The 114,745-nt window shown below is 44.2% G+C and overlaps 2 protein-coding genes across 2 annotated transcripts; one reads left to right on the top strand and one right to left on the bottom strand.

Annotated features, from left to right (window-relative positions):
- Nucleotides 1-3,090: 3,090 nt before the first annotated feature.
- On the top strand, nucleotides 3,091-16,080 carry VIM (vimentin). Its single transcript, XM_075271643.1, has 9 exons — nucleotides 3,091-3,746; nucleotides 4,492-4,552; nucleotides 9,119-9,214; nucleotides 9,951-10,112; nucleotides 10,256-10,381; nucleotides 10,658-10,878; nucleotides 11,070-11,113; nucleotides 15,064-15,149; nucleotides 15,611-16,080. Exons 1-9 carry the CDS (start codon nucleotides 3,184-3,186, stop codon nucleotides 15,653-15,655), a joined length of 1,404 nt encoding a protein of 467 aa, XP_075127744.1. The 5' UTR covers nucleotides 3,091-3,183; the 3' UTR covers nucleotides 15,656-16,080.
- Nucleotides 16,081-42,538: 26,458 nt separating this feature from the next.
- ST8SIA6 (ST8 alpha-N-acetyl-neuraminide alpha-2,8-sialyltransferase 6) lies at nucleotides 42,539-114,278 on the bottom strand. Its single transcript, XM_075271746.1, has 8 exons — nucleotides 114,172-114,278; nucleotides 71,178-71,231; nucleotides 69,274-69,357; nucleotides 63,137-63,223; nucleotides 61,270-61,414; nucleotides 55,252-55,364; nucleotides 44,540-44,632; nucleotides 42,539-43,174 (listed from the first exon to the last, which is right to left on the bottom strand). The coding sequence occupies exons 1-8, from the start codon at nucleotides 114,276-114,278 to the stop codon at nucleotides 42,706-42,708; spliced, it is 1,152 nt and encodes a 383-aa protein (XP_075127847.1). The 3' UTR covers nucleotides 42,539-42,705.
- Nucleotides 114,279-114,745: the final 467 nt, after the last annotated feature.

The raw sequence follows: 114,745 nt of genomic DNA, 5'->3' as shown, positions 1-114,745 counted from the left end.
GAGGTAACAGTTGCTACTGGGCCCTGGAATTTGAGGGGGCCCCAAATGTCCCTCTACCATATAAAATATGCACTATTCTAAATGGCACGGGGTATTTAGGAGCTCCATTACAGATTTTGGTTTGGGGTCCAGGAGCATCAAGTTCCATCTTTAGCTGATCACAAGCATGGGGGTGTAGCGTTTGGCTGCATGCACCCTGCACACATTCATAATCTATGGGATTGTCAAAGATAACGCATTGAGATTGAATGGCGCAGCAACGCATATGCAGGGGGACACGGGATCCCTGTTCTTGTGACTACAGTCCTATGAAAAAGTTTGGGCACCCCTATTAATCTTAATCATTTTTAGTTCTAAATATTTTGGTGTTTATAACAGCCATTTCAGTTTGATATATCTAATAACTGATGGACACAGTAATATTTCAGGATTGAAATGAGGTTTATTGTACTAACAGAAAATGTGCAATATGCATTAAACCAAAATTTGACCAGTGCAAAAGTATGGGCACCTCAACAGAAAAGTGACATTAATATTTAGTACATCCTCCTTTTGCAAAGATAACAGCCTCTAGTCGCTTCCTGTAGCTTTTAATCAGTTCCTGGATCCTGGATAAAGGTATTTTGGACAAACAATTCAAGTTCAGTTAAGTTAGATGGTCGCCGAGCATGGACAGCCCGCTTCAAATCATCCCACAGATGTTCAATGATATTCAGGTCTGGGGACTGGGATGGCCATTCCAGAACATTGTAATTGTTCCTCTGCATGAATGCCTGAGGATTTGGAGCGGTGTTTTGGATCATTGTCTTGCTGAAATATCCATCCCCGGCGTAACTTCAACTTCGTCACTGATTCTTGAACATTATTCTCAAGAATCTGCTGATACTGAGTGGAATCCATGCGACTCTCAACTTTAACAAGATTCCCGATGCCGGCATTGGCCACACAGCCCCAAAGCATGATGGAACCTCCACCAAATTTTACAGTGGGTAGCAAGTGTTTTTCTTGGAATGCTGTTTCTTTTTGGACGCCATGCATAACGCCTTTTTTTATAACCAAACAACTCAATTTTTGTTTCCAAAATGAAGCTGCCTTGTCCAAATGTGCTTTTTCATACCTCAGGCAACTCTATTTGTGGCGTACGTGCAGAAACGGCTTCTTTCTCATCACTCTCCCATACAGCTTCTATTTGTGCAAAGTGCGCTGTATAGTTGACCGATGCACAGTGACACCATCTGCAGCAAGATGATGCTGCAGCTCTTTGGAGGTGTCTGTGGATTGTCCTTGACTGTTCTCACCATTCTTCTTATCTGCCTTTCTGATATTTTTCTTGGCCTGCCACTTCTGGGCTTAACAAGAACTGTCCCTGTGGTCTTCCATTTCCTTACTATGTTCCTCACAGTGGAAACTGACAGGTTAAATCTCTGAGACAACGTTTTGTATCCTTCCCCTGAACAACTATGTTGAACAATCTTTGTTTTCAGATCATTTGAGAGTTGTTTTGAGTAGCCCATGATGCCACTCTTCAGAGGAGATTCAAATAGGAGATCAACTTGCAATTGGCCACCTTAAATACCTTTTCTTATGATTGGATACATCTGGCTATGAAGTTCAAAGCTCACTGAGGTTACAAAACCAATTTTGTGCTTCAGTAAGTCAGTAAAAAGTAGTTAGGGGAATTCAAATCAATAAAATGATAAGGGTGCCCATACTTTTGCACCGGTCAAATTTTGGTTTAATGCATATTGCACATTTTCTGTTAGTACAATAAACCTCATTTCAATCCTGAAATATTACTGTGTCCATCAGTTATTAGAGATATCAAACTGAAATGGCTGTTGCAAACACCAAAATATTTAGAACAAAAAATGATTAAGATTAATAGGGGTGCCCAAACTTTTTCATAGGACTGTAAATGCATTGCATATCCAGTGTACTTTACATTATTTGGTGATAGGTTTTAGGTTAGGTCAGGGGACCCCTCCTTGACTTGATTTAATAATGTGTCTATGTATTGGACGGGTATAAAAGTTGCAGTCCCCAAGGAGTTAAATAACATATTGAGCTCTGCTACATCTGGATGTGGCTAATGAAATTCTCATGTGTAAGGGAGGATGGGAGCGCAGACAGGGGCTGGACTCAGCTGCTACATTCCCCCCCCCCCCCCCCCCCCCCCCCGACTCCCACCTCCCCACACTTGGCCAGGGCTCTCCCTGGGATCCTTTGTCTGCAAAGCTGCCTAGGCGGAGATTACTTATATTCCTAAATTTCATATACAGAATGCAATGCAGATATACTGACATATAACCTGCATCTTGGGGTGACTGATACCCCCCACTTATAAGCCTAGGGGCCCGGTGCGATACGTTCATCTCAAGGAGGAAACTTTTTGTCATGCTACTCTAGGCTGCCATGGTGATGAATACATTTGGGGGACTGGATATGACTTCACCACCTCACAATGGGGTGAGGCAAGCTTAGCCAAATAGCCTGCCAGCTGTTGTGGAACTACAAAGGCCAGCATGCCAAACAAGTTGCAATATAGTGGTGGAACTACAAATACCAGAATGTCACCTATAGTACTGGCATGGTGGAACGATTAGTTCTACCCCAGCATAAAACATAGGGATTGCATGTATTAGTGCAGGAACACGTTGCTGTAGGACTACTGATCCCAGCATGCACATTAGTACTGGCAGAACTGCAGCTGCTTGCAAAATTTTGGCATAGTGGATCTATTAGTATGAGGAACAAGATGGTGTGGCACTACTGATCCCAGCCAAATCCTGATCCGTATTCTTTGTGCCCCCCCCCCCCCCCCCCCCCCAGCCTTGGGAGGTTTCTGCAGCTGCCTGTAGGAGTTGGGAGTAATGACATCAAAACTTTTAGAAACGAAAAAAGTTTCGCAGAAGTAAAGAAGAAACTTCCCTGCAGGAGTCAGATGACTGATGCTGCAGCCCTGAGGCCCTCCCAGTCTGCAACCATTGGCTGTGCATTAGACAAGGTCCTCAGCAGGCAGAGCACATTGGTGGCCCGGGGCGTCACTCCTCACCCCTGTACCGCTATCTGCAGTATATATACCAGGCTAGATGCCAGTCTGCCTCCTGCTGAAGCACTGACTGGTCTGCACAGGGGACCCTCAGCCTTCCATTGCCTACTCATACCAAGGAATACCAGCGCACCATGAGTACCAAGTCTTCATACAAGAGGCTCTTTGGGGGCAACCCCAGATCTAGCTCTTCTGGAAGCCGCTATGTCACCTCCAGCAACAGGTACACCCTGGGCAGCGCCTACCGCCCTGGATATAGCAGTGGCGGTGGCATCACCAGCAGAACAGTCTACACAACTTCTTCCTCCCCCGCTTCCTACACCAAGTCTTCTGCTGTCAGGCTGAGGAGCAGTCTGCCAGCCGCCAGGGTGGGAGCAGATAGTGTAGACTTCTCCTTGGCAGATGCCATCAACTTGGAGTTCAAAGCCAACAGGACCAATGAGAAGGCCGAGATGCAAGAGCTCAACGACAGGTTTGCCAACTTCATCGACAAAGTCAGGTTCCTGGAGCAGCAGAACAAGATCCTTCTGGCTGAACTGGATCAGCTGAAAGGAAAGGGGACCTCCAGGGTGGGGGACCTGTATGAAGAAGAGCTGAGGGATCTCAGGAGACAAGTGGACCTCCTCACCAACGAAAAATCCAGGGTGGAGGTGGAGAGAGACAACCTGTCCGACGACCTGCAAAGACTCAGAGAGAAGTAAGTTCTTGCCCTTGGCTGATACAACGTTGCACATATCCTGTGGCGTAAATGTTGTCACCTTCAGATACAAAGTTTCATCTAAATGCTTAACCTTCATATTGCATCATAAACTGTGGCCAAAAAAGGGGGAGATGTTGTTGAGGTATCTGGGTCAGGCATGGGGTTAATGTTTTTGGCTTGTAACAAGGGTGAGTTTATCCAGCACGGGGTTAAATTGCTGCTCCAGCAAAAAAAAAAGATGAAAACCTCCAGCCATGCAGGATAATATCAGGGCTGGGTGGTCAGGAGGGGTCTTGGCTACAATGCTGTCTGGTTTGTGCGGGTCCCATGTCTGGATGGGTGTGGCAGCTCATTCAAACTGAATTGGGCATGGAGCCCGCAATGATGGTGGGACGGAAACAGTCAACAGGCATGCATCGCTCAGTTCTCTTCTATTGTGATCATATTAGTTGATTATCCTGCAAAACACTCAGTAACTCCCCCTGGTATTGCCATGAATGGTGCAAAATGACAAACTCGGCTCGCCTGCGTTGACTGCTCTGCTGCATTCATTGATTGTGATGTTAACCCTATGTTATGCCCATATTGTGCTGCTGTTAGGACTAAGGGAAATGTAGTTTCTATAATATTTGGAATCGACTTTTTACCCTCATTCTTATATCACACCCCGGGATGGAGTCCCTTCATTCATTCCTATGGTAGACATGACATGATATTCATATTTTCCGTATTTTGATCCTAGGCTGCAAGATGAGATTATTCAGAAGGAAGAAGCGGAGAGCAATCTGCAGTCATTCCGACAGGTTTGTGGCCGTGCAGATGTGATACTCAGTAACACCCTCAGGAAATGCTGCCTGACACCCATTCTTTCCTGTCTATGTGTTCTGTGGGCTCTTTAGGGCCCCCTACTGGTCAGCAGTATAAGTTAACTTTTTAAAGGAGCCCTAAACTTATTTGTCATAAGTTCAACATAAGTCTTGATCAGTTCTGATAATGGAGAACAATAGCTTACCCTTCAGTATATACTTGAGACTTCATGCCCTTTAAGAAGGTTTGTCTAGTAATATAATACATCTACATAGAGGGTGTCATACGTGACCGTATACTATGTAACATAAGGTCACGTTGCATCTTTTGTTGCATTATAAAATTGCAACATTGTCTCAGTATAAGGGTATGTGGTTTTGCCACTGTCCCATCCATGTGAATGGGACCCATGTGCTTATCCCCGAATCCACCCCATTGCCATAAAGGGAATAGATTTTGTATTGTAGTTTTTTGCTACAAATCTGCCGTCTGAATAGACCCTTAGATGAGTCAGACATGAGATCTTGATGCCACACCCATGAAATGATGGCTGCCGAGGTGGCCTAAACTCATGAAAAGGAGTAGCCCTTACTAAGTTGTGGTGACGTCATTGGTCCTGCCCAGTGACCACATTCAGTATTGGGGAGGGGGTCTCCGTAGCCCACTCCCATCCCTGTTTATATGTGAAATACACTGTATAGAGAGACTTGGATACAATATGATCCCTTTAAGCCCGCATCCTCCACCTTCATCGTTCCTATTATATATCGGATATATGATAGACTTTGATAGTTTGTGTTTTTAAAGGGATGTTCTGGGGAAACTTTTTACTTTCTGGTTAGTTTAATTGCTGATGGGGCGGTGCATGATGAGATATTATATATGTATGTATACATATATACAACCAAGAGGCTGCTGGATGACTTTACAAGTTATGGGAACTCAAATTTTTGGGATAGACTGTTGATCCTGGATTTAGACTAGATGCCGTAGTTGGCGTTGGGACAACACAATGGGACAATTGGCGTCTGTCTCGTGGGGTTTTTGCCTTCCTCTGGATCAACAGGGTAGAGTTATAGGTTGTAGGGTTGAGCCGATCTTGAGATTTCAGGATCGATTTTAAAATCTGATTTCCGATCATTTTTCAGCCGATCCTGATCGTGAAATTTGCTTGATCGATGATCGGGATCCGATCTTTCCAGATCCCGATCGCTCAACCCTGGTCAGTGCTTCACTATGGGAAAAGTCACTTTTAGGGGTTGAGCCGATCTTGAGATTTCAAAATCCGATTTCCGATCTTTTTCCAGCCGATCGTGATTGTGAAATTTGCTCAATCAAGATCCGATCTTTTCCGAAACCGATTGCTCAACCCTAATAGGTTGGATTTGATGGAATTGTGTCCACTATGATCCCTTATATACTGTAGGCATAGTGCAGGCTGCGAGGGTAGGCATGCCCTTGGTGAAGCCCCCTTAACTATGCCCCTGTTAAAGGGGTTGTCCATCATAGACAATTCCATTCAGAATGTGGCCCTGGATGATAAGCTGGTTCCGCTCCTGACAACCACAGAAAAAGTCTGCAAAAAGACCAACAAGGCACTCCCCCTACAGTGGCCTCTACAGGGCAAATGTAGTATTGCACAATGGCCATTCACATGAATTGTTGTCCATGTGATACACGGTCAGTTTGGGTCGTCCAGAATGGCAAAGTCTCTCTGTTCTAGATCTTTAAAGGGGAGTCCAAGCCTATTTCTTAAATGATGAGACAACCCCTTTAATAATTCATAGCGTCCACTGATGAGTTGTCTTTAATCTTTTTATGGTCTCAAATTTCGGATCTAAAACAAGTAGCAAAAAAAGTGCCCCCTTTATTTTGCTGCAAAAGTATCTGACCCCTAAGCACTATCCAGACAATAGCAACCACTTGTGTGATCCTTAAAGTCTTCTCAAGCTCGTTCTTTGCTCCCACTGCCCATTCCTTCACACAAAGAAGTGTCCCCATCATCCAGCCCGGGACAGAGCGGCGGCCATAGAGCCAAAGGCCCATCTGTTTCCTTTCCTGACAAGCGTTGCTGCTTTCTCACACCTTCATTGTGGAATGCAGAGCCGGGAACTATACCAATAGTCTGGAATAATAGCTGGCTTTGTGGGCTTATTGTAGTGAGTTGTTGCTCGCAGCACTTTATTATGTGCGGGGTGCCCAGGAAATTAAAATTTTTTTTGATCAGACGACAGTGAATTTAGATTGGATTCCCTTGTGTCTGGTGCAGGCGGTAGACCATAATGTGTATTACATAAGACTCCTCCTGAGGAGCTAACGGATCATGGGGATAAAAAAAATATTAAGTTGTGCAATCTGGAGATAGCTGATGTGGCAGCGGGTCCCACCCATAGCGAGGCTTAACCCTTGTGGACACAGCTTAGGCTTATGCTCATTCATTTTACTGCCTATTTATTCACCATAGTGCTTCGAGCTATAAAGGGGATCTCTCATGCCCAATATTCCTCCATCTGATACCACTGTAGTGCCTACTATTCTAGATATAGGAAGGTAAGACTAGTGGGGCCCAGTGGGGAACAAGGGGATCCTCTGGTGGGCACTGATATGACAAAGTAGACTCTTCTAGCACATCAGCTGGAGATGTCATAGAAGTCATGACAGTAGTGGTCTGTCAGATGGGACGACTATATAGATTGTGATGGAGGAGAGGGCTCGATAATACAGATAATAGGGTCACTGTCAGCCGAAATGAATGGGAGTTACAGAAATCTCCATCGGCTGATCCGTTTGGATTTTTGATAGGTCTGGTTTTTGGTCAACTTCTTAGATACTGTGTTGAAATTACTTTATCTCTTCTATCTATCTATCTATCTATCTATCTATCCCCTATCTATCTATCTATCTATCTATCTATCTATCTATCTATCTATTTTACAGTAACTATCTGATCTCTGTCATGTCTATTTCTGCCTATTTGTCTCTCTTATCTTTCCCACTTTGCCTATTTGTCATTATCTGTTCTATCTATCTATATATCTTCTATCTATCTATCTATCTATCTATCTATCTATCTATCTATCTATCTATCTCCTATCTATCTATCTATCTATCTATCTATCTATCTAATATTCTATCTATCTATCTCCTATATATCTATCTCATATCTCTGTCTATTCAGTGATAATATCTCCATCTATAACACAGGGCTCCATTATTCGAGGGCTAGCCAGTAAGACAATGGCAGATTAGTCGCTGACACTTTGGGTACCCATGGCCGTTCCCCTCACACAGGGGTCTCTTTGAGCTCTGGCCTTTCATATGTAAAAGCCTACAGACATGAGTAAAGTGAATGCCTTGGATTGGGGGTGGGGGTCTCCTGAAATCCTTCATTGTGGAGACAAATGCCTGCGCTCTCTAGTTATGTGGAGAAGTGAATGGCTGGAATAAGGGCGACGAAAGCGTAATGGAGTCATTCTCCGTCTTAAGAAAATGAGTTTGCTATACGTTTATACACCTGGTCACACTTGTAGAATAATTGTATAGAAACCTCCACCAAGTAACGGGGTAAATTATTGAACAGCCTGATGAGAGATATTGTTGCCCAAAGCAACCAATCACAGCGCAGCTTTCACTTTTGATTAGCAGAATTCACAATGTAAGCTGTGCTGTGATTGGTCAGTATGGGTAACAGACATCTAATAGTCAGGAGTGAGTGTCTTCTGTAAAACCTGCTATATCTTGAGCTAGCCATAGACTATTAGATTATTTTTGTGGTAAATGTTATTAAAATAAAGGATTTCCTATGATTTTTTATAGCGATATTCTCCCATTCACAAACAGAGATTAAAAAAGTTTAAAATTCTTATTAAAATTCTTTATGTCCTCTGTTATTCCTCCTGGAAATACATTAATAACATCACAACTTTCGCCTTTGACAATGGGACGAGCCTGTATATAGTGACAATGTCCAGTCGGCGCTAACAGGGTAATGGTAATGCCTACTTACCAAGTTATGCATGCATTGCCAGGAGGAATTATAGAGGAACAACACATTGTAAGATAAGATGCTCAGAATTGTTATTTAATCAAAAATACTATTCTTTCCTAATACAGATGTGTCCAGTGGGGTCACATGGACTCTTAAAGGGAACTGGTGACCTAGCCTTAGGACACCCAGGCCCCCGGCCAATCAGCTGTTTAAGGAAGTGCTCTAACCAAGTAAACATACTAACCAAGCACAGTGCCATACACTTATACAACATCTCTGCTTGGTATCACAGCTCAGCCCATTAACTTGAATGGGACTGAGCTGCAAAACAGGCCACATGACTGATGAACGTAACATCACAGGGCCTGTGAAACAGATAAGGGTCTCTACTTCTACTTCAAACAGCTGATCTGCAGGGGCCACGGATCGTCAACTGATGACCTCACACACTTAGTGGTTACCAAAAATGGAGTCTTCCCCCAAGAGTTGTATCTTCATGACGTACCAGACCTAAATCAAAGCTCCAAAGATATAATATACAATATTTAATGAGAACGTTTTGTTTTCCCCTTAGGATGTGGACAATGCCTCTCTGGCCCGTATCGACCTGGAACGCAAACTGGAATCTCTCCAGGAAGAAATTATTTTCCTGAAGAAGATACACGATGAGGTAAGCCCAAGAAATCCAAGATAAACAGAAGGATTTTTGGTTATTCTATGAATTAGGAATATCCAGACTACTGATAGTAACTTGTGCTAGGCCAGGGGTAGGCAACCTTCGGCACTCCAGCTGTTGTAAGACTACAACTCCCAGCATGCATACTTGCTCTGCTGTTCTTGGAACCCCCATTAAAGTGAATGGAGCATGATGGGAGTTGTAGTTTCACAGCAGCTTAAGGTTGCCGACCCCTGTGCTCGGGTCTGGTCACATCTGTGTTGGAGATTCCATCACAAATCTGGTGACATTTGTCAAAAAAAATTATTTGCTACTGCAAACACCATGATGGAACCTGACAGAATTCTCTAAGCCAGTGGGGATCCCCTTAAAGTGATCAACTTATAATGGAAGTCATGGTCCTGGATCCAAGCAGTCATTAATGGAACCTTATTGGGGCCAATTGTATCCAGTATAAAAATGACCAGATATCGGATCTATACGTCCGGAGCTTTTCCTGGCATATACATCAAATGGAATAAGGCCTAAATCTGATTTCGAGCTTAAATGATGTCATCACCGATATGATGACATCACTAATCTGGTCTCCTATTTCATCCTATAACTTGTAGACCACTTCCCCCGCCCTTGATGTTCACATTTTCCGTGATGACGTGTTGATATGATGTTTTTTATGAAGATTTGATATCTTTTTACCTGAATTTATATTGTTTTGTATTATTTTCTTTAGGAAATTCGTGAACTTCAAGCACAACTCCAGGAACAACATGTCCAGATCGATATGGATGTCGCCAAACCCGATCTGACAGCCGCTCTGCGCGATGTCCGCCAGCAGTACGAGAACGTTGCTGCCAAGAATCTGCAGGATGCCGAAGAATGGTACAAGTCCAAGGTAAGAGGCAAAAGACACCTATACGAGATTGTCTATGTAATAGGACAATAGACCTAGAGGGGGTTTCTGAGCATGAGACCACCTTCTATGGTACCAAGGATGGTATCACATGTGATGACGTCATCTTATTTCTGTCTCTGCAGTTTGCTGACCTGTCCGAAGCTGCTAACCGCAACAATGATGCCTTGCGTCAAGCTAAGCAGGAGACCAATGAATACCGCAGACAGATCCAGGCACTTACCTGTGAAGTTGATGCAATGAAAGGCTCTGTAAGTAAAATGATATCAAGGGTTAATTTTGGATACACATTACAGAATTTATTAGAGGTTGTGTCCAGCTTTACAGTCAAATTTCAGAAATCCGTTTCAGACAAAAAGACGGAACTTTGCAAAGAGTCTTGATACAAAATTTCATATTGTGTCTCCATGGTAAGAGACTACAACCGACCCTACGTAGTCAGATCTTACTATCATATAGCTGTGTATAGCCTCTGTACAACGTATACTACCATCAGAATCACTCAAGGCGTTATTGTTGTCTCCCAGAATGAATCCTATGACCGCCAAATGCGTGAAATGGAGGAGAACTTTGCCCTTGAAGCTGCTAACTACCAGGACACTATAAACCGCCTTCAAGACGAGATTCAGAACATGAAGGAGGAGATGGCTCGCCACCTGCGCGAGTACCAGGATCTGCTGAATGTGAAAATGGCCCTAGATATTGAAATTGCAACCTACAGAAAACTGCTGGAAGGAGAGGAGAGCAGGTGAGGGCGGCGCTAGAGGATATACGGTGTATATATAGTATAGGTCAGGTGAGGGTAGCGCTAGAGGATATACAGTATATATAGTATAGGTCAGGTGAGGGTAGCGCTAGAGGATATACGGTATATATAGTATAGGTCAGGTGCTTGATACATTTCAGGTATTTATTCCATACATTTTTTTCTTTTTGCAGGATTACCATTCCAGTTCACTCTTTCTCTAACATGAGCTTGAGAGGTAAGATAATCGTATTGTTAGTCTCAAGGCCTCAGCACACAGTAGATGTCGGGGTATCTTTAAGAATGTTTGTGCGTTTCTCTCAAGGGATAGGATAAGCTATGGTATATTTTTTGGCAGATCCCTTATTGAATCCTGGAGATGAGCAATGCTGGAGGTGTCTGGCAACAGCTCAGTCTCGCTCTGTCCAAAAAATAACTGGCGTGTTCAGCACATGGAGGAGCCATGACTACAATACTGATCAGGGAATTTAGCATTGTTACAAGAGATACAGTAAGGCTAGAAAACTGTCCCGTACCTCCCCTCACCTACGCTCCATACCTTCACACAGCTCTGTATCATATCTTCTCACTGACCCATACCGCCCCAGCGTACTCTACAAGAGCTCCTCAAAGTCATGTACTGTAACTCCCCAATGCTACTTCCCATAAGTCCTATGGCATAGCTTTCCACAGTCTCCTACCATGCCTCCCCATCACAGTCCTCTACCATGCCTCTCTTTACAGTCTTCTACCTGCCCCCCCCAGTTCTCTACAGTTCCTCCCATCACAGTCCTCTACCAGGCCTCCCAATCACAGTCACCTACCATGCCCCCCCACAGTAGTCTACCATGCCTCCCCCCCACACCTCTACCATACCTCCCCTTACAGTCCTCTACCATGCCTCTCCCCCCACAGTTTTCTACCATGCCTCCCCCCTACTCCTCTACCATACCTTCTCTTACAGTAATTTACCATACCCCCCCCCCACAGTCCTCTGCCAGGCCTCTCCCCCACAGTCCTCTACCATGTCTCTCCCCCCACAGTTTTCTAACATGCCTCCCCCCTACTCCTCTACCATACCTCCCCTTACAATCACTTACCATACCTCTCCTTACAGTCCTCTACCATGCCTGCCCATCACAGTCCTCTACCAGGCCTCTCCCCCACAGTCCTCTACCATGTCTCTCCCCCCACAGTTTTCTAACATGCCTCCCCCCTACTCCTCTACCAGGCCTCTCCCCCACAGTCCTCTACCATGCCTCCCCCTACAGTCCTCTACCATGCCTGCCAATCACAGTCCTCTACCAGGCCTCTCCCCCACAGTCCTCTACCATGCCTCCCCCTACAGTCCTCTACCATGCCTCCCCCTACAGTCCTCTACCATGCCTCCCCCTACAGTCCTCTACCATGCCTCTCCACTCCTCTACCAGGCCTCTCCCCTACAGTCCTCTACCATGCCCACCACAGTCTCAACCAGGCCTCTCCCCCACAGTCCTCTACCATGCCCCCCACAGTCCTCTACCATGCCTCCCCCACTCCTCTACCAGGCTTCCCCTTACAGCCCTCTACCATGCCCCCTCCACAGTCCTATGCTATACCTCTCCACTGTCCTTTATCATACTTCCCCACTGTCTCCTATTGTACCACCCCACAGCCATGTATCACCGCTCCCCAAAGTTCCCTACAATATCAAAGCCCCGTACCATGCCTCCCCAAACTCCTGTGCTGTACCTCTCAAAAGCCCTGTACCATACATCCCCAGGTCCTATAGACATAGATTAGCAGTAATATAATCTGTTACCCTAGTCTTACTATTGCCCCTTACTATTGCCCCTTACTACTCTCTAGACGGGTCGCCTTCACATAGATACTTATTCCCAGCATAAAATCCTGTAGCTAGTTAATATATTATTTATTTTACCTTTACATAATCCAAAGCTGCATTCACAATGCTGCAGAGCTGAAATCTTCCAGCTTTCCTTGCTGGCTGTGGGGAATTTTCAAAAAATATTTGCATTTTGTAAAATATTGTCACACCGGACACTATAAAGGTATCTAATCCTATTAATATTATAAATGTGAAAGTTTGTGAGTTTGTGGGTTTGTGTGTTTGGATGTTTGCATGTTCAGATGTTTGTTCCTCAATCACGCAAAAAACCGCTCCACCGATTTGGCTGAAATTTTCCACAAACATAGTTCATACACCCGATTAAATAATAGGCTACTTTTTGTCACAATAGCGCACATACGTTTTTCCCAGGACCCCCACAAAACCCAAACTCACACCACTATCTCTGCAATCTCACACACTTTGGACCCCGATTTGGCTGAAATTTTCCACAAACATAGTCTCTACACTCGATTGCGCAATAGGCTACTTTTCGTCACAATAGCTCACATACGTTTTTCCCAGGACCCTTTGGATGTTCGGATGTTTGGCGGTCAATCACGCAAAAACCGCTCCACCGATTTGGCTGAAATTTTCCACAAACATAGTCCCTACACTCGATTGCGCAATAGGCTACTTTTCGTCACAATAGCGCACATACGTTTTTCCCAGGACCCTTTGGATGTTCGGATGTTTGGCGGTCAATCACGCAAAAAACGCTCCACCAATTTGGCTGAAATTTTCCACAAACATAGTTAATACACTCGATTAAACAATAGGCTACTTTTCGTCACAATAGCGCACATATGTTTGTGCCAGGACCCCCACAAAACCCAAACTCACACCACCATCTCTGCAATCTCACACACTTTGGACCATAGCAAGCCACAAAATTCATATTGCCCTCTGCAGCCTCGCCCCTAACCCCACACAATCACATATGCATAGACTTTACCACTTTGCCCCTCACCTTAACGATTCTCTAGGAGGCGCTCTTTAACGCTCCGGAGCAGCCATGTTTGCCCCCACCACTCTGACAATCCGCGAAACCACCCACCCATGTCAATACCCCTAGGCGGTCTAATAAATGCAAAAAAAAAAGTTTTAAAAAAGTAAAAAAAAAAAAATACAAAAAATAAATAAAAAGGATTCAAAATTCAAATCACCCCCCCTTTCCCTAGAACACATAAAAGTAGTTAAAAACTGTGAAATACATACATGTTAGGTATCCGCGCGTCCTAAATCACCCGCTCTATAAAGCTATACAAATATTTTTCCTGTTCGGTAAATGCCGTAGCGGGAAAAATGGTCAAAAGTGCCAAACTGCCATTTTTTCACTGTTTTGATTCTGCTAAAAATTTGAATAAAAAGTGATCAAAGCAATAACATTTCCCAAAACTGGTAGAACTACAAAGTACACCCGTTCCCGCAAAAAAAGACGCCCTATACATCCCCGTACACGCAAGTATAAAAAAGTTACGGCTGTCGGAATATGGCGCGTTTTCAAAAAATAATTTTTTAACACAGTTTTGGATTTTTTTTAAGGGGTCAAAATGTAAATAAAACCATATCATTTGGTATCCCCGGAATTGTAACGAAACACAGAATACAGGGGACATGTCATTTTGGTTGCACAGTGAACGCCGTAAAACCAAAGCCCGTAAGAAAGTCGCAGAAATGCATTTTTTCTTCAAATCCACCCCATTCTGAATTTTTTCCCTGCTTCCCAGTACATTATATAGAATAAATAATGGTGGCATCAGGAAGAAAAATTTGTCCCAGGAAAAATTAATTAATTAACCTCATATAACTCTGGGAGCGGAGAAATAAAAAAGTTATGGGGTTTAGAAGGAGGGGAGTCAAAAACGAAAATCAAAAAATGCCATCGGCGGGAAAGGGTTAACTTCAAATACTTCTGTCCCAAAGTCACTATGTAAAGTTTCTCACAACACCGTATATATAGCAGCTCAAATACAAAGTAACTTCAACACAAAAGTCTCACGTATTCTCTGAATTATAGCAAAAACAAGATACAAACTTACATTTCATATCCCATCCCTTATACACAGTACGAAAACCTTACCCCCGCCTGTATATACCCACTTCTACAATCACCGCAGACGAAGTCGCGGGTACCAGCTAGTATAGAATAAACTAACTGTCCGGTGTATCCCAGGAGTTGTACTACGAGGGGCGCGTCTGTCAACAAACCTGTCATCTGTTCATAATACCAGGAATTTTTTTGTTTTTGTATTTTGTATTTTTTTTTTCCTAACATCTAACTAAAATTTGCTTTGCAGAAACCAACCTGGACTCCCACCCGATGTCAGAATCCCACTCTAAAAGAACACTTCTGATCAAGACTGTGGAGACCAGGGATGGTCAGGTAGGTGTGGCTATGCATACATTATACAGAAGGCGTGTACTATTATAGTCCTGGTTATCCAACAGGGAGGGGCAAAGCTCTAACATAATGAGGATGATGGTAAAGGTAACATCAATGGGGTTCTGTGTGGGATTACAGTCATTCCTTCCAGTAAGCAAGTATACATGGAAACAGTCAGCATTCATGTATTTATAAGGACCTGTTCAAATCAGGTTATGGTCCTGCACTCTCTATATAACCCATGTTATAGCCCAGAGCTGCGCTCACGATTCTGCAGATCGCCATGATATGATCTATTTCCTATTGAAGAGTGCGCTCCCAGAATCGTCTTATCTGCTAGGCCCAAGGAGCCTCACTTTGACGCTGGTTAGGGGTGTGTCTGTCGACAAGCTTGTTGACGGTTTCCAATAGTGAATTATCATACACGTATTATCTTTAACCCTATAATCCTCTTTTCACAGGTGATCAATGAAAGTTCCCAGCAACACGACGACTACCAGGACTGAAACCTCAACGTGTTCCTAAGACATCCTTGACCAGCGACGTAATATTGTCCCCTGTGTTTAAACTTTGAAGAAAACCAGCTTTCAAGTGCCTTTTGCTGTTACTTCAAGAGCGGGAGGATAGACTTTCTACGGAAGCGCTGATGGGCAACCTGCAGCTCTCCAGCCCTGGGTGGCATGCTGGGACTTCTAGTTCTACCAGAGCTGAAGAGCCGCAGGTTGCCTAAAGCTGCTGTAGGGGGCGGTTAGTCAATGGGGTTTTGCAGAGTGAAGTCTTACTTTGGGATGACAGTGGTTTTACTTCAGTCTAGTTTACAAGAAACTTAATAGCAATATCTTGTGCTGCAATACTGTTTTTAAAAAATTCCTAAGAAAAGCTTTTTACTTCCAGACAACCTGTCAGTGCTTTAAATAAATCTTTAGAAATATCTTCTGTTTTATGTGTCGCTTCTTCACCCTGTATCGTCTCAGAGCCTTGTATGGATTGAGCCGTGACCCCTTACCAAAGCCCCCTGCTGGATTCACATAATGGTACTGCCCCATCCTTCTAACCTTTCCTGCACATATAATGACAATGACACTGTATGGGAGACATGGTCGGACGTACCATCCGTGCAGCTGGAGGGGGGGGGGGGGCATCTTGAACACAACAGGTCTATAGATAAGGTGGTGACGGGAGGTTAATAACCTTTATTGATATGGTGCCCACATAGTCCGCATCGCTGAACAATTCATAAGGTCCATGTTAAGATAAATCAGTAAACAATTGAGGGCCCTGGTCACAAGATCTTATAATCTATGGGGAAATGGGGGTGACACAGAAGGTAAAAAGGGCTTAAGGCTAAAGCCCCATATAGCAAACCGCTACGGAAAAACGCTGCGGAAGGGACCGCAATGGGAACGCTCAGACCCCCATTCAAGAGATGCATTCAATTATAATACATAAAAGCCTTATGTGTGAAAGATGTGCGTCAAAAATAATGTAATGTGTATGGGTCCAGCGAGTCAATTAATATACATTATACAGTGCAAAAGTTTTAGGCAGGCATGGAACATAAAAATCAGACCTTGAAGGGTTAATAGTTTATTTTTGTCAGTTAACCAAATGAAGTGAACAAAGAAAAGAGAAATGTAAACCCCATCAATATTTGGTGTGACCTTTGGCCCTTTGGAGGAGGAGTCCTGGAAGTGATGATATGGCCCCCATAGATATAGCCCTGATCTCATCATCATCCAGTCTGTCTGGGATGACATGAAGAGACAGACGGATTGGAGCAAACCGACATCCATAGAAGATCTGTGCTTAGTCCTCCAAGATGGCAGCGGGAACAACCTCCCAGCCGAGTTCTGCCAAAATAGAATGCAAGTACCGAGAAGAACTGATGGAAGGCAAAGGTCACATTGAATATTGATGGGATTTACATTTCTCTGTTATTTGACAAAAATTAGCTATTAACCCTTTTATTTCTGAAAGCGTTCTTACTGTGCAGCATTTTTTTTTACACATCTGCCTAAAACCTTTGCACATTACTGTATGTTACTCCAATCCTATAGGTACTGTACATAGCACTGCTGCCAGTGGCAATGGCTAGGATAGGAGATAACGCGCTGTCACAGTTAACAGCGACCATAGAGTCTAAGTTGTCTGATAAAGTGAAGCGACTCCCTCTGTCACCCCCTTTGTACCCCTGCAGGGCGATTGTGGAGCGCTAATGGCAGCTGAGGACCTAAAAGAGCAAGGCCTGATGGATCGCCTGCAAAAAAGGGTGACCTAATGGCGTCTCATAATAGGGGCAAATCTCCCAGAACGCTCCTCCATCTGCCAGGCTCTGGGTCTCATTCTGTGGGGTATTTCATGTGCCAATCACGTCACAAAAAGTGGCCTTACAGACAACAAAAAGGAGCGTACCAAATCCCAAAAAAGGGGGACACTTCGATGAAAGGGGCTGTGTTCTTCTAAAAAAATATCACTGGGGCTCCAAAAGTTATCCAGTAGGATTATTCATGCAATTGCAGATTAACCCTTTCCCGATGGAGGAATTTTTCGATTTTCGTTTTCCGTTTTTGACTCCCCGCCTTCCAAACCCCATTATTTTTTATTTTTCCACTCTCAGTGCCATGTGAGGTCTTAATGTTTCCAGGAGAAATTTTTCTTCATGATGCCGCCATTAATTTTTCTGTACAATGTATTGGGAAGATGGAAAGAAATTCAGAATGGGGTGGAAATTGAGAAAAACTGCATTTGTGTCACTTGAGCTTCCTATGAGCGCCGCCTCTATCTTCTTCAGAAACCGGCCTCTATGCGTCGTCTTCCGGCCTGGCTTTCAATCTTCTACGCATGCGCAACTGGCTCTGCTAGCGGGCAGAGCCGATTGCACCTGAATTCGGCCATTTTTTTGTGGGCTCTTACACGAGCTCTTGTAGTAAGTGGCCACAAAAAAAAATGGCCGCGCGCAGGTGCAGTCAACTCTGCCCGAGGCCCACTGGCAGAGCCGATTGCGCATGCGTGGAAAATTGAAAGCCAGACAGGAAGACGACACATAGAGGCCATTCCTGAAGAAGATGGAGGCGGAGCTGGAGAGTTCTCTCGCAGCCCCCAGTGCTGTTTGAACGTTTGGGCCCCACCCCTAGTGCTGCGACAGAACTCATTTGCATAAAAACGGAAAATGGAATATCTACCAAACGGCGGCGCAAAGAAGACATCAAAAGTTAGGAGAATAGCCTTTCTTAAGGCTATTCCCATGTGTTAGTTAGAAAAAAAGGGATTCTAATGATAGGATCCCTTTAAGTACTTTTATATGTGTTCTAGGGAAAGGGGGGGGGGGTGATTTGAACTTTAAAAATTTTTTTTAACTTTTTTGGATTTATTAGATTCCTTAGGGGTCTCGAACCCCAGGGGGTCTAATCACTCATGCAATGCACTTCTATTGCAGGATACATAGAGCGGAAACTAATAAGACAGGCCTGGGAACCTTCACAAAGCCCCCGGCTTTCATAGTAATAGGAGACAAATAATTTTGACCAGGGCATCGGAGAGGTTAATGCCGGTGACCAGTGCGGGCACTGATCGTGGGCATAAGCACCAGGTGTCTACTGTATAATACAGCAGAAACCTGGCGGCTATGGCGGACGTTCAGTTCCCGAGCCGCCACCATATTTAAATACCTGACACCCACCATACTATTACGGCAGATGTCAGGAAGTTAAAGGGGTTATCCAGTTTTTTAAAACTATGGTCCAAATAACAGGAGGCGTCAAAAAAACCAAACACTTCCTAATGTATATCACAAGGGAACAGTGAGGTTTTCCATGGCTGTGGATGTTTTGGGCTTGTTACCATTGAATGACACACAAATGAGATTTATCCATTTCCAGCGGAATATTCCGTAATGGACAGAATTTAGCTTAAACATTTTGTAAACTTTCCATGATTTCTATACATTTCCCTAACCAAAACAATCTGCACATATGGCCGGGTGGAAATATGTGTCTGGGTAATGGCTTCCAGTTGTGTGTACGCTGTCAGTCAGCTGTGTATTAACAGATGTCATGTAATAACGTAACATACATAGTGCGGTATAATACAAGGATCTCCAATCTGTGTCTCTCCAGCTGGGGCTAACAGTCTACAGTTGCGCGGCGCAACTTGCACCCCATCTGGAGAGTCACAGGTTGTGCATCCCTGGCATATACTGTGTAGTTGGATCCTGTCCAGGAAACCATGATGTCCCATTACGTTAACCAGCACCCCTTCCCCTATCACAATGGGAGATTGTCCTTTCAATGGGCTTCCCATATCATGTTGTGTTATTTTAGTGATGTAACCGCACATAGGTCACCGCACTTGGGAAAAATTTCTGGACCGGTATCCTATGACTTTATAGTTATGGCTTATGTCAGTGATGTCACTTCTGTGGTCAGATATTACACACAATCTTCTTTATGTTCATGGTATATGTTGCTGCAAGCGAAGGAGGAAATAAGATCTTAAAGATCTGAAGAGGCCACAAGATGATACCACGAGGGGACCATTTAGGATTTTCCCATAAGAACTTATGTTTGCACCCACTAATATGCTATATAGGGTATTCATTCTGAGAAATAGATGGGTGCCATATTTTCCTCCCAAACATATGTACTTGCCCTTGTGTGTGTTTTATCAGTTTATTGCACTACGGTATTATATTACGTCTAGTCTTATTATAATCCTATTACCAGTCTACGTATGTGAAGTGTTATTGATCGGGGGCCTTGCTGTATTGATCACTAAGGTTCATTAGTGACATATTCTGGGTCCACGCTGTTATAGGTCATGGTAGAGTCAATTATAAATGGGTTATATAGTCAATTTGCATTGGACTTTATTATATCACGTATATACGGTAAATGATATGGACATTCTTGGCGGTGATACATAGCCAGTCTGGAATACAAAGGAGATATGTTATATGTACAGCCCATAGGGATACATTGAAGCTTTTAGTGGTCCCTGAGCAAGAAAAAAAGAAAAAGTTCAGTCGAGCCCTTGTGCTTTTAATACTGCCATATAGTGCACAAATCAGTTCCTACTAAATACTTACCCAAGAAAGTGAGTGCAGTCTTCAAGAAGCCAGAATATGTGAATGCATATGCAGTAACTGTACAATAATAAAAGCCCATAGTGCCATATTAAACAGCCCACTGCCCTAGTATATCACTTATTCCTACTCGAGTTCCTATTCCGCTCACTACACGGACTGCCAGGAAGTCACAGACAATTAGTCAGTCGTCGGCGGATCAGATGTGACTTCCTATTCTTCATAAGAGACCTACACAGGAAGAATAATCGGTGTGTCAGGAGTAGTCGGCGACTTGTGCCAGACAGCTGGATGTTGGCACCGACCTGAGCAGCACCATTGGGATGTGTGCCTCTTGTTTTCTCCTAGTTTTGTCTCTTAAAGTGACAGTTCCATCTTACCGTTTTTCACCAGAGATCTGCATTTTGGCACATTCTACGTTTCCCCACTTTCTTCTATGAAATTGTTCTCTGCTACATTGATGCAGCCACTTCTTCCCCCTCCTCCGACCACTCCAGGCTGAAATTATAGTCTCCTCAATCATAGTGGCACGGGCCACCAGAGTACCAGAGAACCCTCCAGGGGGCCTTGGTTCTATAGGCCCTAAATGCCCACCAGAAGACAATTCAATGTGGTTGCTAGAGGGTTCTATATCGTAGGGGTTCATGGAGAGTGGGCCCTCAGAATAATTTTATCTGGTGGGCCCAACACTATCCTCCCTAAATGGACAATGGTCCCTGGCAGGGACATGGGGAGCAGTTGCTCTAGAAGTCCCATTGTCACACAAAATATACCATTAAACATGGCATTGGGGTCCAGGTACTTCAAGTTACACCAAGGATGGATGCACCAAGGCACTGGTCACAGGACCAAAAGCTCTATAAGACACCCGCTTAGAATTACTTCCTTCTTTGCTATGCTCTGTGCCAAAAATTCTCTTTGCCGTCTGTTACAGGGTGATAAAAACTGGTGCGAGTCCAGAATCTTACACCACAGCTGCTTATCGCTGTAGTTAGGTTTTTAAGCTCAAGGGTTAAATCCACCCGCCGGATCCTTTCCCAGCCAGCAGTCAGGCCGATATGCATGGTATAGATATGTAAGAACAATATGGATGACACCTAAAGCTAAAATGAAATAAGGCCCCGTGTTGCAAAAACGCTGTGTTTTTGTTGCAGATTTTGCTTCTGTCAGGAATCCCTGGAAAAGGAATGGGACATACAAAGGAAGTTCTTAGACATTTCCCTTGTGTTAAATCCAATCCTGTCTTACAAAATTGCTGCAAAATCTGCTCCAAAAAATGCTGCGTTTTCGCAACACGGGGCCTCGGCCTAAAGAGTCTTATTTAAAGAGGACCTTTCATGTCTTCTGATATTGGTGGTATTATATTCCTCACAGCCCAGTGATGATGCTGAATTGTAAGCCCCGCCCTTCTGACAGTGAAGAGATATTGGTTCCAAAACTAATTGCACCAATATTTCTGGCACTGGGGCTGATTCCGGCAACGCTGACAGTGTACAAAATTCAGCACATTGTCAGCTTTCTAGCGGTATATAATACCGCCAATGTTAGACGTCAAAGATCCTCTTTAAAGGGATCCTATCATTTTTTTCTCCCTACCATGTAGGAATAGCCTTAAGAAAGTCTATTCTTCTCCTACCTTTCGTTGTCTTCTCCACGCCACCGTTCACTTGAAATCCCAGTTTTTGTCGGTATGCAAATGAGTTCTCTCGTAGCACTGGGGGCAGGCCCCAGCGCTCAAACAGCACTGCGGGCGTCCACAATGCTGCAAAAGAACTCTCCAGCGCCACCTCCATCTTCATCAGCAACGACCTCTTCTCGTGTCTTCTTCCGGCGCAGGCACTTACTGTGTAAGCGGCCATTTTTCTTATGGCTGTGGGCATGCGCAGTCGGCTCTGCCCGAGGCGTACAAGTTTCACCACCTGCGCCGGAAGAAGACGCGTGAAGAGGACGTTCCTGAAGAAGATGAAGGCGGCGCTGGAGAGTTCTCTCGCAGCATTGGGAACGCCCCCAGTGCTGTTTGAGTGCTGAAGACCTCCCCCAATGCTGCGAGAGAACTCATTTGCATACCGACAAAAACCGGGATTCCTACGGAACGGCGACGCGGAGAAGACATCTAAAGGTAGGAGAAGAATAGGCTTTCTTAAGGCTATTCCGACGTGTTAGGGACCAAAAATTCGATCTGAATGATAGGATCCCCTTAAGGCTATTCCGACGTATTAGGGACAAAAAAAAGAGTTTGAATGATAGGATCCCTTTAAAGACCTCCTATCGTTTTGTTCCTGCAGCTTCTGTGCAGACCTATGTGTTTCCATGGGGAACAGACAACAAACCTACCCTGTGTAGTCTGATCCTTACTATTCATCCCTGACTATTTCCTAATCTATTAAATTGTGAATAAGAAGTAGGGGACAGACGGAAAGGAGGACGACTGAAGACTCAGGACACACAGGGCTTCCTATAGGACGTTACTGTGGAAACACATAGGTCTGTATAGGAGCTGCACACACGAAACCTCAGGATTTCTTCAATTAATACTATTTCTATGAAGAAACGGAGCGACTCATCAATGACAACTTCGGATTCCAGGGCAATGTCTGATATTTGTTGAGGAAACACATTCACGGCTTATAATAGAAGTGGAAAAGGACAATAAAATGAAACTGTTGGATTACTAAGGAGAAAACATGCGCGGGCACAAAAGAAATCTTCATGTGGGCGGACGGAGCGTGAGATTAGAGAAGTCGCCAGGCGCCATTTTTGTTTGGGTCACCCTGACAATTACTGCACATAATGGGATTATTTACATCTACAGAAGACGAAGGAGGAAAACACGGACTGCTCCGACATATCAGAGACGGATGAGAGCAGGACAAGGAATATACAGCTGCAGTGCAGGTATATACACGGCATGGACACTTTATTAGAGACATTGAGCTTGAAAAAGTGCTAAAACAGCACGAAACGGCTGTCGCTCCCTCTTCTCAGGCGTGCCTCCTCCCGTGTATACTTTTAATGGATTTTTGAAAATAAAGTTGTAAGATTTTACCGTATCCTCTTGATGGTGAGTGCCCAGTTTTTTTCTTCTTCTTTATATTCAATATGGACTATGTTTTTTTACTGAGAGCACCACCATAGGATTACTCAATAGTATATTTCCCCTATCCTATTTTGCTACTTCAAATCTGCATTAAGTAGTGCCACCTCACTCTTTTTGTAGACTTTATTAGAGACGCCTGCTCTTATATGACTGGTACCTTCCTGTATGGACATAGACATGTGACCCGCCATGACACTTTCCATGGCTCTGTTTCAGTGTCAATCCACATTAGTTGGTAAAATCCAGTGATCTGAGTGACCTGGAAAGAGGCCTGGCCAACAGTGCTAGACTAGAGACCAGCGGGGACCAGGATTTAGAACAAATTGCTGGGCAACCTCTTGCCCACAGTGGCCCCTGCACACAGTATTATGAACCATAGTGGCCCCTGCACACAGTATAATGTCACATAGTGGCCCTTGCACACAGTATTATGAACCATAGTGGCCCCTGCACACAGTATTATGAACCATAGTGGCCCCTGCACACAGTATTATACCCCATAGTGGCCCCTGCACACAGTATAATGTCACATAGTGGCCCCTGCACACAGTATTATCCCCCATAGTGGCCCCTGCACACAGCATTATCCCCCATAGTGGCCCCTGCACACAGTATTATGCCCCATAGTGGCCCTTGTACACAGTATTATGCCCCATAGTGGCCCCTGCACACAGTATTATGCCCCATAGTGGCCCCTGCACACAGTATTATGCCCCATAGTGGCCCCTGCACACAGTATTATCCCCCATAGTGGCCCCTGCACGCAGTATTATGTCCCATAGTGGTCCCTGCACACAGTATTATCCCCCATAGTGGCCCCTGTACACAGTATTATCCCCCATAGTGGTCCCTGCACACAGTATTATCTCCCATAGTGACCCCTGCACACAGTATTATGCCCCATAGTGGCCCCTGCACACAGTATTATCCCCCATAGTGGCCCCTACACGCAGTATTATGTCCCATAGTGGTCCCTGCACACAGTATTATGCCCCATAGTGGCCCCTGCACACAGTATTATGCCCCATAGTGGCCCCTGCACACAGTATTATGCCCCATAGTGGCCCCTGCACACAGTATTATCCCCCATAGTGGCCCCTACACGCAGTATTATGTCCCATAGTGGTCCCTGCACACAGTATTATCCCCCATAGTGGCCCCTGTACACAGTATTATCCCCCATAGTGGTCCCTGCACACAGTATTATGCCCCATAGTGGCCCCTGCACACAGTATTATGTCCCATAGTGGTCCCTGCACACAGTATTATCCCCCATAGTGGCCCCTGTACACAGTATTATCCCCCATAGTGGCCCCTGCACGCAGTATTATGTCCCATAGTGGCCCCTGCACACAGTATTATGCCCCATAGTGGCCCCTGCACACAGTATTATCCCCCATAGTGGCCCCTGCACGCAGTATTATGTCCCATAGTGGTCCCTGCACACAGTATTATCCCCCATAGTGGCCCCTGTACACAGTATTATACCCCATAGTGGCCCCTGCACACAGTATTATGCCCCATAGTGGCCCCTGCACACAGTATTATGCCCCATAGAGGCCCCTGCACACAGTATTATCTCCCATAGTGGTCCCTGCACACAGTATTATGCCCCATAGTGGCCCCTGCACACAGTATTATACCCCATAGAGGCCCCTGTACACAGTATTATCCCCCATAGAGGCCCCTGCACACAGTATTATCCCCCATAGTGGCCCCTGTACACAGTATTATCCCCCATAGTGGCCCCTGCACACAGTATTATGCCCCATAGAGGCCCCTGTACACAGTATTATCCCCCATAGTGGTCCCTGCACACCGTATTATCCCCCATAGTGGCCCCTGCACACAGTATTATGCCCATAGTGGCCCCTGCACACAGTATTATGCCCCATAGTGGCCCCTGTACACAGTATTATGCCCCATAGTGGCCCCTGCACACAGTATTATCCCCCCTAGTGGCCCCTATACACAGTATTATGCCACATAGTGGCCCCTGCACACAGTATTATGCCACATAGTGGCCCCTACACACAGTATTATCCCCCATAGTGGCCCCTGCACACAGTATTATGTCCCATAGTGGCCCCTGCACACAGTATTATGCACCATAGTAGCCCCTGCACACAGTATTATCCCCCATAGTGTCCCCTGCACACAGTATTATGCCCCATAGTGGCCCCTGCACACAGTATTATCCCCCATAGTGGCCCCTGTACACAGTATTATGCCCCATAGTGGTCCCTGCACACAGTATTATTCCACATAGTGGCCCCTGCAGACAGTATTACACCCCATAGTGGCCCCTGCACACGTTATTATGCACCATAGTAGCCCCTGCACACAGTATTATGCACCATAGTAGCCCCTGCACACAGTATTATGCCTCATAGTGGCCCCTGCACACAGTATTATGCACCATAGTAGCCCCTGCACACAGTATTATGCCCCATAGTGACCCCTGCACACAGTATTATCCCCCATAGTGTCCCCTGCACACAGTATTATCCCCCATAGTGGCCCCTGCACACAGTATTATTCCCCTTAGTGGCCCCTGCACACAGTATTATGTCCCATAGTGGCCCCTGCACACAGTATTATCCACCATAGTGGCCCCTGCACACATTATTATGTCCCATAGTGGCCCCTGCACACAGTATTATACCCCATAGTAGCCCCTGCACACAGTATTATGCCCCATAGTGGCCCCTGCACACAGTATTATACCCCATAGTGGCCCCTGCACACATTATTATGTCCCATAGTGGCCCCTGCACACAGTATTATGTCCCATAGTGGCCCCTGCACACAGTATTATGCCCCATAGTGGCCCTGCACACAGTATTATGTCCCATAGTGGCTCCTGCACACAGTATTATACCCCATAGTGGCCCCTGCACACAGTATTATACCCCATAGTGGCCCCTGCACACAGTATTATACCCCATAGTGGCCCCTGCACACAGTATTATGCCCCATAGTGGCCCCTACACTCAGTATTATACCCCATAGTGGCCCCTGCACAGTATAATGTCATATAGTGGCCCCTGCACACACTATAATGTCCCATAGTGGCCCCCCTATGAATTTTCCAAAAATTTCAGGTTTGAAAGAATCCAAAATTTTGGAGGTTCACCACCCAGGAACCATTATTCAGACCCCAGAGTATAATGATTCGGTGTGTAGCCCAAATAACTCAAAATAATAAGTAAACCCCAGCATACAGCGACCAAATATCAGCTCCATACAGCCTAATATGAGAGCTATATAAGAGAAGGAGATCCTTTATGTTAATGGGGCTCAGATACAGGGGCGGATCCAGGGCCGGGCGAGCCGGGCAACCGCCCGGGGCCCCGCGCTTAGCGGGGCCCCGCGGCGCGGCCGGGACCTAACAAAATGGTCCCGGTCGGCATGTCCCGACTCCAAATGAGCTCAGCGTTAAAGCAGGAGCTGACAGCTCCTGCTTTAAACGCCTATGTATTTCAGCTCATCGGCGGTAGGACGCCGATGAGCTGAATGCATAGGCGTTTAAAGCCGGAGCTGTCACAGCTCAGCTCCTGCTTTAACGCTGAGCTCCGGCCTCCGGCATTTGTAGCCGCGATGTGATGACGTCATCACATCGCGGCTACAATATGTGTATGAGGGAGAGAGCTGCGAGGGAACGAGGAATGGTGAGTGTGTGTGTGAGTGAGAACGGCATGACACTGGGGCAGATGGAGGAGGGAGAACGGCATGGCACTGGGGCAGATGGAGGGGGAGAACGGCATGACACTGGGGCAGATGAAGGGGGAGAACAGCATGACACTGGGGCAGATGAAGGGGGGGAGAACGGCATGACACTGGGGCAGATGAAGAGGGGGAGAATGGCATGACACTAGGGCAGATGGAGGGGGGAGAATGGCATGACACTGGGGCAGATAGAGGGGGAGAGAACAGCATGACACTGGGGCAGATGGAGGGGGGAGAACGGCATGACACTGGGGCAGATGAAGGGGGGGAGAACAGCATGACACTGGGGCAGATGGAGGGGGAGAATGGCATGACACTGGGGCAGATGGAGGGGAGAGAATGGCATGGCACTGGGGCAGATGAAGGGGGAAGAACAGCATGACACTGGGGCAGATGGAGGGGGGAGAATGGAATGACACTGGGGCAGATGGAGGGGGGGGGAGAACGGCATGACACTGGGGCAGATGAAGGGGAGAGAATGGCATGGCACTGGGGCAGATGAAGGGGGAAGAACAGCATGACACTGGGGCAGATGGAGGGGGAGAATGGCATGACACTGGGGCAGATGGAGGGGGGAGAATGGCATGACACTGGGGCAGATGGAGGGGGGAGAATGGCATGACACTGGGGCAGATGGAGGGGGGAGAATGGCATGACACTGGGGCAGATAGAGGGGGAGAGAACAGCATGACACTGGGGCAGATGGAGGGGGGAGAACGGCATGACACTGGGGCAGATGGAGGGGGGAGAACTGCATGACACTGGGGCAGATGGAGGGGGGGAGAACTGCATGACACTGGGGCAGATGGAGGGGGGGAGAACAGCATGACACTGGGGCAGATGGAGGGGGGAGAACTGCATGACACTGGGGCAGATGGAGGGGGGGAGAACAGCATGACACTGGGGCAGATGGAGGGGGGAGAACTGCATGACACTTGGGCAGATGGAGGGGGGAGAACGGCATGACACTGGGGCAGATGAAGGGGGGGGGGAATGGCATGACATTGGGGCAGATGAAGAGGGGAGAACGGCATGACACTGGGGCAGAGACGGGGGGAAATGAAACTGTGGGCAGATAAAGGGGGAGAATGGCATGAAACTGGGGACAGAGATAGAGGGGGGACAGAGATAGAGGGGGGACATGAAACTAGGGGTAGATGAAGGGTGTATATGAAAATGGGGGGGAGATATAATTTACGGGTGACTGTAGGAGGATTATACTGTGTGGAATCACATAAAAATTGAATGAGAATGGGTGGAGTCAACATAAAAGTGGGCGGGGCCTAATTTGCTGCTGCGCGCTGCGCACGCCGAACGCTTTATTCCCTCTTTCTAGTCTTCAACAGTTGGGAAGCACAGGTTAGAAGTGCGAGACCCCCAGTAAGTAGGGCCCCGCCAAAGTCAATTGCCCAGGGCCCCACAAACCCTGGATCCGCCACTGCTCAGATACTACTCCTGGCAGCCCCTACCACTATACTGCTGAGAGCTAATGATGGACAAGCCATGTGTGTGCTGAAAGAGGTAAGTGAAGTGCTGCTGCCATCCTATGGTAGATGGGTGGTACTGCAAATATCTGTAATTCACTCAAAACAGTAATTAATGCATTATTTTTTACAAGAGTTCTTTTTGTGCTGCATTTTTATTGTGTGGTTTTAGGGCTTATTTTCGTATAGAGAAAGCTGTACTCAAGTGGAAAAAAGCGCTGCCAAAAAGCCGTGCAAACAACACTATATTTTTGAAAAAAGACTGGTGTGTATGTGTGGCAAGTCTTCAAGACCGGTGTACAGTACGTGTTGATGTCCCCTGCGCTTCTTGCCCTACCACTTCCAACTTGTAACCCGCAGGTCACATTAGATCTCTGTCCTACAAGCAGCTAATATAATAATAATATAATAATAAATGTTATTTATATAGCACCAACATATTCCGCAGCGCTGTACAATTTGTAGGGTTCAAATATAGACAGAAAGATACATTACAAAGAAAGTCATTTCACACAATGGGACTGAGGGCCCTGCTCACAAGAGCTTACAATCTATGAGGTAGAGGGGGTGACACAAGAGGTAGCAGGGGCGATATTGCTTATACAGAGGTCAGACAATTCTGTAATAGAGGTGACTGTCATTACACAAACATAAAACTGTATGAGCCGTCCCTAGTCGTGTCCTTTAACATGTGGATGGAGCTTGGACATAGAAAATTATCCTGAAATGGCCTCATATCATGTGGGGAAATGTGGGAGCGGGGACAGAAGAGGGATCATTTTGGGGATTCTAGTTACGGTACGGAAGGGTTTACATTAGGAATTGTGATAGGCCTGTCTGATAAGATGTGTCTTTAGTTTCAGCTTGAAACTGTAGAAATTGGGAGTTAATCTGATTGTCCGGGGTAGAGCATTCCAGAGAAGTGGTGCAGCTCGGGAGAAGTCTTGTATACGAGCGGGGGAGGTTCTGATAATAGAGGATGTAAGTGTTAGGTCATTGAGTGAGCGGAGAGCACGGGTTGGGCGGTAGACAGAGATGAGGGAGGAAATGTATGGAGGTGCGGCATTATGGTGAGCCTTGTGGATGAGGGGGATAACTTTATATTTTATTCTATAATGAATAGGCAGCCAATGTAGTGACTGGCACAGACCAGAGGCATCGCTGTAGCGTCTAGCCTGATAGATGAGCCTGGCCGCTGCATTCAGAATAGATTGTAGAGGAGAGAGTTTAGTGAGGGGAAGAGCGATTAGTAAGGAGTTACAGTAGTCAAGGCGAGAATGAATCAGAGAGACAATAAGTGTCTTTAATAGGATAGGCCATCCATAATACATCTGTAGCCAGGACCCCTGCAGATCAGCTGTTCTGGCATGCCATGGCATCCTCTAAAGTTAACATGCTATGAGGCAAGGTACACGTTCACCATACGGTGTGTAGTGGTGGGTTTACACATCATACACCACATACAGAGGGCTACAGCTGATCTGCGGGGGTACCTATCGATATAATATTTAGTAAATGGGGGCATAATTTATATTAAGGGGACAGAGAACCCTCTGGGTGATAGAACGCGCTATGGAGTCTCCTAAAAGGGTGCCGTTTTGTTAAAGGGGGCATAGTCTGGAAAATTTTTAAGGTGTGGTCCTCTACTCTTTCTAAACTTTTGTGGAGTGCAGAGCATGCTCCCCTGCCACCCCCAAAAATTTGCTCTGCATGCAGCACATTCCAGAGCTAGGACACCCAGGACACGTGTTCCTCTTACCTCATTCCAGCCTTCAGGAGACCAAAAGAGGGATAATAAAATGTACATATCGTACGCAACACCTCTAACCCTGACCATGCCCACTCTGAACCCATGCAGTCCCTTTGGGCCTCCAAAAGTGTAATGCCCTTTTAATGGCACTGACGTGGTAAAATGCCCCCATAGAGCCCCCATGCAGTATAATTCCCCCTTTGTCCCCCATACAAAATTGGAAAGTTCTGCTACAAATCCACTTGGTGTGAATTCACCCTATCAGTTACACTGACATTGTAAAAAAAAAAAAATACAACGATACAAGGATAAGATCTAGAAACTAATAGTAATGAGACGAGTCTAATATCATGTCGCCAAATCTGACCCCCTGCAAAGTGGAGACTGAATAGCGGATCAGTGGTGAATCGAGAGGAACAGACATATCTTGTGTAATCTTATTTGTGTCCTCCAGGTGGCAGTACAATTATTACATTTGCAATATTTTGGAATCCTGTGTCCCTGGCCATGTTGTATGTGAGATAACACAGCAGTACACATTCATTTTGCAACGTGCTCGCTCACAAGACCCTTCCCAGGCTCCGTTCAGATCTCCGCACCGTTTGTTGAACATTCTACAATTTTGGATCATGGTCGTGTTCTTCATACGTTCCTGAAGACAAGCTTGCTTTGTATGGACCAGCTGTCCACAGATGGGGAATCTGGTTTCCCTGTCGTCCGTACCAGCGGCACAAGGCTTTCCCACATTGTGCCGCTGTTAGGACTAAGGGAAACAAGATTATCTTCATACTCCTTTGTTCTCTAGTCATGTCTCAAAATTTCTGGGATAGGCATTGACTTACCAGGTAGCTGCCTATAGGTGGCAGTAGGGAGACAGCTCTCTTCCCTTTAGAGGAGAGCTAATTTGCATACCGTTCCCAGGGAGCATTGCAAGTCCCTACACCAGCTGGATCTCCTTAAGGAAAAACACTATCTCCTATGAGTTGGTAGTAGATAAAAGGGTTAACAACTCTAGATTTAACCCATAGTGGTGATCACCAGCTCAAGACAGTCGCCTTCCTTCAAGGTGGTATTTTAGAAACTGGTCAAATTTCCAGAGTGTTTCCATGGTAACAGACTACAAACTTGATCCTATAGCCATATATGTCTCCAGCGCCGCACCTCAGGCGGCGCTATGCCGGGGCTCCGGGGGAGGGGGGGCATTTTTGCTGTCCTAAGCCAGTCCAGGACAGCTTGTCCAGAGCGGTGGATTGGGGCAGCCCTGTGGACGCAGCGCTGCTCCAGCGGCCGCCCCTCACGCTTAGCAGAGAGCAGGTCCTCTCCCTGCCTGCTCTCTAGCTGCTAACGCCACTCGCTCCACCCACTCCGCTCCGCTCTGCCCCCTCCATTCCGCTTTCTGACATCCGCCTCAGGCGGTACAAAGACCAGGTTCACCCCTGTATGTCTCCCCCTATATACAGTAGAAGAGACAATATTTGGAAGGGGGGCCTTGCCTGTAGGAGTCTCTATGACAGCTGGAGGCCTTAAAGTAGAGACAGAACCTTCTAAGATCCTGGATATTGGACCAAAGCTTTGTCTGGATGGAGTCAACTTTTTCCAGAGTTGAGCCATAGTGGTGACACCCCGAGGCCATCATCCGAATTTGCTCATTCAGATGGTCCCCAACATACTGGGGGTATTTTAAAAAAATTGGTTAACATTCCAGACTGTTTCCATGGAGTCAGACTACCATCCTGTAGTCAGGTATTGCCCCTCCCTCTGTGTTCTAACTTATATCAAGTAATAGAGAGAGGTGGGGCTGAAGCGGCGTCAGAAAGCCGCCCCCACCCCCCGGAGGAGGGGCGGAGCTGAGGGGGTGGGGCAGAGCGGAAGGGGGCGGGGTCGAGCGGAAAGGGGGCTGGCCGAGCGGAGCGAGCGGCGTTCGCAGGCAGAGAGCAGGCAGGGAGAATACCTGCTCTCTGCCTGAGTGTGAGGGGCGGCCGCTGGAGCAGCGCTGCGTCCAGCAGGGCCGCCCCAATACACCGCTCGCTTCCCGTGTCGGGCTGCAGACATGGTGACGCTAAGCCAGCCCAGGACAGCTTGTCCTGGACTGGCTTAGGTCAGCAAAAATGCCGCCCTCCCGAGGCCCTGGCATAGCACCGCCTGAAGCGCTCGCTTCAGGTCGCCCCATGGGAGGTGCGGCGCTGGGTGGGGGGTAACAGATGGCCGCAGGGTCGGACTACACATAAGATTAGTTTGCTGTCTGTGAACCTAGAGACAAATAGCTGTTGGAGCTGTATACACAAAACGGAAGGATCGCGTCAATCCAAAACCTTTTTCGGATGAATTGGGGAACCATAGGCATGATCTCACTTTTGTGTTAAAATGAGCCCCCTTGGATTTCTGGGCCCTATAGCAGCGGCTACGCATGGTAACCTGGAAGTTAGGCCTCGGCGATATATAGGACACCCAATGGAGACATGGCGGTTCAATATGGAGACCATAGGCATAGCTTGAAGCTCTTGGGCCCCAGTGGAAAGCCTATAACAAGACCCCCAACTCTTATACGTAATTTATAGCACTGGTCTCAAAGGCCCATGTGTATGTCCTACCTACAATCCAACTACGATTCCAGCTCCGGTGGCTTCGTATCGCTGAATGCTGAGCTTGTCTCCTTCCTGCTCCACAAATAAGAGGTTTGCCTGGAAAAATAACCTTGTTAGTGTTTACCCAGAAAGTGCCCATACCCCCGTACCAACACCGCATTCCCATGATAGACCAGACAACCACCCAGCGCCAACATGAGAGGCTGCAACATGAAAAACCTAAAGTTATTTATACGACCCATCTAGAATTTCACCCGCGGGGCTCTTATTTGCCCCCAGTACCGCCAGTATATAGGGCTGAGTCAACAATGATGTCACCTTGTGTGCTTGTCCTGGCCGGGCTCCAGGGACCACTGATTGACTTGTAAAGGACCGCGCGTGTATTCCCAAGGAGATCAAACTCTACACTATGTAAACACTGCAAATAACTTCTGGAGGCTTTTTTGGATGTATCTAGGCTGGAATTAAATAATTTAGAGTCTGCCACTTTCCTAGAGAAGACCTGAGGGAATATGTTTACTTAAGTGCGAAATTGGCACAGCGTTGCGAGGAGGGCGCGGAGCAGGACAAGATTTCTATGACATTTTTGCTAGTAAACCTGCACTAGAAATGACAAAAAAATTGCGGCTGAAGTTAGAGATAAAAATATTACTGTGGCGGTAATGGATATGTATTATGGACATGTATCTTTGTGTATGTTTCTATATGTTTGTGTATAGCGATGTGTTTGAATGAGTCACTAATATGTGTATGTGAGCAAGGATTCCCCTGGGGCAAGCAAAGTGCTATCAAATGTAGCCCTGTATCTTAATACACCTGGCCAAGGTGATTGGTTGCAACCTCCCCCCACAGAATTGTATGGACAGCATGGTGGCTCAGCATTGTTGCTTTCCCAGGTTCAAATCCAGCCCAGGACAACATTTGCATGTTCACCCCATGTTTTTGTGATACTCAGGTTGGTTTCCTCCCTCACTCCAAAGACCTACTGATAAAGAATTTAGAGTGTGAGTCCTATTGGGGCTTATTGTGACCTTCATCAGTTTAATCTGTCTCTATAATGCATCTTGTGAAAGTTGCTTGGTCTATCTTGAGTATAATGGATTTGTCAGTAACCAGGCTTTGTGTGCCTTTATTCAATTCACAAAGCACTATGAAACCCACACCTCCAATCCCATCTCGTTCATTGAAGCACATTGAGTTATCTTATAGATTCATTGAAGCACATATTGAGTTATCTTATGGACTTGTCAGTAACCAGGCTTTGTGTGCCTTTATTCACTGAACAGAACACTATGAAACCCACGCTTCCAATCACATCTCGTTTATTGAAGCGTATTTTGCAAATTAGCTTTTAGAGAAGTCTTTATTAATTACTTTTATGAATCAGGGCGTATGTTTTTAAATGTCTATGTGTGTTTTTTTTTTAATGTGTGTGTATGAGTCCTTGCAAGGCTTCACTTGGGGCAAGAATTGAGTTATCTGCTGAAGCCCTGTATCTTAATACACTGGTTAAGACAAAGTGGCTAGTTGGCAAAAATCCCGCACAGAATTACATCAATTGGTTATTAATAAAACTTGGCATTTACCAGCTTGATATATCTTCTGAAGTCTTCTGAAAGTTGCTAGCCTCATGGCATGGTTGATACTTGATATGAAGATCAGATTTGTCAATAACCATGTTTTGTGTGCCTTTATTTAATGAACAAAACACCTATGAAGGTCACATTTCTTATCGCTGTTACTGAAATACATTGTACCAATTAGCTCTTGGACAAGTCAACCTGGGAACACTGTGAGAATAATGTTCTTTGATTTCTCCAGTGCTTTCAACACCATTCAGCCAGAGCTACTGAGGGAGAAGCTGAACCTTGGTGGTGTGGACCATCACCTGTCCAACTGGATCCTAGACTACCTGACAAACCGCCCTCAGTATGTGGAGCCCGGGGCTGCGTGTCTGACACTGTGATCTGTAGTACGGGGGCACCACAAGGTACAGTTCTTGCCCCATTTCTCTTCACACTGTACACTGCTGACTTTAAGCACAACTCATCCAGCTGTTACTTACAGAAGTACTCCGATGACTCTGCTATAGTCGGCCTGATCACTGATGGCGACGATAGGGAATACAGAGACTTAAACCGGGATTTTGTTGAATGGTGCCAGCAGAACCAGCTCAGGATTAATGCTGGGAAGACCAAGGAGATGGTGGTGGACTTTAGTAAACGGAGAGGTGCTCCGACCCCGGTGGAGATCCAAGGAACATGTATTGAGATAGTCAGGACCTATAAGTACCTGGGCGTGCTCCTCAACAATAAACTAGACTGGGCTGATCACCTGGAGGTGCTGCACAGAAAGGGCCACAGCAGACTCTACCTGCTCAGGAGGCTGAGGGCCTTCGGAGTCCGGGGGACACTTCTTAGGGCCTTCTTCAACTCTGTGGTTGCCTCAGCCATCCTTTTTTTGGTGTGGCCTGCTGGGGAAGCAGTATATCAACCAGGGACAGAAATAGACTTGACAGGCTGATCAGGAGGGCCAGCTCTGTCCTGGGGAGCCCCTTGGACCCAGTACAGGTGGTGGGTGACAGAAGGATACTGTCTGTGGTGACCTCCATGCGGGAGAACAAATCCCACCCCATGTATGGGACCCTGATGGGACTTGGCAGCACTGTAAGTGACCGTCTGCTTCACCCCAAGTGTGAGAAGGAGCTATCGCAAGTCCTTCCTTCCAACCGCGACCAGGCTGTATAATCTACATCAGACCAAACGAAGATCACTCCGCACAGAGAACTAATGATTATGAGGATGACCATGAGGTCTTCCTCTTTCTCTTCTGTTTTTCCTTATCTGCCATGGACTCCTAGTATATCTTCTCTTCTCAGCTTATCTGTGTCTACGTCTGTAATATATTACTCTGTATTATCCTGTATCTGTATTACTATGCTGCTGTAACACGCTGAAATTTCCCCAATGTGGGACTATTAAAGGATTATCTTATCTTATCTCTTATCTTATCTTATTGTCGGACAGGTTCACTTACTTTTTCTGCTGGTAGGCATGAGGAGATGTTGAGCAAGTCTTTAGGTATGTCCCTAACTGTTAATGTATCTATGAGTATTTTCATATCTAGGTGTACTTGGGGTTACACAGTTAGTGTCCCAACACTTGGGGCCCAGGGGTAGCTCACTGGGAGCCACAGGCAAGCAATGGTTTCCTAGAGCGACTGAGTTAGTTTTACCAAAAGGGATTGGATACACCTACCGTTTTGTGACATGGGCCAACAATATGGTACCCATGCCTCTTTTTTTGTCACCCATGTCACCTGGATTCTGGAGCATTACGTTAGGTCTGGGATTCTTGGCCATTTTTGGAGTCTTCACACGGAGTAACGTACCGCGTGACCTGGCACATATACGCCGTGTGAGATTTTGAGCTACGTTACTCCTTGTGAATGCACCCTTATGGATGTTTTTGGAGAGTTGACCAATATGGTTTAAAGGGGTACCTGGGTGCCCTAAACCAGCACCATGTCCGAGCTTCTTATCAGGTGAGATTTCCAGGTTTGGAGCTTTAAACTTGATAATAAAAAAATACAACAAACGTGTAATTCCAAATCAAATAACTTTATTTATAAGCGTTCACTTCAGTGTACCCAATGAGACTAAACTCCATTACACCAGATTTTTTACTTTTTCACAACATTTTACGCTTCTTTATATCGCCCAGGTTGCGATCTCTTTCTACATATTTTCCATCCTATACAGTCATAGCCAAATCATAGGCTGGAAATGTACAAAATAAGGTCAGGTCCAGGCATGACTAAAGATATGCTACGTGGTGGCCACCAACCAGTGACTCTCCGGCCACTGCAAAACTGTAACTCCAGGGCAAGGCTTGTTGGGGGCCGTAGATCTGCAATGGCTGGAAAACTCCAGGTCGGAGACCAAACTTCTCGATGTCTGACTCGATAACTGTATGTTAATATAACACACAACATAAATGTAATTTTCTTTGGTGCACTGTAAATATAAAACAGATTTATAGTAATTTATCTAATAAACATGGAACTACCCTCCGAGCGTATTCGCTGACAGCATTCCATCTGTCTGTAGAGTTGGCACTGAAGTACAACCAGCTGGCACAGGATGGGTACACAATGGCTTCTCATTGGTTGCTCTTGTTCTTGGCATGATTTGCTCCATATTTTTTATATAACGTGTCCCTTTCTACTTATTAGATATGTAATTATGAGGCACAATGAAGTCGTTCCCCCCTCCCCCAGGCTCGTATTTGGTTGGAAATCAGGCTCATCCAAGTCAACATCTGAGGAACAGGGCGCTATCTCGCCACAGTCAACTCTCCTCAACCCAAGGCCCAAACCAGGAACCCAACCCAAATCTAACACCTCATTGCACTTTTTCTTACCCCACTTCTTTTCAAGCCTGGTCCCTTTGGCGTATACGTAAATATCCAAATACCACCACTGTATACGCATTGCTATTAGGGTTGAGCCGATCTTGACTTTTCAGGATCGATTTTAAAATCCGATTTCCGATCATTTTTCATTCGAACCCGATCTCGATCCCAATTCCGATCCCAATGCAAGTCAATGTGATTTTTTTATTAATCGGAGATCGGATTTTAAAAGCAATCCTACCCCCTGGTGTCCACTTACCTCCAGAGATGGCTGGTCCTGTGCCCCGTGCCTTCATTCTTCGCCTCACTGCCGCTCCACGCTGCTCTTCTCTCTTCGCTGCCCCCTCCCTGCCAGGTTAGGAGAGTGAGGGCGGGTTAGGAGAGTGTGGGCGGGTACTGGGAGGGGAGACGTCACGTCTCTCCGCCCTGTACCCGCCCACACTCTAAGCCACAAGCCCCGCCTACCTAGCGCTTCAAACACTAACCTGGGAGGCGGGGCAGCGAGGCAAGAAGAAGGAGGGCACTGGAGCAGCCATCTCTAGAGGTAAGTCGCTGCTAGAGATTTAGTTTAGCCTTCCATTCGAATGAATGGAGGCAGCCGGCGCGCAGGGGGTTAAGGCTGTGTGTCGGCTGCTTCCATTCATTCCTATGGAACTGCAGCGGAGCCTTCACACTGAATATACAGCGTATACTCAGTGTGAAGGCTAAGCAATGCATTGTGGGAAAAAAATCACCGATCTCGATCCCACACAAAAAGATCGTGTTCGGAATTCTGATGGCGATCGTGAAATTTTCTCAATCGCCGATCGGAATCCGATCTTTTCCAAACACGATCGCTCAACCCTACTTGCTATGTAAAGTATTAGTGGTCACTGGGGTTGAGCCGATCTTGAGATTTCAGGATCATTTTTAAAATCTGATTTTCAATCATTTTCCAGCCGATCCCGATTGAGAAATTTACTCGATCACCGATCGGGATCCGATCTTTCCCGATCGCTCAACCAAACCAATGGCCAGTAGCCAAGCATTGTGGGAACTAACGTGAGACCTCGATCCTACCAAAAAAGACTGGGATCGAAATTCCGATGAAATTTACTTCATTGCCAATCGGAATCTGATCTTTTCCGATCTCGATCGCTCAACCCTGGTGGTCACCGAAAGGGGAAGTCTACAGGTTGCTATGCAATGTGAAAAGAAAAAATTCCAATAATACTGTATACGATATGTAAGCGTCTACGACTGTATTTGCTTTCAACCGACACGACACTTACGGAACTTCTTAGTACATTGGCCATTTTGAATAGAGGAATATTAATAAAACAATTCTATATACAACACAGCTATAAGGCGTTTACCGTATATAAAAGACCAAGTCCTTGTCGTCCCATATCAGTCCATCGCAAATTTGGATTTCTGATTTTTTTTTTTTTTCAATTTACATGTCCATTCGCTAACAAAAATACAGTTCACGTCTCTTTAAAAGCATAAAAAATGTAAACAATTTCAGTCGTGAATTTCATCATTCGAGTTCCTGAGCTTGTTTGGCACCTCAATAAATAAATATATCTATTCGTATAGTCATAAAATGATAAGCCATGTAAAAAGCAGAAGGTGATTCCAACAATCACAAGGATCCAATATCCTTAAAGGGGCGGTCTGGCTGATTATTTTTTTATAACAGGCTCATATTTATTTAAAAAAGACATAAAAAGTTATACTCATCTCAATAAACCTGCTTTCCAGATCCCCTCCTGATCTTTCTGCTTCCTGTTCCCTCTTCACACACAGGAAATGACCCGTCACCCAATCACTTGTAACAGTGAAGCTCCGCCTCAGCCAGTGATTGGCTGAGAGGTCACTTCCTGTGTGTCAAGTGGGAACAGGAAGCAGAGATCAGCGGGGGGATCTGGGAAGCACGGGAACGGATGCAACTAGGGGTCAGTGACTATTGTTTTTTTGGTAATATATTGCTCGGATGAACCCTTTAAGGACCACTTAAATTTATCCCAAATTTTCTTCAATTATTTTAAGAAAGAAATTATATTGAAATCAACATCTTATGGTATTTTTTGCAGGCGAAATAATCTATATTGTACATTAAAAACAGAAAAACAACACAAGGTAATGTAGGCCTATGTTCTGGGGGCACCGGGTGACAACAAATAGGGACACCATTACAGCTTTTTGGGGTCACGCAGCTTTCTTAGCATCCAAAATTCCAAATCTTCTTAAAGGGGATACCAAGGACTAGAAAACATGGCAGACATCACATCATGGCAATGCTACAGCTCAGTCCCATCCAGATGAATGGGACTGAGCTGCGGTATGGTCATGTGAACAATGGACATGATGTCACGTCATGTTTTCTAATCCTGGACAGCCCCTTTTATTACGGTATGTACCGTCTGATCTATGTAATGGTGGCCGTATACGTTATAGGCCGGTTTTCGAGAACAGACCTGCCATGTAAAATCTCGTACCCTTGAGTTATACTGAAAAAAAATCTTGAAAAATGAAAATATATGATACTAAGAATAAAAAAAACATAAAATTGAGCAGCAATAAAGACTGTATCGCATGTGTCAGGGGTGAAGTGAGAGTCAGCTGGATTTAGCGGCGTTCATTTTTTTCACTTCCATGGTTGTTGAATTGGGTCTGCGAAAACGGTCCTGATAGGCCGAACCGTGAAAAAACAGAACATATGCTACAACTATGTGTATGAGGGAGAGAGTGAAGAGAGCGGCGGGGGAGCGATGGAAGGTGAGTGTAAGTGGTTTTTTTGTGTTAAACATTAAGGTGGAACATAATGTAGGGGGCCCATGAAACTGGGGCAGATGAAGGGGGGAGAACGGCATGACACTGGGGCAGATGAAGGGGGGAGAATGGCATGAAACTGGGGACAGAGATGGAGAGGGGGACATGAAACTAGGGGCAGATGAAGGGTGTATATGAAACTGGGGGAGAGATGGAGGGGGGACATATAATTTACGGGTGACTGTAGGAGGATTATACTGTGTGGGAGCACATGAAAAATGAATGGGAATGGGCGGAGTCAACATAAAAGTGGGTGGAGCCAAACTTGCAGCAGCGGGCTGCATATTTTATTCCTTCTTTCTAGTCTTCAAAAGTAGGGAGGTACAGGTTAGAAGCACGAGAGCCCCCAGTAACAAGGGCCCCGTCATAGTCAAATGCCCAGGGCCCCGCAAACCCTGGATCCGCCACTGCCAATGGGTGTTGGCCAATTAAAAAAAAAGACTGTTTTTGACATCTGTGTGAATAGAACCCAATATGCTTTAAAGGCCTATACTGAGAATACCCCGCTCATAACTAAGATGTACAACTATTTACCCCGTATATAGAAAAAAACTTGCATAATGCCCATTGTTAGGCCGCGTGCACACGACCGTGTATTGTCACAGCTAACACACTGACCCATTCATTTCTATGGCTCCATACAAACATGGGCCCTTGAGCAATACTCAGGATAGGGCCTATTCCTTAACCAAAAAATATTGAGACAAACAAAAATACTAAAAAAATAGAAAAATATTTTAATTATCGGCAAAATAAAAAACATACAAATGACATGGGGAGACAACAAAAGACGGTCTACCACATAGTGGCAAACTAATACCAAATACCCCCTGGTGATACCAAACATATGTATAGAGGGAATGTTACCGTATATACTCGAGTATAAGCCGACCCGAATATAAGCCGAGGCCCCTAATTTTACCACAAAAATCACATATAAATGAATAAACAACACATACCCAAAGTGACGTTGAAATAGGACGCCTCTTGATGAAGCCATCCAGGCGAAACGCGCGTCAGGCGTACTAATCTTGGTCTCACTGTAAATGCGCAGCGGTTCTTCCCCCCCTGATTGGTGACCATTTATATTTCAACATGACTTTGGGTATGTGTTGTTTATTCATTTATATGTGATTTTTCTTGACTTCTATATTTGGATATACCCGTATATACTGGAGTATAAGCCTAATTTTTCAGCACAGTTTTTGTGCTGAAAAAGCCCCCTCGGCTTATACTCGAATCAAGCAAAAAAAAAAAAAAAAAAGAATTTTTTTTTTTTTTTTGGGATGGGGGGGGGGGGGTCTATGACTAGCCACAATATCAATGTATAGAATCTCCCATAAAATAGTGAAAAAAAAAAAAGCTTTAAAAAAATATAATAAAAGAATAAAGTAAATAAAAGTTGTAAATCCCTCCTTTCCCTAGAATACATATAAAAGTAGAGAATGACTGTGAGACACATACACATTAGGTCTCCCTGTGTCTGACAGTGCCCGGTCTACTGAATATAGGATGTCTGCAGTGCTCCTGTTCCGTCGGGAAGGGGTTAATAGGAGCACTGCAGATCCCCTATAGTCAGCCGGGCTGAATTCCAAGTGCAGCAACTACTGCACCCAAAAACTCCAACCATTTTAATTTTTGAAATTTCCAGTAGCTGCTGCATTTCCCCCCCTCGGCTTATACTCGAGTCAATAAGTTTTCCCAGTTTTTTATGGTAAAATTAAGGGCCTCTGCTTATATTCGGATCGGCTTATACTCGAGTATATACGGTAGTTTCCCACTATGTGGTAGACCGTCTTTTGTTGTCTCCCCGTGTCATTTGTATGTTTGTTTGTTTCTTGCTGATAATTCATAAAATATTTTTCAATTTTTTTTAGTATTTTTGTTTGTCTCAATATTTTTTGGTTTTTATTTAGTTTGAGACTTCCTATGTTAGATGATTTGAGGTATTTTGTATTGGTTGTATAGGTCCTATTCCTGTCCGTTTTGTGGCCTGGGTTCACTGGGGACAGTGAATGGGCCCGTGGAGGTGCGGGTGGCCACGAATATCATCCACGTGCCGTCAATCACAGCCGGCTATTAGAGATGAGCGAACACTGTTTGGATCAGCTGATTCGAACAGCACGCACCCATAGAAATGAATGGAAGCGCTTGTGACACTGACTTTGCCGGCGGCCGGCGTCACAGGTGCTTCCATTCATTTCTATGGGTGCGTGCTGTTCGAATCAGCTGATCCAAACAGTGTTCGCTCATCTCTACCGGCTATCCATAATCTGACAAGTGCCTGTAATCCGGCAAACCAACGCTTCCAACCCCTGACACATTCATTGAAAAACAGCAAAAAAAATAAATAATTGTACATACAAAATACAGTGATTTCAATCAAACTTTTAGTTTTTTGCCTCCGTCAGTTCTTCCTTGCATGCGGTTAAAAAAAAAAGTTGCCACTTCCGTAACATGACGCTGAGCCCGCGCCGCTCCGTGCGGGCAACCTTATGTGACCTCATTAAAGCATCTCCTTTTATTCCCAGTGGGGCGCGTCATGTGAAATCCGCATTTCAGTATTTTAATGGCGTATCCAGGCAGCGTGATACGTGAGCATTGTTCACCTCTTCTGGCACGCTCCTATCTGTAGTTTGAGTACCCCTTTGTAATGGAGTTGCAGGACTTGATAAAATTCTTTGGGCATTGCATGAAAGCCGGGCTTTGGCAGCTGGTTGTCATAGTAGTGATGGCTAATTGGTTTCCCGTTCAGGTTCTTGGAGAAAGGCCAGAATCCGTAGAGTTTGACGTCCTCGCAGAGTTCTATGGCGGCGCTGGTTATCATGAATCCAGTGGAGAGCCGGTAGGCCCTCACCCCCCTCCCCCTCCAAAACTGAGCCAGGCTTTTAAGATAATTGGGATGGAAAAAAATAGCTCTCTGCTTCGCCTGGTATTTCTTCAGCAAATGATGAACCTCAAAAGAGATGGCCGTGTTACTGCTGTAGGAGAAGGCAGGTAATAAGAGGAACGAGTAGCCGTAGCTTGTCAGGTTCCTCAGAAAGGCGGTTTTCATTTCGTTAAGTTTTCCGTATCTGAAAGAACAAAAGCAGAGGTTGTTTAGGGTAACGTGAAGATATTTACCCAAAAATGAAACTTGATAATGAAGAAATTCGGAGATTTTTTCAAGATTGCTGGAGAATCTGGGCACGGCGGGCTAATAATGGGTCATCACATATGGAGCGTTTACGTCCCACCCCGAACCTCCCTTGGGGCTGGCCCCAATCCAGTCTGGGACCACCAACTTTTGCCACCGTTGGGTAAGGCTAGGCCCACACCTAAACACGGCTCTCCATTCGGGGGACCCAAAGGACGGAGAGCCGGACTGCTAAGACATCCACAGACACTTGAGGATCTCATAGACTATAAAGAGGTACGTCGGGTGTCTGCCATTTTTGTACTGACACTGGTGGAGAGATAAGTCCTCCATGCAGAACTTTTCTCTCCGTTGATGTTTGGTGGTGGAGTCTCAAATGGAGACTAGGGCGCAGATGTGAACTGAGACTAAGACAGGGGTGAACCATGGCTTTCTGCCGCCTGAGGCGGGGTCGCGTGGAGGGGGCGGGGTCGCGTGGAGGGGGCGGGGCCGAGCGGAGGGGGCGGGGCTGAGTGGAGCGAGCGTCTTTAGCAGGCAGAGAGCAGGCACGGAGAGGACCTGCTCTCTGCCTGAGCGTGAGGGGCGTGAGCGCTGCTCCAGCAGCCTCCCCAATCCACCGCTCAGTGACGGTGACCCTAAACCAGTCCAGGACAGCTTGTCCTGGACTGGCTTAGGTCAGCAAAAATGCCGCCCTCCCCGTGGCCCTGGCATAGCGCCGCCTGAAGCGGTCGCTTCAGGTCGCCTCATGGGAGGTGCGGCGCTGGACTAAGACAATACAATTTTTGACTGGCCCAAATTTTGTTCTTAGAATTTAGGACTGTCCAAATAAATTCAGGACAGTTTGTAACTTTGTAGTAATATGTGACGACCAATCAATAATCCAAAGCAGAGCAATGATGGGCCTCATATATGGGAACACTGTCATAACAACCAATCAGATCCCAGCATTTGTCTTCCCGAAGCCCAGTGCTAAATTAAAGCAGTGATCTGATTGGCTGCTATCAGCAGGGGTGTGGCAAGGGGTAGGCTGAATAGGCAATTGTCTGAGGATCAACTGAGATAGGGAGAAAGAATTTTCTCTTTAGCATAGGATATATATTGAAGATCAGCAGGGGTCCAACACCTGGGACCCCCACAGATCAGCTGTTTGATGTAGCATGATCTTCCCTTCCCTACATAGACTTAGTTTAGAGAATTAATTTTTTTTATTTTGGAACTTTCTTTCTAAAAACACATTTGACTATAGATAGATGAATGGAAGGAGACAAGAAATCCATAAGATATAGAAGATGGCGGCACTCACTTCAGGGCGATGATACTTGGGTTGACTGTGACCAGGTCCGTCTTATTTCCAACATCAGCAACAGCATTTCCCCAGATAGGTGGGAGGTTACACCTGGTCGGAAAAGGACGGTGCTAAATCAGTGAAATTAGGCAAAATTTGATGCTGCGAAATATACGATGTGAACAGAACCTTAGTCATGTCATCGTCATTGCATTGGCCAGGAGGGAGATGACCTCTTGTGGTGGAACATTTCAAAGTTTTCTTAGACTAGGTTCACATTTGCATTGAAGACTCTGCCACAGATTCTGCCGAAAATCGGCAGAGAAAAGTCCTGCACGAGGACTTTTCTCTACAACGGATTTATACTAAAACTATCCAAGTGGACCCCACTATAGTCTATACCAATAACCCCCATGGACTACATTACCAGCGGGCACCCTCCTTCTCCCCGCCATATTGTATACCATTCTATAAACCTCCATACCAGTAACCCCCATGGACTACATTACCAGCGGGCTCCCTCCCTCTCCCCACCATATTGTATACCATTCTATAAACCTCCATACCAGTAACCCTTGTGGACTACATTACCAGCGGGCTCCCTCCCTCTCCCCGCCATATTGTATACCATTCTATAAACCTCCATACCAGTAACCCCCATGGACTACATTACCAGCGGGCACCCTCCTTCTCCCCGCCATATTGTATACCATTCTATAAACCTCCATACCAGTAACCCCCATGGACTACATTACCAGCGGGCTCCCTCCCTCTCCCCGCCATATTGTATACCATTCTATAAACCTCCATACCAGTAACCCCCATGGACTACATTACCAGCGGGCTCCCTCCCTCTCCCCGCCATATTGTATACCATTCTATAAACCTCCATACCAGTAACCCTTGTGGACTACATTACCAGCGGATACCCTCCCTCTCCCCGCCATATTGTATACCATTCTATAAACCTCCATACCAGTAACCCCCATGGACTACATTACCAGCGGGCACCTTCCCTCTCCCCGCCATATTCTATAAACCTCCATACCAATAACCCCCATGGATTACATTACCAGCAGGTACCCTCCCTCTCCCCACCATATTGTATACCATTCTAAACACCTCCATACCAGTAACCCCCATGGACTACATTACCAGCAGGTACCCTCCCTCTCCCCGCCATATTGTATACCATTCTATAAACCTCCATACCAGTAACCCCCATGGACTACATTACCAGCGGGCTCCCTCCCTCTCCCCACCATATTGTATACCATTCTATAAACCTCCATACCAGTAACCCCCGTGGACTACATTACCAGTGGGCACCCTCCCTCTCCCTGCCATATTGTATACCATTCTATAAACCTCCATACCAGTAACCCCCATGGACTACATTACCAGCGGGCTCCCTCCCTCTCCCTGCCATATTGTATACCATTCTATAAACCTCCATACCAGTAACCCCCATGGACTACATTACCAGCGGGCACCCTCCCTCTCCCCGCCATATTCTATAAACCTCCATACCAATAACCCCCATGGATTACATTACCAGCGGGCGCCCTCCCTCTCCCCGCCATATTGTATACCATTCTATAAACCTCCATACCAGTAACCCCCATGGACTACATTACCAGCGGGCTCCCTCCCTCTCCCCGCCATATTGTATACCATTCTATAAACCTCCATACCAGTAACCCCCATGGTCTACATTACCAGCGGGCACCCTCCCTCTCCCCGCCATATTGTATACCATTCTATAAACCTCCATACCAATAACCCCCTTGGATTACATTACCAGGGGGCACCCTCCCTCTCCCCACCATATTGTATACCATTCTAAACACCTCCATACCAGTAACCCCCATGGACTACATTACCAGCAGGTACCCTCCCTCTCCCCACCATATTGTATACCATTCTATAAACCTCCATACCAGTAACCCCCGTGGACTACATTACCAGTGGGCACCCTCCCTCTCCCTGCCATATTGTATACCATTCTATAAACCTCCATACCAGTAACCCTCGTGGACTACATTACCAGCGGATACCCTCCCTCTCCCCGCCATATTGTATACCATTCTATAAACCTCCATACCAGTAACCCCCATGGACTACATTACCAGCGGGCTCCCTCCCTCTCCCCACCATATTGTATACCATTCTATAAACCTCCATACCGGTAACCCCCGTGGACTACATTACCAGTGGGCACCCTCCTTCTCCCCGCCATATTGTATACCATTCTATAAACCTCCATACCAGTAACCCCCATGGACTACATTACCAGGGGGCACCCTCCCTCTCCCCACCATATTGTATACCATTCTATAAACCTCCATACCAGTAACCCCCATGGACTACATTACCAGCAGGCACCCTCCCTCTCCCCACCATATTGTATACCATTCTATAACCCTTCATACCAGTAACCCCCATGGACTACATTACCAGCAGGTACCCTCCCTCTCCCCGCCATATTGTATACCATTCTATAAACCTCCATACCAGTAACCCCCATGGACTACATTACCAGCGGGCTCCCTCCCTCTCCCCACCATATTGTATACCATTCTATAAACCTCCATACCAGTAACCCCCGTGGACTACATTACCAGTGGGCACCCTCCCTCTCCCTGCCATATTGTATACCATTCTATAAACCTCCATACCAGTAACCCCCATGGACTACATTACCAGCGGGCTCCCTCCCTCTCCCTGCCATATTGTATACCATTCTATAAACCTCCATACCAGTAACCCCCATGGACTACATTACCAGCGGGCACCCTCCCTCTCCCCGCCATATTCTATAAACCTCCATACCAATAACCCCCATGGATTACATTACCAGCGGGCTCCCTCCCTCTCCCCACCATATTGTATACCATTCTATAAACCTCCATACCAGTAACCCTTGTGGACTACATTACCAGTGGGCACCCTCCCTCTCCCCGCCATATTGTATACCATTCTATAAATCTCCATACCAGTAACCCCCATGGACTATATTACCAGCGGGCACCCTCCCTCTCCCTGCCATATTGTATACCATTCTATAAACCTCCATACCAGTAACCCCCATGGACTACATTACCAGCGGGCGCCCTCCCTCTCCCCGCCATATTGTATACCATTCTATAAACCTCCATACCAGTAACCCCCATGGACTACATTACCAGCGGGCTCCCTCCCTCTCCCCGCCATATTGTATACCATTCTATAAACCTCCATACCAGTAACCCCCATGGTCTACATTACCAGCGGGCACCCTCCCTCTCCCCGCCATATTGTATACCATTCTATAAACCTCCATACCAATAACCCCCTTGGATTACATTACCAGGGGGCACCCTCCCTCTCCCCACCATATTGTATACCATTCTAAACACCTCCATACCAGTAACCCCCATGGACTACATTACCAGCAGGTACCCTCCCTCTCCCCACCATATTGTATACCATTCTATAAACCTCCATACCAGTAACCCCCGTGGACTACATTACCAGTGGGCACCCTCCCTCTCCCTGCCATATTGTATACCATTCTATAAACCTCCATACCAGTAACCCTCGTGGACTACATTACCAGCGGATACCCTCCCTCTCCCCGCCATATTGTATACCATTCTATAAACCTCCATACCAGTAACCCCCATGGACTACATTACCAGCGGGCTCCCTCCCTCTCCCCACCATATTGTATACCATTCTATAAACCTCCATACCGGTAACCCCCGTGGACTACATTACCAGTGGGCACCCTCCTTCTCCCCGCCATATTGTATACCATTCTATAAACCTCCATACCAGTAACCCCCATGGACTACATTACCAGGGGGCACCCTCCCTCTCCCCACCATATTGTATACCATTCTATAAACCTCCATACCAGTAACCCCCATGGACTACATTACCAGCGGGCTCCCTCCCTCTCCCCACCATATTGTATACCATTCTATAAACCTCCATACCGGTAACCCCCGTGGACTACATTACCAGTGGGCACCCTCCTTCTCCCCGCCATATTGTATACCATTCTATAAACCTCCATACCAGTAACCCCCATGGACTACATTACCAGGGGGCACCCTCCCTCTCCCCACCATATTGTATACCATTCTATAAACCTCCATACCAGTAACCCCCATGGACTACATTACCAGCGGGCACCCTCCCTCTCCCCACCATATTGTATACCATTCTATAACCCTTCATACCAGTAACCCCCATGGACTACATTACCAGCGGGCACCCTCCTTCTCCCCGCCATATTGTATACCATTCTATAAATCTCCATACCAGTAACCCTTGTGGACTACATTACCAGTGGGCACCCTCCCTCTCCCCGCCATATTGTATACCATTCTATAAACCTCCATACCAGTAACCCCCATGGACTATATTACCAGCGGGCACCCTCCCTCTCCCTGCCATATTGTATACCATTCTATAAACCTCCATACCAGTAACCCCCATGGACTACATTACCAGCGGGCGCCCTCCCTCTCCCCGCCATATTGTATACCATTCTATAAACCTCCATACCAGTAACCCCCATGGACTACATTACCAGCGGGCTCCCTCCCTCTCCCCGCCATATTGTATACCATTCTATAAACCTCCATACCAGTAACCCCCATGGACTACATTACCAGCGGGCACCCTCCTTCTCCCCGCCATATTGTATACCATTCTATAAACCTCCATACCAGTAACCCCCATGGACTACATTACCAGTGGGCACCCTCCTTCTCCCCGCCATATTGTATACCATTCTATAAACCTCCATACCAGTAACCCCCATGGACTACATTACCAGGGGGCACCCTCCCTCTCCCCACCATATTGTATACCATTCTATAAACCTCCATACCAGTAACCCCCATGGACTACATTACCAGCGGGCACCCTCCTTCTCCCCGCCATATTGTATACCATTCTATAAACCTCCATACCAGTAACCCCCATGGACTACATTACCAGCGGGCACCCTCCCTCTCCCCACCATATTGTATACCATTCTATAACCCTTCATACCAGTAACCCCCATGGACTACATTACCAGCGGGCACCCTCCTTCTCCCCGCCATATTGTATACCATTCTATAAACCTCCATACCAGTAACCCCCATGGACTACATTACCAGCGGGCTCCCTCCCTCTCCCCGCCATATTGTATACCATTCTATAAACCTCCATACCAGTAACCCCCATGGACTACATTACCAGCGGGCACCCTCCCTCTCCCCGCCATATTGTATACCATTCTATAAACCTCCATACCAGTAACCCCCATGGACTACATTACCAGCAGGCTCCCTCCCTCTCCTCACCATGATTTACCAGAGTTCACATCTGATGGGATAAGTGAGACTCATCTCTAGTTAATACGCCATAAATCTCTCGGGTTATGGAGATGAATCGTAAAGTTGTTAGTTCTTCAAGAACAAAGCAAAGGACAATGACTTAATGTTCTCCAGACCTCAAGTGTTTTTTAATCTCAGAGATCATTACAATGAAAAGATTTACAACGGGAGGAATGGACGGCATCAAAAATTAATCAGATTATTTTATATGGCTAAATTGTGGTCTCCAGATGAGCGCAACGTCTACAAGAGGACATTACCCAAATTAATAGGGCTCGTAAATACTGACGCTTACACAGCAGCTCCAGAAAAACAACCAAGCTGCTACTTTTACTGCCCTCATTTATTACCCTTCATAAATGATCGGCCATCTCCTTGTTTTATTTAACGTTTGCCCAACGGCAGGACGATCCGTGACGGTTCTTATCCTTAAATCAGATTTACACAGAGAACACAGAGAGTCTTCAAATCATTTTTATAATTAGAATTTTTTTTATAGATTTTTTTTTGTATTTTAAAAGTCATTTTCAGAACTAGTAAAAAGGAAGCACAAGGACAGGGATACTCAACTGGCGGACCATGGTCCGAACCCACACAGCAGCCGTCCGGACCCCTGCCTTTCATTATGACAGTGCTGGGAGAAAAATTCATCTCCCAACCGTTGTCCTCCTGACCATGATACATTACAATAGCAATAGCAGGGATCGGTAATCGTCTCCGATGCCTTCACATTAGGGTTGAGCGATCTTGAGATTTCAGGATCGTTTTTAAAATCCAATGTTTGATCAGTCTCCAGCCGATCGCGATCGTGATATTTGCTTGATCGCTGAATGGGATACGATCTTTCCTGATCCCGATTGCTCAACCCTAAATGCAATAAGTCATACGTAGGGTTGAGCCAATCTTGAGACTTCAGGATCGTTTTTAAAATCTGATTTTCGATCATTTTCCAGCCGATCACGAGCGTGATATTTGCTTGATCGTCGATCGGGATCTGTGTAGTGTCCTCCACACAGTATAATGTTCCTTAGTGCCCCCCACACAGTATAATGCTCCTTAGTGTCCCCCACACTGTATAATGCTCCTTAGTGCCCCCACACAGTATAATACTCCCTAATGCCACCTGCACAGTATAATGCCACATTAGTGATCCCTCACATATGATGCCATGTTACTGCCCCCACACAGTATAATGCTCCTTAGTGTCCCCCACACAGTATAATGCTCCTTAGTGTCCCCCACACAGTATAATGCTCCTTAGTGTCCCACACACAGTATAATGCTCCTTAGTGTCCCCCACACAGTATAATGCTCCTTAGTGTCCCCCACACAGTATAATGCTCCTTAGTGTCCCCCACACAGTATAATGCTCCTTAGTGCCCCCCCACATACAGTATAATGCTCCTTAGTACCCCCCCACACACAGTATAATGCTCCTTAGTGACCCCCCCACACACAGTATAATGCTCCTTAGTGCCCCCACACAGTATAATGCTCCTTAGTGTCCTCCACACAGTATAATGTTCCTTAGTGCCCCCCCACACACAGTATAATGCTCCTTAGTGACCCCCCCACACACAGTATAATGCTCCTTAGTGCCCCCACACAGTATAATGCTCCTTAGTGTCCTCCACACAGTATAATGTTCCTTAGTGCCCCCCACACAGTATAATGCTCCTTAGTGTCCCCCACAGAGTATAATGCTCCTTAGTGCCCCCACACAGTATAATACTCCCTAATGCCACCTGCACAGTATAATGCCACATTAGTGATCCCTCACATATGATGCCATGTTACTGCCCCTACACAGTATAATGCTCCTTAGTGTCCCACACACAGTATAATGCTCCTTAGTGTCCCCCACACAGTATAATGCTCCTTAGTGTCCCCCACACAGTATAATGCTCCTTAGTGCCCCCCACACAGTATAATACTCCCTAATGCCACCTGCACAGTATAATGCCACATTAGTGATCCCTCACATATGATGCCATGTTACTGCCCCCACACAGTATAATGCTCCTTAGTGCCCCCCACACAGTATAATGCTCCTTAGTGTCCCCCACACAGTATAATGCTCCTTAGTGTCCCCCACACAGTATAATGCTCCTTAGTGTCCCCACACAGTATAATGCTCCTTAGTGCCCCCACACAGTATAATACTCCTTAATGTCCCCACACAGTATAATACTCCTTAGTGCCCCCCACACAGTATAATGCTCCTTAGTGCCCCCACACAGTATAATACTCCTTAATGCCACCTGCACAGTATAATGCCACATTAGTGATCCCTCACATATGATGCCATGTTACTGCCCCTACACAGTATAATGCTCCTTAGTGTCCCACACACAGTATAATGCTCCTTAGTGTCCCCCACACAGTATAATGCTCCTTAGTGTCCCCCACACAGTATAATGCTCCTTAGTGTCCCACACACAGTATAATGCTCCTTAGTGTCCCACACACAGTATAATGCTCCTTAGTGTCCCCCACACAGTATAATGCTCCTTAGTGTCCCCCACACAGTATAATGCTCCTTAGTGCCCCCCCACATACAGTATAATGCTCCTTAGTACCCCCCCACACACAGTATAATGCTCCTTAGTGACCCCCCCACACACAGTATAATGCTCCTTAGTGACCCCCCCACACACAGTATAATGCTCCTTAGTGCCCCCACACAGTATAATGCTCCTTAGTGTCCTCCACACAGTATAATGTTCCTTAGTGCCCCCCCACACACAGTATAATGCTCCTTAGTGACCCCCCCACACACAGTATAATGCTCCTTAGTGCCCCCACACAGTATAATGCTCCTTAGTGTCCTCCACACAGTATAATGTTCCTTAGTGCCCCCCACACAGTATAATGCTCCTTAGTGTCCCCCACACAGTATAATGCTCCTTAGTGCCCCCACACAGTATAATACTCCCTAATGCCACCTGCACAGTATAATGCCACATTAGTGATCCCTCACATATGATGCCATGTTACTGCCCCTACACAGTATAATGCTCCTTAGTGTCCCACACACAGTATAATGCTCCTTAGTGTCCCCCACACAGTATAATGCTCCTTAGTGTCCCCCACACAGTATAATGCTCCTTAGTGCCCCCCACACAGTATAATACTCCCTAATGCCACCTGCACAGTATAATGCCACATTAGTGATCCCTCACATATGATGCCATGTTACTGCCCCCACACAGTATAATGCTCCTTAGTGCCCCCCACACAGTATAATGCTCCTTAGTGTCCCCCACACAGTATAATGCTCCTTAGTGTCCCCCACACAGTATAATGCTCCTTAGTGTCCCCACACAGTATAATGCTCCTTAGTGCCCCCACACAGTATAATACTCCTTAATGTCCCCACACAGTATAATACTCCTTAGTGCCCCCCACACAGTATAATGCTCCTTAGTGCCCCCACACAGTATAATACTCCTTAATGCCACCTGCACAGTATAATGCCACATTAGTGATCCCTCACATATGATGCCATGTTACTGCCCCTACACAGTATAATGCTCCTTAGTGTCCCCCACACAGTATAATGCTCCTTAGTGCCCCCCACACAGTATAATACTCCCTAATGCCACCTGCACAGTATAATGCCACATTAGTGATCCCTCACATATGATGCCATGTTACTGCCCCCACACAGTATAATGCTCCTTAGTGTCCCCCACACAGTATAATGCTCCTTAGTGTCCCACACACAGTATAATGCTCCTTAGTGTCCCCACACAGTATAATTCTCCTTAGTGCCCCACACAGTATAATGCTCCTTAGTGCCCCCACACAGTATAATGCTCCTTAGTGCCCCCACACAGTATAATGCTCCTTAGTGCCCCCCACACAGTATAATGCCACATTAGTGATCCCTCACATATGATGCCATGTTACTGCCCCCACACAGTATAATGCTCCTTAGTGCCCCCCACACAGTATAATGCTCCTTAGTGTCCCCCACACAGTATAATGCTCCTTAGTGTCCCCCACACAGTATAATGCTCCTTAGTGTCCCCACACAGTATAATGCTCCTTAGTGCCCCCACACAGTATAATACTCCTTAATGTCCCCACACAGTATAATACTCCTTAGTGCCCCCCACACAGTATAATGCTCCTTAGTGCCCCCACACAGTATAATACTCCTTAATGCCACCTGCACAGTATAATGCCACATTAGTGATCCCTCACATATGATGCCATGTTACTGCCCCTACACAGTATAATGCTCCTTAGTGTCCCCCACACAGTATAATGCTCCTTAGTGCCCCCCACACAGTATAATACTCCCTAATGCCACCTGCACAGTATAATGCCACATTAGTGATCCCTCACATATGATGCCATGTTACTGCCCCCACACAGTATAATGCTCCTTAGTGTCCCCCACACAGTATAATGCTCCTTAGTGTCCCACACACAGTATAATGCTCCTTAGTGTCCCCACACAGTATAATTCTCCTTAGTGCCCCACACAGTATAATGCTCCTTAGTGCCCCCACACAGTATAATGCTCCTTAGTGCCCCCACACAGTATAATGCTCCTTAGTGCCCCCCACACAGTATAATGCTCCTTAGTGTCCCCACACACAGTATAATGCTCCTTAGTGCCACCTGCTTAGTATAATGCCACATTAGTGATCCCTCACATAGTATGATGCCACGTTATTGCCCCCACAAAGTATAATGCTCCTTAATGCCCCCATACAGGATAATGTTCCTTAATGCCCCCATACAGCTCCTTCAAAATCTAAGATTCAGAAAACCTCTTTAACCATTTCACGATCAGGCCATTTTCCCTGATTCATAACTGGACACGTTTTTCAGGTTTTTCAGGCGATAACATTTTTTTTTGCGTTCAGGTTGCTGATATGTTTTTTGCCTCTTCTTCTGGTGATACATAGGGCTCTATAGTTATGTCATTTTTATTTTATTTTTTCTAAATATAGGGGAAAATGTAAAATAAAAGGCTACCAAAATATTTTTAAAAATACTTTCCCCTCTTAGTTATGCTAATTTTCATGTAGGTGACATTTTGTGTCAGGGGGGCGGGGCTAGAACCTGTAAGGTGGGCGTGGTAGTAACATTTTTTTTTTCACTTCATTTTTTTAATTTATTCTGTACACATTGTGCCCACATAAAGTCGTAATAGACCATTGTGGGGCATTTTTTTTTTTTTTTTTTTGGGGGGGGGGTTTGCTGATTTTCCCTGTAACAGGGGCTGATACGCGGAGACGGCCTCCTAGTCTACAGAGCAATATCCCTTTAAATCAGCAGGTTCTATATATTCATTTTAGTTTGAATTGAAAAAGATGAGAAATTCCAATTTATTCTTACCTAAAGACAAAATCTGACTGGTCGATTTCAGCACCGCAGCTGCTATTAGTTAATATTCCACCATTTCCAACTACAGCACATTGCTTGAAGGGGATTCCTTCAAAGGGTTGTGACTGAAATACAAAGCAGCATATGTCATTAACATGTCTTTTCTGATGCCTTCATCCACAGCGAACCCAGCAAAGGCAGGGGAACGCCTTTCTACCACTGACAGCGAGGAACAATAGGTAATATAATACAATACAGTCATAGAATCAACACGCAGAACACATGTCTATAGGTGTCAAGAATCTCTGTATGTTACTAAACGAGAGGAACAAAAAATATCTCCTTCCCGATCCTGTTTTTCGTAATATCTAAGTCACCACGAGCAAATTTGTTATTAGTCTACAGTATCTGCCAACAGCTCCCATTGAGAACTATGTGTCTCTTTGGTAACAGACTACAGGCCGACCCTGTGTAGTCAGATTTGATAGAATATTCCCTTTAGTCTGTCTTCTTTTTGGTAGCATTCATTTGGAATAGCTGTATAGTTCTAACTAGAGATGAGCGAACAGTAAAATGTTTGAGGTTTGATATTCGTTTCGAGTAGCCCCTCAATATTCGACTACTCGAATTGAATATCGAACCCTATTATAGTCTATGGGGGAAAATGCTCGTTTCAGGGGTAGGCAACATTCGATCAAATTATACTTACCAAGTCCACGAGTGAGGGTCGGGCTGGATCCTCCGAGAAGTCTTCTCCTTGCAGCGTCCCCGCGGCGTCTTCCGGCTCTGAATTCACTCTGCCAGGTATCGGGCCTGGGCAGAGCCGACTGCGCATGCCCACACTACAAGTGGACATGCGCAGTCGGCTCTGCCCAGGCCCGATGCCTGGCAGAGTGAATGAAGAGCCGGAAGACGCCGCGGGGAAGCTGCGCGGAGAAGACTTCTAAAGGTAGGAGAAGAACCAGCGTTGATTGGCCGACTGTATAGCATTCGGCCAATCAATGCTGGTTCTGCATCGAACTTTTCCATTCGAATAGCGAGTGGTACTCGATCGAGTGCGAGTATTTTGAATACCGTAGTATTCGATCGAATACCTACTCGATCGAGTACTACTCGCTCATCTCTAGTTATAACATGAATGAGATTTCGTAGTTCTTAATTTTGGCTCTTAGAAGGTCTCCCGTGCAGGGTAATCTTCTCTATATACTGATGGGTATGTCTTTATGATACAAGTCTAACCTGTACTTTGGTGGTGGATACTGGTGGCTATCCTCACCTCTGGCTACACCCATAATACAGAAGAGCTGAGAATGTGCCCTCTCGGCCTTCGGAGGACTGACGGAAGACTCCACCAGTCACACAAGACAAAGGCAAAGATCTGAACATAGAAATGTATGATCTTCTGAATCTGGGAAGCCATTGTATGTGGTCACCAATCAGATGGGCAAATCCATTCCAATGCCAGCTCTAAAGATTTGGCTTGTGATCTGGTTAACTTATGGAGATCTTCAGAACTATTTCTTTGTTGCCTCACTTTGGACTTCCTCTATGATTCTGGTCATGTTCTTCCACCATTGACCTTACGTGGCACATCTTAAGCATTGCTGATACCTGACTGGTTGGGCTGAGAATTAGTCCATGTAAAAGAATAAGGAAGATTCCCATGATCCAAATCTTTTAATATTGAGAAGAACATCTACCACCTGTGGCCACAAGAGTATACATTGGGTAGAAGTTTCCTTGTCCATCAATGAGACTGATTTGCTTCTCCAAGCTACAAAACCAGTGTTCCACCAGTAATCCCACATCATACCTGTCCTAGAAACCCATTCCTAACCCACATATTTCACATCTGTATGGTATTGACAGTCCATGGAGTGCATTGCAGTGAGGACGGGTTGGGTGGAGTTTGCATGTTCTGGAGTTAAGATGGACCATAGTGACCTAATTTGTCCTTCTATGTGGCAATGCCAGCGTCCACTCTGTTTCCGATGAGACTCTATAGTGGATTATGGCTGATTCCGTGTGCCAGCCTTACTGCTACTCAATAAAGTGATTAGAGGCGCGGCGCCAACATCATCAGTTCCAAACAATTAGTATTATTAGCCGTAAAATGGTCAAGGGTGCCCACTGGGTAATGTTGTAACGCACTATTTCTGTGTCTATTCACTTTAATTAAACAGGAACTTATTACCCTAGAAAATAAATTTACAGATCCTATAAACTACACCGGTCAGGGACAGACTACAATATGCTCAGCCCGAGAAGCTGTATACGGACCATATAGGCATCGGGGCTTTATACCCATGTACTATGTGTGGGCCAAGCGGTGACAGTAGGCCTTGTCTACCCTAAATTTGTTTTGGCAATCTAATGGACCCTTCCTAGGTTTACTTGGTGCTGGTCTTGCCTCTAACAGCACCAAAAAAAAAAAAATAACTGCCCTTAAAGGGATTCTACCATTAAAACCCTTTCTTTTGTGGATAAGATGTCGGAATAGTCTTTAGAAAGGCTATTCGTCTCTTACCTTTAGATGTGATCTCCGCCGCGCCGTTCATTAGAAATACCGGTTTTTACCGGTATGCAAATTAGTTCTCTCGCAGCAATGGGGGCGGGCCCCAGCGCTGGAAATGCGATGGGGGCGTCCCCACTGCTGCTCGAGAACAGGCTCCAGCGACGCATCTGTCTTTGGCTGGATCCTCCCCTTCTTTCATCATCTTTCTTCGGCGTCACCTCCGATGCCTGCACAGTTGACTTTGCCACTGAGACACTAGTAGAGCTGACTGCGCATGCGCGCAATTGCGACCTTGGAACTATGGCCGCCAGCTGGCATGCACAGCCGGCTCTACTAATGTCTCACTGGCAGAGCCAATTGCGCAGGCATCGGAGGTGACGCAGGAGGAAGACGACAGAAAAGGGGAGGATCCAGCCGAAGATAGAGGCGTCGCAGGATCTCGAGCAACAGTGGGGATGCCCCCATCGCATATCCAGCGCTGGGGCCGCCCCCATCGCTGCCAGAGAACTAATTTGCATACCAGTAAAAAATGGTATTTCTAAGGAACGGCGCGGCGGAGATCACATCTAAAGGTAAGAGACGAATAACCTTTCTAAAGGCTATTCCGACATCTTATGCACAGAAAAAAGGTTTTTAATGGTAGAATCCCTTTAAATGGGTATACCTATCTGCATTAGTTATGGGTAACCCTCATGAGATTCATTTTATTAATATTTACGAGTTTAGTTTTGGACTGAACTTGTTCTTGGTCTCTTCAGACCAAATAGAGCCTCCTTAGAGGTTTCAGCAATCACAGGCCTGGGCGGTGATCCTGAGCCAATTACGTCAAGGAAGAGACCAGAAGATTCCAGGGTCATCCAAGAAAAAAGTTTGGACACCATTGCACAGCCCAGATACGGTGAGTGTGTTTTTTTTCCAAAATCTCCCTTGGGCCTCCAATTATTATACAATATAATAATAAGTCATGAGTGGGGAACCCCAAAAATTTCAGTTTCGCCTGAACCTGTAATCTTTGGAAAATTCGTAACAAGCCCAGCTTGTTCTTCAGTTTTATGATCGGTGGGGATCTGACCTCTCGGTCTGCCATTGATCCAGAGTAGTGATTTGGGGCTATGGCCCCTTCACTGTTTTTCAGCCACCACTGTATTTTTGGGAAATAGTTGATTGGAAAAACTGAAGGAGAACTGGTGGGGGGCGCCAGAGGTCGGGCTTCACACTTTGCCCAATGTATACGCAGTGACCAACCTTCTCCACTGCTCTTGTAAGATCTTGGCATTTTAACAACTTCAAACATATCAGTACCGAAAGTTTAGAAGTCTGAATCTTTTGACCCCAGGTTTTTCATTAAAACTTTTCCACCTTGATCGATTCAGATGCTCTCCAGGAGCAACTCAAGAAACCCTTTGAAGAAAGTCTTCAAAAACACTTCTGGATGGATGAAACAGACTACTAACAAATAACGGTTTACCCTCTATATACAGCCCATAAAAGTAGGCAGTGATCCAGAATATTCTAGAGGATCTGCCAATCTACCACGAGCCCTACTTAACCTCTGAAGAACCGGCCAATTTTGTTCTTATGGAACATTGACCTAAATATATGTTTTATGAGGAACCAGATATGTATTTTTGTTACTCTGTGTTGGTGCTGTAGGGAAACTGAGTCTCAGCAGATTCACACTTGTGATATGCTTATTGTTATGGAAGTGATGTTGACCGAAAATCACAAATCTCTGCCAAGAAGGTGGGGAAGATGAAAAAAAGTGCAAAAATTGCTTACCTGTCCTCAACGCTCTAATGTCACCTGCCACTGTCCGCTCCAGCAGCGCCAAAGGGCCACAGTGACTGCTGTAGCCTCAGCAGTTGCAGGAAAGAATACGAGACGTCATTCACATACATCCTATGCCCTTTCCTCTGACCACTGGGGCCACAGCAGTCACTTGTGGCGAGGACTTCTGCTGGAACAAGCCCCTTACACTGCTGAACTGGACAGCACTGGGCATGGGTGAGTAGGTTACCTATAATCCTATACTGCTCTGTTTTGCAGGGTTTAAGACTAGCCCGAGATATTCCTCAGAGCCCATCTCAAGTCAGGGTGGACTTCACAACTTGGGACCCAGGTTGTAACCCCAAAGCAAGGCGCCAGAAAACAGGTGAACTTGGAGGCTAAGGGCCAGACCAGAAATCCTATCGAGGGTACACAAGCCAGAATGAAAATCCAGGAGAGTACAGTAGTGATAAAAACAAAAGCAAAAGAATATTACAAGTCCAGGCCATGGTTGAGTCTAGGAGGTCACAGCTAAGTCCAAATCAACAAGAGAGGGGTAAACCAGGAGAGTAAGCCAAATCAGGATATTCGGAGATCAGCAGACAGGGAAATGTACTAGGAGCGAATTCAGAGAACACAGAGCCTGAAAACTAATGTAATCACAGGCACCAGAGTACAAACAGTGTCAGGATAAAATACTCTGCCCCAGCCCTTGATTGGGCACTGAATTACAACCCTGATTGACCCTCTGACTGGCTGAACAGACCCAACCAAAGTTTGACTGGTAGGCATAGCAACCTTAAAGGGATTCTACCATTAAAAATCTTTTTTCTGTGGCTAACACGTCAGAATAGCCTTTAGAAAGGCTATTCGTCTCCTACCTTTAGATGGGATCTCTGCCGCGCCGTTCCTTAGTAATACCGGTTTTTACCGATATGTAAATTAGTTCTCTGGCAGCGATGGGGGCAGGCCCCAGCGCTGCCCGAGAACAGGATCCTGCGCCGCCTCTATCTTCTGCTGGATCCTCCCCTTCTTTCTTCGGCGGTTTCACCTCTGTCGGCTCTGACACTAGTAGAGCCGAATGCGCATGCGCGCAATTGCAGCCTCGGAACTATGGCCGCGCATGCGCATTCGGCTCTACTAGTGTCAGAGCCGACAGAGGTGAAGCCGCCGAAGAAAGACGGGGAGGATCCAGCAGAAGATAGAGGCGGCGCAGGATCCTGTTCTCAGGCAGCGGTGGGGACGCCCTCATCGGATCTTCAGCACTGGGGCAACCATCGCTGCCAGAAAACTAATTTACATACCGGTAAAAACCGGTATTACTAAGGAACGGCGCGGCGGAGATCCAATCTAAAGGTAGGAGACGAATAGCCTTTCTAAAGGCTATTCCGACGTGTTAGCCACAGAAAAAAGGGTTTTAATGGTAGAATCCCTTTAAAGCAACAGCCATGTGGTAAAGGCAGATGTCATGTCTCCCCCAGCAGTGCTGCACAAAAGAGAATATTGACTTCTGGGTGGTGAAGATGGAGCACGGATGTTTAGACTCCAAACACTGATTGTCAAAGGACTGATGAATCTGAAGAACCCCTTAAAACACAGACAAAAACAAAGTGAACATTTTTGAAGCTACGCCTGAGATTTCTCTAAGACTCTGCGCAGGTTCTCGGCAGTCGACATTTCATTTCCATTATTGTAATAAGGTATAATTAATTTCCTAACCCCGGCTTATCACATTTTAGGCTTCTTACCTTCGGGAGCATTTTATAAATGTCCTCTGCAATTAAAATGTTCTTTTTACTTTCCACTTCATAAGTGATGTTACTTCCAAGTGAGGTATTATTCTGGGACACTATGAAGTTGTTAACTGCGTTACAGCAGGAAGACAAGTAAAATCTGCAAAGAAAGTCAGACTTTTCATCAAATGCATGGTGCAAGCCTATAGAACCATTTAAAGGGTACCTCCAATTATAAGAAAAATATTTGCATATATGAACAGTACATGTGAACCTAAGAAACGTTGTAATAGATCTTATTAAGGAGATCTGTTTCCTTCCACTTGTTTAGCTGTTTTCCTACTCCTTCTATACATAAGATTCATCCATATACAGCCTCATACACAGAGTTCTATGGAAAGGGCAGGGAGGAGTAGGAGGCTGCTGGGCTGCTTAAAGGGGTTGTCCCATGAAAAGCATCCTATCTATACTGCTAGTTTAAGTGGATTTAAGACTTTTCTTAAATACATTGCTTTATCAAAACTGCTTTGTTTGGCCGCTATCTTAATTTATTCACTTCATTGTTGACACTGCGCTTCTATGGCCACTGGGCTTATCTGCTCATTTCCCAAGTGACTAGCTGCCTGCTCTCAGGGGGTGAGGGAGGGGCTGACAGATAGGGTAGGGGGAGGTGAGAGCTTCGGGATTACTGTGCTGTCTATCTTCAGTTTTTCCACTTATCAGCCGGTTTAATTGAATTTGGCTGATAAGGGCTGAGATAAAGAGTCCATTACCTCTGTATGTAATGCAAGCTGACTCAAATCCAGCTCTGCTACATCAGTTTCCACATCAGCTTTATACTGTGGTAATGCATTTACAACCAATCCCTCATTACTGACTGCAAACATAGCCGATAGCAGAGCAAGTGAAACCCCGCCCACCAATGTGCCCAGAAATCCAGGAAGTGAAGAGAGCACAGAGCCCTGCAGGCTGCAGAACAAGAGTTATGGGAATACCCCTTTAATTGATGTGCCTCATTCTGTGCACTGGTAGCCTCTTATCTACAACCTAGTAGTGCTAAAAGAGCACCCAGTAGTAGAATGTAGGAACAGCAATTATTTGAGTGTGTTTTCTAAAAGCAACTTATTTCCCCCTCCCCTCTTGAGTAATATGTTGAAAGTAACTCTGCATGAAAAGTGGAGAAGGAAACATTTCTTTAATAAGATATATTAGAAGTTTTAAAGGTGTTTATAACAAGAGGTATGCTTTAGCTCATCCTCCTAACCTCACTATTCCACATGGCGCCTACACTTCTCTCCTACATGTAAATTCCTTTTTGTAGCCCCTCCCCCTCCCATCTGACTACATATTGTAGTCAGGGAACCAGAAGGCTGTGCTGTGCCACAAGAGAGATGTCCACATGCCGCAAAGCTGCAAACTGTCCTAGATCAGCTGGGGCAATCCCTAATTTTCAGAAAGAGTCCCAGTAAATTTGGGCATGAAAAGGGGATGTGGCTTATGAAACCCCAAAGTGGTCAGCCACGTTTTGTTTCGAAGTGAGTCTGGGTCGGGATTATGTAATAAATTACTGTCTTTGGGGGACTTAGGAACTATACAGAAGTGAGTAGAGCGCCAGTCACACCGATTCTTTCACAGGAAGGAATTGGGAATCTGTTGGTCCCAATTCCTCTGACCACTGGCGGGTCCAGCAGTCATACCCCTCGCCACTTGACATTGTCTTGGGTAAGACAACCCCTTTAAGTAAAACAAATCTAATTACCAAATACTCACTGCTCCACCTTCTGGTTTTCTAACCTACGACCACTTTCAGGTTTTGGGTGGAAACCCACTTTATGCTACCGGTTTTATTCTACATTATAGGTCAGTTTGTTGTGTCACTGACCTGAATCGACTATATTCCTGCGGTGTCTTCTGCCACGTACAGTTCTGCACATCATTCACTGCCTGGATGTAGCAATCTTCGGAGTACCTATAGAAATAGAGTGAAAAACTCCTTAAAAGAATGGCAATTTTTCAAAAAATTTAAATCAGAAAATCACCCGGGAGAAGTTTTTCATTTTTTTATGCATTTAGTATCTACATGGGTGAAAATGTCACTTTTTATAGTGACAGGACTGTGCACTATATGGCGCTATATGGCCTCTATGGAACTTTTTTTTTTTGAGGGACCACTTAAGGCTTCAATTTAATCCTATAGGCTGTACATATAAAATACCTCCTTTGTATTCTGTAATTCTCCCAACTGGTTATGTATCATCGCCAAGAATGTCCATATCATTTACCGTATATACGTGATATAATAAAGTCCAATGCAAATTGACTATATAACCCATTTATAATTGACTCTACCATGACCTATAACAGAATGGACCCGGGATATGTCTCTAATGAACCTTAGTGATCAATACAGCAAGGCCCCCGATCAATAACACTTCACATACGTAGACTGGTAATAGGATTATAATAAGACTAGATGTAATATAATACTGTAGTGCAATAAACTGACCGAACTTCAGTCTAATGTAGGAAGTGCCACCAAACCAAGCACTATAGTTTATGGAGAACCATACACCACCTCTACCAATAGCTGCAGTTCCACTGATTATGGCGCAGCTGGAATTTCTTCTCTAGCCCCCGCCATTCCTGAGCAACCAGTGATGTCAGATTCAGCACCCAATAGCCTATTTAGGCTCCTTACTGTCACATGGGCGGTCATAGACTTTCTGCTCCAACTCAGAACCACCCACACGACAGAAGAGAGTGAAAATAGAATATTGGGTGCTGAAACTAACAGAAATGGTTGCTCAGGAATGGCGGGGGGCTAGAATTTTTTTTTCCAAATGTGCCAGAATTAGAGGAGAAACAACTATTGAAGGATGCAAAGAGTTAGAGTTGGTCAAAGGTTCAATTTAAGAGAAGAAGTGGGGACATCTGCACCTTCTCAATATAGCCCCCTAATTGCTCATGCCATAGGCAAATGACACTTCATACTAGGCAAGAGGGCACAGAAAGTTACCCCTGCAGTGTCAACAAATATGAAAAAAACTCATGAAAATTGAAGCATTTACCCCAAAGGGGTAATTTATTTGCCTTGTAGTTCAGGGTTTATATAAGTTATGCAAAAACCCTCTGCTTTTCTGTAACAATAGGGCCACTCTTGTCCATGAGCAATGTCTGATATTAAAGCTCAGCCCCACTCAAGTAAATTTGGTTAAGCTGCAATCCTAGACACAGCCCATGGACAAGTGTGGCGCTGTTTCCGGTAGAAAAGAAGCAGACCTTTTCTTCTATTCTCTTACAGCCAAGTTGATGGGTTTGTCCACTTTGGACTCTTATTGGAAGGGTCCTTTGATAGCAAACCATACTTTCCCAAAACATTTGAAGGGGTGACCTCCTGGTGTCCCAGCAGATTGGGAAAATTGCCTACATTCCTAAATTGCATGTCCATGTCACAAAAAGGGGGCAGGGGGCCACACGGTGGCTCAGTGGTTAGCACTGCAGCCTTGCAGCACTGGAGTCCTGGTGTTCAAATCCCACCAAGGGCAAAAAACCATCTGCAAGGAGTCTGTATGTTCTCCCCAGGTTTGCATGGCTTTCCATCCCATATTCCAAAAAAGACATACTGATAGGGGAAAAATGTACATTGTGAGCTCTATGTGGGGCTCACAATCTAAAAAAACAAACAAAAAGGGGGCAGGTCACGCTTCTAAAATGGTGCCAACATTTGACAAAATGGTACTGGTAGGCAGGGTGGGTCCGTGCCCCCTATGCAAAGCCACATGCCTTTGTTGGTCCCCATGTCAAGTCCTTTTTTTGTGACATGACTGGCACATAACACGCCAATTCTCGACCACGTCCGGAAGATGTTTCTAATCTTCTGGGGCTCAAAGAGACCTCCATTTTTTGGGAGTCTCCTAGACATAGTGGCAGAGATGGTCATTATGTAACAGACGTCAGTCTTCATCTCCCCTGTACCGATGTCATGGGATACGGCTAGGGCAAAAACGCCAACAATTTATGGTGCAATTTGCATCTAAAAAGTTGCGAACGTGAATTTAGTGACTATTTATTCCACAAAAATGAGTCTAAAATAACATAAAATCTCCTCCAATGTGTCTCTGTGCTGCAATTCCCGGCGATCATCTGTGATAAAACTTAGCACAAGTGTTCAATTTCCCTACAGCGCCCCCACAGCGGAAATCAAGCATTACACAAGTTCCAATGAAATGAATATGATGTCTGTGTAATACAGGACAGGTCAGGTCCTCCAGAGCAAAAAACACTTTTTATAATGGCTCCCATCTTTGAACAGAGGACCCCCCCTCTATTATTAGGGCAGGATCCTAGAAAACCTAAATCTTGGACCCTCATTGATGTTTTTGGCAGGTCATAAAATAAAACTGCCACCACAGTATTTATTATGTGCTTGAAGATGCATCAGGTCACATTGTACCAGACCCTCATCCATCCTGTCCTATCTATCCGTGCTGACTATCGCACTTCTGCTGCCATCTATTGAGTCGGACATGATGGATTAAACCTTGCAGCGAGCAGACACACAGCATCTTTCTCGTCATCGCTGTCGGGTACCTGCAAGGGAACCCTTTAAGTGCCGCACTGCTACCACATTATGTCATCTCTACAGGTATAGGAGCAGAGCCGGCTATTTATAATGGCATGCAGTACCGGAGTATGCCTGAGGTGGCGCTGTTGAGTAGATGCTTTTTTCTAGTCTCAGGCGCCCCGTTTAAGTGGATTAGAATCTATCTGCATGTTCAGAGTGTGAGCTGGTTTCTTGTAGGGTTCCCCAGGGTGTTGCAAGACTCTCCTATTTATAGCAACCACATATGCATTAATCATAAGATTATCAGATTGCTTATAGATCTAGGAAGGAATCATCTGCCCGGCCAGATTTACAGCTCTGCCTAGAAAAACATGTGGAAATGACAAGGAAAAAAAAGGAAAGCTCCGAGGGATGTTAAAAAGTCTCTATAAAACCTTTTATTGAGGAAGTGGGGCCTGATGAAGGGTCCTGGACGTGGCGGGGTGGGCCAGTCTTGCCAGGGGTCATGTCATAAAGTGATTACAGTGAATCTTCCTGTGCCGGTCACACATCTGCTTTGTTGGCAATTACATTGTAACTAATGAGTATGTACAACTGTGTAGAAAAAACCGAGCCCCGGGGAGGTATATAGCGGTATTAGTTACAAAAATATCCCAGCCTTGTACAACATCATCCAGCTCGGCTTACGTTCCTTAGTTATAGAGCTAGTAAAGAGGGATGGCGGTATTACATTTGCAAATACGATATTAATTAATTTCTGAGGTTTTTTTTAAACCCCTTATAGACACAGGGTAAGTTTAATATTAAGGTTTGGCGACTTATTTTCATATGTTCCATCCCCCACCTTCTAAAATTTACCTTACGACATATCTATGTGAGGGCTTATTCTTTGGCCAACGGGTTGTACTTTTCATTGGCACCACGTGGGAGTACATATCATTTTTTGATTAGATTTTATTAATGTTTTCGAAGGGTGCATGTAAAAAAAAACCCCGTAAAATCGACATTATTTAAAAAATATTCTTCTTCTCTTCTTTTGGGGGGCAAAATATAGGTTTAATCTTCTGATATATACAAACTTTTAATCGCTTTATATTACTTTTCGTGGGGGGGAGGCGAGATAACCTTCACTGTACAGGACAATGATAACATTTTTTTAAAAAAAAATTAAAAATTTCCAATAATTTACTGGAGAGTGACTACAAAAGACATCTTTGTGGCTGGAGGACCCAGCACACCCAAACATTACCAAGGCAGCCCACTGATTTCAAAGGGCATCATGTAATACTTTATCTCCCCAGCGGGAGTGCTGCAGAGGAGTTGAACACCTGCTGCTTGGTCCATCCACATATTATAGTTGAACGCTGGGAGCCCTAGCAGAGGGGACACTCTGTGATTATATGGTTTTGTGGGTTACCTTTACACGGAGTAACGCCGGGCGTGTATCACAGCCGTACACGCCGGCGTTACGGCAGACTGCCGAACACTTCCCATTCACTTCAATGGGAGCGCTCGTAACAGCGGCGTTTACGAGCGCTCCCATTGAAGTGAATGGGAAGTGTTCGGCAGTCTGCCGTAACGCCGGCGTGTACGGCTGTGATACACGCCCGGCTTTAATCCGTGTGAATGCCCCGTAATAAGAAAACGGAATCTTTATATGTGTTCACAAGGACAATCCCTTTAAAAACCAAAAAAAACATCTCCATGTATTGTATTAGGTAATTCTGAGTTTATAGAGTGGTGAAGATTTACAAAGAGTGTCTCTCGCTCTGGAGGACCTGTCCTGTCCTTTATTATACAGACAATACACTGATTTGTTTGGACATCATGTAATGCTTAACATCTCCTGTGATGGCGCTGCAGAATAACTGAACATTTACAGCCAGGATTCCCTACAGATTACAGATCACCCCTTCTTTGTAACTTTGTCACCAGCTTATCCTCAAGGCGTCCTTCTAATAACTACGCATTGTCCAAACCAGAGAATCCCTTTAATAACTACCTCTGGATTGTTTTACACCACTATATACCTGTGAAGAAGTTTGGACACAAAAAAAGAAACTTTCCACGATTAGTTTTGCTTCACCATTCAGGAAGCTAATAGTACGATCCACATCTTGTTAAATATTACTTTTTTAATATAGAAAGACTATGTGGGGTGGCCACTAAAGAGCAGTAAACTGTAGAGCATTATGATGTATGGTACGGGCCACTGAGGGGCTTTATACTGTGTGGGGGGCCACTGCTGTGCATTATATTGTGTGGGGAGCATTATACTGTGTAGTGGAGGCACTAAGAAGCATTATACTGTGTGGAGGCCATTTGGTGCATTATACTGTATGTAGGCCACTAGGGGGCATTATTCTGTGTGGTGGGGCAACTGAGGAGCATTATACTGTGTGGAGGCCACTGGGGAGCATTATACTGTGTGGTGGGGTAACTGAGGAGCATTATACTGTGTGGTAGGGGAAACTGAGGAGCATTATACTGTGTGGATGCCACTGGGGAGCATCATACTGTGTGGTAGGGGCTACTGAGGAGCATTATACTGTATGGTAGGGGCAATTGAGAGCATTATACTGTGTGGACGCCACTGGGGAGCATTATACTGTGTAGGAGCCATTGGGAGCATTATACTGTGTGGGCCACTGGGGAGCATTATACTGTGTGGCGGGGGCAACTGAGGAGCATTATACTGTGTGTGGACGCCACTGGGGAGCATTAGAGTGTGGTGAGGGCCACAGAGGAGCATTATACTGTGTGGAGGCCATTATGGAGCATTATACTGTGTGGGCCACTGGGGAGCATTATACTGTGTGGCGGGGGCAACTGAGGAGCATTATACTGTGTGTGGACGCCACTGGGGAACATTAGAGTGTGGTGAGGGCCACTGAGGAGCATTATACTGTGTGTGGGCAACTGAGGAGCACTATAGTGTGTGGACGCCACTGGGGAGCATTAGAGTGTGGTGAGGGTCACTGAGGAGCATTATACTGTGTGGAGGCCATTATGGAGCATTATACTGTGTGGAGGCCATTATGGAGCATTATACTGTGTGGTTGAAGCCACTAAGGAGCATTATACTGTGTGGACGCCACTGGGGAGCATTATATTGTGTAGGAGCCATTGGGAGCATTATACTGTGTGAGGGCCACTAAGGAACATTATACTGTGTAGAGCCCATTGGGGAGAAAATTATACTGTGTGGTGCAGGGCACTAAGAGGCATTATATTGTGTGGGGGCCACTGGAGTGTATTATAATGGTGGAGGCCAGTGGGGAGCATTATACTTTGTGAGGACCACTGGGACATTATACTATTAGAATTTGTTTTGGCTCCTACACTTTTCAGTTTAGGAGCAATGCCTCCTAGGTTTTTTTTAGTCTGTAGAGTCTTTCTCTGTGTTTGGATACCCAAGGTCAAAAAGTTCCCCTTGCAGTAACGTTATATCAAACCTTTTCCTCAGCGACACTGACAATAGTCGATCCGGGATGTCTTTGCAGAATACGTTGGTTGTGTAATTATTCGGTGACGGAATTCTACAAAATGAACAAAAATAGTTAATAGAGAGGATTTATGTGCCCTTATACAGAAGCTTTATCCTGCCTCTCAATACAGTCAGCGGAACAACCAATATTTTCAATGGATGTGTCGGGATCACATGAGTTACACTATTTCAATTAGGTCAGAGATAAATGATCACACAACTCTGAGGAACATGATGAAATCTGGGGTGTAAATTTTTTTGACCCGATTTTCCCAAATGGTAGATGTCAAGAGACTGAACAGAAGCTTCCTTGACAAATCACAATTGTGCCAGAATCCATGATGTGGTGCCTATAGATGGATGAAACGCGTTGGAGTTGGTGGTCAAAGATACTCTTTCTATCTTTTGTACCTGATAACCCCATATATACAGTGTTGGTCAAAAGTATTGGCACTCCTGCAATTCTGTCAGATAATACTCATGTTCTTCCAGAAAATGATTGCAATCACAAATTGTTTGGTATTATTATCTTCATTTAATTGAATGGAAAACCACAAAAAGAATTGTCAAAAAGCCAAATTGGATATAATTCCACAGCAAACATAAAAAAGGGGGTGGACAAAAGTATTGGCACTGTTTGAAAAATCATGTGATGCTTCTCTAATTTGTGTAATTAACAGCACCTGTTACTTACCTGAGGCACCTAACAGGTGGTGGCAATAACTAAATCACACTTGCAGCCAGTTGAAATGGATTAAAGTTGACTCAACCTCTGTCCTGTGTCCTTGTGTGACCACATTGAGCATGGAGAAAAGAAAGAGGACCAAAGAACTGTCTGAGGACTTGAGAAGCAAAATTGTGAGGAAGCATGAGCAATCTCAAGGCTACAAGTCCATCTCCAAAGACCTGAATGTTCCTGTGTCTACCGTGCGCAGTGTCATGAAGAAGTGTAAAGCCCATGGCACTGTGGCTAACCTCCCTAGATGACTAGAGATTTCAACGCAAGATTATGCGGATGGTGGATAAAGAACCTCGACTAACATCAAAACAAGTTCAAGCTGCCCTGCAGTCCGAGGGTACAACAGGGGTGCCAATACTTTTGGCCAACACTGTACTGGGACAGAAACAGTTAACACGCCAAGTACCAAATGCCCGCCTGTTCCATGAGCGCGCTAACAGTTTTCTTCCTACAGCTCACCGTTGTCTTGTAAAACAAAAGCTGTTCTTTTCCGTTCCATTGTGAGCCTCATAAAACCGCTTTACAAGTGTGTTGCACCCCACTACGATCTGCAGATATCCGTGTAAATATGTGTTACATTGTGGCTGTTAATGGGAAGCACATTCCTTATATACTCTCCAAAGAAAATACCAAGTATCGGGAGGAAAGAGAAGGAACCGGGGCATTTCTTTCTCCATCTATACCAGTTGTCTATAGCCTTCACTTCTGTATGTGGAGAGATGGGGAGGGGGACGTTATCTGACTGTGTTTGGACACTTATCCCCTGTCCTGTGTATAGATAAGCGTCCATATCAGCACAATCCCTTTAAATCCAACCATGATTTCGCTCTGTCCTGAATTCAAGCATAACCTTGCGTTACACATCCAATCCTATGGGGGCACTGCAGAGGATTTGAACACTTGCTGACTACAGGTAATCACTATGGTTTCCCCCAGCTGGACAACCTGTGGTCAGATTATTTGGGGGCGTTGTAAAAAATGCCGGGACCCTGAAATGTTGCAAACTGCTAAATTCTTCCATGCGTGTGTAGATATCACCGCATAAGAGATAAGATAAGATAATAAATAAGATAAGGCAACCCTTTAATCGGCATATCGACAGGCCCTAGATATAGGGAGATGCGTAGACTTACATGTGGTTGACTTCAGGCTTGACCAGTCCCACTCGGGTTGTTATATTTCCCGGCCTGCGGAGAAGAAGCGGAGATGATATTCAGGTATTGATCTGTGTGCGATGTCATTGATCATCACTCGATACACTGCGACCAGTCACAACACAATGCAGCAGAAAGAGAGCGGCGTCTTACGCCATGAGCTGATCGATACTCCCAACTGCTTTATTAGCTCCTATTGTTATTCATTTACGGCACATTTTAGGCAATTATGGCACATTAAACGGCAATTAAATCCTCATCTGGACATGAAACAGTTTGCGGATGTGCTAAGTAACTCGCTGATATAGAAGGAGATTGCTGTTTAATGGATTAGATTCAAGAGTCCTCTGTGCTTCCAAAAACAGCATCAATCAAGTGCTGCAATACCAGATACAACCTATGGACAAGAGTGGCACTGTTCCTGAAACAAAGTCTTCTCTAACCCCGGAAAAGCACTTTTATTTGCTTTGCTAACTTTCTACCAGTATATCGCTATATCACATAACTTACGTAGAGTGGTTTAGGCATTAGGTTATGTTTTACATATCTACTGCAATTTGCACTACCCTGCAAATGTGAACAGAGTCTAAGTAATAGTTTATAGAAGCAGATTATGCTGTGCACTGTGCAGTGGTTTGCATTATTACAGGTTGGCTACAATTAATCTGCGCTGTAATGTTGCAGCGGTGCCACTACACATTGTACAAAGCCATTTGCTAACAGTGCCATACACATAAAATAGCTGATCGGTATAGGCCCTGGGTTTAGGACCCTCACTGATGTCAGATTAATGACCTATCTTAGGAGGCGTCAATAATTACCAGTTTTCCAGTACGTTAAATGATAAGATTCAGTCTGCCTGGAGCTGCCACTAGAGGGAGCTCTCTGCATACATAGTAATACATCATTCAGTTTAGGAAAGAATTAGACATTGGGACCCAATGGGGACTTTTTGCCATCCATGGGTATTAAAGTTTAGGGTATTATTACACAACCAGTGGGTCAGATGCTGCATGCAGTCTTAAGACCCCTGCACGTGGCTCCACAGTGGACCCCAAGATGTAGTATTACTAAATTAAAGGGGTATTCCAGTATTTACACGTTTACACCCATAACTGTCAGATCCACGGGGGTCCAATCATGTGGACCACTGCATATCACATGCATTGCTTGCAGGAGTCTTAAGCAACCCCATGGTGGTATTCACCAGATCCAGTCACATGGCAGGATGGGCTTTGTAGGATAGGACCCACAGCAACCACAGAACAAGGTGCACTTGCAGACTAAGTAACAAACCAAAGGGTATTGTAGGCAAGAGAATAAGACACAAATCAGGGATGAAAAGTAGGAGAATAAGGTAAGAGTCAAAATAAAAGCAGAGGAATATCAAAAGTCCAGGCCATGGTCATGTCCAGGAGGTCACAGACAAAGCCAAATCAGCAACAGAAAAGTAAATCAGAGAATCAACAGAAAACGGGGAAGGCACTAGGAGTGAATTCTGAGAACATAGAGCCTAGAAAAGTATTGTAATCACAGGCAACTGAGTATAGAGAATGTCAGGATAAAATTGGTCATGTCCAGGAGGTCACAGACAAAGCCAAATCAGCAACAGAAAAGTAAATCAGAGAATCAACAGAAAACGGGGAAGGCACTAGGAGTGAATTCTGAGAACATAGAGCCTAGAAGACTAAAGCAATCACAGGCAACTGAGTATAGAAAATGCCAGGCTAAAATTAAAGTCAAGGTTATCTCTAGAAAGCCCCTTTAAGTGGATCCAAGTGTACGATAGAAGTAGAGATGTGCAGACCTTCTACACATTACAACTGCTGAAGATTTTATGAAGAACGTGGACCAAATAAAAAACAAAAATGGCCATGATGGGAGAGTCGCCAGCTACCGCGTAATATGGAGAGGCATTGACTTAATGAAGATGGGGACTTGCATTTGCTAAGCCATCTTCATCCAGGGTGAGATGATTGAAGGCCAGACCACATAGGGAGGAAGACAAGCGTCTGAACTGCAGACAGGAGCCCGGTCATAAACCTACCGGTGCTTAAAAACCAATGATACATTATAAGTGTGTTGTGCGACGGCCCGCAAGGTATACACTGCTTTATTACACAAATTACAGGACGTCTCCGCGTAAGCTGCCAAATCTGAATACAGCACTGGAGAATGAAAACTGGGAAACACAAGGCTGGTACAACGCAATAACAAAAATACAGCAATGGGCGCGATTACTGGAGCATAAAACTGATATCAATTATATTATTAACCCTTATGTAACAAGACATTTTTGGACGCGAGGACGAGACCCATTCTTTGGGTCTTCCATGTTGGCATTCTGGAAGGTATGACTTTTTGCATTGTCCTACCTAGGTCTTGTCATACTGTACCAGTGTTATGTATACCTTATCATTTAAAGGGGCTCTCCAGTCTGTCACCAGATCCCACTGTATCAACCCGGCCGGGTAATCTAAATCAATCAGGGCGGAGATATCGCCTTTTTTTTTTTATCAATATGCCTATGAACTCTTTGGAGCAACGAGGGCGTTGCTGGTGACAGACTCAGGATTCAAGGACCAACTCCACCAGCTGAAGATCTTTTCATTCTCTAAGCCGTGCTGCTCTACTGATTCCGGCACCGTTGGAATTGTTTCCCTAGCCCCCTCCATTCCCAAGCAATAGGTGCAGTTAGTTTTGGTTCCTGATATTCTATCTAGACTCTCTAATCTCAAGTGGGTGGTGTCATGCATATGGGGGTGTGACTCAGAGCTCCAATCAGAGGCAGAGCTCACAATCACACCCCCTTGCCTGCCCCTGCCTGACACCATCCACTTGACATTAGGGAGTCTAGTTAGCATATCACCAAAACTAGCAACATTAATTGCTCGGGAACGGTGGGGGCTAGAGAAAAAAATTCCAACTGTGCCAGAATCAGTGACGCAGAGCCTATTAAATCACAATAAGAACTGGAAGTAGTGGAAGTGGTGAAAGGTTTTCTTTAATTAGAAGTAACCCTCTGATGGTACGTTCCATCTATCTATAGAACAATAAGTCTAATTAATGGTCATCTCCTATTCCTAAAACTCATCTCTAGTGAACTATGATATTAAGTCACTGGAACATTTCTCCGGCTCCAGCGGCGGCCATGACGCTAACACCTAGCAGACTAATATGTGCGATCTCTATTTGACCAGGCAGTCCATTCAATGCCGGGAAGATATCTCGATTCCAGATGAGCGCCTGCGTGTATTTTCGGCTTGCGAGCTGATTCCCGCTCTGATTATAGTCAGCTCCGTTTTGCATCTACAGTATATTTTCCGCAGAGAGAAAAATGAGACTGATGAAATAACAATACCTCGGCCGGCGTGAAAATAAAACATGATGTTGTGCTCGGCGCTTATGAGGTCTTGTGTTATTTTATTTCTCGCTCGGCTTCACATTGATGCATTCGCGGGCGCTGTGACGGCTTAGATTTGCTACACAAAGGCATTAAGGTGGTAGAATTAGGGAAAGAAAAGCATCCAATTGCTGGACTGCTTTATGACTTGCTGCAAAGCATAACATTACACAAAGGAGAAGATTTGCCAAAAATGTTTTTTTTTATTGACTACAAGTATAATTTCATCGATTTCATTTGTTTCTCTCTGTTTTTACGCTTTAGTAGATTTAAGGTCCCTTTGCACGTTGGTTTAACCTGCCGATTATGTGTATGGGGCCGCTCCATTCACTGGAACATTTCTCCGGCTCCAGCGGCGGCCATGACGCTAACACCTAGCAGACTAATATGTGCGATCTCTGTTTGAAAAGGCAGTCCATTTAATGCCGGGCAGATATCTCGTTTCCAGATAACTCCAGATGACTCAACTCTCCCGGATTCCCAGAGGAGCAAGCAAACGTTCCGGAACATCGAGGTGTCTGCATCAAATTGGCAGATGACAAAGTCCTGCATGCAGAACCTTCTTGAGCCCAATGGAGAGTCCCATTGTACCTAGCTGTACCCCACTGTACACCACTGGTGGAGGAGACGATGGGCACAGTCACCGGAGTTGGAGTCAACAGAAGGTATATCAGGCCAAGTAGTGGGTGCACATATCAGTTTTCGCGTAGACATCAATGAAGATATCTAAAGGGGCTTCCAAAGAGGCCAACAATGGAGGATTATCTTGGAGGGCCCTGCAGGAGAATCGCGGAAGGCGTCCTCGCCTGTAGAGACTGTAATAAGTATCCTGAGTTGATAGCTATTACGTTTTCTCACCGTATCCGAGTTGTCTACTAGTAATGAAATCTGTAAGCATAACTGGTAGTCCGCCATCAGATCCTTCACGTTACACAATCATGCACTGGTGGCACCCGCATGGAAGACAATTACTGCTCAGTACTTCTTAATATAATGTGGCGAAATCGTACAGAATTAGTATTAGAACGGACAAAAGCCACATCAGAATATCTAAGAACCATAGATATTTATCAACTCAGGCACATAAAGGGGTTGGGCTGGTGGGGATTATGTTCTAGGTGCCAAGAGGTGCCCACCGAGCCTCTCTGCTGGGCAATGGTCTTTAGATACAAAACTAGGGCAGGTGAAAAAAACCCTGGTCATGGACTTGTAGTCCGTATCTCACTGGGGTTCTATCATTCACGTCATGTACTCTACGGCTTACACCGACGGACAGCTCCTGTAATATTTGGCAGTTTTTGTTCTCTTTTCTTCTGAGAAATTGATATCAGTGTAAGCCAAGCATGATATTTATTCTAAAAGTTTAAGAACGTATCGATCGTACTATTGAGATCAATATCATCTGTGTATATTCAGGAGCTTCTCAAGGGTCACCGAGTATGGAGAGCTCCGAGGTGCAGTAATAAGGACTCCGACTATTAGCAACTTACCTGCCGTGACTGCGCACAGTGCCCTTACCTCTGATTGCTTTATACTGGCCCTCTTAGGAAATATCTATCTATCTATCTATCTATCTATCTATCTATCTATCTATCTATCTATCTATCTCATATCATCTATCTATCTATCTATCTATCTATCTATCTATCTATCTCATATCATCTATCTATCTATCTATCTATCTATCTATCTATCTCCTATCTATCTATCTCCTATCTATCTATCTATCTATCTATCTATCTATCTATCTATCTATCTCCTATCTATCTATCTATCTATCTATCTATCTCCTATCTATCTATCTATCTATCTCCTATCTATCTATCTATCTATCTATCTATCTATCTATTTATCTCCTATCTATCTATTTATCTATCTATCTATCTATCTATCTATCTATCTATCTATCTATCTATCTCCTATCTATCTATTTATCTCCTATCTATCTATCTATCTATCTATCTATATCCTATCTATCTATCTATCTATCTATCTATCTATCTATCTATTTATCTCCTATCTATCTATCTATTTATCCAGTGGCGTAACTAGGAATGGCGGGGCCCCGTGGCGAACTTTTGACATGGGGCCCCCCCGACACTGAAGATCTCGACCGAGTCCCTCCTACGCATTCCTGCGCGCTCTATTATGTTCCATAGTGGCCCCTGCACACAGTATTATACCCAATAGTGGCCCCTACAGGACTAAATACTGTCACGTAACCCGCTGACCGCTATACCAGGACAAATTGTGGATAAAAAATCTGGTCATGTGCATTACAATTTAGTAACTCCACGTGCCTCATATTAATAGCAGTTAACCCCATCATCTCCCTCACATTAACCCCTGTGTGCCTCACCATAAGAGTTACTGATATGTGAGAGACATGGAGGTAATAATAAAGTATCTTCATTATTAGTACCCCCATATGTCTCACATATTAGTAACTCTTATGGTGAGGCACACAGGGGTTAATGTGAGGGAGATGATGGGGTTAACTGCTATTAATATGAGGCACATGGAGTTACTAAAACACAAGTAATCACCCCATATGCCTGACATTAATAAGTAACCCCAGTACGTACCTGTGTAGCTTTAGTTTCATTTTCCTTCTTCCTTTCTTCCTCCAGTGCAGGACGGCAGGGATAAGCCCCGCCTCCTCCTCTCATTGGTGGGCAGAGGACAGCAGAGAAAGGGAGGGGGGAGAGAGGGGGAACGTCCTGCAGCGCTGAGAGGAGCCAGAGCTGCAGCTCCTGTGTCTCAGCCGTTGCTGCAGCTTCGGGGCCCCCTGTTGGTGGAAAGTATTCCACCAACAGGGGGCCCCGATCATTATACTCGGGGGTCCGAAAAGACCTCCGAGAATAATGATAGCAGTGGTAGCAGCTGTCACCGGGCCCCTGATGTCCCGGGCCCTGTGGCAGCTGCTACCGCTGCTATGGTGGTAGTTATGCCACTGTATCTATCTATCTATCTAGCTAGCTAGCTAGCTATCTCCTATCTATCTATCTATCTGTCCAAAAAAATTTTAAGCTTATGGGCATTTATAAAATTTTTTTTCCAAATTTCATTTTTTTATTGAGAAAAAAGATTTTTTGACAATAGGAAAACAAGAAATAGGGACAATCAAGTACCAACATTGTACAAACATATGATGTTGCACCAAAGTGTAACAAGAGTCACATCTTGCAATATAACATGAGCGCTAATACAAACTGTAGAGGGAATATAATATAAAACAAGAGATGTAGGGGATGAATATGGAATAAGTTTACCCCAATAAGGGGGAGTCGAAGATGGTACCAACAAAAAAAGAGGAAGGGGAACAAGGGGGAAAAACTAAACAACACACAGCTCAGTAAGGTAACAGAAAAGGATTTTGGAAAGTACACAACAATGAGCGTCAAGGACCACCCTACAGAAAGATACTACGGGGGTGAGGGGAAGTCAGGCCTGTTGCATGGAAGACCTCCTATGCAGTCAACATAGTCCGACCAAAGGGCCCAAGTTGAGTGAAAGCTAAGGTACCTGTGGCTCCTACATGCCAGCATTTTCCCCAAAGCGTACTATGTAAGTGGCCACAAGAAAATGGACGCAGCCATGCACAGTCGGGTCTGCCCAATGGCAGAGCCAACTGCGCATGCGTGCCATTTAAAGCCAGAAGAAGCCATCGAAAGAAGACGTCACGAAGAGGGCGTTCCAGAGGAAGAAGAGGCAGTCGCTGAAGAGTTTTCTCACAGCATTGGGGATGCCCCCTGTGCTGTTTGAGAGCTGGGGACCACCCCCAGTGCTGTGAGAGAACAAATTAGCATATGGATGAAGACGGAAACCTAATACGGAGACCCGAATGCTGGTGTGAACCCAGCGTTAGTCTTAAAAAATTCATTTGATTAATGATTGAATTCCTTTAATTCATTGAAGGTATCCGACCAATGCCTCAGGCTCAGATTAGGTCGGCGTGAGGTCAGGTAACATATTGGCACTTCTAACAAGGGAGGCAATTCTGTCACAGGGATGTGTAAGGTGAGAAATCGCCACGCCCAGACAGAAACCTTCATACTCAATAGGGGAATCCGAATACGGGGTGGACACAATGACTTAGGAGCAGAAGGCAGATTGGCAGGAGGCTCAGCAAAGACTCCTCAATTTCCATCCAACAGTAATCGGTAGCTCCCCCCACCAGACCCTCAGTTATTCCAAGACAGTTGCAGTAGTATCTCTTGCCATTAGGGGCGCTAGACCAAGGCCTAGCCATAACATGAAAACGTATCCTAGATCTTTTCCCTTCCCAGATGAAATCGGAAAGCAATTTTTGTAGTTTTGTCAAGTAAGAGTTGGGGAGGAAGATATCTACTGGAATAGATAAACCATTATAGAAAATACCATCATCTTCACTAGGACAACCCTACTGGCTCAGGATAACATAGGCTTGGAGAAGTTGGCCAAGATGGAGGACACTCTAGAGAGCAACGGAAGATAATTCTGGGAAAATAAGTTGGAAGTGGGACTTTTAGGGAAATTCCTAAATAAGTAATGCTGAGCCCACCCTATTGGAGTGATAAGTGGCTACTCAGCGCCTCTTGTAAGGATGGGGAGATACCAATGGGGAGCATTTGTCTCCTTAAGACATTACCAAAGGTCCACAAGGTTTTGGTGGTTTCTAGCAAAGATGACATAGGGTTAGTCAGGGGGAGGACAAAACCATCAGCATATAATCCTATATTGTGTTGATGGCGCCTAACACGATATATTCGTATTAAATCTGATAGATTTGTCCAGCGGCTCCATCACTAAAGCAAATATAATGGGGGAGAGGGGGCAGCCTTGGCGAGTGCCATTGGTGATTCGAAAGGATTCAGACAAATCCTGAGGACAATACTGGAGCGGTCGGGCAGGAATAATGAGCTAGAAGGAAATTACCAAATGTAATCTGGATTCTGTTGTATTTTCTTAGATAAACTATAAAGGATCAGCGCTCGGCCCGGTGAGGACTCAGATATTCTCATGTCGGCCTCTTCTGCCACCACCCAGCTATTGACTGCAGTAAAGAAACTGTAAATCATGGCTTATGGCAGGAGGGAAAACCTGCCTGGAATATATCAGACCCCGGGCCCGGCTCACATCGATTTCACTATTTTGATGAATATCAGAATATTATACTTCTCTGAGGTGACAAAATTGAATTACTGGGAGTCTGTCAGTAGAAAATCAGTATCAAACTAATCACATATACAATTATATACTGTATACTATCACATACACTATTATATACACTATTATATACACTATCACATACACTATTATATACACTATCACATACACTATTATATACACTATCACATACACTATTATATACACTATCACATACACTATTATATACACTATTATATACACGATCACATACACTATTATATACACTATCACATACAATATCACATACATTATTATATACACTATCACATACACTATAATATACACTATCACATACACTATTATGTACACTATCACATACACTATAACATACACTATTATATACACTATAACATACACTATTATATTTACTATCACATACACCATTGATGGCGAATCTATGGCACGCATGCCATAGAGGGTACGCAGAGCCCTCTATGCTAGCACGCATGCGGTCGCCCGTATCGCTCATTAATGGGGAATCCGTTACAGGATTCCCTGTTGATGAGCGATCGCTGCCTTCAGTTGTGTGTGCAAATGCACATACAGCTGAAAGCTGTCAGTGTAGGCCGCAGATCGCACGATTGCAGAGTTTCACCTCTAACCCCGATGCAGGCACGATGACATCATCAGCGCCCGCAGTCAAAAGGAGGTGGACAGAGCATATAATACTAGGGATGCGTACTAAAGAGCATAAAATACTGGGGGGATGCGTACTGAGGAGCATATAATACTGGGGGGCGTACTAAAGAGCATATAATGCTGAGGGAATACGTACAGAGGAGCATATAACATGGGGAGGATGTGTATTGAGGAGCATATAATACTGTGAGTGGGAGGGGGCGTACTGAGGAGCATATAATACTGTGTGTGTGAGGGGGTACTGAGGAGCATATTATACTGGTGGGAGCATACTGAGTAGCATATAATACTGTGTGTGGGGGTACTGAGGAGCATATAATACTGTGGGGGTGTATTAATAAGCATACAATACTATGTGTGGGTGCCACTGTGGAGCATATAATCCTGTGGGGGGGCTACTGTGGTACTGTGGAGAATATAATACTGTGTGATGGGCCTACTGTGGAGCATATAATACTGTAGGGGGGCCACTGTGGAGCATATAATACTGTAGGGGGGGGGCCACTGTGGAGCATATAATACTGTAGGGGGGCCACTGCAGAGCATATAATACTGTCGAGGGTCCCCTCACTATTTATATCACACAGTATCTGTTTTATAGCAGACATTATATTAGTACAGGATGTAAGAACATTGAACGGTCTCTATAAAACAGATCCTGTGCAATGTAAGTAGTGAACATTAATTGTTCAAAAGTACTACATGTGTAGATCTTTACATTTCAGTACAAAGTTGTTTATATTATTGAAAGTTCTGTAAAGCCCCATTCACACGACTCTAATTTGTGGGTCTGTAACTGTCCGCAATTGTGGATCCGCACAGTATTAAGTTTAAATTGCTGTGTTGGCACTCCGCGAAAATTTAGCGGGTTTTGGGTTGCAGTTTGGGCACTCGGTCTCTAAAAGGTTCGCCATCACTGACATACACTATTACATACATTATTACATACACTATCATATACACCATCCACCAGGAAGCGACTAGAGGCTGTTATCTTTGCAAAAGGAGGATGTACTAAATATTAATGTCACTTTTCTGTTGAGGTGCCCATATTTTTGCACCGGTCAAATTTTGGTTTAATGCATATTGCGCATTTTCTGTTAGTACAATAAACCTCATTTCAATCCTGAAATATTACTGTGTCCATCAGTTATTAGATATATCAAACTGAAATGGCTGTTGCAAACACCAAAATATTTAGAACTAAAAATGGTTAAGATTAATAGGGGTGCCCAAACTTTTTCATAGGACTGTATCTATCTACTACATGTGCTCACTGCTTGTATACATTAACAATAACACAGTACTCTATAACTGATATAAGGACATGTTGGTATATTAGTAATGTCTTCCATGGGATATATAGCTAAAAATAACAGTAAATCCTTTTTAAGAACAATTCCACTGCTCAGTGACAAACATTTGTAGGAACTGACGGAAGAAGAAGGAGGAAATGAGAGATGAATCATTGTAGCCGGGTTATTCTCTAATAAATCTTCCCAGCAGTGCGGCCTATGATGTATGACTCCGCAACGTGAGAGATATAGGGATAATATAATGCAGCAGGAGCTCCGAAAACAAGGATTTGCCAAGTGTTGCTCTTGAATTTAGTGAGGTATGGGGGGAAGTTTGTGAAACAATACAATGGCAAATCTGCTCCATCTTTAGGTATTAAAGAAGTGCTCCAGAAAAATAATGTTTGCCTATGTAATGTATATTGTAGAGGCCCCTGCATATGTCTCCTGTATGGTATACCCAGCGCCGCACCTCCCATGAGGCGACTGCTTCAGGCGGCGCTATGCCAGGGCCCCGGGGAGGGCGGAATTTTTGCTTACCTAAGCCAGTCCAGGACAAGCTGTCCTGGACTGGCTTAGAGTCACCGTCACCGAGCGGTGAATTGGGGAGGCCCTGTGGACGCAGCGCTGCTCCAGTGGCCTCCCCTCACGCTCAGGCAGAGAGCAGGTCCTCTCCCTGCCTGCTAACGCTACTCCGCCACGCCCCCTTTGCTCCGCCACGCCCCCTCCTCCTGGGGGGGGGGCTTTCTGTCTTCCGCCTTGGGCGGCAAGAAAGGTAGGTTCACCCCTGGGTATACCTGGTATAGGTGATGTGCCATTGAGTTGTCTGCCAACAGGATTCCTTATTCTCTTCTGATATAGGTTCTCCTTATACAGACTACATTTCCCATGATGTCTCTGGCTGGAGATAGAGGGGTCACAGTCTAATTACAATGTAGGAATTGTTGTTCCTATCTCATATTATAAAGTCTCAGGGCATTGCTATGTGATGCAGCTCTGACATCATTATAATTACTTTCTTCATATGCTGCGATGTGACAAGGAACACAGTCTTACATTATCTCTGTACTGTGACATCACTGTGTGTATTATCTCTGTACTGTGACATCACTGTGTGTATTATCCTGTACTGTGACATCACTGTGTGTATTATCTCTGTACTGTGACATCACTGTGTATTATCTCTGTACTGTGACATCACTGTGTGTATTATCCCTGTACTGTGACATCACTGTGTGTATTATCTCTGTACTGTGACATCACTGTGTGTATTATCCTGTACTGTGACATCACTGTGTGTATTATCTCTGTACTGTGACATCACTGTGTATTATCTCTGTACTGTGACATCACTGTGTGTATTATCCCTGTACTGTGACATCACTGTGTGTATTATCTCTGTGCTGTGACATCACTGTGTGTATTATCCCTGTACTGTGACATCACTGTGTGTATTATCCTGTACTGTAACATCACTGTGTGTATTATCTCTGTACTGTGACATCACTGTGTGTATTATCCTGTACTGTGACATCACTGTGTGTATTATCCTGTACTGTGACATCACTGTGTGTATTATCTCTGTACTGTGACATCACTGTGTGTATTATCTCTGTACTGTGACATCACTGTGTGTATTATCCCTGTACTGTGGCATCACTGTGTGTATTATCCCTGTACTGTGACATCACTGTGTGTATTATCCTGTACTGTGACATCACTGTGTGTATTATCTCTGTACTGTGACATCACTGTGTGTATTATCTCTGTACTGTGACATCACTGTGTGTATTATCCCTGTACTGTGACATCACTGTGTGTATTATCCCTGTACTGTGACATCACTGTGTGTATTATCCTGTACTGTGACATCACTGTGTGTATTATCTCTGTACTGTGACATCACTGTGTGTATTATCCCTGTACTGTGACATCACTGTGTGTATTATCCTGTACTGTGACATCACTGTGTGTATTATCTCTGTACTGTGACATCACTGTGTGTATTATCTCTGTGCTGTGACATCACTGTGTGTATTATCCTGTACTGTGACATCACTGTGTGTATTATCTCTGTACTGTGACATCACTGTGTGTATTATCCCTGTACTGTGACATCACTGTGTGTATTATCCTGTACTGTGACATCACTGTGTGTATTATCTCTGTACTGTGACATCACTGTGTGTATTATCTCTGTACTGTGACATCACTGTGTGTATTATCCCTGTACTGTGACATCACTGTGTGTATTATCCTGTACTGTGACATCACTGTGTGTATTATCCTGTACTGTGACATCACTGTGTGTATTATCTCTGTACTGTGACATCACTGTGTGTATTATCCCTGTACTGTGACATCACTGTGTGTATTATCCTGTACTGTGACATCACTGTGTGTATTATCTCTGTACTGTGACATCACTGTGTGTATTATCTCTGTGCTGTGACATCACTGTGTGTATTATCCTGTACTGTGACATCACTGTGTGTATTATCTCTGTACTGTGACATCACTGTGTGTATTATCCCTGTACTGTGACATCACTGTGTGTATTATCCTGTACTGTGACATCACTGTGTGTATTATCTCTGTACTGTGACATCACTGTGTGTATTATCTCTGTACTGTGACATCACTGTGTGTATTATCCCTGTACTGTGACATCACTGTGTGTATTATCCTGTACTGTGACATCACTGTGTGTATTATCCCTGTACTGTGACATCACTGTGTGTATTACCCTGTACTGTGACATCACTGTGTGTATTATCCCTGTACTGTGACATCACTGTGTGTATTATCTCTGTACTGTGACATCACTGTGTGTATTATCCCTGTACTGTGACATCACTGTGTGTATTATCCCTGTACTGTGACATCACTGTGTGTATTATCTCTGTACTGTGACATCACTGTGTATATTATCATGTACTGTGACATCACTGTGTGTATTACCCTGTACTGTGACATCACTGTGTGTATTATCCCTGTACTGTGACATCACTGTGTGTATTATCTCTGTACTGTGACATCACTGTGTGTATTATCCTGTACTGTGACATCACTGTGTGTATTATCCCTGTACTGTGACATCACTGTGTGTATTATCCCTGTACTGTGACATCACTGTGTGTATTATCCCTGTACTGTGACATCACTGTGTGTATTATCCCTGTACTGTGACATCACTGTGTGTATTATCCCTGTACTGTGACATCACTGTGTGTATTATCTCTGTACTCTGACATCACTGTGTGTATTATCCCTGTACTGTGACATCACTGTGTGTATTATCTCTGTACTGTGACATCACTGTGTGTATTATCCCTGTACTGTGACATCACTGTGTGTATTATCCTGTACTGTGACATCACTGTGTGTATTATCTCTGTACTGTGACATCACTGTGTGTATTATCCCTGTACTGTGACATCACTGTATTATCTCTGTACTGTGACATCACTGAATGTATTATCCTGTACTGTGACATCACTGTGTGTATTATCTGTGTGGTTACTTGTTTCTCTCCAGGCAGCACTCTTACTTCTATGATAAGACATTAAAGGGGTATTCCTATGTCGCATACTCACCAGTCTTTACTGCTGTAAAATCTTCTTTCTTCCTGGTTTCTTGCATCATTTGGTGGGCGGGGTTTCACATGCAACCTGCCGTTTATCCCCGCCCCCAAATTTGTGTGTAGCTCCGCCCACCCATATTGGACTATGAAGTACAGGCAGCAGCAACTCCATTCTGTGTTACATTCAGACACCGCCTGTCTCTGCCATAATGAACACAAATGAGTTAGCTAGCCTGATAACTGGGAGAACAGAAGACAGTTCAGAAATGAAAGCAGCTCCTCTCCCCTATCTGATAGCAGGGAACTAGGTCACATGGTGTAGACAGGAATAGCTAGATACACAGGCTCGCTCCCGTGCACTTAGCCCCTCCTCCCTCCCCCCTCAGAGCAGCAGATACATCACTTGACTTTTGAGCAGAAAAGTCAAGGGATGTGTCAACAAAGAAATGAATAAAGTAAGATAGTGGACAAACAAAGCAGTTTTGCTGAAGCAGTGTATTTAGGAAAAGTCTGACATCCACATTAACAAGCAGTATAGATAGGATCCTTGTGATGGGACAACCCCTTTAATGCTATATTTACCAGCATTTGATTTTTCGGGAGAGGAACAATTAGGATGCAGCTTGTTTGGGCTGCCAGGATGGATTTGATAGCCAATGACTTGGTGGTCGGACATGGAATTTGCATGATCCAATATCCATACTGAAATGTATAGAATCAGCTAAACTGGGGTGAGACAAGTTACAGGCTGGAATATTACGGCTGAATTAATATTATATTTCCAATCCATTGCCGAGGTTTTTTTTTTAGCTTTGTGTGTTCAGGAGGGGCCGCGCTCTGAACTTCTTTTTTTTCATCAAAGTGCAATAGATCCTTGCAAAAAAGAAAAACTGAAACATTTTCTCAGGAAACCTTTGGGGAACCGTCTCTTATTCTGTGCAGTAGATCTGTCATGTGCAGGCAGCTATACATAGAATACAATGCAGGTCTCTCTCCCTTCTGTCTAAATGGTCAGGGGTCGGCAGTGAGAAGATAATGGCTGGAACAGGTGCATCCCTGGACGTGGCGCCGCTCTCAGGCATTGTCACTAGTATTTCCCATCACGGCACCTGCTATAGATACTCTGCTGTTGCACCCCAATACCCACCCGCCAGGTATACCGGTGCCCGCACAGCCAGTAAAGCGAAGCACACGCTTGTGACAAAGCCCCCAGGACATGTGTCATCTGGGTTTACTCCGCGCTATGTTAATGAAAGTATATATAGCAAGACGTCAATAGATGAGAAGGCCGCGGAGAACACGGCGAGAACGCTCACCGCCGATGCAGCCAGTCCGCAGAGATTTTATTCTATGTCTATATTCACTTTAACGTGTTTTGTTCTTAACACCGGGTCTGCGGAGACGTAATAAGTGAGGCAGCCCGGCTCTGCCTGTCACTTCGCATCAGAAAGCTGTCTCCGCGTCTTCCCTTGAAGACGAGAACGGTATAATATTGTATCGAGCACTGCATATATTACTTCTAGGGAAAATAAGCGGGAGCGGCTTCTTCAAGATGCACAAAGATAGCAGAGCCGAATTTTTCATTCCATTCTCGGGGGCTGCTTTGGTTGTGTATGGAGACAATGGGTTTTTGTTGCGGCTTTGATGAAAGTCCTCCTTCATGAGTAAGGGATGTTGGTCAAGGGGGGGCGCCTGACAATAAAAGAGTCTAGAGAGGGGATTAGCAGAATTAACTCCTTCCTGGCTCCATTGAGATATTGGTGACTCTTCTATGACACAGAGACAATACAGAGAACAGACCAGACCCATACACAATACAGTGTACTAGGTTCACACCTGTGTTCAGGTTTCTGTTCTTCGACCTGAAAACTGCAGTTACCTGCGGAAACCTACGCAAACTATAGACTATAATGGGTCCAACGCGTTTCTCTCTGCAAAAAAAAAAGAGAAATTTTCAAGGGGAATGGGGGACAGAATCCCTGGACGGAGACCGAGTACTTGTGTGACCCCAACCTTGCATGAACAGGTGACTATTTGGTGCTGCTCCATGTATAGTCTATGTCTTGACACTATGTGGTCACAATGGGCACAAAACCTATTACACAGTCCAGTCACATTAATGTGACCACTTGTCAAAATCCAAAATAACCATCTTTGGCAGAGCGGACCGCTGCGAGACGTGCAGGAAGAGAGGGGGTGTTGTGATGATGGTCACTGGGATGTTGAGCCATGCCAACTCCAGTGCCGTGTCCAGCTGCGTTAGGTTACACGGTTGACCATCCATGGCGCGAACAACCCAATCGAGGTGGTCCCACAGATTCTCGATTGGGTTCAAGTCCGGGGAATTTGCTGGCCAAGGGAGTACAGCAAACTCATCCTGGTGCTCCTCGAACCACGCACGTACACTGTGAGCTTTATGACACATCGCAATGTCCTGCTGGTAGATGTCATCATCCTGAGGAAAAAAATTCCGCATGTGGGGTGAACATGGTCCGCAAGGATAGATGCATACTTGTGGTGATCCATCGTGCCTTCCACAATGATGAGTGCACCCAGATGGCTGATGACACGCGCCTTCTGCCATTGGTTATTTGATGTGACGTCAAAAGTAGGCGGTGGTCACATTAATAGCACTTGACTATGTATAAGAGAGAGGTTTTCCTGAGCTTTTTGGTCTTCTGTCTGGACCTCCATTGCTACCAGTCCATCAAGGTATTTTATGTACAGGTCTATGAACCAGGGGGAGTCGGAGTAAGGGAAGGTGAGCCAAACTCGGAGTAACAATTATTTGGCATAGTCAATATGGGCCTTGGGTTCCTGACTCCTTGTATGTGTCAGAACTAAAAAGGTGGCCTGGTCTGATGAATCCTATTATCATGAGAACGTCCAGGGGTGTGTGTGATACTTACCTGGCGGCATCAGGATGCATTATGGGAAGAAGGCGCTGGCAGGGACATGCTCTGTGCAATGTTCTGCTGACAAATCTTAGGTCCTTGCAATCCCATGGATGTTGGGGGCCATTCACATCTCGTTTTCAGCATGCTAAAAATGGTGGCTAACAGACGGCACACCGGGTCCTGTTTCCTAAAACGACTAGTGTTTTTTGAAGCAGTTTTTGCAAACACCACCTCAAATCTGCCCCAAAAACCTCTTTAGAGTATTTATCTGCCTCCCACTTATGGCCCATTCACACGACAGGACTCCACATCCATGTCCCAGCCTTTGTATTAAGGGCCAGCACATGGTTCCGTTGCCTTCGGGTGCACAAAGGTCCCATTGCCACAGACATTAGTATTACACATGACACTAGGGCCCCATTACCGATTTAGGATTGGGGGCAGGAGCTGGTTTTCTGCCACTGTCACCATGGACTAGTTACGGGCGATTGTTCTTTATCGGGAGGCGATGCGGCGTGCAGGCTTCTTAATTTGTGCAACAAAAATGGAGAATATTAAAATTACAAGCGGGTGATGATGAGATCTTGCGGAGCGTGATTCCAGCATTGTTCTCTGAATACATAACCTAATAGCATCCTGTCAACAATCTGATCAGCTGGCGACGCCAACTACCGTCTTACTGAATAGGATAATAATTGCCATACCAACCACTCCGAGTGCCAGCGTGTCAGCCAAGATTACAGCAGGCAGGATAAAGGTTAGGCAGAGATCTGGAGAAGAACAGACACGGAGATGATAAGTGCCCTTCTCCGGTCCGGCTAATGAGGCCATCATTAACTTCCTCGCAGCGACACGGATCTGTTGTGTTTTTTGCCTCATTACTTACAAGACAGTGAGTGACGCAAGACAATCTCCGGTACGTGATATCCGTGCTGCGTCGCATGCATTGTACCAGGAGCCGCGGCCTGTGATCCAAGGTAAAGTGCTTAATGTGAACCTGTCATACAAATCTATGGAAATATCTAAGACAGTGCCATTATATTTCAACCCCAAGTTGCAGGCTACGAGATCGGTCTCCATGATTGAGTCTCCTTAAAGGGGAGATGTCACCTCTCAAGACATGTCCGGTCTAGTAAATAATTGTATTCCCCATGGAGAATCTGTTCTTAGAATTCCATGTTCCTCTGTTATTCTTCCTAGAAATCCAGAAGTTAGTGTTACCAGTTGGGGCCGTGTCCCTGCACCATCTGACACTGTCCAATCAGGGCTGGCGATACTAGACCGCGTACGGACACGCCTCGTTGGCTAGATCTCCTAATTGTAATTTTTTCATAAACTATAAAAAAAAAAAAAAAAAAAAAGCATAAAAAGCTCTAAGAAAAAATACTGCAGAATTATCTAACGGGAAATAGTGGTATTTCCAAACTATTCGGATTCGTGTCCGTTCCCATTGACACTAATGTAAACAATATGACGGATGCAATAAGGACATCATAGCCGGGTGTCTGCCAAGTCCTAGACCATAGAAAGTTCCGGCATTCATGGTCATATCCATTGGCAATCGATCAAGACAACAGATGTCACCACTAAGATGGATAGAGGAAATCTACAAAACTCTGCAAAATTTTTAATTCCTTGCATTTGCAAAAATCTTTAACTTTCCGTTGTCTACAAATTTTTATAGGGTTATATTTGATGGGACCCCCCCTTAAAGTCAGTTGTGATGCCAGGACCACCTTGCAGAAGATGCCATGTAGCCTGGCACTTCACTGATACATTGCACAATATCTGCCCCGTCCAGACATCCCTGCAGGGAAACATAAAGAACACTGTTACTTACCTCTCCTGGCTCCGGAAGGCTTCAGGCCTACTTGTGTGACGTCCCAGACCGGGCTGGGCTTGCGTCATTTTGCGTTGCGACGCAAGCCTCAGCTCAAGTGACGTCTCTTCTCATTGAAGATGAGAGTGCGCCAGAGCCCAGTAAAGGTAAGTAACAGTGTTTTTTATGTTTGTATCCATCTTTGGGTCTCCGATTATTATACTCTAGGGTCTGAAAAGACACTAAACCCTCAGACTATAAGGACTTGTGGGTAGTTAGTATCCCAAATTGCCCCGAACAGATTCCCTTTAAGGACTCCGTCAATTTAACACAACATTGTGACAAAACTTTCCACAGGCTGAAATTCACAAAACAGCTACTAGAAATTTATAGAGAAACCTAGTGGTGTTATATTTCACTGCAGCGCCACCACAGTGGAAATTAAGCATTACATCCTGTCCATTCAAGTCAATGGGTTGTAATACAGGACAGGTCCTCCAGAGCGGGAGACACTCTTTATAACTCCCCACTCTGGATAAGAGACCCTGAAGAACCCCTTCCCCATATAGAATCCCTCATAGGTTAAATGACAATGGATTTTCTAAACTGGGCAACCCATTTAATGAAAAATTTTTTGACTCTTGTTCAAGCTCCATCTTTGAAAAAGACGTAGAGGAGCACGGAAGTCCTGGATGTAATGGGAGAGGAACCGAAAGATGACCAGACTTAAAGAGTAGATAGGTTAGAGTTTTTCCCTTATGAATCGCTGTCTCTCTTGTCGAGATATTCCCATTTCGTTAATATGCAAATTAGCTATTTGGAGCAACAGGGGCGTTGCCATTGCTCCAAAACGGTAAGTGACAACATCAACCTGTAAACAGACCATGGGCCGTCCATCGTAGTCAAGGAGCAGGGATAGAGGTGTCGGGATCCATTAGCTCTCCAGCCCTTGGCTCCAAAATAACTCATTAGCATATTAAATTAAAATTATTTTTAGATTGCAGCATTGGAACCGCATTACAAAGACTGCATAGAAAACCTCATGAGACGACCTGTGGGCTAATAATAGTCGGAATGGGGCTGACAGGTTCCCATTATGTTGATCGTTAGATGCTACCGTATATATGGTTATTTTTTAAGATGATGGATATGTCTTGATACACATCTCCATCCTTTATAATCTATATATACTCCAGCTTCTAGAAATCAACTCATATGCCTCTTGGCTGCCCTCCAAACCAATCTTAAGCAATAAGTAAAGATGAACATATTACATTAGTATACAGAGAGATAATGTTCTCGGTGCCCAGCCTAGTGTAGACGCGGGCATACGGCCAACTTACATCCACATCATGGCTGAAAGGCTTAATAAATTGCAAGAGTGATTCATTAGCCAAAGGACAGTCATGGATTGGTCCTCAGTTAGGAGATTTGTGCTGCAAAAAGTTTCAAAAATATTTGTACTTAGCAGGGTGAAAACCGTAGCAAAAACAACACAAAAAGCCTACCAGGGTCCAAGTGGTGGGAACTTGGATACTAAAAAATAAGAGGCACAAATGGATATATCATGCCTAGCTGAGAAAACTTGTCAAGGTCAATAAGGTCAAGACAGAATTCAGGGTGTTTAGAATCTGTTCTTTCCTCTTGCCAAGCCCACCTTCGTTGACAACCCAATGGGTCCACCAACTCTCCGTTGGCCATTATGGCTCAAATCTAAATTCTTTTGGGTAAACCATTGTCTTAATGGAGTTCTCCCAGACTGAAACATCTGATCGTTGTGGTCCAAAAGAGACCATTCAGTTGGGTGCTGTACCATTGTGTAGGGCCTACGTTTGGTATTGACGCTCACCCCCATTTACTTGTATGGATCTGAGCTACAGCTATACTATGTGACCATCATCGGCACACGGAGAAGATCAAAGCATTCGAGAGTGCTACTGCCTCATCCAACAACTGATCTGTAGAGGTCTTAGGAAGGGATGAGTGAAATGGTTTACTAAAAATGGGTTCGTTATGGATTTTTCAAAAATTCTGGGTTGGACGTCACGAATATTCAAGACGAATCTCACAAGGTTCACCCAACGCTAGTCCCAGGTATCAGACCCCACGAATCAGATATGGATATGACCTGTCCTAAACATAGTCCTGGAAGACCGCTTTAAATGGCCATTAGAAAATGGGTCCGAATGCCATAATGACCAATCCTATTAATATTATAAATGTGAAAGTTTGTGAGTTTGGATGTTCGGATGTTTGTTCCTCAATCACGGAAAAACCGCTCCACTGATTTGGCTGAAATTTTCCACAAACATAGTTAATACACCCGATTGCGCAATAGGCTACTTTTTGTCACAATAGCGCACATACGTTTGTGCCAGGACCCCCACAAACCCCAAACTCACACCACTATCTCTGCAATCTCACACACTTTGGACCATAGCAAGCCACAAAATTCATATTACCCTCTACAGCCTCGCCCCTAACCCCACACAATCTCATATACATATACTTTACCACTTTACCCCTCACCTTAACGATACTCCAGGAGGCGCTCTTTAACGCTCCAGAGCAGCCATGTTTGCCGACCCCCACCGCTCTGAGTATCCGCGACACCGCCCACCCATATCAATACCCCTAGGCGGTCTAATAAATGCAAAAAAAAAAGTTTACAAAAAGTAAAAAAAATATAAAAAAAAATAAATAAAAAGGATTAAAAATTCAAATCACCCCCCTTTCCCTAGAACACATATAAAAGTAGTTAAATACTGTGAAACACATACATGTTAGGTATCCCCGCGTCCGAAATCGCCCACTCTACAAAGCTATACAAATATTTTTCCTGTTCGGTAAACGCCATAGCAGGAAAAATGGTCAAACGTGCCAAACCGCCATTTTTTCACTGTTTTGATTCTGATAAAAAATTGAATAAAAAGTGATCAAAGCAATAACATTTCCCGAAAATGGTAGAACTACAAAGTACACCCGGTCCCGCAAAAAAAGACGCCCTATACATCCCCGTACACGCACATATAAAAAAGTTACGGCTGTCGGAATATGGCGACTTTTCAAAAAATATTTTTTTAACACAGTTTGGAATTTTTTTAAGGGGTCAAAATGTAAATAAAACCATATAAATTTGGTATCCCCCGAGTCGTAACGCAACACAGAATACAGGGGACATGTCATTTTGGTTGCACAGTGAACGCCGTAAAACCAAAGCCCGTAAGAAAGTCGCAGAACTTTTTTCTTCAAATCCACCCCATTCTGAATTTTTTCCCTGCTTCCCAGTACATTATATAGAATAAATAATGGTGGTATCATGAAGAAAAATTTGTCCCAGGAAAAATTAAGACCTCATATGGCTCTGGGAGCGGAGAAATATAAGTTATGGGGTTTAGAAGGAGGGGAGTCAAAAACGAAAATCAAAAAATGCCATCGGCGGGAAAGGGTTAACTTCAAATACTTCTGTCCCAAAGTCACAATGTAAAGTTTCTCACAACACCGTATATATAGCAGCTCAAATACAAATTACATTCAATACAAAAGTCTCACGTATTCTCTGAATTACAGCAACAACAAGATACAAAGTTACATTTCATATCCCATCCCTTATACACACTACGAAAACCTTACCCGCGCCTGTATATACCCACTGCTACAATCACCGCAGATGAAGTCGCGGGTACCAGCTAGTAACTCTATATTATTGCTTAGCATAATCTACAAATCTCTCCCAGCTTTCAGACTTTCCATATGACTCCCCGTAGTACCGCAGACAGGAAATATTATATTAGAATATTTTCCTTCAACAAGACATTTTTTTTTTTTTCAATGTTCCGATGAATAAGAAAATGTAATGAAAAACTCCCCGCGCTTCACGTTTGTGATTGGCACTTGACATCAGTGCAGGCTCTGTAATTCCTGTTTTGGCTGATATTCTCCAAACAAGACCTTTGTTCTCGTAAACCTGTAAGCTCCATGAAATATTAGTTTTTTATACAGAACACAGAGTTCCTATCATGCACTTATATACTGGGAGACCTGCTTTCCCGAGTGTCAGGAGGCCTCCATTAGAAGTGACTAATGGGCGGCATATGACCCGATTCTGGCTCAAGACCTTTATCTGTCTTGCATTTTTCTATTAAAAGGTCTGGTCATGCTCAATATCTAGTGGACGCTAGGCCATTATAGGGGCACATTAAAGGGGTTGTCCGGCCCCATGAAATTCTTTACCAACAGCTTGAAATAGTAACATGAGTATGGAAGGTGGTAGGACCCATCATTCTGGAAAGGTGATGGCTTCTACCACCTTAAGGTAAGTTCACAAGACTGAATTTTGAGGACTTCTATGGGACGTCTTGTTCTTGAGGACGATGAAAAAAGAAGCGTCTTGCTCGATCTTGTCGTAGAGTCTGTGTGCCTGAATCAGCACCGCGAGACACACTGGTGGAAACTGGTCATCCACACTGGTGGGAACTGGTCATCCACACTGGTGGAAACTGGTCATCCACACTGGTGGGAACTGGTCAACTCCTCTACACCAGAAAACTGGCATAGAGAAATGAGACTGAGGCGCAGGTCTGACGCTAGGCGTTTCCAGCACCTCAAGTCCTAACCTGCTCCCCAAGCCACATTCTGCAAACGTGGGCGTTGCAGGCGAGGATTGGGTTGGGTACCCTGGCATGAGTTACAATGGAAATCTACGACAGTCCCTGGGCCCTCCAACAGACAGGTCGCAGTCTTTTCAGAAATCTCTTGGCTCCTGCCCCAACCAGGCTGTTTACTAAGACTGGCATATGATATGCCCGTCTTAATAAATTTGCCCCAATGTCCCTGAGGTGGAATACAAGAGTGGAAAGTGGAGAAGAACCTGAGGCATTGCCATTGCTCCAAAACAACGATATCTCAGCAACGGAGCCAACGATTCAAAAAGGTTTGGTACAGGCGTAGGTGACCGTAACCTATCTATCTGCGGGGCTGGGGTGACATGATGGGTAAGAAGCCTTAAAAACCCCACATATCTGCAAAATACACTGAAGATGGTCATACCCAAGACAATTTGACCCAAAACTGTGTCCTCGGGAAACTATATTAAAAGCAAACGAGTGTCACGAACAATGGAGCAAAAAAATTTTTGGTTGCCCAAGAAATAAAAAAAAGTTTAAGAATTAAAGAACCACTTGTGCAAAATTGCCAAAAAAAGATAGGTTTGGTTGTTTAGGACCAAGACACTCTGGACATTAAGGGGGAGTTCTCACGGAGTTACGTGCCGCGTGATGTGGCACGTAGACGCCGAGGGACCCTTTGCGGGCCGTACACGCTCCCATTGATTTCAATGGGAGCGGGGATCGTATGCGCCGCGCTAGTTTGCGGCCGTGAATAAATGCACGGCCACAAACTAGCGCGGCGCATACGATCCCCGCTCCCATTGAAATCAATGGGAGCGTGTACGGCCCGCAAAGGGTCCCGCGGCGTCTACGTGCCACATCACGCGGCACGTAACTCCGTGTGAACTCCCCCTAAGGGGTTAAGGCATTGAAGGACGGACCCATAAACGCCATGGTAAGGGACCTCACTTTGAGCGGCAGGAGCGTTGCGGCTGTATGAAGGGCTGCCTATTAACGTCGTACTCGTCATGTACATCACAGGCCGAGTCCAGTTTCATAAATGTGACAGATCAGGTGATTATCCGCTTGCGCGGTTTTTACGATGGCTGGAAGTGCGCTGCGTGAGCCGCCAACATGCCCCAGAACATTTGTGTGATGACCCTTCGCTACGACAGCGGGTATATTTTTGCCTTTTTTAAGAACTGTCACCTTTTCGGTGTGTTCTACATCTGGCGGCACGTCTTATGTGAACCTGTTTCCCATACTTACCAGGCAACTAGGACCGGAGGGTGACAGGCTCAAATAATAGTAATTCCATCATAACTTGTACGCCGCTAAGCCATTTGTATTTTTTTTTATTAAAAGCTATTTCCTATTGTCATGAACATTATTAGAAGTCACTTCTGCGAGAACTCGAGTCGCTACCTCTTCACGTACCCGGCCGTATTGTACGTCCATAGTGTATACAGCAGTTTAGGCCTCGGCAGTGTGCGTTGTCGGTGAGCTAGTCGTGTTTTTCACACTGACCCCTTCAATTCTATGGCCCCATATGGCACACAACGCCTCCTCCGGGTGTAAACTTAATAATACATCACCCCCGCGGAGGCTATATGGCTGCGTGCACAGGGCTCTGTCATATTGGTCATACTTGTCGTACTAGTGTACCCCTCTCAGGAAGGGCATATGGCAAAGGCTGGTACAAATGGTGGGCTGTGTGAGTTTGGACCGGTCCCTGTGTTTAAGCTGCCTCCCTGCTATTAGTTGGAGAAGATGGTGGATGCTGTAGTGCCTTCCCTGGCTAGGGATGAATGGTGGTCACCGCAGTTATGGCTACCACGGGATGAGTTACCAAGAGTGGTCCATGGAAAGAGACGGTGGCGAGACAGAGCGTCTTCCTCCCAAATTATTTCCATGGTACATTATAGCTACGGTGCTGAGAGATGGCCTGCTATGGGGCTGACAGAGAGTGCGGGAGGAGAAGGAGTCTCCTTACCCACAGGAGCCACAGATCAAAGGAAGTAGCTGGGAGAAGTGTGATTGCCATTGGATCAGATAAAAGCACATACCTCAGTCCTTCTGTTACTCCCAAGGAGCCATTTAACGTGTGCTATAATAGAGGCCATCATGAGAAACTGTCAAGAGTTATTTGCTCTCATATTGAAATGAGACATAGTAAGTAAGTGGCCATTTTCTTGTGGCCTGTAGGCATGCGCAGTCGGCTCTGCCCGAGGCCTAGAAGTTTGACCACCTGCGCAGGAAGAAGACACGTGAAGAGGACGTTCCTGAAGAAGTTGGAGAGTTCTCTCGCAGCATTGGGGACACCCCCAGTGCTGTATGAGCGTTGGGGCCCGCCCCCAGTGCTGCAAGAGAACTCATTTGTATACCGACGAAAAACAGGCGGCGCGGAAAAGATATCTAAAGGTAGGAGAAGAATAGCCTTTCTTAAGGCTATTCCTACGTGTCAACCAGAAAAAAAAAGTGTTTTAATGATAGAATCCCTTCAAACCTTAGACTTAGAGTCCATAGTAAACATTTTTTCTGGCAGACGTTTCGGCGTGTATGGGATTGTACAACATAAGATAGAAGAAGGCTTCAAAGTGCTAAAAATTCATAAATTGTCCATAACCACACAATCCCAAGGAACTGATTAGAGTCCGTACAAGCGGCTAATGAATTCTTGTAATATAAGAAAGCGCTGTGGGGTTGAGATGAGAAAACATTTGTTCTTGAGAATGGGCATGGAAATTAAATGTAACTGCACAAATCCTGGAAAATGAAATTTTAAAAGAATGGAAACTTGTCTCTTTGGTTACACACGTCCTAAAACCGTAGACAAACACAACAAAAACATAGAAAATGACCACGTGGGCAGCATATTTACCCTCTTCGCTTCAGTCGTCCTCTTCATCATGGCCTATATGATGAGAATGGGTATTACTGGTAGTGGCATCTGAATCAGAAGCAAACATGGCGGTAGTGCGTTATGGGCCTGCTATGGCCCCGTAACTTATGGGACCAACCGTATAAGACTGAACGCCAGTTGTCCGATTATTCATGTACTTCCAGAATGTATAAGGCTATGTTCACATCTTTCCTATTTCCATTGATTTGTTTATTTTTAGGAGCCGACCAATGGAATTATCAGAAGCGGCGTGTCTATCTCATGACGGACATGAATGGCGCATAGACCCCAATGTCGGAGGGAGTCGGAGGGAGTCTAGCTTCTAATATAGCCTCTGATGCAAATGGAAACACAGCCAGGGGAATACAAATATTCACTAACCCAGGCGGGTCTTCCGTCTTTATGCAAATTAGTTCTCTCACAGCACTAGGGGCGGGCCGCAGCGCTCAAACAGCACTGGGGACGTCCCCAGTGCTGCGAGAGAACTCTGCAGTGCCGCCTCCATCTTCTTCAGGAACCGGCCTCTACGTGTCGTCTTCTGGCCTGGCTTTCAATCTTCTACGCATGCACAATCTGACAGAGTCGACTGCACCTGCCATTTTTTTGTGGCTGCTTACTACAAGAGCTCGCGTAAGCGGCCACAATAACATGGCTGTGCGCAGGTGCAGTCGGCTCTGCCCGGTGGCAGAGTCAGATTGTGCATGCATAGACGATTGAAAGCCATACCGGAAGACGACGCGTAGAGGCTGGTTCCTGAAGAAGATAGAAGTGGCGCTGGAGAGTTCTCTTGCAGCACTGGGGACGCCCCCAGTGCTGTTTGAGCGCTGGAGCCCGCCCCCAGTGCTGCAAGAGAAGTCATTTGCATAAAGACGGAACATGGAATAGCTACCAAACAGCGGAGCGGAGAAGACATCTAAAGGTAGGAGAAGAATAATCTTTCTGAAGGCTATTCCGACGTGTTAGTTAGAAAAAAAGGGATTCTAATGATAGGATCCCTTTAATAACTTTGCTCCTTTAAGTTTCCCCCATTTCTGCATAATTCATGGTTATCTTTTCTATATGTCTTTCCTTTTCTGTCGCACAATTAAACTCCTTTTTCGTCTTTGTTCTTCCAGATGATACAAGCAGATCCTAACAGATGTTCTCTCTTATCTCGGCGTTGCATTATCCGTATTAATTGAAATTCAATTCCCGATATAACTTGCTATCCATTACCATTTATAACCTTATCACATACTTAATCCCAGACGTGCCCTTTTCAACTCCCTCCTTATTAACTGCAGAATTATTCCATACGTCTCGAGACATTAACTAATCACGTAGGAAAACACAGACGATGGCATCGTATAATTAGCTATTCCTTATAGCGTATGTATCCTATAAACCTGCAGTGTCCATACAATATCCTATTAAGGAGCAGCTAGTGAGTGCATCTGCATCTACTTAAAGGGAGTGTGTCCCCAGAACCTAGCATATCAACCTGCAGATAGATAGGTTACATTAGGTTAGATAGATAGGTAACATTAGATTAGATAGGTTACATTAGGTTAGATAGATAGGTTATATTAGGTTAGATAGGTTACAATAGATAGGTTACATTAAGTAAGATAGATAGGTTACATTAGATTAGATTAGATAGGTTACATTAGATTAGATAAATTACATTACGTAAGATAGATAGGTTACATTAGATTAGATAGGTCACATTAGGTTAGATAGATAGGTTAGGTTTTCTCCTATCAATATATTTGTCAATGCACAATTGAGCTCTTTGGAGCAATGTCAGCATGGCGTTGCTCCAAAGAGGCAAGTGACCACACCCTCATTGCTCCATACAGCTCATTGCAGTGCAAAGCAGTGAAAGCTTAGCAACGGTGGCAGCGATTCACACTGTTTGATATAGGTGACCCTAATCTATCTATCTATCTGCGGGTGATATGCTGTGGTCTGGCAAACACTCCTTTTAATGATTGAGAAGATTGTTCATAAATCACTCTGCCTGATCACAGAAGCTACATTTATATAACAATATTACAGTCCATTGTTGTGACAGCAACAGACATTAACGGTGGCAGAGTGATGGACACTAGTAGATCCCGTCCATCTGCGTCTGTTCCCACCGACTTTAATGTAAACAACATGATGTTGAGGGAGTTCCGTAGGGCAGTAATGTCGAACCTTTTAGAGACCCAGTGCCCAAACTGCAATCCAAAACCCACTAATTTATCACAAAGTGCCAACACGGCAATTTAGCCTTAATAATGTGCGGATACACAATTGCACACAATCACAGACCTGCAAAATATAGTCATACGAATGGGGCTTTATAGAGTTTTCTGTTTCACAGTGGCGCCCACACAATACAATCTGCTTCACAGTGGCCCACACACAATACAATCTGCTCCGCAGTGGCCCCCACACAATACAATATGCTCCGCAGTGGCCCCCACACAGTACAATCAGCTCCACAGTGGCCCCCACACAATACAATATGCTCCGCAGTGGCCCCCACACAGTACAATCAGCTCCACAGTGGCCCCCACACAATACAATATGCTCCGCAGTGGCCCCCACACAGTACAATCTGTTCCATAGATGGGTGCCCAAAGAGAGGGCTCTGAGTGCCACCTCTGCCACCCATGCCATAGGTTCGCCATCACGGCCCTAGGGAATGTGGGGAGTACCCCCTGGGGTACACATTATCGCAGGATGAGAACCACTGCCCTACACCACTGTGTATGAGCCCCTACTTTTAACCTAGACCAGTAAAAACCATAATATACCCCCCAGACCACCAGGTAGTGACCCCCTCCTCCACCTCAGACCACAAACTGGGCTTTGCACTGTTCTAATTGACATTAACAATTTTTACAAAATATTTTTTTTTTCTGTCTATAAGACAATGAACAAATCTCAAGGTTCCTCTCGACTTTCTCTAAAATGTTATGACTAAAATGTTAACATTTAACTTTCTTCTGTAAAAGCGACAGCGATAATGACTGTAATACTCATCTCCGGAGCAGCGTGACAAAACCGTACGACGCAGTCCTCTTATCATTATGGCCCGGGAAATTACAGAGGTTCACGTAATATACAAGAGCGAGACTCTCGGAGTACCTGTTATAAGGGTCACCCCGCCGTATAACTTAACCTTTACAATAACCGCGTGAACAATGGCCAATCCCTTGTCTTTACACATACGGGACGGACTCTATTTATACCCCTGGAAACTCTTTAAAATAATAAATTTAGATTCCTGCAAAGGAATTTATAAGACGTGAAAATGAGTCACAGTTTACAAAAAAACGAGAAGGTGATATCGGTGCACGGCTGAAATAATGGCGTAAAAATAGATTTAAAAAATCATCTAAAAAGAAGAAAAAATAATTCCAGAAAAATAAAAAATAGAATCAAAATTTGAAGACTTTATTTCCTTTATTTCGAAGGTGAAATTAGCCCCTTAAAGGGATCCGATCATTGGATACCTTTTTTTTCTAACATGTAGGAATAGCCTTAAGAAAAGCTATTCTTCTCCTACCTTTAGATGTCTTCTCCACGCCGCCGTTTGGTAGATATTCTGTTTTCCGTCTTTATGCAAATGAGTTCTCTCACAGCACTGGGGGCGTCCCCAATGCTGCGAGAAAAATCTCCAGCGCCGCCTCCATCTTCTTCAGGAACCGGCCTCTACGGGTCATCTTCCGGCCTGGCTTTCAATCTTCTACGCATGCGCAATTGGCTCTGTGAGTGGGCCTCGGGCAGAGTCGACTGCACCTGTACGCGGCCATATTTTTGTGGCTGCTTACTATGAGAGCTCGCGTAAGCGGCCACAAAAAAATGGCCACACGCAGGTGCAGTAGGCTCCTCCCGCTGGCAGAGCCGATTGCGCATGCGTAGCAGATTGAAAGCCAGGCCGGAAGACGGCGCGTAGAGGCCAGTTCCTGAAGAAGATGAAGGCGTCGCTGGAGATTTCTCTTGCAGCATTGGGGATGCCCCCAGTGCTGTGAGAGAATTCATTTGTATAAAGACAAAAAACGGAATATCTACCGAACAGCGGCGCGTAAAAGACATCTAAAGGTAGGAGAAGAATAGCCTTTCCCTAAAAAAGGGATTCTAAAGATAGGAACCCTTTAAAGACCATCCTATTGGCCTTAAGGGATGAGTATTTTTTTATCCTCCTATTCCAAAATCTATAACTTTTTGTATTTTCCTGTTCTGAGAGTTTGTTTTTTTTCGAGACAAGCTGTATTTTTCAATGGCATCATTTTTTAGTACATATAATTTATCCAGTAATTCTGATATAGTTTTTTTTTGCATTTTTTCCCACTGTTTTGTACCATGGTTGGGTCACCTATTAAATATGTATTGTTTATCTCATATGTATAAGGACTTTGCACAATAAAAGCATCTATGAAAGTTCAAGGAAAAAGTAACGTTTTGTTAACGCATTCTAAAAATTGCAGTTTTATATTTTTCTGCTAGTGTTGCTGTATGAGGGTTTATTTTTTTGCAGGATGAGGTGTATTTTTTATTGCCATTATTTTATTATTTGTATATTTTGCTTACTTGGGTACACAGAATTTTTTAACTAATGTTTATACATGTTTATACAAAAATGAACTAAAAAATTTCCATTTTTTTTGTTGTTGTTTTATTGTACAGGCTGCTAGGACTATAAACTAATTTCTAATTTTGTTATAGTGAATTATTTTTTTAAAAAAATTAGTTTTTGGTGTAAAAAATATTACATATTACATTTTGCTGGTACGGTAATATGCAGTGTTTTTCACAATGTGGGCCCCCGGCCTCTTACTACTTTCACACGCCAATACCTGTACAATAAAACGCATCAAACAGGGAAATCACTGTATTCTGCCCTGCTTTTATATGGAATATTTCTATACATCGTGCCCCGTGCTGTCTCGCTCTCGTCTCAAATCCCGTACTGTATATATCTCTATGTCAGACGTTAGAACAGGCCCCCCCCCTATAACGTTCCTATAATTACACAGTGCCCCTATTATGATGCTAAATGAAATTAAAGTAAATAGGAAACATGGCGAGCCCAATGGCGTACACGTAAAACAAGCCTCTGTAATCACCTCGGCCACATCTGGTTACTATTCATCTCCCACGAGCAGGGACTCCTCACAAGAACTTCCAGGAATCTTGAAATACAAACGGATACCAAACAAATTGACGTGTCGTGGAATCGGCGGGCAGACAGAGGAATACATGTGTACATTGATAGGGTTACATGTCACTGATACCCTCCCGGCCAGACGCTAAATTTGTGGTGATTGGGGAGGAGGGGGGGTGTCTCAATTTGTACAAGATTCCAAAGCTACCAACACTTAGAATATTCTACTGAAAATCCCTCCAAGATTGGTCAGCAGAAAGGTTGGTGATGCCCACTCCCTGGTAGCAGCATCACATAATGTGTAGCTATATCACACTGCATGAGAATAGCCAATATGTATGAGGATAGCCAATGTGTATGAGGATAGCCAATGTGTAGGAGGATAGCCAATGTGTATGAGGATAGCCAATGTGTATGAGGATAGCCAATGTGTAGGAGGATAGCCAATGTGTATGAGGATAAGAAATGTGTAGGAGTATAGCCAATGTGAATTAGGATACCCAACGTGTAGGAGGATAGCCAATGTGTAGGAGGATAGCCAATGTGCAGGAGGATAGCCAATGTGTAGGAGTATAGCCAATGTGAATTAGGATACCCAACGTGTAGGAGGATAGCCAATGTGTATGAGGATAGCCAATATGAAAGAGGATAGCCAATATGAAGGAGGATAGCCAATGTGTATGAGGATAGCCAATGTTTAGGAGGATAGCCAATGTGTAGGAGGATAGCCAATGTGTGGGAGGATAGCCAATGTGCATAAAGATAGCCAATGTGTAGGAGGATATCCAGTGTGTAGGAGGATAGCCTATGTGTAGGATAGCTAATGTGTAGGAGATAGCGAATGTATTGGATAGCTATTGTATATAAAGATAGCCAATGTGTATGAGGATAGCCAATGTGTAGGAGGGTAGCCAATGTGTAGGATAAATAATGTGTATGAGGATAGCCATTGTGTATAAGAATAGCCAATTTGTAGGAGGATAGCCAATGTGTAGGAGGATAGCCAATGTGATGCTGGGCTAGATTTTAACATGCTCGATCATATGTTCATCTGAGAGATGATCCAGATATGTCTGACACCTTGTTATCGCCATCTTCCCATGGTAACGACCCTCTTAATTTTATCAGCTCACTTAGATGGGGTGTCAGAGCTACACGCATAATATAGAGCACCAACCCTTACAGTGCAAGTAAACTTTTATCTCTTTCTCCATAAATCCATAGTGTAGGTGAAGAGAACAAACTTTGTAATATACTTTATATAAGAAAAGTGTCTGTGTCTTCACTTATTTGCCTCCTTCTCCTACTGATCAAACCTGATCAACAGAAGTCTATGGAGAGGGAAGGGGGAGGAAGAGGAAAGACATCTGTTCTGTAGAGAAGAAGTTTTCTTTCTTTGGGTTATCAGAAATTATCCAGTTTTCTTCTAGAAAAAACCTCTTTAATATTGTAGATGGCCTCATGTATCTGTCCTTCCCCTCTCCATACACCTCATTGTAAACTGACACTGCTTGTACACGGAGTACAGACTGAAATTACTCAGATAAGAAGTAAAGATAGAAGTAATAGTTATAGACACAGACACTTTCTTCTAGCGAAGTATATTGTAAAGTTTGGTCCTTTGGACAGGTAGAAGTCCCGAGGGAAATATCGGAATGGGGAGAGGTGAGTATCTGGATGTCTTGTCTGAGGTTTGTAGCGGGGTAGGATAACTTCCCTGTGGACAGACCTCAGACTACATTTTTATACAGACCCCAAACTGTTGGGGTCTCTATTAAAGGGGTTTTTGTCTGTATTTTTAGGAGATCTGGGGTTTGTACTTTTTAGGGGATGTATTTTAGGTGGTCTGCATTTTTAAGGGATCTGGTCTGGGGTATATATTTTTAGGAGTATGTATTTTTTAGATGGTCTGTATTTTTAGAGGTCTAGTCTGGAGTTTGTATTTTTTAGGGGGTCTGTATTTTTAGAGGTCTAGTCTGGGGTTTATATTTTTTTGGGGGGTCTGTATTTTTAGGTGGTTTGTATTTTTAGAGGTCTAGTGTGGGGTTTGTACTTTTTAGGGGATATGTATTTTACCGTAGGTGGTCTGTATTTTTAGGGGATCTAGTCTGGGGTATATATTTTTAGGAGTATGTATTTTTTAATCTAGTCTGTATTTTTCGAGGTCTAGTCTGGGGTTTGTATTTTTTAGGGGGTCTGTATTTTTAGGGGTATATATTTTTTAGATGGTTTGTATTTTTAATGGTCTGTTCTGGGGTTTGTATTTTTTTAGGTGGTCTGTATTTTTAGGGGATCTGGTCTGGGGTATATAGTTTTAGGAGTATGTATTTTTTAAGACAGTCTGTATTTGTAAACGTCTAGTCTGGGGTTTGTATTTTTTTAAGGTGTCTGTATTTTTAGGGGTATATATTTTTTAGGTGTTTTGCATTTTTAGAGGTCTGTTCTGGGGTTTGTATTTTTTAGGTGGTCTGTATTTTTAGGGGATCTGGTCTACGGTACATATTTTTAGGAGTATGTATTTTTTAGATGGTCTGTATTTTTAAAGGCCTAGTCTGGGGTTTGTATTTTTTTAGGGGTCTGTATTTTTACGGGGTCTGGTGTAGGATCTTTATTTATTTAAGGATTCAAGGATCCATTAGTTTATCTATTTTAGAGATCCTTGTTAAGGATCTGGGGTCTGTATTTCTAGGGGTATGTATTTTTTTAGGTGATCTTCTATTTTTAGGGAGTCTGTTCTGGGGTCTGTATTTATTTAAGGGTTCAAGGGCCTATTAGTTTCGGGGGTCTTGAAACATCTATATTTTAGAGTTCTTTGTTAATCTAGGGGATCAAGTCTGTGACTACGGTATATTTGTTGGCAAGTATAGTAAAATATAATAGAAATATTTATACTACTCTTATTTGTATCCACTCCTGATGTTGTCTTCAAAATACTGATGCAAAATACTGACCTAATATGCCATATGTGAATAAGACCTCAGCCCTCCATGTGCATGGGGTACATCAGCTCTCAGTATAGTACACCATATCGATGCCCTTATATAGAGAGGTCTGTTGTCATTACTGATCCTCTGTATTATACATCACAGCACCAGCAGCTTCTCCCAGATCAGATAGGCCGCTGAGCGGGGACACAACCACAGATCAAAGCAGCACAGCCGTAGCTCTGAGGGTGATGCAGTATGTATAAAGCTGGCAGGAGATGTAACAGTTTATACTATGGTACAACCAATAATAAGCCCCCATACATCACCATCTCCACTACCTAGACTATCCGATACAAGCACTAGAAACCCTATGAGTCATATGATGGAGAGAAATCCGAAACAATAAAAAGGTCATGTTGGGTAATGTCGCCATTGCAAGTGACGCATATACCTGCAGCACAGGCTGAGATATTTCTGTGCTGTTTATAAGCATATACAGGACCTGTTTGCCCTCCACATTTGTCTGTTTCACTAAGTTCTGGAATAACAGCTTAGAAGTTTTACAACTTAGACCTCTGGTTTGTGTTGTCCCTCTGTTATTCCTCCTGGAAATGGATGGATAAAGTAGCAACTGAGTTCACTATGTCCCTAGTCAATGGGGCGTGTTTATAAAACAGTGTGACATGATCCAGTCAATGCTCTCGGAGTCTGGTTTTAAGCCAGAGACTCCCCCAAATAATCTGTACACACAGTGAAGTTGTAACTGCTTATGACTAGGGTTGAGCGATCGTGTTCAGAAAAGATCAGATTCCAATCGGCGATCGAGAAAATTTCTCGATCGCGATCGGAATTCCGAACACGACCTTTTTAGGTGGGATCGAGATCGGTGATTATTTTCATTCTAATGGGAGACTAGCTAACATCTCTGGTAGCTACTTACCTGCAGAGATGGCTGGTCCGGTGCCCGGTGTTCTCGTTCCTCTTCGTCTCACTGCCCCCGCCTCCCAGGTTAGTGTTAAAGACCTAGGAAGAAGGCGGGGCTTGTGGCTTAGGAGAGTGTGGGCGGGTACTGGGAGGGGAAATGTCACGTTTCCCCGCCTTGTACCTGCCCAAACTCTCCTAAGCAACAAGCCCCGCCTTCTTCCTAGGTCTTTAACACTAACCTGGGATGCAGGGGGCAGCGAGGCGAAAAAGAACGAGAACACCGGGCACCGGACCAGCCATCTCTGCAGGTAAGTGGACACCAGGGGGGACTAAGTAGCCAGAGGATTAAAAAAAAATCCTCTGGCTACTTAGTGATTAAAAAAAATCACTACACAACGTGGATTCTAAAAATTAAAGTGTTCAATTGTTAGACTTCATGCTGTATAGTGAATAGGATTGTTTTTAAAATCCGATCTCCGTTTAGTAGAAAAATTCCATTGACTTGCATTGGGATCGGAATTGGGATCAAGATCGGGTTCGAATGAAAAATGATCGGAAATCGGATTTCAAAATCGATCCTGAAAAGTCAAGATCGACTCAACCCTACTTATGACCAGGCTGATTTGGACTAACACATCTAAGCATTCTGTTCTTTTCCATTATCAGATTCCATGACCCATAGATTTTTTTTTATGTTTCCATTGACCTAGCCATAGGAGGGCTTAGTTTTTGCAGGATGAGTTGTATTTTATACCATTTTGGGGTACACATAACATATCTATTTGCTTCTTTCTGAGGATGAATACAAAAAAATTGTCATTTTGTCATTTTTTTTTTTTTTCAATGATAGGGGTTCAAGAACTGTATACGTTTTATTGTTTTGCACAAAGAAAGTAAAAAAAAATGTAAAAATACTATCGATTACTTTTTAGTTTATTTGTGAGACGGGATGAATAAAACAGTAATTTTACAATGTTCTTCATTTGCATTTTTTTTTTTTTAATGTAGATTGTGAGCCCCATATAGGGATCACAAAGTAAATTTTTTTTCCCTATCAGTGTGTGTTTGTAGAATGGGAGGAAATCCACACAAACATGGGGAGAACATACAAACGCCTTGCAAATGTTGTTCCTGGCGGGATTCGGACCCAGGACTCTAGCATTGTACGGCTGCAGTGCTAACCACTGAGCCACCGTGCTGCACCCATTTGTATTTTTTTATGGAGTTTACCATGTGGAATAAATAATGTGATCATTAAATAGTTCAGATTATTACAGATGCGGCAACTCCAATTATATATAACATTTTTTAAATTTTATTTTTGACATATAAAATTGTTTTTTTTTTTAACGAAGAGTTTTTTTTAAATATTTTTAACATTTTATTTAAAGATTTTTTTCAAGTCTACATGGGGTACTCCATCACTAGGTGGCTGGGTTACTAGTATAATACACTGCAATATATATAGATTGCAATGTATTAAGCCTTTGGCCTAAGCTTTTCTAGACAACCTAACAGGCCCTGCTTCTGACAAGACCTATCAAGTATAGTATACAAAATTGTAGCCATAGGGACCATCACCCCAACTCACATTCTGATGGTTCTAGTGGCCAGGCCAGGCATATTGTCTGATCATATGGGTGCATGTTTGTAAGGTTATAGTAAGGGAATGGTTAGAGAAAAGCGTGTCTTACATATCAAAGATTTAGCGGCCTATTAAGTAGACTGTTCCATAGCCCGGTATTGTGCTTGTATGACAGCACTTCCCTGTTCCCTTGTTGTATGGCAGCTCCAAACCAGGCTAGGACATAATAAAGCCAATAGGTTAGTAGTCCTTATATAAACCAAGGACATCACTTGGGGTCCCAGTGTACACATCTCCACCAATCGGACATTGATGTTATATCCTACCAATAGCTATAGTGGAAAAAAACTTTTAAAGGGAACCAATCACATTGAAAATGTATTCCTATCATGTCATAGAGCTGGAGGAGCTGAGCAGATTGATATATAGTTTTGTATGAAATAATTTAGTATAAACTGTTATATATTCATATAAATCGGGCTTAGTAGGCCAGTGGGCGGTCCTTAGTAGGCCAGTGGGAGGTCCTTGGAAGGCCAATGGGAGGTCTTATTTAGTAACTGACAGCCTATAAATTACCAGTTATACTGAATCTTTCCCCATATACAGTCCTATGAAAAAGTTTGGGCACCCCTATTAATCTTAATCATTTTTAGTTCTAAATATTTTGGTGTTTGCAGCAGCCATTTCAGTTTGATATATCTAATAACTGATGGACACAGTAATATTTCAGGATTGAAATGAGGTTTATTGTACTAACAGAAAATGTGCAATATGCATTAAACCAAAATTTGACCGGTGCAAAAGTATGGGCACCTCAACAGAAAAGTGACATTAATATTTAGTAGATCCTCCTTTTGCAAAGATAACAGCCTCTAGTCGCTTCCTGTAGCTTTTAATCAGTTCCTGGATCCTGGATAAAGGTATTTTGGACAAACAATTCAAGTTCAGTTAAGTTAGATGGTGGCCGAGCATGGACAGCCCGCTTCAAATCATCCCACAGATGTTCAATGATATTCAGGTCTGGGGACTGGGATGGCCATTCCAGAACATTGTAATTGTTCCTCTGCATGAATGCCTGAGGATTTGGAGCGGTGTTTTGGATCATTGTCTTGCTGAAATATCCATCCCCGGCGTAACTTCAACTTCGTCACTGATTCTTGAACATTATTCTCAAGAATCTGCTGATACTGAGTGGAATCCATGCGACTCTCAACTTTAACAAGATTCCCGATGCCGGCATTGGCCACACAGCCCCAAAGCATGATGGAACCTCCACCAAATTTTACAGTGGGTAGCATGTGTTTTTCTTGGAATGCTGTTTCTTTTTGGACGCCATGCATAACGCCTTTTTTTATAACCAAACAACTCAATTTTTGTTTCCAAAATGAAGCTGCCTTGTCCAAATGTGCTTTTTCATACCTCAGGCAACTCTATTTGTGGCGTACGTGCAGAAACGGCTTCTTTCTCATCACTCTCCCATACAGCTTCTATTTGTGCAAAGTGCGCTGTATAGTTGACCGATGCACAGTGACACCATCTGCAGCAAGATGATGCTGCAGCTCTTTGGAGGTGGTCTGTGGATTGTCCTTGACTGTTCTCACCATTCTTCTTCTCTGCCTTTCTGATATTTTTCTTGGCCTGCCACTTCTGGGCTTAACAAGAACTGTCCCTGTGGTCTTCCATTTCCTTACTATGTTCCTCACAGTGGAAACTGACAGGTTAAATCTCTGAGACAACGTTTTGTATCCTTCCCCTGAACAACTATGTTGAACAATCTTTGTTTTCAGATCATTTGAGAGCGGGCTGTCCATGTTCGGCGACCATCAAACTTAACTGAACTTGAATTGTTTTGTAGAAAGAAATGGTCCAAAATACCTTTATCCAGGATCCAGGAACTGATTAAAAGCTACAGGAAGCGACTAGAGGCTGTTATCTTTGCAAAAGGAGGATCTACTAAATATTAATGTCACTTTTCTGTTGAGGTGCCCATATTTTTGCACCGGTCAAATTTTGGTTTAATGCATATTGCGCATTTTCTGTTAGTACAATAAACCTCATTTCAATCCTGAACTATTACTGTGTCCATCAGTTATTAGATATATCAAACTGAAATGGCTGCTGCAAACACCAAAATATTTAGAACTAAAAATGATTAAGATTAATAGGGGTGCCCAAACTTTTTCATAGGACTGTATATGTATATCAATCTGTTCGGCTTCTCTTGCTCTATAACATGCTGGATGACATTTTATACCTGACAGACTCCCTTTAAGTACAGAGGAGAAGGCAAATACTCCTAATTACTTACTGACTGTGCTGTTATAGTCTGTGACTAGTCTATTACTCGCTTAGTCGTGTGACCATCAGTGAGAAATGTATTACTTTAATTTGATATTCACAGACATTCAAAGGTCTCCTTGAACTGGTTCACGTCATGATATAGATTACCTGATCTATACCACATGTATCTATTGATCGCACCCAGGAGAACCGCCTTAAATAGCCCGGAAATGTAAACTGTGGAACATGACCACGTGCGGCGAAATTACCAGAAAACTAACAAACGTAGTATCCAACACTATTACCTGGATGGAAGCAGACAGTGTAGACAGATGTATATACTGTGTGTATATATATATATATATATATATATATATATATATATATATATATATATATACTGTGTGTATGTGCACATGTGTGTAAATTCAGTCTTTACAAGTGTATATATGTGTGTACTGTATGTACATTATATGTATAGGTGTGTATAGTCTATGTGTACTGTATATATATATATATATATATATATATATATATATATATATGTATAGGTGTGTATAGTCTATCTATGTGTATAGCCCTTGTCTAGTTTACAACACACAGTAGTGGGAAAAATTGAATAAAAACTATAAAAACAGTTTTTGATCTTTTTGAGCAGAGATACAGAATTTTCTACAGCGTCTCATGCGCACAAGCCTGCAATAAATGTACATCAGCAAAACCGATATAAGTTGCCTCATGAGCATCGCAATCCTGTGAGATACATTACACTCGCCAACAAAGCAATACAGCCTAGAAGGCAAAACTTTAATACCAGCAATAGTGCAACAAAGTATAATACAAAGTACACTAGTAATAGTGCAATGCTATAATATAAAGTATAATACTATAATACAAAGTATACTAGTAATAGTGCAAGACTATAATATAAAGTATAATACTAGTAATAGTGCAAGACTATAATACAGAGTATAATACTAGTAATAGTGCAATGCTATAATATAAAGTATAATACTAAAATACAAAGTATACTAGTAATAGTGCAACACTATAATATAAAGTATAATACTAGTAATAGTGCCACACTATAATACAGAGTATAATACCAGCAATAGTGTGACACTATAATAAAGTATAATACTAGTAATAGTGCGAGACTATAATACAGAGTATAATACTAGTAATAGTGTCACACTATAACACTATAATACAGTATAATACTAGTAATAGTGTAACACTATATTCCAGAAATACTACAAAATCCATATGAAGCAATACAAAGTCCAATACTATAGTATAATAATAGCGACACTACCAAGGCAATAGATTGCCCCTGAGGAGAGGGGAAGGACCGGGGCTGCCATTACTCGCAGACACTGCAGACATTGCTATTTCCCGCTTATTATTACATATTACTGACAGCTACTCAGTATCTGTACAGATTGTAAATTGCTGTGGGCCGGGCTCGTATTCAGTATGCAGCTGACGCCTGTGCGTATGTGTGATACACTAGCAACTAGGTGCTGTGATATTTATTGCACGTGTGTGTTATATATGTATTATAGCAGATGTTTTATAATGGACAGAACCATGGAAGATAATCACATTAGATAAACATGGAATGCAAGGGTAGATAGAAAGACAGACAGAGAGATAGACAGATAGATAGACAGACAGACAGACAGACAGACAGACAGACAGACAGACAGATAGATAGATAGATAGATAGATAGATAGATAGATAGATAGATAGGAAATAGATAGATAGGAGATAGATAGATAGATAGATAGATAGATAGATAGATAGATAGATAGGAAATAGATAGATAGGAGATAGATAGATAGGAGATAGATAGATAGATAGATATATAGATAGATAGATAGATAGGATATAGATAGATAGATAGATAGATAGATAGATAGATAGACAGATAGATAGATAGGAGATAGACAGATAGATAGATAGATAGATAGATAGACAGACAGATAGAGATAGCAGAAAGATCTATATACTAGATTGGATAGATATGTGAAAGGTAAATAAAAATATGGATGTATGGCTAGAAAGAGAGCAAACACATAGATGTTTTTATTGCATGGATAGGTAGGTTGCTAGATAGAGGAAGCGAAATCTAAATTAAATAAAAACAGATAGATAATAAGATAGAAAAGATAGATAGATAAATAAATAGATAGATAGATGATAGATAGGAGATAGATAGATAGATAGATAGATAGATAGATAGATAGATAGAGAGAAGGAGAGAAGGAAGGAAGGAAGGAAAGAAAGAAAGAAAGAAAGAAAGAAAGAAAGAAAGAAAGAAAGAAAGAAAGAAAGAAAGAAAGAGGGAGTGAAGAACAGAGAAAGTGAGAGAACAGATAATGAGACAGTAAGATAGAAAAGACAGATACACAAAAGAAGTGACATGAAAATGAATTAAAGACAAATAGATATGAGATAGATGGATAGACAGATATATAGATAGATAGATAAATAGATAGGAGATAGATAGATAGATAGATAGATAGATAGATAGATAGATAGATAGGAGATAGATAGATAGATAGATAGATAGGAGATAGATAGATAGATAGATGATAGATAGATAGATAGATAGTTCAGAGATAGATAGATAGATAGATAGATAGATAGATAGATAGTTAAGAGATAGATAGATAGATAGATAGATAGATAGGAGATAGATAGATAGATAGATAGATAGATAGATAGATGATAGATAGATAAGAGATAGATAGATAGAAGATAGATAGATAGATAGATAGATAGATAGATCTACAGTACAAAAAGGTAGATATAACAGAATGACAGATATGTTAGACAGATAGACATATCTTTATATGTATTGTATAGATATGTAAATCCATAGGGATAGACTAGAAAGATGAGACATGAGAAAGAGAAAGGCAATGAGTATATCAGACAGACACAGTCGATAGATAGATAGATAGATAGATAGATAGATAGATAGATAGATAGATATGTAACTAGATAATACATGCATATACTGTATAAGAAATACTAGATAGGTGAGGATAGTAAATTCTAGGAATACAATACTATACATAAATAGTTAGATTGATATATTGACAGATCATAGATAACATAGAGATAGATACAAATGTGACAGATACAGTTGGATGTGACATTGTATACTTAGATAAGTCCATAGATAGATCTATCAATAGAAGGATATAAAGATATTAGATGGATAGAAATGTGACAGATACACAAAAGTGAATGGGGAGAAGTTACAGATGGACAGAACAGTCTACACATGTATGATAAGTCTTCAGATCTATCGATAGAGATACAGATGGATAGAAATATGACAGAAACATAGAAGTGAATGGATATAATATACAGATGGAACATTATAGATATAAATGATAAAGCCATAGATAAATCTATTGATAGATGGATATAAAGGTAATATGGGACAATACAGATGGATAACAATGTGAGAGACACATAGAAGTGAATGGATAGAAGTTACAGATAGATGGAACATTCTATACTCAGATAGATCTATCGAGTGATGGATATAGAGATATTAGGTGACAATACAGATGGATAGCAATGTGACAGATACATAGAAGAGTATGGATATAAGTTACAGCTAGATGGAACCTTCTATACGTAGCTGATAGACACCGCTGTCTATGGGCTGACAATGTGTAGGTAGAGGATAGAACTTGTATGGCTGCTGTGTACAGTGTGACATGTATAGCCCCCTGTGCTGCTGTCCCCTGTGTGTGGCTGGTACCTGTAGTGCGCAGAGTCCCGGATGCTCAGCCAGCCGGTGAGGAGCAGCAGCAGCAGGCAGGTCAGCAGCAGGGCGCCGCCGCTCCTCCTCATGGCTTGTACCCACATGCCCGGTGTGTACCCGGGGATGACAGCTCAGCTGGCCGGCAGGAGCCCCCACCTGTCTGCAGACCGTGACACCATACAGACGGCTGCTGTGTGACCATCCTCCGCCTCCTGTCTGTAGCCCACCCAGCAGCCTCCTCCTCCTCCTCCTCCTCCCCCGGGCTCTCCTACATCTCCTCCACTTCTCACCTCATAGCCTGTGCCAGAGATCACCTCAGCCTGGTGCCGTGTGCTCAGCCCTGCCGTATACCAGCCATATACACTATATACCAGCTATATACACTATATACATCATATACCAGCCATATACATCACCTCAGCCTGGTGCCGTGTGCTCAGCCCTGCCGTATACCAGCCATATACACTGTATACCAGCTATATACACTATATACATCATATACCAGCCATATACATCACCTCAGCCTGGTGCCGTGTGCTCAGTCCTGCCGTATACCAGCCATATACACTAT

The sequence above is a fragment of the Leptodactylus fuscus genome, chromosome 4 (assembly GCF_031893055.1).
Source record: "Leptodactylus fuscus isolate aLepFus1 chromosome 4, aLepFus1.hap2, whole genome shotgun sequence".
Taxonomy (NCBI): Eukaryota; Metazoa; Chordata; class Amphibia; order Anura; family Leptodactylidae; genus Leptodactylus; species Leptodactylus fuscus.
The sequence above is the reverse complement of the archived record's forward strand: the minus strand, read 5'-3'. Positions and strand labels throughout refer to the sequence as shown.

Bases quoted from the DNA above. Each gene is read 5' to 3' on its own strand.
- ST8SIA6 (XM_075271746.1), bottom strand. From the start codon at position 114,278: ATGTGGGTACAAGCCATGAGGAGGAGCGGCGGCGCCCTGCTGCTGACC. The intron at 69,358-71,177 runs GTAAGTCTACGC...TTCATTTTGTAG, and splicing joins AAGCCTGAAGTCAACCACAT to AATTCCGTCACCGAATAATT. The intron at 63,224-69,273 runs GTTTGATATAAC...CTATTTCTATAG, and splicing joins TCAGTGTCGCTGAGGAAAAG to GTACTCCGAAGATTGCTACA.
- VIM (XM_075271643.1), top strand. From the start codon at position 3,184: ATGAGTACCAAGTCTTCATACAAGAGGCTCTTTGGGGGCAACCCCAGA. The intron at 9,215-9,950 runs GTAAGCCCAAGA...TATTTTCTTTAG, and splicing joins TGAAGAAGATACACGATGAG to GAAATTCGTGAACTTCAAGC. The intron at 10,879-11,069 runs GTGAGGGCGGCG...TTCTTTTTGCAG, and splicing joins CTGGAAGGAGAGGAGAGCAG to GATTACCATTCCAGTTCACT.